We start from the raw sequence: 144,179 nt of genomic DNA, 5'->3' as shown, positions 1-144,179 counted from the left end.
CCGCTCTGCGCCATTGTGTCACTGCGCATGCGCCCGCCTTTCCGGAAATTGCCAAGCGTGTACGGGCTTTCCCAAGCTCGGCTAGCTTCGGAACTGCGCTGGCGCATGTGCCGTTGCATGTCGGCCGGCCTGGCCGCAGCCATATTTTTTTCATGCACCGCTGCCCTCACAGAGGCCTCCAGGAGCCGCCAGGCAGCCAGCCCACTGGGAGTTTTCCTGGTGGGCCAATCCAGCCCTGAGTGTGCCTATGGGTATGTTTGACCCTTCTTCCAGAAGCTCAATTGTGAGGTTAGGCACTGATGTGGATGAGAAGGCCTGGCACACAGTCTCCACTCAAATTCATCCTAAAGGTATTCTATTGGGTTGAGGTCAGGACTCTGTGCAGGCCAGTCAAGTTCCTCCACCCCAAACTTGCTCATCCGTGTCTTTATGGATCTTGTTTTGTGCACTGGTGTGTAGTCATGTTGGAACAGGAAGGGGCCATCCCCAAAATGTTCCCACAAAGTTGAGAGCATGAAATTGTCCAAAATGTCTTTGTATGCTGATGCCTTAAAAACAACCCCACACCATAATCCCCCTTCCACCAAATGATTTGCACCAGTGCACAAATCAAGGTCCATAAAGACATGGATGAGCGAGTTTGGGGTGGTGGAACTTGACTGGCCTGCACCTCAACCCAATAGAACACCTTTGGGATGACTTGAAGCGGAGACTGCAAGCCAGGCCTTCTCATCCACATTAGTAGCTGACCTTACAAATGCAAATCTGGAAAAATGGTTAAAAATTCCCATAGACACACTCCTAAACCTTGTGGACAGCCTTCCCAGAAGAATTAACCCCCTTAGCGGTAATCCCGAGCCTGACTCGGGGTGTTTTTTTATGCTGTTATCGGTATCCCCGAGTCACGCTCAGGGTAGCTGTGCAGAGCCTGCAGCGGGCGTTCCTTACCTTCTCCTGGCCATCCAGCGATGATCTCCCATTGCTGTGATCGCCGGCGAGACCCCCGCCGCTCCGTCCGTCGGCATCTGACTTCCTGGTTCTGTTCCCTGCAGCAGAAATGGTGCATGGGAGCGGAACTGGGAGGGAAATTCAAATGTAGCACAACACAAACACATAAAAAGGAGGTGACACAATGTAATCTGAGAGGATTACACTGTATCACCTTGGAATCTGACACAGTGCTGATTCAGTGCCCCTTGCTATTGTCATTTACGCCCATAAAAAAAATCTTTTGAAAATGGCATCAAAAAAGCGATTTCCTACAAAGGCGCTTTTGGATGAGTTAAGCGACAGCAGCAGCGACACGGAGTTGCTCGCAGAACAGAGCGATAGTGAGTTGGGAGGTTTGTCATCTGACTCTGACACTGACACTGATCCAGAAAGTGACAACGGCGATGATACCGCACCTGACCTAAGCGATGTGCCCTATAGACAGCGATACGGACCAGGCAGTGCCCCCGAGATTCCGATTCACTGGATCACCTGGGATGAAGGTAGATGTGGAGTGTGACAACCCTTCGGCGTACCTGTAATTATTTCTTACTGAGGAGCTAATTTTAAAACTCGTCACAGAAACCAACCGCTACTATGATCAGCAATCGGCTACGCTGTGTGCCAGGTTTTCCAGAACCAGAAAGTGGGAACCGATGACTAAAAAGGACATCTGGCAGTTTCTGGGACTCATCATCCTTCAGCGGGTGGTGGGGAAACTGCTCCAGAAATGGTATTGGACCACCAATAAGTTACTGGCCACTCCATTTTTTTGGCACTGTGATGTCCGAATACCGTTTTCCGCTCATCATGAAGAATTTACACTTCACCAACAACGAAGAGTTTGATGAGGCCACGCATCCTGCGCCCAAACTAAAAAAATCTGGGAGGTATGCCAAATGATTGTCACCAACTTCCAGCGGACCTACATTCCAGAAAAGGACGTCAGTGTGGACGAAAGTCTGATGGCCTACAAGGGACACCTGAGCTGGATACAGTTTATTGCATCCAAAAGAGCGCGGTTTGGCATCAAATTTTACATGCTCTGCGAGTCATCCACCGGATACATCTGGAATGTGGTCATTTACACCAGTAAAGGCACCAAGTTCAACCCCAGGTACAGCCGCTATGGGATGGCCACATCATCTGTCCTTACACTGCTGGACCCATTGCTGAACCAGGAATATTGTGTGACAACGGACAATTTTTACACATCCCCGGAACTGTATGAGGTTTTGCTCCTAAACAAAACTGATGGGTATGGTACGGTTAGGCCAAACCGACGTGACATGCCATCAATGTTTGGCAAGAAAAAACTAAAAACTGAATAAATGGTTGCCTTTCAAAAGGGTAAAATTATGGCAATGCGATGGTAAGACAAGAAGGACGTGTGTCTCATGAGCACAGTGCACAATACCTCCACTGCCATGGTCCGCACAAAACATGGGAAAGATGTGCTGAAGCCGCAAGTCGTGATCGACTATAATCACACAATGGGAGGTGTCGACAGAGCCGATCAAGCAAAGACATTTTACCCGGCGATGCGGAAAAAGGCAAAATAAATATTACAAAAAGATTTTCAGGCATCTCCTGGAACAATGCCTTTAGAATGCCTATATCCTTTATAAAGCAAACACTGAAATACCTCTTGTTCATTCGGACTTTATCTGGAAGGTGGCTGAGCAGATTTTTGTCAACCACCCGACGCCATCAGTAGCTGCTAACAGACCCGGACGACGCGCTGTTGACGTTGTCAACCCAGAACGCCTGACAGGTCTTCATTTTATGGACTATATACCGCCAACCGCAAGAAAGGCAGCGCCTACCAGGATGTGCGTCGTTTGCTGTTCCAAGAGAGATGGCAATGGAAAAAAAGTCAGAAAAGAAACAAGGTACTATTGTCCTGATTGCGACGGCGGACTTTGTCTAGTTACATGCTTCAAAATGTTTCAAACTCAGGATGTTTATTGAATTTCTTTGTTTGACAAATTCATTATTTTTCATTACATTATTGAATAAAATTATATTATTTATTAGATTATAATTCATGAGTTTGTGTTTCAAATTTATCACATCTGGGATGTCCACTAGAGTCTTGTTTGGTCAGGTTTAAGTAAGTAATTACTAAGAATTGCAGGCCTATAATACATATCACCAAATTTCCATGCAAAAAATTGTACCGCTTTTGGTACAAAATTCCAGACAGAATAATACCGCCAGGGAGGTTAAAGCTGTTATAGCTGCATGTAATGGCAGGTGTCCCAATACTTTTGGTAATGGAGTTTATATAAAAAACAGTTTTGTGCTGTGTAGTTATTTATCATTTAGGCCTGGGTGTTTGCCCAGCACTTCTAATATTCATTTATTATAGCCTTCGAAATGAATGAACAATGAATGCTCAAGAACTTGACCTAATGCTAACGTTGTTTGAATGCATTGAGACACATCAGGAGATTTTTTTTGTGGCAAAAAAGTAGATGCACCTGGCACTTTCACAACGGCCTTAGAAATCAGGGCTGTTTCACCACACACACATAATTGGGGTAAGAACCTGTGAAAGGCACCCTCTTGTGGATCACTTTTTATTAGCCTTTTTTCAGCAGGACACATACCACTACTTTTACTAATTTTACTTCATCTAAAAGAGTATGGGAAGTGCGGGGTGACACACAGCCTAGGGACCGCACACATATACACGGCACGTAAAACATTAGATGTCACAATACTTGTTCAGTGCCAAGTACTGACAATCTGACAACACATCAGGCAGCGCCAATACCCCTAACACACACTTATTCTTATCACTAGTGCCCTATTAGGACACTTAAAAGGGGGGCAGCAGACACTTTTTTCAATTTAGCGCGGATACTATTACTTTATCATATCTTTCATCTGCTCTGGTGATAACTGTCTAAGAGGGGATTTCCACTCCCTTTGTAGATATTTCTCACTTACTGTTGCACCAGCAGGATAGGAATGATTCGTTGACCCACACATTTTATAACCACTTGAGTTCCAGCCATCATGGCTCTGGGATAGTGGCTGTTTGTCTCAACACCATTTAAAAATGTTACCTGGTCTCAATAGCTCTTGGATACCCTTGTATGCACTGACACTAGAACCACCAGCTGTTAAAGACAGCTGGGATCCAAAGTTAGGCCCAGGAGCTAAAATGATCAGTTCCTGAGCTTCTGTAGAAGCGTATGTAAACACTTTCATGTTGTATTTACTACTATGTAACATAAAAGTCCCACTAATGGGATATCATTTTAATCAGCATTTATTCTTAATAAAACCAAGGAAATAAAAATATATGTATCCAAATTTACCACCAAATGAAAGTTCTATCTGTCCCCAAATAAAAAATGTCTAATGCCTTAAAGTAAATTACTAAATCTTAGGCCTGATTCACACTTATGCAGGCTGCATTTTGCATATTCCAGGTGCATTTTGCTTTTTTAAATACAACATTTTGAACCATTGAAGTCTATGGAACCAAAAACCAGAAAAAAATCCCTGGTCCTTTCCATAAAATGCACAAATGTGAACTACATCCATAGGAAACCATGTTAAATAGACTGTAGTGTGTTTATGCAAAACTGAAAACACTCTAAAAAATGCATAGGTGTAAACCATGCCTTAATGATCAATAGGTAGATTCATGTGCGAAGGCTTAGGCCCTGTACACACGAGAGGATATCCGCTGGAAACGGTCCGCCGGATCGTTTCCAGCGGATAAATCCTCTGGCGGATTTGGATCTGATGGCTGTACACACCATCAGATCAAAATCCGCGCTGAATACATCCGCGGTGACATGTCGCGCCGTCGCCGCGGCGACGTGCGCGACGCTGGAAGGTAAATACTTCCACGCATGCGTCGAATCATTACGACGCATGCGAAGGAGGGGAGCGGATGGACTGATCCGGTGAGTCTGTAAAGACGACCGGATCAGTCCGCTGGACTGGATTCCAGCGGATAGATTTCTTAGCATGCTAAGGAATTTTTATCCGCTGGGAATCCGTCGGCTGGATTTTTATCCGCTGGGAAATGTCCGCTCGGACGTACACACGACCGGATCTATCTGCTGGAACTGATCCGCGGATCAATCCCAGCGGATAGATCCGGTCGTCTGTACGAGGCCTTAAACTTGCGGTGGCGTAGCTTAGCCTGTTTAGGCTACGCCGCCATAAGTTAGCTAGGCAAGTACATGATTCTCAATGTACTTGCCTGCTAATATACGGCGGCGTAGCCTAAAGCGGGCGGGCGTAAGGGCGCCGCATTCAAATGACTTGGAGGGGGGCGTGTTTGATGGCAATGAAGCTTGACCTCACGTTTTTGAAGTTTTTTTTCACTGCGCATGCGCCGGGCGACTACATTTCCCAGTGTGCATTGCGGTTAAGTACGCCGCACGGGCCTATTGATTTTGACGTGTACGTAAACAACGTAAATCCCGATTCGCGGACGACTTACGCAAACGACGTAAAAAATTCGAATCTCGCGGCGGGAACGGCGGCCATACTTTAACATTGTTATTCCACCTAATAGATGGAATAACTTTAGGCCTGTAATGCGTTACGGAAACGGCGTAAAACTACTGCGGTGGCCGGGCGTACATTCGTGAATCAGCGTATCAACTCATTTACATATTCTACGCCGACCGCAATGGAAGCGACACCTAGCGGCCATCCGAAATATTGCAATCTAAGATAGGACGGCGCAAGCCGTCCTATCTTAGATATGTTTAAGCGTATCTCTGTTTGAGCATACGCTTAAACGTAGGTCGGCGTAGATTGTGAGTTAGGTCGACTTATCTACTGATAAGTCGGCCTAACTCTTACTAAATCTACCTAATAATGTGTGGCACTTAGGCATTGCAGAAAAGAAAAAAAAAAAACACTTCAAGACTCTAGGGGATTTAAAGTCAGTTTTTAAGCATTTATCTACCAGAGTACAGCATTTACTACTAGATTTTTTGTATTTTCTTTTCTCCATTTGTGCCGACACCATTAATAACGTTTTTCTGTTGCAGGAAATAACAGCTGTTTGGGTGAGTTTAACATTTGTCACACACAAATACTATGATAAATTATAGTGTTGTAGAAGAGGTGGATCAACATGGTCACTTTCAGTTATTCATGTCCAGTTCTAATATAAACATGATAATTGATGTGGTGTGGCACACAGCCTAAAGAATAGCAAGGTTGCTACTTAGTATATAACTACAAAACTATGGGTGAATAAATTAATGAAGTCTTGCGAGCCACCTTTACAAAACAGCTTGTGAACTAATACTGTGTGTACCATAGATACAATGAGCTAGATTCACGTAGGACTTACGCCGACGTATCTCGAAATACGCCGCGTAAGTCAAAATGTGCACCGTCGTATCTGTGCGCCGTGCCCACAGAACTAGATACGCCATACAATAGGCTTCTTCTGACCGACGTAAATTTCCTACGTCAGCGTATCGTAGGCGCATATTTACGCTGGACGCATCTTGCGCTCCCATTGATTTCCTATTCAAATGTGCAAATGAGGGAGATACGGCGATTTACAAATGTACGTGCGCCCATCGCAGGCTACGCGCGGTGCACGCAAGTTGTACGTCCAGCCTAAAGTTATCCCTCATGAAGCAGGGGTAACTCGGCAACAGACATGCACAGGTCAGCTGGAGAGCAGCTGCAGCAGCACCGTTACGAACGAGCTGAGCAACCCCACTTTCAGAACAACACATCTTTATGCCAACATGCTGGGGCAGCCATGGTCATAGCACTACGACTGTGTCCTCCGGCACGTAGGAGGGCACGGGAGAGGATATACCGAACGCGCATGAACGTCTTTGGCATGGGTGATTCGGAGGTGTTTCGAATCTTCAGATTCAGCCCTGATGCCATCCTGGAATTAGCCACAACCCTGCATGATGACATCACCAGCAAGACACAACGCTCACATGCAGTGGAACCACTGGTCAAGGTAGTGGCAACATTGCATTTTCTCGCCAGTGGATCTTTTCAGCGTACAAGTGGAGTAGTGGCTGGGATGTCAAAATCCAGTATGAGCAGATGTGTGCACCAGGTTGTCCCCGCAATCCTCAGACGCATGTCCCACCACTTCATCAAACCCACCCATGAGCATCTGCGGCAGAAGGCAATGCAGGATTTCTACACAATTGCAGGATTCCCACGCACCGTGGGGGCCATTGATTGCACACATGTGGCACTACGGCCCCCCCGTGCCAAAGAGCACATATACCGCAATCGTAAGCAGTGGCATTCCATCAACATACAGGTGATAGCCGATGCCCAATGCCTCATATGGCACGTCCATGCCAAACACCCAGGGGCCAGCCACGACAGCTACATATACCGTCAATGCAACATCTCCACAGAATTCGAACAGAACGTGTACGGGAACAGCTGGCTGGTTGGTGAGTGACATGGGTGTCAGGCATGACTGTCCGACCCCATGATGCAGACATCACGAGGGACACATGCACGACAAACATCCTCCTGTCTTTTCCCTTCCAGGTGACTCTGCATATGCACTTGGGCCCCATCTCATGACTTCATACCGGGATCCCCAAACCAGAGGAGAGAGAAATTACAATGCTGCACACATACGTACCCGTGCAGTGGTGGAACGCACATTTGGCCTCCTAAAGTCCCGTTTCCGATGCCTGGATAAGTCTTGGGGGTCCCTGTTGTATTCCCCAAACTTTGTGTGCCAGATCATCGGTGCATGTTGCGTGCTGCACAACTACGCCATGAGAAAGGGCCTGGAGATTGACATACGTGATGACCTGACCCCCCAACCACACAGTCCCCCCCTAACCGAAGCTACCCTGTCTGCTGAGGGAACAGCAGTCAGGAGTTGCCTTGTGGAACGCATCTTTGCACGTTAAACACACACATTCATCATGGCACACGGAGAATGCACGCATGCACACCACTGTGGTCCCTAGCTCACACACACCACATGCACCTCACATTGGTTTAGCCCAAGTCCACCATGCAGGACTTGGGAGCAGCAACGCCACGCCAAGGCACCAAGAATGTTGCTGACCATTCATACCACATTCACACGGTCGTGGGGATAACTTCTCCCTGACGACCCAGGGTGACACCCCTTGCTGGCAGGAATGTCACCCCCACATTCACACACCAGTCACACTGTAGCCTGCACTCCTCACCGTGTGCAGGAACTACAAAAAACAAAAAAAGGGTTCATGCCATTGGCAGCAATGGCATGCCCTTATATGAGGACGGCACATCTTTCTGTGCTCGTCACAAGTAGTGTTGCTCACGAATATTCGCATTGCGAATATTCGACTCGAATATAGCATATTCGAGAAATCGCGCTATATTTCGAATTTCGCGGTGAATATTCGCAATTCCGAATATTCGCATTTTTTCAATTTGATTTTTAAAACAGATCACATCCTATCGACGTCTAAAAGCATTGCTGGTATGATTAGAGACCCTGGGCCGAGTAGCTAAGCTGAGGCGATCCTTTTATGTTGCCAAATTGAAAAAAAAAAAATTGCGATTTTTCGCTATTGCGAATGCGAAAATGATTGCGAATTTTCGATAACTGTGGTAGGAGAATTCTGATTGTCTCTGATGCAAAAGGGGGGGGCTTTGTGTATGTGTATGTTATGAATATTTGTATGTTTGATATTATTATTTTTTGTAAGAAGGAAAAAATTGCGCATACCTTAAAAAAGGGGAGAATACAGCAGCAACTCAAAAATGTTATACAACATAAATTAATACAAGACAGAAAATGGAGTCGCTCTACAAGAATAAAAAATATGTCTAGTGACAAGACATGTGGGCAAATTATAAAATAAGCAAGCGCAAATAACTTGTGAAATACACAGTGAAACAAATATATAAAGAAATATAGTCCCAATAATAGAAAAATAATCTTTCATAAAAATGTCTTTGATATGTGAAGTGAAAAAAAGTCCAAAGCATGCAGCATGAACGTGTTCAATCTTCAAGGTGTTTGATTGACAAATGGCTGTGACAGATGGATAGAGTAAAGAATCACCACCAATGCAAAACACTTTTTATTTTGTATTGTAAAATATCACGAATATTCTGAGCCAATCAGAGTGCTCCTTCCGCATTTGCCGAATATTCGCAATTATTTTGTATTGTAAAATATCAAGAATATTCTGAGCCAATCAGAGTGCTCCTTCCGCATTTGCCAAATATTCGCAATTATTTTGTATTGTAAAATATCAAGAATATTCTGAGCCAATCAGAGTGCTCCTTCCGCATTTGCCGAATATTCGCAATTATTTTGTATTGTAAAATATCAAGAATATTCTGAACCAATCAGAGTGCTCCTTCCGCATTTGCCGAATATTCGCAATTATTTTGTATTGTAAAATATCACGAATATTCTGAGCCAATCAGAGTGCTCCTACAGCATTTGTCGAAATTGCGCAATAAATATCGCATTCGCATGTTGCGATATTTCGATAAAATATCACGAATATTCTGAGCCAATCAGAGCGCTCCTCCAGCATTTCTCGAAATTGCGCAATAAATATCGCATTCGCATGTTGCGATATTTCGATAAAATATCACGAATATTCTGAGCCAATCAGAGTGCTCCTACCGCAGTTATCAAAAAATCGCAATTATTTTCGCATTCGCAATAGCGAAAAATCGCAATCATTTAATTTCGATAAAATATCACGAATATTCGAATTTAGCGAATATATCTCGAATATTCGAATATATATTCGAGATATATCGCGAAATCGAATATGGCATATTCTGCTCAACACTAGTCACAAGTCAAAAAAAATAAAAATCATATTCTGAGCAAAAAAAAAAACGAAAAAGCTTGTACTCTGAGCATAAGCAACAAAAATAGAGCACTCATCTGCTCTGTCGTGGGCCAAGCCTGGTACCACAGTTGCCACGGCTCTGGCTCCTCAGTTGTCTGGAGGAAGCCTCGGCTGGGGGGGTGGGGTATCAGGAGGAGCATCATCCCCTGCTCTGTCACTCCTGGCAGGTGGTGGCTGCCTGCCCTCCATTGCAATGGCAAGGCGGGTGAGCACCGTGTTGGTTTGAGCCAGCATCCTCAGCTGGTGGGTGGTGTTGTGGTGCTGGTGCCGCCTGGTCCTCCTCCCCTCCGCCTCCACTGCAGCAGTGTTGCCCTCTACAGCCACTGCCAACCTCCTCACCTCCGCCGTGAGGACTGCTGTTGCAGCCTGCTGCTCCCCCATGCAGGTCACCATGGCAACGCAGTTTCCGCTCACATCCTGCAGGCTGTCAGAGATGGAGCTGCTCTGACCAGCCTGCTGGGTGAGGGACTGCTGCACAGCCAATGCGCAGGCAGTCTGGGACTGGGCCGAGGAGGCCAGGCTATCTGCGCAAGATGCATGATAAATGTCCATGCAATAGAGTGCAAAAAAGTCCATATATATTCAAATATTGTCCCAAAAGTGGATGTTAAATGGATGAAAAACTTCATGACAATGAACGTCCAAACCACCAGCGAATCACCTCACTCGTGCTCCCCCCAATGGGTGTAGGCTCATATCTAGGAATGTGTCCCCCCAGCTAAGCAGGGTAAAACAGCGCCTGTGAGCCACCCCAGGACTCAAGGGATATCCAACACAGCTGGCTCCTAGACTTCTCCCATTATCTCCTCCTCAGTATGTCAGCAAAAGATTATATGCAGAAAACCACAACATAATAACCAACATTATGTGGGAAAACCACAACACCAAGGTAACCTGCATAATGGGGTCAATGGAATAGGGGACGCCCAATATCAAAATCAGTATAGAGAACAACCACCAGTGGACAGTATTATAAAAGAGGCCCTCCACAAGGGGAGCAGTATTATCAAGGTCCCCAACATGGTGGTTACTATAATCAAGGATACGATTACAGAGAACCACACCCCCCCGGTGGACCACAACCTCCTAGACGATCATCACAGGGAGAGTTTAACAATTATCATTCACCTAAACCATAGAGACCTAGATTTTTTTAAACCACCTGCTGATACTGTACATATTAAATCCCTGTACAAAATAGATACACACCATTGAATGAAGATCCCCAGCAAGCCATCGCACCAGAGGCTCTCCTCACAGGCTTACAGCAGCTCAAAATGGCTGACAGAACAGAAGCGAGTGCAGCACTGCTCCCATCCCAGCCAGCCCTCACTGTCACAGCCCCTGCCCCTCTGGAGGTACAATATAACAGAATAGCCCAGGCAGTGGCCGCCCTGCTCTCCCCCACAATAACAGCAGCTGTGGACAGAGCAGTGACCACTGGCATCGATCAGCTTAGAAGGGAGATCAGTTAGCAGGCAGGCTCAACTGCATATCTGAGCTAGAAGAAGAGGCCCAGTATTCACAGGCAGCAGCCCACCAAATCTCCCATGCCCAGCATTACATAATAGAAAAACTGGACGATTTGGAAAATCGATCCTGCCGAAATAATTAAAGAGCCCTGAATCACACAATTCTGAATCCCTGTCAGAGCATGACCCTGCAGCCCTTGGGATCTCTGTGCCCTGCATCGTAGAGAGGGCACATCATGTAGGTGTCCCTTCAAGTGACAGACGCTCCCCTCACCCTATAATAGTGCTATTATCTAAACTAGTCAGACAGAGTGGCCATACTAAAATCTTTCCGCAATGCCAACACCTTGCAGCTGGACAGGCACAAGTTGCCAAGGGTCCCAGGAAGCAATGCAGCCCTCTCAAAGATCCACCCAAGAGGGTCTGTTACTCAGACACCTCTGGCTCTGGTAAACACCTATAACTCCCTAGAAAGCCAGGATCTCAGAGCTAGCTCACCTCTTGACCCAGCGGCTCTAATGCTTTGAGCCTTCTGCCACTCAACAGCAACATTAACTCACCCATTTAAGTTAAAGCGGAGCTCCACCCTAAAGTGGAACTTCCGCTCATCGAATCCCTCCCCCCTCCGGTATCACATTTGACACCTTTCAGGGTGGAGGGGTGCAGATACCTGTCTAAGAAAGGTATTTTCACCCACTTCCGGGAGTCCTCTCTGCAGGGATTCTGCGGGTAGTGCATCACTTCCCGCCCGTTGTGTTCTGGGAAACACTCGGCTTGCAGAACACAGCGGGAACCAGTGAGGACGGCGCTGCGTGACTCGCGCATGCGCCATAGGGAATCAGGCAGTGAAGCCGGAATGCTTCACTTCCTGATTCCCTTACCGAAGATGGTGGTTGCTGCAGGCGTCGCTGGACTCCAGGACAGGTAAGTGTCCATGTATTAAAAGTCAGCAGCTGCAGTATTTGTAGCTGCTGGCTTTTAAAAATGTTTTAACTGCGGAGCTCCGCTTTAATTCCATGGTCTGTTATATGTTTGTTAACAATGTTTGCTAATGTTTTATTGCCTTGAACCCCTTGCTCCTCCCATGAACTTCCTATATAAGCCTTATCTCAGCACTTCCTCTTTGCCAGGATATTTGCCTTCACTAGCCAATATCTTGCTCCTGTCTCTCTTGCTGCTAACCGTATCTTTGCTACCATTGGCTACCGAAATTTGGCTCATTCCCCGACTACGCTTCTGCTGAATCCCAACCTGCAACTATTTGTTACCGACTTTTGTCTCGTTCCCCGACTACGCTTCTGCTTGATCCCTAACTGTTATATCTGCTTCCGGAGCCCGGCTTGCTCACCTCCTGGTGGGGCTATCCCGAGGACCGCGACCTGGCACTAACACACAGCAAAGCCCATCTCCACCATCAGGAGCTCTGGTGAACACTGGGTATCGCTTAGACTCCGCACCTCAGATGAGCCTGTGTCATCTGCCAGAAGTGACTGTCTGTATTCCTGTCTATAGCTATTGGCCTCTGAGCCTGACCCCTGATCGTGACACTTAGCCTCATACATCAGATACTAATATTCATGAAATAGCGATATCAGATCATGCCCCCATCACAGTCTCAATATGAAACTACGGCTTACCACCCCCAGCCAAATCTTGGCACTTCCCCCAATATTTAGCCCACAACCCAGAACTCCAGGAAGTCCTACAAGAGGCCCGGTCTGAGTATGAATCAACAAGCGTGGCTCACAGCACTTGCCCCAACCTATACTGGGATGCTGGCAAAGCTGTCTTGCGAGGCAGAATTATTGCATTTGCGACCTCCTACAAAAGAAAAGTTCTAAAGCACTATCGAGAAGCCAGCGACCACTTCAGACATACCCAATCACTTCTCTCGCAGAACAACTCCCCTGAGCATCGCAAATCATGACAAGAAGCCAAGGTTGAGTTTGATTTATGGGCTGAGGCCCAGGAACGAATATATCAAGCACATTTAGACTTACAATACCACAAATTTGGCAATAATCCAGGGAAGTTGTTGGTGAGACTGTGCAGGGGCACCCACACCCCCACCCATTTATCAACGCTAAAAGACTCCCAGGGAAACATCTCCTGCTCTGCTGCCGACATTAATCTAATCCTAGAACAATTCTACACCAGATTATACAACCCAGACCAAATTGACATCCCTTTTTAGCCCAAATCCCTCTACCTCAAATTGACCCTACACTCCTCTCCAACCTTAAAGGAGCACTAAAGGAAAAAAATGTTTTTGCTGAAATGACTGGTTACAGGGTATAGAGACATAAAAGTTAACTGATTCCTTTTAAAAATGATTACAAATAGATTAAATTCAATCATATAATGTGCCTGTAGTTTCACTTTCGTTTTTAAACTGGTTTCATGTTTATGTGAAGTAAAGAGTCCCACAGAACAAACACAAACAAATCCAGGGCAGTGTTTTGTTTTTAAAATGAATCTGATTGGTTCTGAGGAGTTTTAGACACACAGCTTGGACCACAGTGAAAAGCTGCCATGAGATTTTTCATAAGGAGCCAGACAAGCAGGAAGTGTGGAGATCACAGCAGAATTACAGCAACTTCAAAGCAAAAACGAACAATGAGGACATGAAACCAGTACTGCAGTAAGGTAAAGGAAGATATTTAGCTAAAAAAAATAATTCCTTTAGTGATCCTTTAATTCTCTGATAACGGAGCAGGAGATTCTTAAGACAATCTCCACGTTAGCAAACGGAAAGGCCCCAGGCCCGGGAGGCTACACCCCCGAATTCTACAAATCAATGGCTCACACTGTGGCCCCCTCACTAACAACGGTCTATCAGGAGATTTTAAATGGAGGGGACTACTTATCAAGCCCACATAAAATTAATAGCCAAGAAGGGCAAGGATCTCCACCAGACCAATATCTCTATTAGACCTGCGACATCCAACATACAAACATACGAAAAGTGCTTCCCCAAATATGCAAAGGCAAACCCCGACAGCGACATTACAATAATCTCACTGGACGCGGAAAAGGCCTTTGACAGCGTCAGTTTTAGCTGGTTGTCAATTGTCCTAAAAAGTTTTGTTTTTCCGGGCCCATTCATACACCTAATATCTACAATGTACACAAACCCTTCAGCGAACATTGTAGCAGCTGTTCTTATTTCCAAACCGATAAAACTACACAAAGGCACAAGACAAGGCTGCCCCCTCTCCCCACTTCTCTTCAATCTGGCCTTAGAACCTCTCTCCTGCCACATTCTTTTCTCACCCCTCTCTGCAAGGTGTACACATTGGTCAACAAAATCTACGACTAGCACTTTTCGCGGACGACATTCCCCTTTTCACGTCAAATCCAGGTTCAGATATGATAACTATCCAAGAACTTTTTACATGTTTTAAGATTTACTCGGGCCTGCGTATAAATTTTTCCAAAAGTGAAATTCTCCCCTTGCTACACACCAGCCCCCCTTCATGGACCAGTTCCTCTATCTTCTCTGTCGTAAATCCCACATCATTTACCTAGGTATTAACATTGGTAAAAAAAAACTCCTCTAAATACAATCTTAATTTCACTTCAGTAATCTTAAAAATCGCAGGTGAAATGGAGACATGGGTGGATCTCCCCATCTCGCTTCTTGGGAGGTATCACCTATTTAAAATGGTCAGACTCCTATACCCCTACAAACCATCCCTATATTGCTGCCTCAGAACAACGTACAAAAGTCTATTAAAATTTATATGGCAAAAACGATGTCCCTGCATTGCTCTGCACAAACTATTCCTCCAAAGAGGCGAGGGGGAAGCAAACCTCCCCAACTTAAGGGTTTGCAATCTTTCTTTTCTGTTACGAGTTTGTATGGACTGGATTTCGCAAAGCTCTAAATATACCAATAACGAGTTAGAAACACATATGGCAAGCCCATACAGTCTACCTACCCTATTACACTGCAAGCTACAATCTATCCCTTCTCACCTACAACAGAAACTGCTAATACGGTATATGTTGGTTGCCTGGCATGAGACCAGACGAAAGTCACCATGGGTATCTCGCCATCTCCCAATCCATGGGAACTCCTTCCAGAGCACCAAACTCCACTCAGGCTACACGGTGTGGGCTTCCTAAAGTCTGTGACATTTTGCTCAGCTCTTTGATCTGACTACAGGCTCTGCACTACCCACTTCTCAAATGCTATCTCATTTTAAGCTACCGCAACATAATTTCTTGTATGTTCACCAAGCAGTTCAGCATTACAAGCTTATGTCCAAATAGACTCCAAAGATTTCACCCCACAATCTTGCACACCCTACTGGAAAAACAGCAATATAAAATTTAAGACATTTACAAGCCTTTGAACTCTAGCCTCACAAAGCCTCTCCCCTCCATCTCTCAGTGATATCCTGGAATAAAGACCTAAACTCCCCAGAAGCTGTAAACCATATTTTGGCTGGGTACAACTCCACATGCACACTGATTACCAACGAGTTCTGGCATGAACAACAGTTCAAAATAATGCATCTTGCCTACATTCCATACCTCCCTTCTCCGCAACAACCACTTAAATGCCTATGCCCACTGTGTGGACAAGACATGCTGTCGCTACTCCACAGGCTCTGGCAATGCTCTCACATTGCCTTCTCCTGGGACCAAATTGAACAATTTGCCGCAACGGTCTAATCTTTGTTGTTTAGTCTGTCTCCAGGCATTTCTACATCACTCTCTCAATGCTTTCCTATTAACAGAGCAGAACCTGCCTTTTGGAGATGACTCTCCTTACCAGACCTGATACTCCTCTTTCACCCCCCCGTCCAACTGTCTCCCCCTCCCCTTTCTTTTGCTGCCCACTCCAGGGCCACAGCTAGGTGGAGCATGAGGAGAAGGAGGGGATTACTCATAGTCTGATCTAAGTTTCAGTTACACCCAATGTAACATTACCCAATGTAACATTACCTATAATTTAAGTTTAAATTATGCCTTTGCAGTGGCATATTAGCGTAGTAAAATGTCACTTTAAGATGTTCAAAGTTGTATAAAAAAAACATTGTATTTAAGAGCTAAATTTGTCTACAGCCATAACAGATGAATAAGGTCATATGTGGATTGCTCACTGCTGGGGAGGATGTTCTTTATTTCCTGGCCCAATGGCAGCTGTCATTGAGACAGAAAGGGAGGAAGTATATATCCAACATAGACAAAGATACATTATACACATTATTTTACTAAAATTGGAAACTTTTAGAAGTTTTGTTCTGACCACCTACAAAGCAATACAATCACTATAATGAAGACCCAGGCATCAGTAAAAATCATGACAGAGCATCTAAGCTATTCACACCTGTGACAGAACCCACTGTCACTGTGTGTTTTGGAAGGGACTGTGGGTGGGCCTCTACCCACAGATTATGGCCCAGAAGAGACTGGAGACCTGGGGACAAGATGGCATTGAGATAATGTAATGTAATGCTACATCCCTTCTCCCCCACCCCCCCTTCTTGTTGCTGTGTCTAATTGTGTTGTTTCATGGCACATAGACAATGGTCTGGACTGGAGACATCTCTCCGCAGGGGATGTGTATTGAGAGGCTGCCTGCTTACCATAATCCCTTTATGTTTATCTGTAGTCTCAATGTACAAGTGTTCCTTGTCCCCTACCCCCTCCCCTCTATGACAAAGATAAGGGGAGTGTCCCTAACTGTGTGTAAAAGTGTATGTCTTGTATTTAATAAACAGTTTATGCTCTGCATGTTTAACCGTCAACACCTGTGTGGATTGTCTCATGATTGAGGGGTTAAGGGCTGGTTATGGCAAATCTGCAGACTGCAGGTGCGTTTGGAGGACAGGAGACACAGGTCTGGCGGATGTGCCCACCTGGGGTATTCAAGATCCGTCACAGTGGTGGCAGCAGTGGGATGTCTCCTGCAGTCCAGGACATCCAAACCACCACCAGGATTCAAGATCTGGGCAGCCGCCGAGGAGCGATACGGGGACCGGCCAGCATGAGAGCGGAGTTCGGGAGGAGGCTGCAAGGCATGCGGAAGAAACATCAGGGACAAGCGATGGAGCACACCATGCTCGGCTGGAAGGATGTGATACGCCGGCAACTCTGGCATGAGGCGCTAAGCCATGAGCGGCACCATCAGGGGAAGATCCTTACCTCCTCCACATAGATGTACTGGACGCAGTACTGTGCGCGAGAGGTGTCCTTGAAGGAACGACTGCCAGATGAGTGGAAGGCGGAGCTCGGAAGATTGGTTTGGGAGGAGATGAAGCTGGACACCAGCTACAGAGCCCTCCGGTGGTTCGCGGCTCAACTTTGGCCAGGTACAGCAGATGGCAGCCCGACAGAAGGCGTTGGCTATGGCGGCGTGGGGCTGCTCCATCAAAAAATGTACAGAGACCCAGACTTTGGGAGCGACAAGGAGTGGCGGCTGGAAGACATCCTAGACTTCCGAGATGAAGTGCTGGACCTCCCTAAAGAGGCATGTGACCTGAAGGAATTGGAGTTCCTGGTTGAGCAGGAATGGGAGCTCGAGATTGCCTACAAGCAGCTGTTTGACGGTGATCAACAGCCCAGCATGGCTCCCCTTGCTGGGACTGTTTGGGGGAAATAGCAGACAGTCACAAAGATGAGGAGCAAATGGGGCCAGGGGTGCCCCTACGTTTTCCCGTCCTAACCGCAATGGAAGAAGCGGCAATGATACAGAGGGCACTGCGAGTGCTAGAATGTCGGAAAAATCACCGGAGGTCTCCCAGGCAGCGAGACAAGCTAATAGCATGATGGTCTCAGAAAGGGGAGTTGAAACAGGCACTGGAAGGCTGGGAAATGGTGATCAGCAGCAAGTCCAGCGTATCGCATCCGGTGCCCCAGCAGAAGTGCTGGCTACAGGGCAGAGTGCCACTGGCCTCTGCCCAGCATCAGAAAAAGAGTTGAATCCGGAGAGTCTGAGAGATGATCTGCGTAAGCTGTTTCCCCAACAGCAGATATCCCCACCGGGAGTAGAGGAAGCAATTCTCCCTCCCCAGCAATTGGACACTACCCCAATGTTCATCCCCCCAGCAGAAGTGCTGGCTATGGGGCAATGTTCCGCTGGCCTCTGCCCACCCTCAGAGTTAGATCCAGGGAGTCCGAGGGATGAACTCAGTGAGCTGTTTCCCCAGCACTTGGACACTACCCCAGTGTTTATCCCCCCAGCAGAAGAGCTGGCTATGGGGCAGAGTTTAGCTGGCCCCTGCCCAGCCCTCAGTATGTTTTTGGAGGGTTTGGGAGACAGCCCCTGTCAGAAGTCACCCCAGTGGTTGGTCACAGAACCGGCAGGGGAGAAAACCCTTCCCCCTCTCCAGTGGCTGTACCCAACTTTTGTATATGTCCCCCCGGCAGAAGTGCTGGCTACAGGACAGACAGCTGTTGGTCTCTGCCCAGCATCAGAAAAAGAGATGGAGAGTCCGGGAGATAGTCCCTGCAAGATACCTTCTCAGCGGCTGCTAACTACACCAGGAGAAAAGCAAGTACCTTTTCCTCCCCAAATGCATAGCCCTACCAGCCTACGTTCCCTACCAACTGAAGCGCTGGCATCTGGGCAGAGGATTATTTAGCTCCCCCCAATATCTGCAACCCAGCCCCGGATCAGGGGAGTTCGGACAGCTGTTCCCACTCTGCAGCGGCTGTTTTTATTCACGGGAGATCGTATGTGCGGTTTTGCTCCCAAGCTCCAGAGTCGTACTTTTACTTTTCCCATTTGCCTGGGGTGGAAGTTTGTGACTAACGCAGGTCCAAACCAGTTGAGGGTCAGGAACCTGGTTAGTCTGTTTTTAAAAGGGGAGAAATGTGACAGAACCCACTGTCACTGTGTGTTTTGGAAGGGACTGTGGGCGTGCCTCTCACCCACAGATTATGGCCCAGAAGAGACTGGAGACCTGGGGACAAGCTGGCATTGAGATAATATAATTTAATGCTACATCCCTTCTCCCCCATCCCCCCCTCTTGTTGCTGTGTCTAATTGTGTTGGTTCATGGCACATAGACAATGGTCTGGACTAGAGACATCTCTCCACAGGGGATGTGTATTGAGAGGCTACCTGCTTACCATAATCCCTTTATGTTTAACTGTAGTCTCAATGTACACGTGTTCCTTGTCCCCTTCCCCCTCCCCTCTAAGACAAAGCTAAGGGGAGTGTACCTAACTGTGTGTAAAAGTGTATGTCTTGTATTTAATAAACAGTTTATGCTCTGCATGTTTAACCCTCAACACCTGTGTGGATTGTCTCGTGATTGAGGGGTTAAGGGCTGCTTATGGCGAATCTGCAGGCTGCAGGTGCGTTTGGAGGACAGGAGACACAGGTCTGGCGGATGTGCCCACCTGGGGTATTCGAGGTTCGTCACAACACCTATCCACAATTTATGTAAAAAAATGGTTATACTACAAGCAATACATCCAAAAATGAAAACAACTGACATTAGGACATCTAGGAAATTGATTTGGAAATCAAAGGAAAGACATTTGGTACACAGAGTAAGTAAGGTATGAAACCCTATCCAAGCAGATATACAGTATGCTGAGAAGATAGAGTACTAAAAGGTCTACATAACATTGGCCTTCAAATTGAGGCATAACAGGAGAATTTTCCAATGTTGTGAGTAGAGGGATAACTTCATACATTATTGTCCCTGTGGGACTGGGACCATGCCTTCAATATAAGGAGGCAGACTCCCAGTAAGTATAATGAGCCAGAGAAGTAAGCTGACACACACTTTGTCTATACACAGTTTAAGAAATGTTTTCCTATTAGAAGGCCCCATAGTACAAACTGATTGAAATCAATGCAAGAATATATGGTGTGGAAAGGCCCATTTTTTTGGTGGATGTCTTGAAACAGGTGATTTTTTTATTTAATGTATAAAATGTAATACATTGTTTTAGCCATCTTAACAGATTACCTTGACCATCTTATAATTGCATTCAGAAGTATGGTGCCAAGTGAACTGAGAATCCGTTTATATCTTGCTCTGTGGCTGCACAAAGAAAAGTATTAAAAACAGATATAATTTGGTACTTCCATTAATGATGTGATACTTTTTTCAGCCACCCTCACAGAGCACCTTGATTATTTTGAAATCACAAGCAAATGTATGGTGCCAAATGAAAAAGAGTCAAAGGTAATGAACTCCAATTAAATATTTGAGGCATATGTTTGTGCAAGGGAAATAGGTAGGAAGCGTGTGAGGGAAATCAGGGCTGGACTGCACCAATAGATATTCATAGAGCATAGATATTTATTTTGTGTTGTCTGTAAAATTTGTGGTTGTGCTCTTGGTCTCAGGGAAAAGCATAACAAAGGAAATATAAGACTGCTAACCTGCTTCTGAAAATGCTAGTTGCCTGTCTTTCATGTTGATCCATTAACTTTTATACTTTCTGAGATGCCTGCCTGCCTGAAACAAGTATATAGCAGGGTGCGTCAGTGTTAATCAAAACTCCTAATCTGTATACTCGTTCCAAAACAGTGTCCTAAAGTCCAGGTTCACACTGGGCTGCGGGAGTGAAGCCGTGCGAGTTCAGCTGAACTTGCACGATTTATAGAGACATCTGTGCAGGTTTCTGCACAGATGTCAATGTAAATCGCGGGCCGAAATCGTAAAAACAGAAATTACTTTTTGAAATCGGTGCATTGTCGCAGATGCGGCGTCGCATCGATTAGGACGGTGCCATTGCCGGCAATTTGCGGCAAATACCGCCGTTTTGACATGTGATTTGACAAAAACGCCCCAGTGTGAACCAGGCCAGAAAGCACTAAATCCAACTGGTCAGCATTACATTCAGACAATTATAGAAGAAACTTCAGGAAAAAAGTTTTTTAGGTTTAGATAGATTGGGGAAAATGTCAGTTTGTTTTATGCTGTCTGTGTCCAATTTTAGATTTTTCCCTTCACTTGTCTAAAAGATGCATCAGAAATTGACAAGAAATCATAAAATGAGTGTCATTCCCCTCGTAGACTTCCCCTCATTTCTTGTGGTAACTTTTGTTTTGGATTTCCCATGACGTTCTTTATCTAAAACAATGGTTACCACCAGCACAAGCAAAACAATGAAGCTGAATTTACCTAGCAGGGACTCAAAAAAAACTATATAATTTGACAATAAAAATATATATAAGCTTTTTATATACAGTTTTAACAATACCCACGAAAAGTAGTTATCCTACCGATTGTTAACATTTACATTTAAACCTTACAGTTAAACCTGGTACATACTATGAGTTTTTTGTGCTCTTCAAAAGCCAAGAAACATAATTTTTCTATGGCGATTAACAGCGCCCTAAACCGCCCCCGCGAACTCTTCAAGATGGTCACCCAGACCATGAATCCAGGATGTCTTGAAGTCCCCAACTCAGACACCCAAGAGTTCTGCAATGAACTATCGGATTTCTTCATCAACAAAATTGAAAGAATCCGGGAAAGCATCATGCAAAACAATACCCCCCTCAACCCCACCGTCAATCAACCACAAAACATTCACAGAAACGCTCTACAATCAACAAAGTTCACTCTGGAACCGATCTCCATCGATACCACCAAAAATATCATTGGTGCTTTGCGGAACAGCACATCGCCCAATGATATCATCCCCACCAAACTGCTGAAGGAATGTGCCGACATCCTGGCACCACCCATCACACAGCTTATAAACCAGTCATTTAAGGAAGGCACAGTGCCATCCCTGTTGAAAGAGGGCACAATCCAGCCCATCTTGAAAAAACCTAACCTGGATCCCAAGGACCCAACTCACCGCCATCCCATAACAGGCCTAAATGTTCTTTCCAAGATAATGGAGAAAGTAGTGGTACAACAGCTGCAACAGCATCTAGATACCCACAATCTACTGGATCCATTACAATCAGGCTTCCGTCCCGGACACGGGACAGAAACGGCCTTACTCAAAATATGGGACGATGCCCTCGAGGCCGCAGACGAAGGAGAATCTTGTCTCCTGGTTCTGCTGGACCTAAGCGCAGCCTTTGACACGGTAGACCACAAACTGTTACTGATGCGACTAGCCAAGGTAGCAGAAGTCGCAGAAGGTGATTTACCATGGTTTTCTTCCTTTCTTGAAAACCGATCACAAACAGTTAAATTGGGTTGTTTCACGTCGGAAAAGCGCACGGTGTCATGTGGAGTCCCCCAAGGATCCCCCCTGTCACCGGTGCTTTTCAACATCTATCTTCGCCCTCTCTTTGATATTATCAGTAGCCAAGAACTACTCTATCACTCTTATGCAGACGATACGCAACTGTATTTTCGCATCTGCAACAAAAAGGATCATCGTCTCAGTTTAGAGAAATGTCTCTCTTTGATAGAAAACTGGATGACTAAGAGTTATCTTAAACTCAACAGTTCAAAAACAGAACTCCTTATGTTTCACGCCAGCCGAAAGAGTCAACTGGCAACAACCTGGACACCCCCGCCCATTCTGGGCCAAATCATCACCCCTAGCTCCAAAGTCAAAAGTCTCGGGGTCATCTTCGACACCTTCATGACAATGGACGCACAAATAGGGTCAGTAGTCAGCGGAGCGCACCATCTGTTGCGCCTACTACGCAGACTTATTCCATTTATCCCCAAAGAAGACGTAGCAGTCGTGGTGGGAACAATCGTGAATTCCAGACTGGACTATGCTAACGCCCTGTACCTCGGACTCCCAAAGTACCAAATCTCCCGTCTGCAAGTCGTTCAGAATACGGCCGCCAGACTGGTGACTGGGAAAAAAAAATGGGAATCAATCTCACCTTCGTTGAGAACCCTTCACTGGCTGCCAGTAAAAGACAGAATTGCATTTAAAGCACTCTGCCTGACACATAAGTGCATCCATGGGAAGGCTCCGCAATATCTTTGCGACAAGATAGAACCTCACAATTCGAATCGCGTTCTGCGATCCACCGACCAAAATCTGGTCAGGGTACCAAAAACCAAATACAAGTCCAAAGGAGAAAGAAGGTTTGCTTTTCAGGGTCCTAGACTATGGAACGCTTTACCAACCAGCATTCGGTTGGAGGAAAACCACCTGACTTTCAGAAGACAGATCAAAACTCTGCTCTTTTGATGTCATGAGACACGAACAACTAGCGCCCAGAAGCGATTCAGTTTGCATGCGCCGCGCTTTATAAGTTTTTCATTCATTCATTCATTCAACCCATTATCCAAAGTCCCGTACACACAGGCCAAATGTTGGGCGTTTGTTTTTTTAACCGGCCAATATATTCCAAGAGTCCTGACATTCGGCCGTGTGTACGGGGCTTTAGATAATGTTAGTAAATAACTTAATTATATGTAATTTCACAGTAGAACAAAAATGTCCCATAACTGTAGCCAGGTGATAATTTATTCTTGATGAAGTTTGGCAGCAGAAGAAAATGCATGCAAGAATGAACACAGCACTATTATATCAAAATTGAAACTTTGAAAACACACTCAGATCTGAAGTCCATGACTGAAAATGAAACCCATTATTTATAAGCAAAACATAATGTTCTTCTAGTGACAGTGGAATCAGGGTAAGTAAATAACCATCCATGCTAAACTATAGACAGAGAACAGGAACAAGGTTAATACCTAAACTCTGAACAGATTACAAATACCTGTATTATGCTGAGTACAGATGGGTCGAAAAAACATCCAAAAACGGTTAGTTTGGCAGGACCTTTCGGCCTGTGTGTACACCTCCCTGTCCGATAGAAGCCGGAAAAATTGAAAAATACATTGGATGTCATGGACAATAACTCCAATTAGTGTCTATGTTCCCTTCTCTTGTTATCATTAAATAGTCCTTATGTAGTCAATGAAAAATGGTAATATGACTATCAGGCTGCCCATACATACTATGATAGCTGTACATCATTGGGTAATATTGCTGTATGTAAAACATTAAACAAAACTAACAATCTAGTCTCTAACCACTGGAAGGCACGAAGGGACATCTATAGCCGGCCATAGATGGTTTGAATCTGAACCCTGCTGAACCAGCCGAGATTTGAAACATGTATAGACAGGCTGAATATACCTAAAATTATTAATCAACATTGAAAAATAAGGTAAGATGGACTTTTGAGGTGTCAACACAATACAACAATATAAGTAAAAATATTTGTTTTATTGTAACAAAATTCATAAAATCACAATTTTAAAAAGGATATTCCAACACACATTGTACAAAGTGAACCTCCCTTAACCACTTAAGGAATGGACCAATATGCTGCTAAATGACCCAAGGGGTTTTTACAATACGGCACTGCGTCGCTTTAACAGACAATTGCGCGGTCGTGCAACGTGGCTCCCAAACAAAATTGGCGTCCTTTTTTCCCCACAAATAGAGCTTTCTTTTGGTGGTATTTGATCACCTCTGCGGTTTTTATTTTTTGACACATTTTTGGGACCATTGTCATTTTCACAGCAAAAAACGCATTTAAATTGCATTGTTTATTGTGAAAATGACAGTTGCAGTTTGGGAGTTAACCACAGGGGGCGCTGTAGGAGTTAGGGTTCACCTAGTGTGTGTTTACAACTGTAGGGGGGTGTGGCTGTAGGACTGACATCATCGATCAAGTCTCCCTATAAAAGGGATCACTCGATCGATGCAGCCGACACAGTGAAGCACGGGGAGGCCGTGTTTACATACGGCTCTCCCCGTTCTTCAGCTCCAGGGAGCGATCGCGACGGGGCGGCTATAAACGAATATCCGCGCCGTCGTCCCGGATCTCTCCCTGCGGGAATCCGACCGCCGCATGTAGCGCGGGGGTCCCGATCGGACCCCCGACCCACGTCTAGGCAGGGACTACAGGTACACCAATGTGCCTGTACGTGCCATTCTGCCGACGTACATATACACGCGGTGGTCTGGAAGTGGTTAAAGGAGAAGTACAACCAAAGATCATGTGGCTGTACTCCTCCTGTGGATCACAGGAGTGCAGTTTGTTTCTACACTCTTGTGACCCATTTTCAGCAGACTACGGGCAAAAGCCTGCTGTCGACTGACATCACTGTGGTGACAAGCTGGGTCAGGATTGCAACAATGTGGTCAGGATCCACCCACAACCCTGGACCGGCACCTGGCTCAGTCGCTCAGTGGGCTGCTGAGAGCCCAAGCCAGCTGCTCCTGCAGCCCTCCACAGCCCAGTGCTCCAGAGTAGTGACTGATAAACACCAGCTCTCTGCTTACCGAGCACTGAGAATGAAGCAATCAGTGGTGTTTGATTGCTTGGTTTTCAGTCTTAGTGCCAATGAGGGACAGATGCAGCATCAGACCGAGGCTGAATCCACCTAGGTAAGTATGATTCTTGAAAAAAACAAAAACGTATAATTCTCTTTTAAATGCCTCCCATGACACCAACTCATACAAAATATACATTTAGAGTTCTTAATTCACTGTCACTAGGTAGGTATTCATCATGGGCAGGCAATTCCTCAACAAATCAAGGTACAAGGAAAATACATCTATTATACTTGTATGAAACACAGAGTCACATAGCACTCACCAAGTCACAAAAGTCTGTAGCAAAAAAAAAAAAAAAAAACAGCAGTACAAGATTAATCACTGCTGAAAAAAAATATAATAATGTGGGAATCAAGCGATCAAGGGAAAATCACTCTGTCTATGGTAGGCTCAAGGGATGAGAAGTTTCTAGATAGCTACAGATAAGCTGTTTGGATTCAATCTGGTGTACTCAAATATACCAGTTAATTGTAACCAGTAATCTGGGTCATTGTTTAAATAAGAAATAACTCAGACATACTATATGATATATGCTGGGCCCAAAAAAAAAAATTGTATCATCATGAAATAACAAAACGATCTCTGTTACCCATAGCACTCTTTTAATTTGTCAGCATAACCTAGAAATTTGCAGACAACATGGTTCTCCTTTCAGACACCTTTAGTCTAGACAGCATTTATGACCTACTCCTCATGTTACATGTGCTGGTTAATTGACAGGGTGCATTCTCAAAAGTATAGTTATTTATTCACCTTCTCCCTACATTTATTTATTTATTTTTATAAATGGGCAAAGTTTGCATCATGGGAAGGCAATAGAAGGCAACCCCTCCCCAAAGGCATTATATACCCCCCTACATATCCTTTATATAGTACTTCCTATTATTTCCTTAGTAAGGACTCAAGTTTTTGGCACATTAACGTAAAACAAAAAAGAATGATTATAACCTTAGAGAGCACTAAAAAGTACACTCTAGTTTCTAATGATCAGTAACAATACAATTAACCAGCCATGCCAGAGAGTACAAGCTGTTTTTCTCTTCTGACAGAAGATTTTGTTAATGACTCATTGTTAATTTCTGAACTAGATGTTCAGTAATGACTGTTCTGTCGTCACTCTCTTGTTAATTATTGAAATTGAGAAACATTGACTTCTGAGCACCAGAATATAGAACCCTATCTGTGGTGGCCCAGCCAGTGTCTCATGTGATGGCAAAAAAAATCTGTTCTAGAGTATTGTAATGATGAGACCCACTGAGCCAATTTCCTATGGCTGGTGCTCATGTTAAATGTAATGGCCCTGCGTCTATGCTTTTATAATAGACTGATGGGAAATTAACGCAGTTCTAATTCTGTGTTGCAGTGGGGTTCAGTTTAAATTTCCTGGCACTGCCTGTGATGATATTTCAGTCTTTTAATTGTGTGTAATTATTTAACAAAGACACGTTCCACAGCCAATTAATGTTGTACTCCTTTTTAATTAAAAGCATTTAAAAGAGGCCTAAAGTTATTGCTCAACTAAAAGGTTTCTATTTAAAAGTTGGTTTTATTATTTCTAGCATATGGACATGACGTTGGACTTTTCTTATCAGCAGAGAAGTGCAGTTTCAAAACAGGAGAACGATTACTAATTAATACAGATGTGCAATACAGATCAGTATAGAAAAGATGTGTTCTAAAATACTTGTCTTACCATTACAAATTGGTTAATTGGTAATGTTTGAAAACATGGTGTTGAAGGTTCTGTCCTTGAATATTCAGTAAAGTATAGAATAAATACAACTACTGGATAACATACTATTGATTTACCCAATTAATTGAAATATTCATTAGCCATAACAAAATATGTCTATAACCACATAAACATGCCAACTAAAACTGAACAACACTGTATACCAACTTACAAAGCAAGCATGGTTTGGCAATATCTCAATTCATTCACACAAATCATATATATCATGCCACTGTATATTGTTTCTTAAAAAAATCCTCTAAGCACTTTATCCCTGCAGGGCTGTTGTGTGGTCACATAATCTTTCACTGTGACATATTCAGGGAAAGATCCTTGGGGGAGGCTTCTATTACTCTTCTGATGTATATTCTCTACAGTGTGAGTCTGTGTCTGGCTAACCTTGATTGGTGCTGTGCCAGTCACATGACTAAAAAAAATTGTTACAGAACAGCAGTACAATTTAAATTATAAATATATAAAAAAAAGTGTTTTATAGCTCCCTATAAATCTTTATTGAAAATCAAATGTGTATTTTTGTGCATTAATATGGTGTAAGCAGAGTCAAAGATGATTAACAGTGGGGGGCGTGGCCTGATGAGGCATGTGAGCAGCCATGTTCTACAGAGCTCCCGCTGATTAAGCGATCCTTCCCTCGCCGCTATTGTCGCCTGTTTTTGCTGTACTCCGGTGCCTGCTGCTCCTCTGCCACCTCCGGACCACAGAACAGGCGTGAAACAGAGTATGATGACCAGTGGAACTCGAGGAGATGCCGCGGCTGTGGCCTCCCAGGACTCTCAAGATGGAGCCTGGTCGTCTCAGCCACAGAAGACACCACAAGGCCAGAACAAGAAAACGGAGCAGGGGGTAAGTCTGCAAAACCCCCAAAGCCTAAAGACCAGCCCAAGGACATGCTGTATTATGCACAAAAGCTAGCAGGCCCCACTGACTCCTTGCAAACCAAGGTTCAGCAGCACACAGCACCCACTGAGCAATCAGACAGCAATGCTGCAGAAAGGCCTGATGATCCTGAATCTATGGAGTCGGTCCCTGATCCCATGCCTGCTCTGTTTGATACACAGTCAGAGGACAGCCCCCAGCCCACGCTCAGTGAGATATTACATGCCGTCCATAGGTGCACTGCCTCTGTGAATGATTTGAAGGAGAGGTTTGGAGTACTGGAGGAGAAGGTGTCTCTCCTCCGCCAGGACATCCAGAATCAGGGATCGGACCACTGCGGTTGTCTTTGTCTTTGACAAAACTGACGACATCGAGAATTGCATCAGATGCAACAATGTCCGCATTGTTGGGCTCCCTGAGAAGGTGGAGGGTAGGGACCCCACAGCTTTCAATGAGGGGTGGTTGCAGGAGGTGTTCGGTAAGGACGCGTTTTCCCCTCTATACACGATTAAACGGCACACAGGGTGCCGCCGCGATCCCTGTCGCCAAGCAACCCTCCGAGAGCGATGCTGGTAAGGCTCCTGAACTACAGAAACCGTGAGGTGGTGCTGCGACTTGCAAGAGAAAAAGGTGCTGTACAACACAATGGCACGAAAATATCCTTCTACCCTGACTTCTCAGTGGAGATGCAGCGCAGACGCTCCAAGTTTACAGATGTCAAAAAACATCTACAAAAGCTACAGTTACCCTACGCTATGCTATTTCCTGCAAAGCTTCACATTACGGCCAGAGATCAGAACCACTTTTTTGAATCCGCACAGGATGCAGCAGGATGGCTGGATCATAATAAACAGGCTCTTTGCCGCCGGGATCGAGATGGGGAGATGGCTGATGCTAATTTGACTGTCTGACTTGACTTTTTGTTCCTTGTTTTTTCTTATTTTACGTTTAAGTGCTTAGGCGAAGAGAGATCTACACCGCCTGTATTTATTTGCGCAGGATGATTTGTTTAATTTATTCACTGTTTTTCCAATGTACAGATTTCTTCACAACTACCACATGTATACTGCACTCCTTGAGGACTACTTCAGACTGCCCACTGGCTGGGGGTGGGTGTTTTAAGGGAGAGATCTCCGGGCTGGAATGGCCCCCCTTTACCTGCGAATGGCTGACAGTACGCATAATGTGTCTTCTATGCGTATAGTGTCATGGAATGTCCGGGGAGTGAATGATCCCTCAAAAAGAATTATGATCTCTGCTGGTTTAAGGAAGTTTCATCCTGCCATAATTGGCCTACAAGAGACTCACAGGTTGGGTTCTTACAATATGCTTGGGTGGGAAAGGCTTATCACTCCACTTACTCTGCCTTTTCTGCATTGGCCTACCAGGAGCTGGATTCCCTAATTGATATTTTGGGTATATTTGTGTTCCTGTACCGTAAGTTGTATACAATAACAATGATTTTAGCCTTTGTGTATATTCCCCCCCCCCCATTCTCTCGACAACTACTAGATGCCCCGATTACCTTAGAGGAGCTGCAGGTGGCGGCCTGCTCTTTTCCCACCTGCAAGGCGCCTGGGGAAGATGACTTACCCATGGAGGTGTTCACTCAGTATGGTGAACATCTAATGCCAGAACTACTAAAAAGTTTTCAATGCCTCGTTGGAGGAAGGTACCCTCACTGGGTCTATGACTACAGCAAACGTGATTCTGTTCCTGAAGCCAGGAAAGGATCCCGTTGACCCAGGTTCCTACTTCGGGTTAATGGGATAATTTCCTCCAATATCCACCAGGACCAGGCTGGCTTTATGCCGCATAAGTCCACAGCTACCAACTTACGGAGACTTTACTTAAATATGAAAATTCAAGCAGACAATGGGGGACACAGGGCTCTCTTTATCCCTTGATGCCAACAAGGCATTTTACAGTGTCAGTTGGAGGTACCTATGGGCAGTACTAGCTAAGTTTGGCTTTGGGGAATGGTTTGTGGCATGGACTCGGCTACTCTATGCGTCCCCTCAGGCTACCATTAGGGTGGCGGACAAAATGTCACCTGCCTTTGCTCTGGGCAGGGGGACGCGGCAGGGATGCCCCCTTTGCTCTTTGCGATTGCTATAGAGCCGTTGGCTGCACTGGTGAGGTCAAGTACCCAGATATGTGGATTTAGATATGGAACTATACATGAAAAAATTATGCTATATGCAGAGGACATGTTACTCTTTCTGGAGGATCCCAGCAATTCACTGCCTGGGGTTATGTCTATAATAGAGCAGTTTGGTCATTTCTCAGGCCTAACTATAAATTGATCTAAATCAGCCCTGATGATGCTGGATGGAGATCGGGTGGTGCTCCTCCCGGCCGCGTGTCCCATCCCGATAGTCTCTAGCTTTAAATATCTAGGGGTGAAAATCTCGCCCAAAATTTCGGAATTCTGCTCCCTGAACGTGTACCCCCTATTGTCCCATTTTCGGGATAAGATTAACACCTGGAATAATCTTAGAATGTCACTGGCGGGCAAGGCTAACTTAACTAAAATTATCCTAATGCCCCAGCTATTGTACTTTTTACATAACTCGCCAGTGGTCATACACCTAAAAATGTTCAGGGTTGTGAAAACCCTCTTTCAGAAGTTGCTGTGGAATGTTAAGGCTCCCAGGATCAGGCTGGAGCAGCTACAACTGTCTAAAGATAGCAGAGGGTTGGCGGTCCCCAACCCTTGGCTGTACTATATTGGTGCCCAATATTTGGTAGGCTCTATGGCTAGGGAGTGAGTCGGTGGGCTCGGCGGCACAGCTGATGCTGTTTGCTTCAGGAGCTGAGACCATCCCTCTGGGCCTGGAGGCGCAAATATTTCTGAGATCCAATAAACAGACCCCAACGTTGGCGTTAACCCAAAAAATATGGAACAAGGGCAGACAGCTCCAGGGGTGCGGGGGTTCACGGGCTTTAGCACAATCTGGGGTAATCACTTATATGTAGAGTTGGCTAAGTTGCAACAGGAGCCCCGATGGAGAGCCCATGGTGTGACTATGCTGTCTCACATATTTCACAATGTTAGATTGCTATCCTTCCCTGAACTACAAGCCACCTTCAACCTCCCAGTCAATATGTGGTTCCCGTACCTGCAGCTCAGGCACGCCATTGCGGCGCAGGGGGATGCGGGTGAGTGGACTTTGTTCGCCCACTCCTGTATTCCATGTGCTGCAATCTACCACCTAGACTAAAGGGATTATATCCCAATGTTATCAAATGCTACTGTCCGGACACCTGCGGGCCTATCCGTGTAAGGCAGTGTCTTTGTGGGAGAGGGACCTCGGCCAGATCACGGGCGACCAATGGGAGGAAGCTCTTCAATCCATAGTTACTTGCTCTTTGAACGTAGCACAAAAAGTTTCCAAATTGTATATACCACTAAGAGTACATTACACTCCAGTGAAACTCCATAGGATGGGTAGAGTGGCAGATCCGGTATGCTGCAGATGTCAGCGGCATGACGGGGATCTTATACATCTTCTGTGGCGTTGCCTGAAACTACACAGATACTGGAGTGAGGTGGTGGGGACACTCAATTTTGTGTTTCAAACTAAAGTTCCCATTGACCCTATGTGTGGTATATTGGGGGTTCTAGAGGAGGTGATACCGAAGGAACTGATCAGGGTGGCAATATCTAGAGCGCTGTTTCAGGCCAGGAAGCTGCTTTTAATGGGATGGAAGTCCGCCTCACCACCCACTCATTCCTCATGGATAACTCATATGGGGAATACTCTTATTATGGAAAAAATATATTTACCAGCACAGGGGGTGCCTGGGCAGGTTTGAACGGATATGGTTTAGATGGCTGGACACACCTAGCCTAAGCCCGAAAGAGCTTGTGATGTCCAGAATGTTGCAATGTCTATAAGAGGTAATGTAATGTGTACCGTATCTCTACCTGGAACGATGTGCTCGATGTCAGTGGGGGGTTAGAGTAATGTTTGACGTGGGTATGTGATACTTGCGAGGCAAATGTCTACATAACAATGTTGTGCAGTTGAACAGTTCCTTTTCTGTACTTGTACATTGGAAGTTGTTGTTTATTTACGTGCTCAATAAACACCTTCTTGATTTAAAAAAAAAGAAAGATGATTGGCAGTAGTTTTAATTTGGTTCACACAACATATGCATCCAAGGCTCTTTATATTACTTTACAGGTATTAAATATTTAATGCTATATGATATATTTAATGCTGATTTATATTAAAACCAACTGTGTTTAGCAATATAAGGACATGGGAGAGGAGAGAGGGGTGGGATTGTCATTTACCACTGTGTATATGCCCACCTCAATACTTAAGCGAGAAAATAAAACCGTACGTCACCAAGCGCATGCTCCGGTCAACCAACCAAAACCTTCTCCAAATTCCTAAATCCCGCTACAAATCGAAAGGAGAACGAGGATTTTCGGTCCAAGGACCACGGCTCTGGAATGCTCTACCCACGACCATCCGCTTGGAAGAAAACCATAGGGCATTTAGGAAAAAGCTAAAGACCCACCTCTTCTGAAAGACCTGTACAACGCTGGATGCCAAGCGCCTTGAGGCGATTAAGTTCGCATTGCTGCGCTATACAAGTTACTCACTCACTCACTCACATGTGTGACTCTATACTTGTGTGGGCTGCACATATAATAAAAAAGAAGAAATTAAGAGATTAGAAGGGAACTGAAATAAGAGCAAGCTCAGTAGAAGACATCTGCTAGTATACACAATCTCAGCCTGCAATGGGGACACAGAGAAGATGGGAAGGACAGCTGAAGGCAGGATTATTTTACTCTACAAAAAATTAATGCTTTAGTGGCTCTGGGAGTATGAACACTAATGAAATTTTTACCATAGTATGGGTTTAGCCACTTCACCGCCAGAGGATTTAGCTGCCCAATGACGAGGCATTTTTTGCGATTCGGCACTGCATCGCTTTAACTGACAATCGTGCGATGTTGCGCCCAAAAAAATTTTGACCACAAATAGAGCTTTCTTTTGGTGGTATTTGCGCTATAAACAAAAAAAGAGCGTCAATTTTAAAAAAAAAGCAATATTTTTTACTTTTTGCTATAATAAATATCCCCAAAAAAATAATAAAAAAAAAATGTTTTCCTCAGTTTAGGCCGATGTGTTTTCCTCTACATATTTTTGGTAAAAAAAAAAAGCAATATAGCGTCAACAAAATAGGGGATAGTTTTATGCCATTTTTTTTTTATTATTAGTAATGGCGGCGATCAGCAATTTTTATCATGACTGACATTAGGGTGGACACATTGGACACTTTTGACGCTATTTTGCGACCATTGTCATTTGTGGGGACTGGGCATTGCTTTGAATTTCGCGCCAGCGGCGCGCGCCCCTGCTGCGAGCTCTGTGACTGTGCCCGCAGGACCCAAGGACTCGATGTCCGCTGGTGTCCCACGATCGTGTCACAGAGCTGCAGAACAGGGGGATGCCTGTGTAAACAAGGCGTTTCCCTGTTCTGCCTAGTGACATGGCAGGAATCTACTGCTCCCTTTTATTGGGAGCAGTGATCAATGCTGTGTCACTGATAGCCCAGCCCCCACACAGTTAGAATCACTCCCTAGGACACACACTTAACCCCTTCCTTTCCCCCTAGTGGTTAACCCCTTCCCTACCAATGTCATTTACACAGTAATTTGCACAGCCGTGCCATTCTGCATGGTCGGCAAGCGGTTAATGACACTTTAAAACAAATTAGATTAAGAGTGAAAAGTACCTGCAAATTTCACCTGGTCTTCGGTTCCAGCATTGTCCATGCAGAGTAACTCCAATGCATTATATTAAGGAAATAAAAGCACATGTTTCTTTCTGTTTGTGCTGGCTACAGCTCTGCACCAGGCTGAAGCCAAAATTATTGGCGTTCTTGTGGGGCTGAAGCCCCCAAGCCTTCTCTGTGCTGTGTTTTTCATATTTGCAGCAATGTGACAGAACAATTGTTCTGAATGACCTGATCACGTGTACTGTACATTATATAGAATGCATTGAAGAAGTACAGAACACAATAAGTGAAGTTCAGATCATAGCACCATACTTTTGTACTGTACTACGCACTGTACCGACACTGATCTTACACGTGTACACAAGAATAGTACCTGCTCCTTTTGCTAGTGTACAGCCTCCCCTGGGTGATGGATCATCTTTGTTCTCTGTTAGTTTTCATATGCTTCACCAGTTTCACACTCAGAAGTATAGCCACAAACTGCTCCCTCTCCTAAGAGGGTTAAAAAAATTTTTTATTCTCTAGTGATAATTCCTCTCTATGGTCATCAGCTCTCATGATGACCCTTGGCAATCCTTCATAATTTGGGTGGTAAACAAGAGTTCTAGTTGCTAATAGCAACAGTCAGTGTTGTTGAGCCAACACCCACCCAATCAAAAAAGCTGAGAAGTGTGATGTAGGAGTGCAAGTGTATTTTATTCTACCTTAGTGGGCACTCCCTAATGGCACTTTTACAACTGTTTTAATGTTTCCTGATGCAAGGTTTTACAATCTGACATAATCAGAGCTGCAGAACAGGGGGATGCCTGTGTAAACAAGGCGTTTCCCTGTTCTGCCTAGTGACATGGCAGGAATCTACTGCTCCCTTTTATTGGGAGCAGTGATCAATGCTGTGTCACTGATAGCCCAGCCCCCACACAGTTAGAATCACTCCCTAGGACACACACTTAACCCCTTCCTTTCCCCCTAGTGGTTAACCCCTTCCCTACCAATGTCATTTACACAGTAATTTGCACAGCCGTGCCATTCTGCACGGTCGGCAAGTGGTTAATGACACTTTAAAACAAATTAGATTAAGAGTGAAAAGTACCTGCAAATTTCACCTGGTCTTCGGTTCCAGCATTGTCCATGCAGAGTAACTCCAATGCATTATATTAAGGAAATAAAAGCACATGTTTCTTTCTGTTTGTGCTGGCTACAGCTCTGCACCAGGCTGAAGCCAAAATTATTGGCGTTCTTGTGGGGCTGAAGCCCCCAAGCCTTCTCTGTGCTGTGTTTTTCATATTTGCAGCAATGTGACAGAACAATTGTTCTGAATGACCTGATCACGTGTACTGTACATTATATAGAATGCATTGAAGAAGTACAGAACACAATAAGTGAAGTTCAGATCATAGCACCATACTTTTGTACTGTACTACGCACTGTACCGACACTGATCTTACACGTGTACACAAGAATAGTACCTGCTCCTTTTGCTAGTGTACAGCCTCCCCTGGGTGATGGATCATCTTTGTTCTCTGTTAGTTTTCATATGCTTCACCAGTTTCACACTCAGAAGTATAGCCACAAACTGCTCCCTCTCCTAAGAGGGTTAAAAAAATTTTTTATTCTCTAGTGATAATTCCTCTCTATGGTCATCAGCTCTCATGATGACCCTTGGCAATCCTTCATAATTTGGGTGGTAAACAAGAGTTCTAGTTGCTAATAGCAACAGTCAGTGTTGTTGAGCCAACACCCACCCAATCAAAAAAGCTGAGAAGTGTGATGTAGGAGTGCAAGTGTATTTTATTCTACCTTAGTGGGCACTCCCTAATGGCACTTTTACAACTGTTTTAATGTTTCCTGATGCAAGGTTTTACAATCTGACATAATCTAAAACAGTGTCCAACTGCCTGTTGTAAAGTGAAGCTGCTCTTCTGCATCAGCCTCTCTCCCTCTGGTACTCTCTATGCGCGGGGAGAGGAGGATTTGGCGGTGGGAGGAAAGCTCTGGGGGAGGGGGGGATTTAGCCAGGAAATTGGGGGGAAGTCCTTTTCGGTTGTAAGTTGGCCTGTGATATACAGTATGCATTCCTGAACCTTCCACTCTGTGTTTAGAGCACTCCTGAACCATGTACTTTGTTCATAGCACACTGCTGAACCCTGAGATAGAGTAGTCAATAGACATGTGGAACTTGTTTAGTTCCGAATACGTTTTTTAACGAATTTCAACAAATTTGTTAATTCTGAAATATCCAAATTAACGAAAACCATTTAACATTTTTTTCCAAATATTCGTATATTTGAATATGCAAAAATTTGCGAATTCGAAAAGTTCGTAAATTTGAAATTTCAGAAATTTGGAAATTCAAAAATCTGAAATAATACCTAACTAATAATAACTTAACTGTTACTATTTATTAAATTATAGGCATTGGAATTTCCTTTCAAATGTGTCTGTGGTAGAAGTTACAAATTATCCGAAATAACAAATGCCGTATCTAAAGGAATGGAACGTAACAGATTAATAATAATAAATAACGATAATAATAATTAAAACTTTTCATTATTATTATCATTTTTTATTCACTTGTTCCATTCCATTTGTTTAGATGCGACAACATTATTTTGAATAATTCATGACCAGGGTATAACCGATACCTACTTTTTACCCCCCAACCCCTTCCATAACCAATACACCCCCCGATCACCCCACCTTTAGATATTAGTAACTGAGACCACACCAATGTGTTGGGGAAAATATATCGGCCGTAGCAGCCTTACTTTTATTATTTACAATTCTTACATTAACATAACATAACCGCTGAACTCTGTTGCCTCTTCCACTTCGTGTTGATCTCTGCAGGCCCTCTACCATATCTCTAACAACTAAGCATTGCCCTGCGGTCTCTGACTCAAACTAATTGGCCTCAAGCCGATGCATGCTCAGAGACAACTGGTGACCGCAGGGCCCCGAACCAATGTTTTTGAGATAGACTCCTTTCTCTGGAACTCCCACTATCCGGACCCCTCTCACCGACAGGTCCTAACTTCCGTCCCGAAGTTACCAATCCTCACCCGCAGAGACCAAACACCCGCTGCCACGACAACTCTCCATCAACTCCTGTGCAGTAAAACAAAGCAGACACGCACTACACAGAAGACAAACGCACACATACACAAAACATAAAGCAGAAACAAAAAAAAAAACCCATAAACATAGGGGAGGGTGGGCGGGGACTTCTCCTCTCCGTGTGGTCACGAGGGTGGGCTCCTCCCCCCTTTTATGACCTCCCATATCTCCCCCCACCTCTCTCGGCCAATCCTGCTGTTAGTAACAACTCAGCTCTGCCAGACCCGGGAAAGATTCCTCCTCTCCTGCTGCCTGTACCATGCAGCATGATCCCGACCAAGTAAACACAGTTACAGTTAACCCTGTCATGCCCGCCCTTCACTCATTACACTTCGCTCCATAGCTACGGGCTTTTCTTGACTTCAGATAAATTTGTATTCCTTATTTTCACCAATATCCAAATTTGAAAGGAATTTCCAATACCTATAATTTAATAGTTAGTTATTATTGGTTAGTTAGTTATTCTTTCTTATTTTTGGATTTTTGAATTTTCAAGTTTACGAATTTTCAAATTTATGAATTTACGAATTGCAGTCAAAACGAATGGCCTGAAAAACTAAAAACTAATTAAACGAAGACGAAAGCAAACACATTTTTCAGCAGTGCACATGTCTAGTAGGGAATGATTAAAACCTTCAAGGTAAATTGGAAAAGATAAAGTGCAGATTGAGATCTGTTACCACTTATCCACAACTGTTGGTTAGTTTAGGTCAATATTGATAGAAGTCATCCAAAGGCATCCTGCATTTATAAAAAAAAGTTGCTAAAGGTGTATTTCCACTTTAGCAGCCTGTGTAAGATTCATGTTATGCTGTGTTAAAATAACAACATTGGGTGCTGCCATCTTGTCTGTAATTTCTTGATTCTCTATAATTTTTCATTAAAATGCTAGTTATTTGGCTTTGCCTCCATGGATACAGTAAGGGGAGTGAGCATTCTCACCCCAGGACAGAATGTGTGTTATTGGCAGAAGTACCAGGTGAAAATAAAAGAAAAAAAATGAAACAATGGAAACTAATGAATCCATCTGACTCAACAACTGGTAAGCTGCAAAATGTTACATTTCTGCTTTTGGGGTTAGCTAAGTTATTGGATCAGCCTGTCAGAGATGAGCAAATGTTCTGCGGTTTATTTTGCAGGGTGACCACAATGTCCAAAAACAATCTGAAAATCAGAATTTTGATAATCATTTCTGACCATTTTCAAAGCGATAATGCAAGGGATTGTTAAAGAGTATGGGGAACTTGTCACTGTCATGGGTGACATGTATCATGGAAAAAATGTTAAAGCTAGAGTTTAGCTGTTTCTTTGTGCATAGCTTTAGGCTCCATCCACATATTTGCTATCTGGATGCATTTTGACTGAATCCGATTTGCATGACATGGGAACCAAACCAGTTTTCTTTGGAGTCGGTTCACATCTGCGGTGTAGCGGCAGTGCAAATCCACTGCGAATTTAAAAAGAGTCCTGAGTATTTTCTGAGCAATGCGATGTGGTTCACATGCAAATTCCAGGCTCTTCGCTTTCTATGGGAACACAATTAACTCTCACATGTCATCAGTTTTTAACACAAATTGATAGAAAAAACAGCGTAGGGGTCCCTCTGAATCCATACCAAGCCCCTTGGGTGAGGTACAGATTTTAAGAAGAACCTCATGCCAAAATAAAAAGAAGTCATGCAGTATGGATTTTTTTTAGGGGAAATTTTTGCCAAATAAAAAAAATGGAGCGGGAGTCCCCCAAAATTCATAGCACACCACCATCTGAGCGTGCAGCCTGGCAGACCAGGAAAGAGACTGAGCGCCCCACCTCCTGAACCATACCAGGCCACATGCCCTCAACATGGGAGGGTGCTTTGGGGCAGGAGGGCTCTGCACCCCCCAAAACACCTTGTACCCATGTTGATGGGGACAAGGGCCTCTTCCCCACAATCCTGGCCAGTGGTCGTGGAGGTCTGCAGGCATGGGGGCTTATCGGGATCTGGAAGCCCCCTTTCAAAAAGGGCCTCCAGGTTGCACCCCCCCCATGTGAATGAGTATGGGGTACAGTTTTTGACAATTTGTTTATAAAAAACAAAAAAAACAAAACAAAAATAATGTACCCTGAATAAATCCAGCATCAATCACGATAAGCACCGCCGCCAATCCCCCCCCCCCCCCCCAAAAAAAAATAGAGGTCTGCACCCATCACTGGCTCCCTCCATCTGCCATTTCCGCTGCCTGCCATTACCGCCAGCTACATAACAAATAACTAACCCTATTACATAACTAGGTGACCACTGCATCCTTGTGACGTCAATGACCCAGCATGCACCAGTCGATGACTTCACAAGGGCTACGCCCCCTTAGCTAATTAAGAACTTTTTTATTTTCAGGTTGGCGGCAGCGCTCATCATGTTAGGCGTCAGATTTACTTTGAGGGACAGTTTTTTTCTAATAAAAGATTTGTCAAAACTGTCTCTGTGGTTTTATATTTTTTTTTACACTTTTTTTTGGTGAATAAGTAGGGGTACCCCTACTTATTCATATAGGGGGGCTGGTTTCAGGGGCCCCTTGTCAAAGGGGGCTTCCAGATTCTGATAAGCCCCCTGCCATCAGACTCCCACAACCACCGGCCAACATGGGGACAAGCTGCCCCAAAGCACCCCCCATGTTGAGTACATGTGGCCTGGTGTGGTTTAGTGGTGCACTTGCTCGTTCCTCCCCTTTCCTGGCCTGCCATGCTGCATGCTCAGATAACGGTCTGGTATAGTTTGGGTGGACCCCAACACTATTTATTTTCTTTCTTTCCACTTTGGCACTTGCTCCCACACCATTTATAAAATAAAATGGGCATGGGAGTTTCCCTCAAAATCCATACCAGACCTAAGGGTCTGGTATGGATTTGGTGCGGGGGGCTTTTTTTTTTTACTTTTTCTTTTTCATTTAGCTGTCAGTAGGGAACCTCGTTGACAGCTGATGACTCATCTATTGTCATGGACACCGCGACCAACTTCCTGGCCCGCCATGTAACAACCAGCTTATTACTGTGCCCTGATTGGGCAAAGCTTTACCCAATCAGGGTTTAATGTGCATGTGCAGTGCATTGTGGGGCGCTAAGGCAGGGGGAATATTCTGCCGAGCACCCTGCAAATTCGGGCATTCACCGAACAGGCGAACAGGCAATGTGCGGGCCAAACTATTGCTCGACTTGAACTGTTTGCCCAACTCTACAAACCACACGTGTGACATATTGCCACAAATGTCAGAGCGAGAACAATAATTCTAGCACAAGAGCTTCTAGTTAACTCTAAACTGATGAGCTGTAAAGGCTTTTAAAACGTCACCCATGGTGATTTTCGCAATTTTAAGAAATGGAATGTTTGGTACTAATTTACTTAATGCAACCCCCTCTTTTATATTTTAACCAAAATGGGTATTATCTGGCCTCGTACACACAACCGAGTTTCTCGGCAAAAACCAGCAAGAAACTTGCTGGGAGATATTTTTTTGCCGAGGAAACCGGTCGTGTGTACATTTTCGTCGAGGAAACTGTCGAGAAACTCGACGAGCCAAAAAGAAAGCATGTTCTCTATTTCCTTGACGGGAAAGGAGAAAACTGGCTTGTCGAGTTTCTCGACGGCTTCACAAACGATGTGTTTCGCCCGTTGAGTTTCTCGGTCGTGTGTACGAGGCCTATGGTGTGTTTTTTGCACTAAAATTCATTTTATTATATTTTTTCCTGAAAATTTGCATTTAATAAATATCTGTGCAAATATCGTATGACAAAAAATTTGCAACTATCACCTCTTTACTCTACAGGGCCTCTGCTTCCAGAAAATATATCATTTCTGGGAGTTTAAAGGGGTTGTAAAGATTTGTTATTTATTTTATAAATGGGTTCCTTTAATCTTGTGCATTGTTGGTTCACTTACCTTTTCCTTTGATTTCCTTTCTAAATGTTTTTTTGTTTTGTTTTCTTTGTCTGGATTTCTCACTTCCTGTTCCTCCTGAGTAAGGTTTTCAGTAAGATGTTCTAAATGACTTTCCACGGCTCGGATGATGGTGGAAAGCTTACTGAGGAGAAACAGGAAGTGAGAAATTCAAACAAAGAAAAAAAAACATTTAGAAGGGAAATGGAAGGAAAAGGTAAGTAAACCAACAATGCACGAGCTTAGAGGAACCCATTTAGAAAATAAAAGAAGAACCTTTACAACCCCTTTAAGTAATTTTACTGCCAAAAATGACAATTTGTACATGTATGCAATAATGCAACAAATAAAAGAAATTGCTCTGGAGCCCAACTGGATATTACTAAATGACATTTTGTATAAGTAAAAGATGTGCATGCTCCTTAACCACTTGAGACCCGCGCTATTGACAAAAGACGTCAACGGCGCGGCTCTCAAGTGCCAAGTGGACGTCTTTGGACCTCTTTTAAAGTGCATTACCCGCACGCGCATATGGGGGGCGAGCAGCGGGTAAACACTGTCCCGGTGCATCGATAAAGAGCCGATGCGTGTACCTGGCGGCCACGATGTCCGCCGGGTACACGCGATCGTCGGTAACACAGCAGGGACGTGGAGCTCTGTGTGTAAACACAGAGCTCCACGTGCTGTCAGAGGAGAGGAGACCGATCTGTGTCCCTTGTACATAGGGACACAGCATTGGTCACCTCCCCCAGTCACCCCCCTCCCCCCACACAGTTAGAACACACCCAGGATACACATTTAACCCCTTCCTCACCCCCTAGTGTTAACCCCTTCCCTGCCAGTCACATTTATACAGTAATTAGTGCATTTTTATAGCACTGATCGCTGTATAAATGTGAATGGTCCCAAATTTGTGTCAAAAGTGTCTGATACGTCCGCCGCAATATCGCAGTCCCAATAAAAATCGAAGATCGCCGACATTACTAGTAAAAAAAAAATAATAATAAAAAATCATAATTCTGTTCCCCATTTTGTAGGCGCTATAACTTTTGCGCAAACCAGTCGCTTATTGCGATTTTTTTTTTTTTTTTTTTACAAAAATACGTCGAAAAATACGTATCGGCCTTAACTGAGAAAAAAAATTGGGATATTTATTATAGCATTTATTATGTCGCTCTTTTTTTGTTTATAGCGCAAAAAATAAAAAACGCAGAGGTGATCAAATACCACCAAAAGAAAGCTCTATTTGTGGGGAAAAAAGGACGCCAATTTTGTTTGGGAGCTACGTCGCACGACCACGCAAATGTCAGTTTAAGCGACGCAGTGCCGGAAGCTGAAATTTCGCCTGGGCACGAAGGGGGTTTATGTGCCCAGTAAGCAAGTGGTTAAAGACCCAATTATTTTTCATTTTCATTTCTACAAATCTATGTCCATCCCATGTTTTCCAAGACACTGTAAGATGAGATCAGCAGAGGTGTGTCATACAACTGATGCGGAGGATAAGGCATAGAGCTGCACTGAACTGCTGCACAGCTGTGAGTACATGATCAGAAAAAAAATACTGTACTTCTTTATAAAGCACAAATGCTTCTCCGTCTGCTCATCCTCTCAGTACAGTTCAGCCTGTAAACTGACACCTCAGTGCTGGATCCTACGCACCAAGGTAAGGGATAAGCAAATCTCCTGATCATCAATCTTTGTACATTACTTGCACAATTTTACTTATTTTTGACACAGAGAAAGAGAGCATGTCAAGATTTAACTGACATTTCTTACAGGTTGTCTCCTGATATTCTTAAGCTATAAAACAAGTAAGCAATGACTTCCTTTCCTAAGTTTTCTTTGGAGACTGTAAAACTACATTTGAGTTAAATGATTTTGCAAGCCTATCTTTCTCTTTTCTCTCCAATGAATTGTATGTCGTTTCAGGAGACTTACTATGTCATAATAGTTTATTTCTACCATGTGTATGTTGTATTTTACATTTTCTCTGTTGCACTCGTGCTCCTACATTACAAATTAGTAATCTGAAGATAGACAGAGACTGGGGAATTATTTAACATAATATGTGTAAATTGGAAAGAAACTCACAATAGCAATTTATCATTTACATTTTCACCTTGGGACGATTGCTACCGTATCTGTCATTTTAATATTTTTGTTTTACTAATCTAAAGATCTGTATTTAGTTTAGGAGTATACAGATTTATTTTTCATTAACTATCTCACTATGATAAGATGGTAGTTGGTTCCAAACATTTTCTACTCCACTTTGTAACATCATCCCTGCTTTGGAATTGTCACATTTTATGAAAATGTATTTTGATATCATTTGATAACATTCTGCGATACAGTAAACGGGGTAAATTAAGGGACATTAGGGTTGATTTACTAAAAATAGAGACTGTTGATCCAGCAACGTGCATGTTAACTTTGGTAGTTGGTTCCAAACATTTTCTACTCCACTTTGTAACGTTATCCCTGCTTTGGAATTAGCAAATTTTTAAAAATGTATTTTGATTTCATTTGATAACATTCTGTAAAACAGGAAATTGGGAAAATTAAGGGTCATTAGGGTTGATTTACTAAAATTTTAGACTGTTGATCTAGCAAAGTGAATGTTAACTTTGGAAACTGATTTAAATCAAAAAGGAAACTGAATTTTAGTAAGCAGGGAGGACCTGTGTTCTTATTGAATACCCAATCACATGTTAGAGACATTTAAAAATACATATTTTTGCTGGTATGTATTGGGTATTCAAAGTGAGCAAAACATTAGAGATTTACTATATATACATAGAATATGTTACAATCCAATTGCTTGTTTCCCATTAGAACCTATAGATGTTGACTGACCTTTGAACTATAAATGTGTCCCATTGTAAATGGCAGCCCATCTGTTCATCCCCAACCTATCCTAGTGATACGATAATTTTAGAGAGCATCTAAACCCAAGAAAATGATAGTATTGCAGGTTCTCTGTTTTCTTTCTTCACACTTTTTTCCTTGATTTGAATCTGATTATCCTGCCATTAACACACTTCCTGTTCTAGAGTGATAATCATACTGAGCAGTGTTGTCACTCTTGCACAGGGAGTGTGCTAGGACTACATAACGCCTGTTTTTCTTTTCTATAACAACAAGGGGAGGTATTTTTTAGTCCCCAGAGATAGCAGGGCACAATGCTAACTGATAACAGTCTAGAGGCAGAGAGTACAAGAAGTTATCTGCTCACAAGATATTTGACTGGATGAACAGCTACTGTTTTGCACATTTCAAACTGCTATAATAAAACTATTTTAATGGTTTTATTAACAGACCAAAGGGAGAAAATAAGAGATATTTATAAATATATAAATCTTTACATACACTTTAAGGTATGGCCTACTGAAACTAGTAAGTTTAAAGCTGATTAAGATTAAAATAACCAACCAGGTTATTTTTAGTCCCTTCCTAAAGTGGTTGAAAATGCTGAAGGTTTTTAATCTTCATGCAATCTATGCATGAAGGTAAAGGACTTTCTGTATTCAGCCCCCTCCACAGAGATGTGCACAAGAGCCTTGTCTGTCCTGGGACTCCCTCTACTCTTTGACTGAAACAGCAGTGGGAGCAATTGGTTCCCCCTACTGTCAATCACAGCCAGTGAGCCAATGAGGAGAGAGAGGGGCTGGGCCGTGGCTCGATGTGTCTTATGGATGCATAATGCAGGGCTTGGGAGTGAGCAAGTGGCTGGCTATTGGGGGCACTGGTCATGGGGAGGAGCCAAGAAAAGGATCAGGTAAGTATGACATGTTCTTTTTTTTTTTTAAACAGAACCTTTAATGTCCCTTTAATTCACACCAGTTTATGATATTTGTTTATTGACATATTTTAAATGTATGTAAAGCATGCTTCAGTTTTTGCAATGATTTATAGCAAATGTGTGCATGATTTTCAATAGCGTAATCTATTTTAATAAATATTCATATATTAGTCCTATTCTTTACTTGATTTTACTTTAGTTTTTTTCTGTAGCACATGTATTGTTCGCTCACAGTTTTCACACTGACTTATCTGTAGGTTAAATCAGTAATCTGATGTCCTTTACCCCTTCAGATTAAACTGTTATTGGTGCAATTTGTTCTGTGGTGACAGTAATGTAATTTAGAATATTGTGTATAGAAGTTGTTTCCAGCTTCCTGTTAAGATCCTCTAATCACAGCTCGATAGATAGACACAGTATCTCACAAAAGTGAGTACAGCCCTCAGCTTTTTGTAAATATTTTATTATATCGTTTCATGTGACAACACTGAAGAAATTACACTTTGCTACAATGTAAAGTAGTGAGTGTACATCTTGTATAACAGTGTAAATTTGCTGTCCCCTCAAAATAACTCAACACACAGCCATTAATGTCTAAACTGCTGGCAACAAAAGTGAGTACACCCCTAAGTGAAAATGTCCAAATTGGGCCCAATTAGCAATTTTCCCTCCTGTCATGTGACTCGTTAGTGTTACAAGGTCTCAGGTGTGAATGCTAAACAGGTGTGTTAAATTTGGTGTCATCACTCTCAATCTCTCATACTGGTCACTGGAAGTTCAACATGGAACCTCATGGCAAAGAACTCTCTGAGGCCCTGAAAAAAATAATTGTTGCTCTACATGAAGATGGCCTAGGCCAGTGTTTCTCAACTCCAGTCCTCAAGGCGCACCAACAGGTCATGTTTTCAGGAATTCCCTCAGTTGAAACAGCTGTGGTAGTTACTAAGGCAGTGAAACTGATGAGATCACCTGTGCAAAGTAATGGAAAGCCTGAAAACATGACCTGTTGGGGTGCCTTGAGGACTGGAGTTGAGAAACACTGGCCTAGGCTATAAGAAGATTGCCAAGAACCTGAAACCGAGTTGCAGCACGGTGGCCAACATCATCCAGTGGTTTAACAGGACAGGTTCCACTCAGAACAGGCCTCGCTATGGTCAACCAAAGAGGTTGAGTGCACATGCTCAGCGTAATATCAAGAAGTTGTCTTTGAGAAATAGATGTATGAATACTGCCAGCTTTGTTGCAGAGGTTGAAGGGGTGGGGGGTCAGCCTGACATTGCTCAGACCATACGCCGCACACTGCATCAAATTTTTCTGCATGGCTGTCATCCTAGAAGGAAGCCTCTTCTAAAGATGATGCACAAGAAATCAAACAGTTTGCTGAAGACAAGCAGACTAAGGACATGGATTACTGGAACCATGTCCTATTGTCTGATAAGACCAGGATAAACTTATTTGGTTCAGAAGGTGTTAAGCATGTGGGGCGGCAACCAGGTGAAGAGTACAAGTGTGTCTTGCCTACAGTCAAGCACGGTGGTGGGAGTGTCATGGTCAGGGATGGCATGAGTGCTGCCGGAACTGGGGAGCTACCAACATGTACTGTGACATACTGAAGCAGAGCATAACCCCCTATCTTCTGAGTATTCCAACATAACAATCCCAAACACACTATCCAGATGGCCACTGCCTTGCTAAAGAAGCTGTGGGTAAAGGTGATGGACTGGCCAAGCATGTCTCCAGACCTAAACCCTATTAAGCATCTGTGGGGCATCCTCAAACAGAAGGTGGAGGAGCGCAAGGTCTCTAACATCCACCAGCTCTGTGATGTCGTCATGGAGGAGTGGAAGAGGACTCCAGTGGCAACCTGTGGAGCTCTGGTTTACTCCATGCCCAAGAGGTTTAAGGCAGTGCTGGAAAATAATGGTGGCCACACAAAATATTGACACTTTGGGCCCAATTTGGACATTTTCACTTAGGGGTGTACTCACTTTTGTTGCCAGCGGTTTAGAAATTAATGGCTGTAAGTTCAGTTATTTTGAGGGTACAGAAATTTTACACTGTTATACAAGCTGTACACTCACTAATTAACATTTTAGCAAAGTGTAATTTTTTCAGTGTTGTCACATGATAAGGTATAAAAAAATATTTACAAAAATTGTAAGGGGTGTACTTACTTTTGTGAGATTAGATAGATAGATAGATAGATAGATACCAACCTCGACCCCCAAAAGATAAATTAAAAAACAAAAAAATAATGTCCTTTAACCACTTAAGCCCAGACCATTTGACTGGCCAAAGACCAGAGCACTTTTTGCGATTTGGCAGTGCGTCGCTTTAACTGACAATTGCGTGGTCGTGCAACGTGGTTCCCAAACAAAATTTATGTCCTTTTTTCCACAAATAGAGCTTTCTTTGGTGGTATTTGATCACCTCTGCGGTTTTTATTTTTTGTGCTATAAATAAAAATAGTGCGACAATTTTGAAAAAAATTCTATATTTTTTACTTTTTGCTGTAATAAATATCCCCAAAAATATATATAACAACATTTTTTTTCTCAGTTTAGGCCGATACGTATTCTTCTACATATTTTTGGTAAAAAAAATGCAAAAGTTATAGCGTCTACAAAATAGGGGATTGTTTTATCGCATTTTTATTAATATTTTTTTTTACTAGTAATGGCGGCGATCAGCGATTTTTATCGTGACTGTGACATTATGACAGACACATCGAAAACTTTTGATGCCATTTTGGGACCATTGTCATTTATACAGCGATCAGTGCTATAAAAATGCACTGATTACTGTAAAAATGACACTGGCAGTGAAAGGGATAACCAGTAGGGGGCACTGAAGGGGTTAAGTGTGCCCTAGGGAGTGCTTCTAATTGTAGGGGGAATGGGCTGTGTGTGGCACGACACTGATCACACACAAAGGGCCAGATCCTCAAACGAATTACGCCGACGTATCTATGGATACGCCCCGTAATTTCAAAGTTCCCGCATCGTATCTCTGTTTTGTATCCACAAAACAAGATACGACGGAATCTGGGCTCGATCCGACAGGCGTACGCTGGCCGCTAGGTGGCGTTTCTGTCGAATTCCGCGTTGTGTATGCAAATTAGCTAGATTAGGCGATCCACGAACGTACGCTTGGCTGGCGCATTTTTTTACTTCGTTTGCGTTCGGCTTTTTCCGGCGTATAGTTACCCCTGCTATATGAGGCGTTAATGTTAAGTATGGCCATCGTTCCCGCGTTGAATTTTGAAAATGTTACGTCGTTTGCGTAAGTCGTTCGCGAATAGGGATTTGCATAGAATGACGTCACCGTCGTAAGAATTGGCTTGTTCCGGTTTAATTTCGAGCATGCGCACTGGGATACCCCCACGGACGTCAATTACTTCGGGTCATGACGTATTAACATAAAACACGCCCCCATCACATAGACTTGAATTGCGCGCCCTTACGCCGGGAGAATTACGCTACGCCGCCGTAACTTTAGAGGCAAATGCTTTGTGAATACAGCATTTGCCTCTCAAAGTTGCGGCGGCGTAGCGTTACTAGGATACGCTACGCCTGCATAAAAGTACGATTCTGGCCCAAAGACTTTAGAGTCGCCTTTCAATCCGTGTCCAACTGCTTAGAAACACCATATGATTGTTAACATCTAGTACAACCAAAAGTGATAGGGAAAGTGCTAAGCTTTCAACAGTTTTGTGAATGTTGAGAATTAGATTTCTCAACAATGCGTATAAATGAGAGCTTGTATAAAAGTGCTTTTACTGCTCATTTAGAATATACAAATACTTTACTGTCCATGATATGGGCACAGGTTCACTTTAAGGTTAGTGTGAGGATTTAGTGGATCAACTGAGTTTAATGGATATGTTTGGCATTAAGGTTCATATTTAGGGTTCATTTTAAGCCCTCATGCACACTGGACGTTTTTGGACGTTTTTACAGAAGCTGTTTTTGGCAGTAGACGTTTTTTTCTACAGTCAATAAACTTTCCATCATGTTATCCTATGTGTCCATTCACACATAGGCCGTTATCAGCAGTTTTGGGCAGTGGCGTTTTTGAGCAGTAAAAAAGAAACAAAAACTAGTGGGTTCTGAGAGATGTTTTTCAGCTGTAAAAACGCACTAACGCTGATAAACGCTGATAAACGTCAATAAACTCTGATCAACGCTCAAAAACGTTGAAAAAAATTATTCAACCAAAAAACGCTAAAAAACGCTAAGAAGGGCTAAAAAACTATTGAAAAAAACATTGAATAAAGCTGAAAAAAGTTGAAAAACTCACTGCAAAGCTACTGGCGTTTTTATAATGTTATTTTAACGTCCAGTATTTATGAAGCCTAAAGGTTGAGTTAACAATGAAGTTTAATAGGAGGGCTAAGGTTTAAGCGGAGTTCCATCCTAAAAATTAACTTTCTATTAACAGCTTGCCTTTTTTTTTACTCACTTCTATCTGGCTGTTACAAGGCAGATTTCGTAAACTGGCCTAGTTTCTAGTCTAGAAAAAAGATGGAAAGAAGCCTAATAAAAGTGAAAATGAATGCAGCCACCACATCTGATTGGTAAGCTGCAATAAATACAATTTTGGGTTTTGGGTTTAATATCGCTTTAAGCTATGGCTTAAGGCATAGTGTTGTGATGTGGGTTAAAGAAACACTATCACTTTGCCCAGTCAGGGTAAAGTGAATATATCTACAGATTTAAATTAAAGAGGAAGACACTTGGAGGAGATAAGAGAATGATGCTGCGCACCCCGATAATAACAAGAAAAATGGAAGGTTTGCCCCATTGGGGTTTTCAAGGCAGCAGAAATTAACAAAATGGCAGTAAGAATGGTAGAAAACATATAATTTATTGATAGAAACCGCAAGGGTTGGACAGTTTACCAGTTGAAATATAAACTCTTGTACATGATTAAAATCTCAGTACAAAAAAGTGCAAACACTATGTATCATAGAACATTGCTGGGTATTACAATGTAGATGAATACAAAATTCTTGACGCGTTTCGACCCATCCAGGTCTTCTTCAGAAGATGTTTTAACTGAGAAAAATGCATTTATTACAGAGTTCAAAAAAAAATTGCGTCAAGAATTTTGTATTCATCTACATTGTAATACCCAGCAATGTTCTACGATACAGTGTTTGCACTTTTTTGTCATGCACATATCTACAGATAGTCCCTCCAAGCTTTTATACTTTAAAAGCCATGCTTTCTTGCTGCTTGTCTGCTGTAGCATACCAATCTGCCTAAATGCTGGTGTTGGCTGGTTTAAACAAGGAGATGATCTAACAGGCTCACTAACATGACAGTGTTGGGCCTGATGATTGGCAATGTCAAATGGAGGTTCACATGCCCCATCATATCCTGGAAACCCTTTCTGTAAGCTAGGGCTCTGACAGTGTTGGGAGGTAGCATGGGAGTCTAGCTCAGTGAGCATACCTGCTTGGTTGGTGGGATTTCTGTCAGTTTGCATTAAATCACCAAGCTCCTACTTTCAGTCCTGGTTACAGTGGTCAGTAGGACACATACAGAATGTCAACCTTTCTATTGGGGACACATGCAACAACAAAGAAAAGAAGTAACTAACCCTTCCCAACTCTATCCAAAAAATTGGATTTAGATACATTTTATATACTATTTCGATAGGTTAGGCTACGTGTTTGATTGCTATGGATACATTAGCCCAATTCCAGGAATTTTGTGTTTGGAACACCTTGAGCACATGCAGCTTTGAATGTGAGTAGATAGAGGCTAGGAATAGAGCAGGGCGCCAAATTAGTATGAGATATAAACAACACTTTTTATTTAAGACTCCCTTACATATCAAACTCCGGTGTATGGCCCCTTTCACACGTCAAGCCCACTCGGATCCACCTGTCCATTTTTCAGGCGGATCTGAGAGGGCCACCCATTGACTCCTATGGGGAGATGGATGTCAGCGGATCCGCTGAAGACAGGCGTATGGCGATACGTTCGCCATCCACCTTGGCGAATCGGATGAGATCTGATGAAAATAAACATGCTGTCCATTTTCATTCGATCTCTCAATAGGAATAGCGGGGCTCTGACAGGCCCCTCCCCGCTCAGTGAGCAGAGATGGACCTGTCATCCGCCAGCTCACCGGAGATTAACAGAGAGATCTCCTGCTGAGCTGGAGGACTCTGCTAAAACAGATCTGCCTTGTGTGAATGAGGCCTATTACTCATGTGGCTGGTGCAAATGTTCAAGGACAGCTTCAGCAGTCTGGGTGGACTGGAGTACAGCTGTAGTACACAGGCAGGGACCCGCTGCAAGACAGAGTATCGGCTTGAAAAATGCTTGAGGGCCTCGGAAATTGCATTGTGGCCCATCCCTCCTGCTTGTTCTGGTATCCTGCCAGTGGCATGACTGAGGGCTTCAGATGCCACTGATGCTCCATCTTGCAGGGGCTCCCTGCCTGTGCCTTCCAGCTGTCATCCAGTCCATCTAGATTGCTGAAGCTGTCCTTGCCAGTTTTCACCAGTCACATGAGCAGTGCACTGGATGTTTATGTAAGTAAGACTTGAATAAAAAATGTTTCTTTTATCATACTAATCTGGCGCCCTACTCCATTCCTTTACATGCCCATGAAGGATTCTCAGATTCTAGATGAGGAGCTGCCAGAGATAGTGGGGTTTATTACTAAAGGCATATAGACTGTGCAGTTTGCAAAGTGCAGTTGCAAGCTGTAAGTGCAGTTGCTCCAGAGCTTAGTAAATGAGGTAAAGCTTTTTTTTGCAAAATATACCCAATCACGTGGAAGGAAAGTTAAAAAAAAAATATTTTTGCTTGCACATGATTGGATGATGGAAGTAATTTACTAAGCTCTTGAGCAACTGCACTTTCACAGTGCAACTACACTATGCAAAGTGCGCAGCCTATTTGCTTTAGTAAATCAGCACCAGAGTGTGTCCTTTACATGCATTCTCCCAGCTGGTTACTTATTACCATTGTGAAAGTTATTGACTCGTTATTGTTTTTTTCACTTTGGTACTGAGTGCTGATTGTGCTTGTACTTAAAAGTTTGTGTTTGGAGCCCTAAATGTGAGTACTAGGATCATCCAGCTCATCCAGCTGCTGTGTAACTAGGATTTGATGCTGAAGGGCCGCGCCGCCCTTGTGCATTTAGGCTAAATAAGTATTTATTTCCTATGATCATCAGCTCCATTTGAGGGTCATAATGCAGTGTTTTATTCATTCACTATATACTGTATGAACAATAACATTTAACCTGGAGAGAAAATAGTCTAATAACATTCTATATTGCTCCTATTCACATAAATGTGCATGCAATTTCACAGGACACAGCTACAGTATATGAATTTTCTTTGAATATACCCCAACACGAGTCTCTAAAAGCAAAAATTTAATAAATTGCAGCTCTAAGTACTAGTAAGCCACAATATAACACATTTGATTTTGGGGTTAGATACACTTTAAAAGGTTCTTAAACAGAAGAGATATTGAGAAATGATTACTAAATGGTGTTATTTTATTTTGTGCAATACTTATTCACGTATTAAATAAAGTGTCTGCTCTCATACTATTATCACATTTGGAAATTGTATTGGCTGTGCTTTTATTTTAACAGTAACACTGCGGTTATTTTTATTGGAGGCTTTTTTTACTCCAGTAGTAGCACAATAGCTATGGTTAAATGCAACTTCATTCGCTTTGCGGTGTTTTCTTGAGTACAAGTTTTTGTTGGAAATCATCCAAAGTCAACATCGTTTCTATATTAGCAATGAGGGGGTGTCTGATAAATAGCAGTGTGGTATGTCATTTGTAATATGCATGTTTGTAAATGTGCCAGAAATCCGAAACAAGAATATAAATTCATATGTGCCTGTATACATATATTTTAGACGTTTTCAAAGAGCTTAAAATGCAGAGAGCACAAATCCAAATCTACTTTATACAGTAAATTCCACAGCACAGACAACGCCACAATCTTCAGCATCACAATCTGAATGTAGATTTTCCAGAACCTTTATGAAGTGAATGCTTGAGAATATTTTTCACATGGTCTCATAGATACGGCCTTGTTTATTTGATATAAATCATTTCCGCCTGCAATAATAAACAGTATGAATTAGGTGACCCCTAAATTTGCATTCCACAATAACTTTTAAGCAAATAGGTCACAGAAAGAGATGCACTATTTATTGTTTGTTTATTGCTAAAAAAAATGTTTTATAAACTTAAGACAGACAAAAGTTCAAATCAGCATAAGGCTACATTGACATTTGAGCTAAGAGTCTTTGGTCATTTTCCAGACTTCTTTTTTGCATTTTTACAAGCATTTTTTGGGGGCATTTGAGGATGCAGTGTATTTGTTTTATTATATTTTGTCTTTTTAGCCAATGGAAAGCTAGTTGGTAGTGAAACAAATGTGCAATATGTGTGGTTTTGCATGTATTTTCATGCACCCCTTTTGAAATCTAAACACTTGAAGCTTGTACAGTAGCTCACAAAAGCTCACGTGCTTTGTCAAGTTACAAGCTTCAAGCAATACTACACTTAGGGGGTTATTCACAAAAGGCAAATCCACTTTGCACTACAAGTGCAAGCTACAAGTGCAAAATGAACTTGAAATTGCACTGAAAGTGCACTTGAAGTGCAGTCGCTGTAAATCTGAGGAGTAGATCTGAAATGATGGGAAGCTCTGCTGATTTTATTATCCAATCATGTGCAAGCTAAAATGCTGAGTTTTATTTTCCTTACATGTCCCCCTCGGATCTACAGCGACTGCACTTCCAAGTGGGCTTTCAGTGCAATTTCAAGTGCACTTTGCACTTGTAGTTTGCACTTGTAGTTTAAAGTGGATTTGCCTTTCGTAAATAACCCCCTTAGGTATGAAAAGACACAACTGAAAACCATGTTTTTTTTTTTTTTAATGTGGAGCGTTTTGGAGCTTTGAAGTGTGAATTGGACCATAACAAGCCTCCTACTGACTGTGAAATTTCATAGAAGATACAAATGATTTTCTAATGTAAACTTAAACTGGGCCATTGCTGGAGACCCTTTGGGAGTTATTTACGAAAGGTAAATCCACTTTGCACTACAAGTGCAAACTACAAGTGCAAAGTGCAATTTAAATTGCACTGAAAGTGAACTTGGAAGTTTAGTCGCTGTAGATCCGAGGGGGACATGCAAGGAGAATAAAAAAACAGCATTTTATCTTGCACATGATTGGATAATAAAATCAGCAGAGCTTCCCCTCATTTCAGATCTACCCCTCAGATTTACAGCGACTGCACTTCCAAGTGCACTTTCAGTGCAATTTCAAGTGCACTTGTAGTTTGCACTTGTAGTGCAAAGTGGATTTGCCTTTCGTAAATAACCCCTTTGTGTAGATACAATGGATCTCTAAAAAGAGTCATGAACTTCAGAAGCTACAGAACTACAGAAGCTGTAATTTCAGAGTTTAAATGTATTCACGTATTTATATAGTGACCATATATTATACAGGGAAATATATAGTGGCTGATTTACTAATGGATTTCAGAACGTTCACACAATAAATTGTGTGAATATTTTCTTAAATTACCCAGTTATGTGCAGATGAAAAAATAAACAAGGCTTTTATTTATACATGATTGTCAAGTGAAGCATGAACATTCCCAAATCTCGAAAAAATAAAGAAATTAGCCTATATACTATATATAATTATATACTGTATATCTTTCACATAGAATTAACCCCCTACTACCAGGGATAAGAAAAATTGTTTTCAATTATTTGAAATTTTTGGTAAATAAATCATGAGATTTTAGTAAAATTTGGCCATTTTGGTTTACCTTTTTGGAGTCAATGGGAAGGGGAAAAAAATTAAAATGGATTCATGACTAAGTGAACAGTTTATATATACTTATACTAAATAAGAATAGATACAATCAACATGTACATTCCGCACAATCTATAGTTTAAATAAATTGTTTGGGCCAAGCCAGCCTAAATAAACCATATCCCTTGCTAACATGTGCTGCTGCCGGATGTGCTTCATAATTTGTATGTAGCTGCAGATACATGCAGTAAACAGCACTGTGTTCCGGGTGCGAGACGAGACCTTTGTGTCTCACACCTGGAACAGAATAGCATCTGTTTGAGTGGCGTTCAGCCATTCACAGAAATATTTGTTTTCTATCAATGAAAACAAAGAGTCAGAGATTGTGATGTCATCAGCCTGCATCTTTGACTAATTCAATTAGAAGAAGCTTTATATTTATTGATAGAATGCAAATCTTTCTATGAATGGCTGATCAATGCTTTTCTGTTCCAGGTGTAGGACAGGAAGGTCTCCTCTTCCACCTGAAACACAGTGCAGTATGCTATATGTAGTATGTAGGCTCAGCTACATACACTTTATACAGCACTTCCAGCAGCTGCACATGTTAGTGAGGGCAATAGTTTTTTTGGGCCAGCTTGGCCTGAAAGAACTATTTAAACTGATACTAAAGCTGGACATCAGCTTTAAGAAACATTTTGGTATCGAGGGAGTTAAATAAGGAGCTTGGCAATGGTGCACTAGATACACCTCATACAGGTCATACTCACAGGGAGTAGGAGATGAAGGGGTTAATGTACAGGTCACTTACAGTGGGAGGGTGACGATGAAGAGGTTAATGGGAAAAATGTGCAGGATAAGGGAAGTAGAGGGTTAATATACAGGTCACATAGAAAGACAGGGTGGAGATCAGTAGTGTAAAAGAAGAGGCAGACTGAAAGGGTTAAGCGTAAGGCCTTGTACACGCGACCGGACAGTCCGCTGAAAACGGTCCGACGGACCGTTTTCAGCGAACATGTCCGGTCGGAGATTTCTGTCTGATGGTTGTACACACCATCAGACAGAAATTAGAGACAATCCGCGCGGACAGACAGCGCGGTGACGTGTCCGCGCCGTCGCCGCGACGATGACGCGGCAACGTGCGCGACGCAGGAAGGTCAATGCTTCCACGCATGCGTCGAAGTCATTCGATGCATGCGAGGGATGGCGGCCGCTCGGACATGTATGGTAGGTCTGTGCAGACGACCGAACATGTCCGAGCGGACAGGATTCCAGCGGGCTGTTTCTAAACAAGTTTGGAAATATTTGCCCGCTGGAAAAAGGCCCGGCGGGCAAATGTACGCTGGAATCCTGTCCGCTCGGGCCTACACACGACCGAACATGTCTGCTGAAACTGGTCCGCGGACATGTTCGGTCGTGTGTACGGGGCCTAAAATGTGCAGCTACTTCATTCTTTAGTCCCTTTTTCTCCATTGTAAGAGGAACTGGAAGGCCTGTTAGATATAAACACATCATTTACATGTGACCAGGGGCAGACTGACCATTCGGATACACAACCTTTGCCCGAGGGCCCCATGCCACTAGGGGGCTCCATAATTGTTGCCGGCCTCAGTAAAACCAGGAACAGTATGTAAAATTCTGTGTTTTTTTTTTTTTAAATCACAAGATTATAGCTGCCCTGCCTCTCCACTAACTTTTCAGTGTGTGTGTGTTATGTGTATTCTGTGTGTATATATACTGTGTGTGTATATTGTGTGTCTGTGTGTGTATACTGTGTATATATAATGTGTGTGTGTGTGTGTATGTATGATGTGTGGCCCCATAATCTATTGCCTGGGGGCCCCATAAGCTCCTATTGCGCGGGGGCCCCATAAACTCCTATTGCCTGGGGGCCCCATGAGTTGTCAGTCCGCCCCTGCATATGACTGATCTCTCTATGACCATTCACTGAAACCTGAATGTGCAGAGCCTGCAGTTGGAGCAATCTATGGACAGTTTGGTTCACCAGCATAAACAGGCAGTGCAGCCATCCAATGGACCTTCAATAACCAGTGGCATCTATAAATAGCAGTGGGTAAATAAGTGTGCACCATCTTACATTACACCGGTACTAAAGTGGTAGGAAGTATGTAAGTTAAAGGAATCATGTATACATGTGATCCCACAATTTCAGTAGCTGCATCTTAACGCTGCCTGTCCTGACCAATCTGGAATGTTTTTTTTGTTCAAATAGTTTATTGATAACAAGAATCAAAAACACAGAAATACATGTCCCTTTTGAAACAAATGACATACAAAATAGTGACAACCAGTCAAGTAGAAAAACAGCTTAAAGGATAAGCATAACATGGAACAATGGCCAGGAATGCATGGCTGAAACAGTGTTGTTACAAAAAGTAATGTAAAAGGAGTTTCTGATATTGAATTGCACATAAACTGTAATGGCATCCCAGTCTTGGTCCGTAGGATTCAATATTGAGTTGGCCCACCCTTTGCAGCTATACCAGCTTCAACTCTTCAACCAGAAGGCCTGGCTCACAGTCTCCACTCTAATTCACGCCAAAGGTGTTCTATCGGGTTGAGGTCAGAACTCTGTTCAGGCTAGTCAAGTTCCTCCACCCCAAACTCACTCATCAATGTCTTTAAGGACCTTGCTTTGAGCACTGGTCCAAATCATTTTGTTTTTCAGGGGTTGGGCTTAGCCCCTTAGTTCCAGTGAAGAGAAATCTTCAGCATACCAAGACATTGACATGCATCAGCATACCAAGACATTCTGGACAATTTCATGCTCTCAACTGTTCCAGCATGACTGCGCACCAGTGCACAAAGCAAGGTTCATAAAGACATGGATGAGCAAGATTGGGGTGGAAGAACTTGACTGGCCTGCACAGAGTCCTAACCTCAAGCCAACAGAACACCTTTGGAGTGAAATACAGCAGAGACTGCAAGCCAGGCCTTCTCATCACAATTAATACCTAACCTCACAAATGCGCTTCTGGAAGAATGGTCAAACATTCCCATAGACTAAAGCCCTGTACACACTATCAGTTTTCCTGCAGGTTTTTGTGTTCAGGTTTACCAAAACCATATAATATGAGGTCAAACCTGAAGAATTTCAATTTGTATGCAATCAGGTAGGCCCTTGCACTACATGGTTTTGGTAAACCTGAAGACAAAAACTGTAGGAAAACTGATAGTGTGTATGGGGCTACACTCCTAAACCTTGTGGACAGCCTTTCCAAAAGAGTTTAAGCAGTTACAGCTGCAAAATGTGGGCCAACTCAATATTGAACTCTAAGGGCTAAGACTGGGGTGCCATTAAAGTTCATGTGCATGTTAAGGCAGGCGCCCTGATACTTTTGGTAATATAGTGTATTCTTTATACAACTATATGGGGGTAGTGAGGTCTGCCAATAAAATGAGGAAGATTTTTCCCATAAAGGTAGTTAAGCAGGTTAAGACCATAAGGTCAGGCTGCCATGGCGTAGGGTCCTGCTAGGATAATTGGGTTAAGCAAACCATATGTGTGGACTGTGGTTTCAGATGAGCTGAAAGGTACATGAAATTGGCAGTGGAAAATGTAGGTGGGGGATACGAGTAGAAGAAAGGGGGGGGGGCCAAGGTTGGGAAGAAGAAGGCAGAAGAAAGGGGGGGAAGGGGAAAGGCCTCTTGAGGGAGGGCAAGTTAAGGGAAATAAGGGGTAAAGGGTGCCCCCCGAGGGATAGACTGGATTCTCCAGGAGGTGTTTTCACCTGTATACCGTCCGTATGTATCATTGTTCAAAAGAAAGTAACAGTGTGGTATTGAAGTTAGGAGGTAAGTCATTTGTCACCCATGGGTCCTAGAGTTTTTCAAATGTTGCCATTTTGTCTAGGAGTATGGCTTCAGTTTTGGTATGGATCATAGCTTGTGTGACCGTATCACAAACTACAAGAATACAAAGGGAGGGAGTTTTCCAGGCTTTCGCTATCATCTGTTTAGCAGCAATGGTGACCTGGAGCAGCAGCTTGAATTTTTGATGATTTCTTATTCAAAAGTGCCACAGAGGGGTCCGGTGTAATGGGAGAATCAATAAGTTTGTCAAGAATGTCAAAAATATCCAACCAAAAGATCTGTACAACTGAGCATTACCACCAAATATGAAAGTGGGTGCCTATATTATTGCAACCGTGAAAGTAATGAGGGTATAGTGTAACAAAAATGTGGAGATCTTTGCGGAGACCAGATACCATCTAGTAAAAACTTTATAGTTTGTTTCTAGTGCTACAATGTTAGGCTGGATTCACACCTAGGAATTTTTAGTGCTTTTTACATTTTGTAGATTTGCGCTAGAGAATGTGTTCCATAGGAAACAATGGTAAACGGATTGTAGTACAAATCTGCAAAATGCAAAAAGCACTAAAAATGCATAGGTGTGAATCAAGCCTTACATAGTTACATAGGTACATAGTTAGTCAAGTTGAAAAAAGGCCCAAGCCCATCTAGTAGGAAGTCTTGGTGGCTTCCCATATGTGGGAATCTATATGATCTAAAGTAATTCCGAGGTCTCTCTCCCATTTAGCGGCATATGGGGGAGGGGGGGAAGTTAGTGCCAATGGGAAGAATGTTTTTCGTATAGGATCAGGTACATGATCATTCCACAATTGTAAAGTACTAAATTTAAACATATAAGTTAAAGTATACAGTATGCATGATTCATGCTACATTCTTGCTGCATTCAAGAATTGCATACATACTTAGAATTACAACTTAAATCATCAGATATTCCTGTGTATCTCTTCTTGGTTCTGTGCTGCTTTATGTCTAATTTTATGTTGCCTGAACACAACTTTTATAATATGATCATTGCTACATTGGGAATGGCCTCTACAACTCCACGGGGACATGCTTTCCGTGCTAAACTTATGCAAGTAATAGGAGAACTAGAAATATCAATAATAGGTAAAGGACTTTAGTACTATTTTTATTTTTCAATGATGGAACTTAATTTTAAACCCGGACTCCAGGCAAAAAGTTAATCGGATTTAATCAGAGTAATCAATTATATGGGAATCGAATAACCTGCTAAAAAAATTGTATTTCTGTCCATCAAGTCATGAGATTTACACAGCCTGCCATACAGCACAACCAGGTGGATAGCACTACTTAGGCTACGTACACACGGTCGGTCTATCCGATGAGAACCATCCATCAGTTAAAAAAAACGATCAAGTCCAACGCGGTGACGTAAAACAAAAACGACATGCTGAGAAAAATGAAGTTCAATGCTTCCAAGCATGCGTCGACTTGATTCTGAGGTTTTGAACCGATACTTTTGCGTACTAATCGTTGGTTTTGACCGATCGGTTAGGCGTCCATCGGTTCAATTTTAAGTTCAACATTTTTCGACCGAAGGATAACGGACCGATGGGGCCCACACACGGTGGGTTTGGACCGATGAAACTGAACTTCAGTCCGTTTTCATCGGTTTTGTACGATCGTGTGTACAGGGTCTAACAGTTCAAGCATAAAGTAGTATCCTCTCCCCCCTGACCTGCTGACTGAACAGTAAAAGAGCAGCTTGAGATTGATAAGGTCTTCTTACTTCTCTCTTTCTATCAGCATGCTGGATTGGCTGCCAGCTTTACCCTTTCCTCTCACAGACTTTGTTGTGCTGTTCAGGGGATAGCAAGAGACTGATACCAAGTCAAGTGCAGGTACTTACACTGCTTGCATGTAAAAATAAATACATTTAATAATATATTACTGATACTTGGCTGCATTCATTTGTGTCTTTTATGTATGCCCGGAGTTCAGGTCTAATTATCTTGAGACAACGCTCTAATAGCACATAGTACTCACAGACAGTTTACCAGTACAGCTTAAGCTCAAGATAATCAGGGGATAATCAGCACAGAGAAAAGCAATAAAAAAAATTGCTATCAGTGTCACATGCCATGTTTCTGTAATTGTATTTTAAAGTAAAATGCACAAAAGCACCCATGCCAATTAAAAACCATCATAGAAACATGAACCATTATGGAAACCATAATATTTTAATGCATTTAGCATTATACAATTGTCAACGCACATCACATTCATAATGACCAGTAATAGATTTTAACAGGATAATATACTTATGTGAAAGATGAGCAAATGTTTGTATTTCATCTAAATGTGAAAGTGTATAAAATGATTTTTGGGGCAGATCTGTTGAGTAAAGATCTTTGACAAACGAATTTCAAATAAAGTGAAATATAATGTACATTTAAGAATATATAACAATTAGTGAGCTCCGTCGACAGTCTTTTGCTGAAATCAATACAGATTGTTGGTCTTCTCACAACGGCAATTTGGCAAGGATGATTAATGGAGGGAGAACCTAATAATCTGGATATGAAACGTGATAAAAAATATATAACATAGCAAGTGATTAAAATGTTAAAATCACAGGAAACATTACTTTAGCCAAAAAAAGCCAATAAAGAAAGTCATTTTCCAAAAGAGGCTGTGATGTGAACATTTAGAGCATCAAAACCTATAAATGTGTTTTATATGGAAAACTAATAAAGAGATTTAAAAAAAAAAAAAAAAAAAACCTATAAAATGATTTATTAAAACTAATCTGCCAGAATCCCAAATAAAATATGTATTTGTACTTTTTTCAAAGGATAACTACATATGCTGTACATACACACACACACACACACACACAGACCCACCTGCATTCCTACCATGGAAACTCTGGTCTTACTGCTGGTTAGTGAGGTTGATCCTAGTAAAATCACAGGCTGAGCGTTACTGAATCCCCTGCCCAGCCACTGCACCTGTCACACAGGCAGGTACAGAAACCGAGGCTGATCAGTTTAGACTAAATGTGTGTGTGTGTGTGTGTGTGTTAACCCGCAGACCTACTCACACATCATTACTGTTGCTTAAGGCAACCATTTTTGCCAGGAAAGGGGATTGGGGGGGGAGTGAGTGTGGAGGGGGACTTAGGGAGGCAAAACCAGCCACCTCAGGTGGCATCCACTCCTGGCAAACTCCTGCAAACACACACTGTGCTAAACTACTTTCCCCTCCCTTCTTATAGGTATACTTTTACTAAACAGTACCTAGAGCCTAGGACAGTTATGGACACTGCAGTGTAGATACGCATCATGGGAAATGTAGTTCCAAAACATCTGGGATGCCAAGGTTCGCCATCACTGGCCTAGGACATTGCTTTCAATTGGGTTCTGTGAAGCCACCTTCACCTGCTGTCTACTGCCTGACTATCCTCTGGACTACAGGTAGCCTTCCTTGTCTCATTCGCTCAGTCTCAGTGCTGTCTGACCAGGAACCATAGCATTGTGTTCTTAGTCATGGAGGCAACCAAGTAATGGTAGGCCTAGTTGCGGTAAGGGAACAGAGTTGTTAAAGGCAGAAGAAACACCAGTCAGCTATAGTTCCTGACCTAGGCATCAGGAAGTAGATTACAGACATAGACAGCAAGGCAAATTGTTGTAAAATGGAGAAGGAGAAAACTATCACTCAGGAATTTATTGTCCCCATGAAAAATAATTCCCCTCACTTCCTTTCCAAGTGACAGGTGTCAAACAGAATAGCAAGTTAAGGTATTTCTTGTAACATCTAAAATCTTTAAAAATATGTATATATATTCTCAGCTGGGACACGGATAGGATTTAAATCCATTTTCCCTTTTCTTTCAAAAATGAAAGATGGGACAAATTTTGGCATTACCAAAAAGCAGTATTGTACAGTAAGGTGGTTACACACAGGCAGGTGTCTCATCCATAACAACAGGCAGTGACACGTTTCTGCAAGATGCTATCTTTCTGATTTGATGGTAGAAGATAGTATCTTCTTCCTGATTTGGTTCACAGATGGATGAGTTACATACATCATAAAATTTTTATTTAGTGTTTTTCTTCGTAAAAAAAAGGAACACAACTTTACTACATGGAAAATCTATTTGTGTGATAAGAAAAGCACCTATTTGTGCACCTCTAAATGGTGCTCATTTCAGCTTTTACTAGGCTAAGTGCTTGTGAACAGGGGCATCAGGGTCAAGTACAGGAAAATGGCTCGGATGTGAAGTCAGTATAAAATGTTAATAGCATACATTTAACTAGGGAGATGTAAAGGAAAAGCAGCAACAGATGCAATTGTACGCTACTCATTCAGGTACAATTCAGAATTCAGACATCTGTCAAAAATAACTAATAGAACATTGTGAGAAGCAAAATATAAATGCAAATAAACAAAAGCCCTTAGTATGGTCAGCTTAGTTAATGGGTAGGCATGCCAGCTGTGGGGAAACTACAAACAGACACATTGCAAGACTCTGACAACCACGGGCCTGACACTTTTAGACAGGGGCATAGTGGAATTGGAGTACTGAGGTTGTCTACCTCCGTTATTAACAGCCAATCAGATTTCAGCTTTGGTCACTTCAGGAAGAATGAGGGGTGACTGCTGAATGGCTCCTATGGGCTACTGTACATTGACCATTGATTGTTCCGTGCCTTTATAACCCCTTCAACTATCTGTATGTGTCTGGAGCATCTATAGTCTGAATAGATTAAATAAGTTCAGAACTGCAGTAGCAGCCCTGAGATAGTTTTAGTCTTGCTCATAAAGCTCTGGCTTTTGTGTAAAAGTGACCTGGGTGGCTCTAGAGTCACTCAGTCACTTTTACATCTGTTCTCAATCTCCTCTGCTGACTGTGAACCCAGAAGTCCTCTACTGTTAGCACTTCCTGGTTCAGAGCTGTCAAAAACCCAGCCGAACATTTGGCTAAACACCTGACCAAGCACAGTCTGTGCTTGATTGGCTAGAGCAGATGGCAAGGCAGACATTAGAGGTCTAACTGATTCTTGAAGTCCTTATACAGAGTATCTGTCACTTGCTTAATTATATTACATAGAGGGCTTGTTAGCTCCCTTGTGATAGCAATAAAGGTAAATGCAAAAAAAAAAAAAGTAACAAAAAGTGTCAAATATAATACAATAAAAAAACAAAAAACAAACACGCATATGAACACAAACATATGTGTAGAGGTGCACACGTGTATGTTAATAATTGTGGCACACATGTTATATAGTATACGTTGTACATGCTAGAGTAAGAGCATTAATTCTAGGTCCCACGTTTATGGCTAACTCTAAATGAATAAATTGTAAATACATTTAAAGTATCACCTATTCATAGGCGTGCGCACAGGGTATGACAGATGTCCCCAGGCACACCCTATAACCCTGAGAAGCACAGATTCCCCCTACTGCCCTGGCTCCCATCTTTCCCCCCGCAGCGCTGCCAGCTTCCCTCCTCTCCTATCGGCTGTTGCTGCTGGAATGTTTTAGGAGTGGGGAAGGGGCCAGTAAATATGTAATTCACCAGCCCATCCCCTTTCTGAATGAACATAATGAGTGATTGGTAGTGTGTGTTTGGACTTTGGGGTGCATACCCTAATGCAATAGGCTGCGCACACCTATGCACCTATTCATAATTTAGAAGAGTGTAATTTTTTGCCATTTAGCAGGCACACGTAGTTTTGAGGTTGTAATTATTCAACCTCTATTTACTTAGCAGTACCACAACTTTTATTTTGTACAAAAAACTAAAGACTCAATTGTGGTTGTTTGCACTAAAATTCATTTTATGCCGTGTGCACACGATTGTTTTTTCCGATGAAAACAGTCCGATGGTCTTTTTTCATCGGACAAACTGATCGTGTGTGGGCCCTATCGGTCTTTTTTCCATTTTTTTTTTTTGTTTTAAATTTTCCCGATGGATAAAACTCTGATCGTCTGTGTGGAACTCCATCGGAGAAAAATCCACGCATGCTCAGAATCAAGTCGACGCATGCTTGGAAGCATTGAACTTCATTTTTTTTTTCGGCTCGTCGTAGTGTTTTACATCACCGCGTTTTGGCACTGTCGGAATTTAATCTGATATTGTGTATGCAAGACTGATGAAAGTCAGCTTCATCGGAATTCCGACGAAAAAATCAATTGCATTTTATTCCATCAGAAATCGGATCGTGTGTACAGGGCATAAATGTGTATATTTGCTGAAAATATAGATTTGATTAAAAGGAGATTAAGAAGTTGGCACTACTATTGTTTTATTCTATAGGGCCTCTGCATTTAGAAAAAAGATAATTTTCTGAGAGGCTTAACCACTTTAGCCTTGGAAGGTTTTACCCTTTTCCTGACCAGGCCATTTTTTTGCGATAAGGCACTGCGTTGTTTTAACTGACAATTGCGCGGTCATGCGACACTGTACCCAAATACAATTGATGTAATTTTTTCCCACAAATACTGTAGAGCTTTCTTTTGGTGGTATTTGATCACCTCTGTTATTTTTTGTTTTTGCGCTATAAACAAAAAAAGACTGACAATTTTGAAAACAAAACTGTATTTTTTTACTTTATGCTATAAAACACATCCAATAAAAAAAATTCAAGAATGAATTTAGGCCAATATATGTGGCAGAATCTCTGAACTTTTCCAGCCTAATGAGAGCCTTCAAGTCCAAAGATAGCTGACATCCTTCAATATGTGGTGGGCTCAGTCCCTAGCTTGACACACAAGGCTGCTCTTGAAGCATTACCTCCGCTGGTTGGGTCCCTGGCTTGATCACCTCCTGAAGTTTCCCGATTCTCCACTGTGCCCGTTCGGTAAGAATACTGCTCTGGTACTTGCTTCAGTTACTCACTATGGTTCCTGATCAAGGCGATTGGTCCCTTTGTGGCGACAGCTTTCCTTCTACCCCCGACCACAACAGGTTCTCCGGCCGGCAAAACCCTCACTTTTGGTTGGACTGCAAGTCGCAGACCCAACCCTGCGCTGCCCTCTTACTCTGGATAAGCCCTCACACAGCCTGGCTGCCTGATGCCCCCAGGATGGGCCCAATCTCTGGCCTAGCAGCCCAGGGCAGATGACACCCATCCACCCAGATGGCGTTCTGGGGGGCACACAAGAACCTGGATCACCTGACCTCACCCGAAAGTATAGGCTTTCCTGCAGGCTAAGGGATTCAACAAAATCCCTGTCCATTGGCTGAGATACCCCATATACCCTTAACCTGACATTGAGTTGTCCTTCTCAATCTAATACCTTCAAGTCCCCGGCCACCTGGTGGTAGAAGAGGAAAGTACAACAGGCCAAACTTAGGGAGGGAGAAGTCAATGGATCCCTAATAAGTAGCTACTTCTGACAAGGAATTTGGCGAGGAGCTTCCTGCCTAAACCTCAGGGTGCTACATGTATTCTGCTACATATTTCTGGTAAAATACCCAATAAGCATATATTGATTGGTTTGGGTTAAAGTTATAGCGTCTACAAACTATGGGATATTTTTATAAACTTTTTATTCTTCTGGGACTGCGACATTGCGGCAGACAAATTTGACACCGTGACACTGTTTGGAGACATACAATGATCAGTGCTAAAAAAAAAGCACTGTTACTGTAGAAATGACACTGGCAGGGAAGGGGTTAACATCAGGGGTGATCAAAGGGTTAAGTGTGCTCCCAGGCAGTGATTTCTAACTGTGGGGGGAATGCTGTAACAAGAGTAAAAGAGAGATCTGTGTCTTGTTTACATAGGCAGATCGCCGTTCTGCCCTTCCTCTGAATGATCGCAGGCGGCCAGCAGCCATCTAGGATGCGGACCCGCTGATTGGCTCACGCTGTGTCTAATCACAACGGGAGTGGTGTCACTGACAGCGTGAGCGTGCACCACAGACCTTGTGCACAAAATCATGTACAGGTACGTGATTTCATGCAGCCTGGCTGCCCCGGCCTCATTATACTGTATATGTGGCAGGCGGTCCAGAAGCGGTTAAAGTATAACTAAATGCAAAACTTATTTTTTTAAGTTTTGGATAGAGTGGAAATGGATTACAACACTTGGCAGTTTATTTTGCTGTCTGTGCCCTTGTTAAAGAGATTCACCCTCTCTATGTGTCCTGTTTACCGTAAAAGAAAAGCCCAAATTGTGGGTTGTCCTCAGAAAAGTAATAGAAGGGAGCTCTTCCAATAGGGTCACTAGTTCTGGTGACCTGGGGGTCCCAAAGGAATTCCCTTAATTTGCAGGTATTTCCTCTCACTTCCTGTTTGGCCATGGGACAGCAAGTGAAGGGAAATATCAGCAATAGGATACAGATGGCAAAAAAAATAAAAAAAATATGACAGGGGTTATAACCCTCCCTTGCTCTATCCAAAATGAAAAAAAGAAAAGTTTTGCCTATAATTCTACTTTAAGTTGTATAGCCAAAAATGCTGATTTATAATGTGTGACAAAATTATTGCTGGAGGGGGGAATTTGTTAAAAAAAAAAATCAAACTTCACCAAACAATGCATTGTCTGAAATAGATTTGTAGATCATAAAGGGTTATTATTTCTAACTGGTTCAAGAAAATCCATGGATTCATAAAATCTAACTGAAATAAACTGGTTATTGTATTTTATTTTTGTAGTTGTTATATTGACAGGCTTGTTTCCTAAGAATATTTCAGGATAACGGAACAAAAATGACCGGCATGCATTACATACCTTTACTATTTCTTAAGTGTGGGAGAACCGGTCAGGGTAATGTAAGGGAAACATTTCTACATCTGGAACAAATGTGGATTTGTTATTCTTGTTTGGGAATCTGTGATCCCAGGACAGTGCTTTACATTGAAATCCCCTATACATCCCATTCTGAGAAAGCTTTAGCTGAAAACAGTGTTTATAGCTCCTTGAGGATTTGGAAAAGGATATCACCCCTGAGAAGATCTCATGCCATTTTTGTGCAATGTTCTCCCCTCGAAAAATGTATTACATGTGTTTTCTATTTTCAAAAAATGTTTGTAGTTTTTTTTGTTTTTTTTTACTGTTGTACTCAAGTAAATAAAAAAAAATGATTGCAATCCGGTCTCATCCAGCCATAGTAAACTTGTATCCCGTTTCACAACTTTTAGAGGCAGACTATGCACACAATATTTCAATTCTCTAATTTAAAATACAGTATATAAAACAAGGTCTACACAAAATTCTAATTTTAGATGTAAGATTGTGAACAAAATACAAGGCTGTGTCTAGTAATAGATATCTTGTCAGTATAGTTTATAGACACAAATATAAATATATGAAACAATACATAGATTCATGCATTGCATGAATCTATGTATTGTGGCCGTCACCACTGCCGCTGCCGCCCACTATTCAGATGGCTGGCCCCCTGGTGAGCGCCGGCCATCTGAATAACAGCAGTTGGATGGCTTTGGAAGTGTCTATCAGAGCCAGCGGCTTACTATTACAGCCAGGCGGGCTCTAATCGGCTTCCAAATAATTAACCAGGGGATGCACGGGGTATACGTTGCCTGGTTAACACTGACACGTGTCTCAGCCAATCAGGTTCACCGGGTCTGGTTACCAGTAACCTGATTGGCTGGAGCGCCATTGAGGGCAGGAGAAGACATTGAGGGACAGTGGAGGGAGGATGGCTGACCCGAGAAAGGTGAGTGCCGGGCGGGGGGGAGGAGGCAATCTGGTGGTATTTGAGGGGGCAATCTGGCAGCATTTTACAGGGCAAACTGTCGGCAATTGATTGGCACGGTGGCGACAATTGATGGGCACAGTGGCTGTGTTTGGCATGGCACAGTGGTGACAATTGATGGCATGGCACAGTGGTGACAATTGATGGGCGCAGTGGTGACAATTGATGGCATAGTGGCTGCGTTTGATGGCATGGCACAGTGGCTGCATTTGATGGCATGGCACAGTGGCGACAATTGATGGGCACAGTGGCTGCATTTGATGGGCACAGTGGCTGCATTTGATGGGAACAGTAGCTGTGTTTGATGGGCACAGTGAGGCTGCAATTGTTTTTTTTTTGTTTGTTTTTTTGCGCCCTCCCAAAAATTTTGAGCACTGGTCATTATGTGTAAAATTAACACATCACATTTGTAACTGTATAATTTACTTGATATTATATGTAATAGTAAAGTATATGGGATACTAAAGCCAGATTATATACCTAGTGGAATCTCATATTGAAAAAATAAATACATACATTTTCCTTCGGAGCACCATCCAGTAAATTATAGAAACACAATCCAGAACAAAAAAAGACTATGACCCTTTTCACACTGAAGGCATTTTTCAGGCATTTTAGCACTAAAAATAGTGCCTGTAAAGCTCCTTAAAACAGCCTCCCATGCCACCCCAGTGTGAAAGCCTGAGTGCTTTCACACTGGGGCGGTGCGCTTGCGGGACGGGAAAATAAGTCCTGCAAGCAGCATTTTTTGAGCGGTTTGGGAGCGCAGTACGCAGAGCTCCCAAATCACCCCTGCCCATTGGAATGAATGGGCAGCGCTTCCAAAGCACCTGAAAAGTGCTTCGGAAGCACCACAACGTGGATGCTTTTAACTCTTTCTAAAACTACAGTAAAGCGCCGATTTACCACCAACGCGACCACGGCTCAGTGTTAAAGCAGCCTAAGACTTCAAAACGTAAATTGTGCTACTAATTACCTCAATAATCCAGTTTACTAGGAAAGACTATTCTTCAGTGACCGCTCAACAGGCTCCACAAGCCAACGATGAAGATTGGAAACAGATGCAGTCGTGACTCTGATGCATCACAGCATAAAATCCATTTATTTAGTATGGGCAGGGGTAAATAAAAAAATCCAGAAAGCATGCACATTACATATTTAAGCCCTCCGCGGGCCTTCATCATAGCTATGATGAAAGCTTCCTGAGGGCTAAAAACTGTAAATTGCTTGCTTTCTGGATTTTTTTTACCACTGCCTATACTAAATAAATAGATTATATACTTTAATGCATCAGAGTCACCAACTGCATCTGTTTCAAAAAATAATTTAAATCTGAACTTCTGAATACAGTGAAGTGGTCCTAAAAACCTCATTTTTCCTGACGAGATTCTTGCTAAGAATCTCTTGCCGCCCGAGTATACAGACACTCCTTTCAAAAGAACCATGGTTCTTTTAAAAGGCAAGAACGCGGTGACGTCATCGCGTATGACGAGCATGCGCCCGTCACATTCAATGATGCCATCACCGCCATCTTGCTGCACCCATATGCCTAGGAAGCTACTGTGCATGCGGCAAAGTCATTTTGTGCATGCGCAGGTTTTCCACAGCGATACACACTCTTGGGTTTTTCAGCTGGTTCCCTATTTTTCTCGTCGAGGTTTTAGGCAGTTTTCTTGACGAGGAACCTGAAAGCCTCGTACACACACTCTGTATACTCGGCAAGAAAGCTCTGCCAGCAGTTTTCTTGCTGGTTCTTGCCGAGTAAACCGAGTGTATGTACGAAGACTTCAGTCATCATACCATGTCTATGTGGGAATAGCATTTTCACCCTAGGACAGGAGTTGTGTTTCAAACTACAGAACATTCTCATCTCCGATTGTCTATAACATGTTGGGGAGGTGTTTTGTAGCCCACTGAGAGCTGAAAACAATGCTAACTTATATGAGCACTGCACAGACAAAGAACACAGATTTTTTTTTTTTATTCAAATAAATATAATGAAACACTTTCAACTGTATATTTAACAGACTAAAATTAGGAGAAGCTCATTGTGAGGGTTTGATTGTGTATGTCTAAAAGGGTACAGCATATATACCATATATGGTATAATACTGATTAATGAGCTAAAAGGAAGCGCAAAACTGAAGTAAGCTCAACTCAGTGGAATGTGTTCTTGGTAAAACATTTCCTACAGAGTGTCATAATTGGGGAGTAGGGATTTTTTCCAGACAAGTTTTCTTGGCCTCAAACAGTAATTTCTGCTCAGTTGTAGATGTCTGCATAGTAAGCTTGGGAAAAAATTGTCACAATATAAAATTTTAAATCAACAAAATTGCAGAAAATGCATTAAGGTAAAAAACCTTCAGGCTTTAGAAACACTTCAACCCCTTGCCTTCATGGGGTATCTGTGCCTTTAATGGCTTGACATTTGACACATGTAGAAAAAGACAATTCTCCTTAGTATGTAATAGCTGATAAAGTGTGGACCATAATCCTGTGAAATCAGTCTTGTTGTCAGTCAACACGATGACATGGAAGGAGGTGGTACAGAAAAAGTTTATTATGGTGTCAGATCCTGGTCTGCAAATTGGCTCATCTCCTACAGAGGCAAAAAATCTCAAAGGGCTAGATTTAGATAGGTTAGCGGATCTTTAGATCCGCGTAACCTATCTGATTTACGTTACGCCGCCAAAATTTTTTGAGGCAAGTGCTTTATTCAGAAAGCACTTGCCTCTAAAGTTGCGGCAGCGTATCGTAAATTCCCCGGCTGAATTCAAATTCCGCGGCTAGGGGGCGTGTACAATTTAAATCAGGAGTGTCCCCACGCCGATCGAACAGCGCATGCGCCGTCCACAAATTTTCCCAGCGTGCATTGCTCCAAATGACGTCGCAAGGACGTCATTGGTTTCGACGTTAACGTAAATTACGTCCGGCTGTATTCGCGAACGACTTACGCAAACTACGTAAAAAATTCAAAACTCGGCGCGGGAACGACGGACATACTTAACATAGGATACGCCGCACTTACCCCTCCTATAGCAGGGGTAACTTTCTGCCAGAAAAAGCCGAACGCAAACGACGTAAAAAAAAAACGCTGGGCGGTCGTTCGTTTCTGAATCAGCATAAATGCTCATTTGCATATTCGACGCGTAAAAGATACGGAAGCGCCACCTAGCAGCCGGCCTGGAATTGCAGCCTAAGATCCGACAGTGTAAGTCACTTACACCTGTCGGATCTTAGGCATATCTATGCGTAACCTGATTCTATGAATCAGGCGCATAGATACGACGGCGTATCTTCTTTCTGAATCCGGCCCAAAGTGTCTAGCTATAAATTCAGCTGTTCTTTTAGACCCCTTTTACACTAAAGAGTTTTTACAGTGTTTAAGCGTTAAAAATAGCGCTATTAAAGCGCTCATAAAGCGCTCATAAACCGCTCTCTATGCATCTCAATGGACCCTTTCACACTGAGTCTTGCAAGCAGTATCTTTGGAGTAGCTTTTGGGCGCTGGGAAAAAAAAAACGCTCCAAAAATGCCCCTCTTCATTGAAATTAATTGAAAGCGCTGTAAAAACGCCTTACCCTTTCACACTGAGGCACTGCAAAAACGCCCTGAAACGTTAGGGTCTTAGCGGTGCTTTACCAGCTCATTGGGATTGCAGATGAGGCTTCGCTCGAAAAACGCTTGAAAAACGCCCCAGTGTGAAAGGGGCCTTAATCCAAAACAATATCCTGTGTTCCAGTGGACCAGATCCCTCTTTTCCTACAGCGCTATAAAAACAACAAACTAGTGTTTTTTGGTGAGCAGAGCTTTTTTGAAACTTACATGGCTAGACCAGGTCCTGAGATCTGAGAACACACATAATTATGCATTCCTAGTTCTACGCTGCAAGCTCTCACTGCAATGGGCATTTTCATGTGAACTTAAAATAGTGTATAGCAGTCAAGAAGGGGTTTACTAGGTTAAAAATATAGAAAAAACGTACTAAGAACTAATACATACCCATACCCATAATACATACCCATCTAATAAAAAGAAGCTACTCCAATCTTCTCATGCCTCATACACACGACCATGACAGCTTTTGGGAAAACTGTTCATGTGTATGCTCCATGGCAGTTTTCCCAACAGGAAAACCGCCGGGAATCCTGGTGGGAAAAATAAGAACATGTTTTCTTTTTTCCTTCCGCAATTCCCGACGGTCTTTTTCCCCACAGTTTTCCTATGGGAAACACTGCAGTGGAGCATACACATGGCTGGGATTTTCCGGCCAAAGCTCTCATGGCAGTTTTCCTGCCAGGAAAACTATCCGTGTGTAGGGGGAAAAAGCTGCCAAGCAGGTTCTCGGCTTTCCCCTCGGGTTTCCTGGCGGTAAAAATGTTGCCGGGAAACCCGTACGTGTGTATGAGGAATTAGGCTACAGGACTGGACCGTGGGTACTTCATTGAGCATATAATGCCCCTGCTTTTGGTGCAGCATTCCACCAATTTCCCACAGAAGGGTTCTATGTGGGAAAGCAATACAAGTAATTGGCAGCTGAAGTCTTATCATCACATGCAAAGCTTGAGTTGCCATAAAGTTCCATCCACACACATTTGTAATGAGCTGATTAATTAAGTACATACATTTTCACCTGTTCTATGATAAATAAAACTTTCAGAGCACTAGGTCCATTCATCATACTATATGCCTGATGAATTGGCCTATTGTCGATATAGTTTTTTGACTAAAATGGTAAAATTGTATTCTGTTTCCTTCTTACCTTTGCATAAAAGAAAATGTCCCAAATTAAGAAATGGATCTGCAGCTGATCCAATAGGTTTGTATTGCTCAGAAACTCTATTAAGCATTGTAACCTATATGTAGGGATAGTCCCAATGTTCGAGTCAAACGTAAGTTCGACTTGAACATTGGGTGTTCGTTTATTCGCAGAACAAACAAACATATGGGGTGTTCATGGCAAATTTGAGCGCTGTGGAGCACTCCATAATGCACTGCGAGATCGCAGTGCATTGATGGCTGTTGATTGACCAAAGCATGCACCTGACCTGCATGCTTTGACCAATCGCAGCACAATCTGCTGGGAGAGCCATGGTTATCCAAAGGCAGTGTGCCTTTGGCCAATCATGGCTCAGGGGGTTAAGTCCACGTCCCTCACTATATAAGGCTTCTTCTACAGCGGTCGTGTATAGTGTGTATTAAAGCGGTTGTAAACCCGCATATACATTTTTTTTTTTTTTTTTTACACCTGCAAGGCAAAAGCCATAAGGAGCTAGTATGCACCGCATATTAGCTCATTATGAAATACTTACCTCGGAACGAGGTAGAGAACTTACCTGGTCCACGCCGAGCCGAGCGTGTTTCCCGGGTATCGCCGCTCCAGCGCTGTGATTGGCCGGAGCGGCGATAACGCATGCGCGCGGGAGATTTCATTCCGGCATGGGTCGGCGGGGCCGGCCCTTCAGCCGAGGATCCCCCCCTGCGCATGCGCCGCTGCAATCAGCGGCGCATTGCGTGGGGAATATCTCCTAAACCGTACAGGTTTAGGAGATATTCTTTATACCTACAGGTAAGCCTTATTATAGGCTTACCTGTAGGCAAAAGTCAAAAAAGTGGCTGAATGTTCATCACTGAAATCCCTTATACTATAGGATCACCTGTTTTACACAAAATATTTACTTACTTTTATGGTTCTAACCTGCATTAGAATACTTTAACAATTTGTAAATAAGTTTGTAGAAGATACAATGCAATGGGGATGAATGTACTTTTATGGTTCTAACCTGCATTAGAATACTTTAACAATTTGTAAATAAGTTTGTAGAAGATACAATGCAATGGGGATGAATGTACTTTTATGGCTCTAACCTGCATTAGAATACTTTAACAAGTTGTAAATAAGTTTGTAGAAGATACAATGCAATGGGGATGAATGTCTTTCTGTCTTTTCTACCTAGAAAAAAAAATATGAAATATTAGTTTTGACTTCAAAATTAAATATTGACTTTTCACATCATTAGTAATTGTGCTTTTCAAGAGCATTTCAGAGCAGCTCTTTTTCCAATAGGTTTTGATGCTACTGAGATAACAGCTTGGAAAATGCCAATTTATATTTTGATAGGAAAGGTTATGTTGCCTTTTCTTGGCCTATCTTGTGCACTTTCCCTGTTCTGTGACACAGCCCTCCCGCTCTACCCATTGTAATAACATATCATAGAAATACACAAAACATGCTTACTAGTGTCATTTTTCTGTTGTTGAGACTTGTCACCTCAGCCTGAGAGCTATTTGGTGGGTGACAAGTCTTCTCGCTGCCCACCCAGTAGTTCTTTCATGGCAGCACTGACCTGGTGGGAGCAGAAAATTCCAGCTGCTAACACTACTCATAGATGATTTGTTTTTTCTTCCTTCCACCACCAGTGGAAGGAAAGAAATAGATGCTCAATTCCCTACTTCAGCACAGCCAGTGTTGATGGAGAAATGTCTTTCAGGCCCCGTACACATGACCAAGTTTCTCGGCAGAATTCAGCCAGAAACTCGATCGGAGCTGGATTCTGCCGAGAAACTCGGTCGTGTGTACACTTTTCAGCGAGGAAGAAGACGAGGAACTCGTCGGGCCAAATAGAGAACATGTTCTATTTCCTCGTTGTTCAATGAGGAAAGTTGGCCTGCCAAGATCCTCGTCGGCTTCAACACTGAACTCGACGAGGAACTCGATGTGTTTGGCACGTCGAGTTCCTCGGACGTGTGTACGGTCCTCACAGTGCTATTATGTTCTTCCTGCCAGGGGGAAGGAGAGGGTGCGGAGATCCTTCCCTTGTGGCAGAACACAATGATTACTGCCAGTAGTAATTCCTCAGGCTGGTTGTACCCAAGTTGATTGATGGATTGACTTGGGTGCAATCAGCCTACCCATAGATGGATGTAATCTTGGCCTGTCCCTGCTGAATCAGCAGAATTTTGAGGCTTTAGTGGAGTAGACTTTATGTCTGAAATGCTGAGCCTATCTTTGAGGCCTCATGCACACTGGATGTTATTTGTCAATTTTACAGCAGCTGTTTTTGCCTGTACATGTTCTTTTCTACGGTCATTAACCACTTAAGGACTGCCTCCTGCACATATACTTCGGCAGAATGGCACGGCTGGGCACAGGCACGTACCTGTACGCGCGGGACCCGCAGACCTGATCACCGCCGGTGTCCCGCAATCGGTCACAGGAGCTGAAGAAAGGGGAGAGGTGTGTGTAAACACATCTTCCCCGTTTTTCTCTGTGGCAGTGACACTGATCGTCTGTTCCCTGATATAGGGAACGACGATCAGTGAAGTCATACTTACAGCCACACCCCCCTACAGTAAGAATCACTCCCCTAGGGCAGTGGTCTCCAAACTGCAGCCCCTGGGCCTAGATGCAGCCCTTTGCTTGCTTTAATCCGGCCCTTGGGGCACTACTTCATCCACTGATCCAACAATAGGGCATAGTTTCTCCTACTGACACGATCAATGGGGCCCAATGACACCAACGATGGGGCCCAATGACACCAACGATGGGGCCCAATGACACCAACGATGGGGCCCAATGACACCAACGATGGGTCACAATTCTTCCCAATAACACCAACGATGGGTCACAATTCTTCCCTATAACACCAACGATGGGTCACAATTCTTCCCAATGACACCAACGATGGGTCACAATTCTTCCCTATGACACCAACGATGGGTCACAATTCTTCCCAATGACACCAACGATGGGTCACAATTCTTCCCTATGACACCAACGATGGGTCACAATTCTTCCCAATGACACCAACGATGGGTCACAATTCTTCCCAATGACACCAACGATGGGTCACAATTCTTCCCAATGACACCAATGATGGGTCACAAATCTTCCCAATGACACCAATGATGGGTCACAATTCTTCCCAATGACACCAACGATGGGACACAATTCTTCCCAATGATACCAACGATGGGACACAATTCTTCCCAATGACACCAACGATGGGACACAATTCCTCACAATGACACCAAGGATGGGGCACAGATTTTCTCAATGACACCAACAATAGAACCCAATGACAGGGCACAATTACTCACACTGAAGCAATAGGGAATTCATTTTCCCACTAATGTCAGGACCTTTTAGACTCCTACTGACCACTGTCCGGCCCTCGTAAACTCTGAAGGACAGTAAACTGGCCTTTTGCTTAGAAAGTTTGGAGACCCCTGCCTTGGGGCACACTTAACCCCTTAGCGCTAGTGGTTAACCCCTTCACTGCCATTGTCATTTTCACAGTAATTAGTGCATTTTTATAGCACTTTTTGCTGTGAAAATGATAATGGTCCCAAAAATGTGTCAAAAGTGTCCGATGTGTCCACCATAATGTCGCAGTCACGAAAAAAATCACTGATCGCCGCCATTACTAGTAAAAAAAAAATATTAATAAAAATGCCATAAAAATATCCCCTATTTTTTAAACACTATAACTTTTGCGCAAACCAATCACGTAAAAATAAGTAGAAGAATACGTATCGGCCTAAACTGAGGAAAAAAGTGTTTTTTTTATATATTTTTTGGGGATATTTAATATAGCAAAAAGTAAAAAATATTGCATTGCTTTCAAAATTGTCGCTCTATTTTTGTTTATAGCGCAAAAAATAAAAACCGCAGAGGTGATAAAATGGCATCAAAAGAAAGCTCTATTTGTGGGGGGAAAAAACGAACGCCAATTTTGTTTGGGAGCCACGTCCCACGACCGCGCAATTGTTAGTTAAAGCGACGCAGTGCGGAATCGCAAAGGGGCAAGGTCCTTAACCTGCATAATGGTCCCGGTCTTAAGTGGTTAAACTCTCCATCATGTTATCCTATGTATCCATGCACACATAGGCTGTTAGCTGTTTTGGGCAGTGGCTTTTTTGTTCATTATACCTCTATCTGTGTTTCTTTTACATATCTTATGTAGATGTCTGCATATGTTATTTTATAATTGAATAAAAACAAAAAATTCAAAAAAGTTAGGGAAAATATCAACAGTGGAGCCACAGACAACAATACAACCCAATCTAGTGGGTTCTGAGAGACGCTTTCAGCTGTAAAAACGCTCTAACGCTGAAAAAACATTGATAAGCGTCCATAAATGCTCAAAAACTCACCAGCATTTTTGGACGTTTTTGAGCCATTAAAAAATATAAGAATAAAATAAAAACGATATCGCAGAAAATTGCAAAAAACGCAAAAAAAAAACTAAAAACCGTTATTGCAAAAACGTTGAAAAATTTGCTGCAAAGCTACTTGCGTTTTTATACCGTTATTCTAACATCCAGTGTGCATGAGGCCTTATCCACCAATGAGCATTCTTCAGCTTTTGCAAAGAAGCTTTTAACACTGGGGGAGTGGCAGTGAAGGCTCCTGTATCCCAGAATACACAGGGAAGTAATAAAGAACTAGGACAGAGCAGCTCCAGCCATTTCCTGTTTGTACAGAACAGCTGTGTGGTGACATGTTTGCTGTGTGCAGGCAAAAGCATCAAGCCAGCCAGCAATACTGACAGTGCCAGGTAGGAACATGTCATCAAAGTTGAGCTGGACCAAGCCAAGTGTCAGGCCCCGTACACACGACAGAGTTTCTCGGCAGAATTCACCGAGAAACTCGGTCAAAACCCGGATTCTGCCGAGAAACTCTGTCGTCTGTACAGTTTTGGCTCGATGGAGCCGCCGAGGAGCTCGACGAGAAAATAGAGAACATGTTCTCTATTTTCTCGTTGTTCTATGGGAGAAGGCGGCCCGCCGAGCTCCTCGGCGGCTTCATCCCAAAACTCGACGAGGAACTCGACGTGCTTTGCACGTCGAGTTCCTCGGCCGTGTGTACGGGGCCTCAGAGAGCTCAATTTATACAAATCCATCTTGCAGAGAATTCACAACAATGTCTGCGATCACACCACAACCTAACCACGTCTCAAAGTAGATTGTTTGCTCTTTATTTTACCTCCCTTTTTAGCACTTCCCACAAGAAAAGCAACTCTTCCTGGGGGAATTCTTGAAGCATTTTCAATGCTTTATAAACACAACATAAACACATTATAGGAGCATCAATGAGCATTTCTTCCTTTCTCCTAATCCACAGACGTGTGAACGACCTCTTAGGCTGCATTCACACCTGAGCGTTTTGTCGCCTGAAGCGCGACGCTCAAATACGCTAGAGGGGAAAAAATACATTATTCCCTATGGAGATGGTTCACATCTGCACGCCAATACGCCTGAAGCTCAAACTAGTTCCGGACCCTTTTTTGTCGCGCGTATCGGGCGGTTTGGGCGTATTTGAGCGTTTCCATTTCCCATAGAAAGTAATGGAAACGCTCGATTCAAGCGACTAGCGCGACAACGAGCGTTTGCTACGGGCGTTTCGTCGCTTTAATCAATAGAACTTTTCACCCAGGCAGAAGATTAAAAAAATCTACCAACATAGCAACAAGTGATGAAAAGATTATAATTTTTCCTATTGGCTAAAATAAAAAAACGTTGAAGTACAAAAACGTCGGCCGGCGCTGTATGCAAACGCGCAAATAAGCATTATTACGCACGACAAAACGCCGGAAAAAAAACGCCCGAAAAAACTACCGAACGACCGACGCTCAGGTGTGAATGGTCAATGGTCAACAGCTTTGTGTCTTCAGACAATACAGCAGTACAATTGGACATTCTTCTGTTGCGAAAAGTTATTTCATTGATTACATTGCCTGTAACACATTCTTTAAATGGGGGGGGGGGGGCATGATCAGTTACAGGATTCTCCTCCCCCACCCTGCATTCACAGATCATGTTACAAGTAACCTGTAAAAAAACTTTTCTTAATGGAGGAGAGGGCATGAAGGGGCATGTCCTCATTAGACCATCTGTACTGCTGTTCTGCCTGAGACGCAAATCTGTTAACCATTGCTGAGCCAGAAGTTCAGAGCCAGGAAGAGGATGGGGCATCTCTGCAGTGAAGATTTCTCAAGGAACCAGCAGCCTGCACAACGTGGGACTTCATTACAGGTAAGAGATGTGAGTTAAAGGGGTTGTAAAGCTTTGTGTTTTTTCACCTTAATGCATCCTATGCATTAAGGTGAAAAAACACCTTGCACTCACTGGCCCCCCCGAGCCCCCATTTTACTTACCTGAGCCCCGAATCTCAGTGGGCCCGATCCTGCGTCGTTCTCTCTATGGCTGATCGGCTCCAAATTGGATAGATTGATAGCAGCACAGCCATTGGCTCCCGCTGCTGTCAATCAAATCCAGTGACGCGGTCGCCTGGGGCGAAGTCATACACTCGGCGGCTATGCACGTCTAGTGTATAACGTGGGAGCGCACCCGCAAGGTAACCCCCTCGGGAGAGGGTTTCCCAGAGGGGGTTAGCTCTTGCAGGGAGGAGCCGAGACAGCCGCCGTGGGCCCCTTGAAGCGGATGTTTTGAGGCCACTCTGTGCAAACTGCACAGTGGAGGTAAGTATGATATGTTTGTTATTTTAAAAAAAATGTAAACCCTGAACCTTTAGTGTCCCTTTAAGCTGTAGGTTAAATATTTTTTTTAGACAAACTTCAATTATTGGAGTTACTTTAACCGGTTTAGCCCCGGCCCATTTTGTAGCTAAAGGACCAGGCCACTTTTTGTGATTTGGCACTGCGTCGCTTTAACTAATAATTGCGCGGTCATGTGATGTGGCTCCCAAACAAAATTGGCGTCCTTTTTTTCCCACGAATAGAGCTTTCTTTTGGTGGTATTTGATCACCTCTGCGGTTTTTATTTTTTGCGCTATAAACAAAAATATAGTGACAATTTTGAAAAACATTCCATATTTTTTTACTTTTTGCTATAATAAATATCCCTTAAAAAATATATAAAAAAACGTTTTTTCCCTCAATTTAGGCCGATACGCAATAAACGTTTATTGATTGGTTTGCGCAAAGTTATAGCGTCTACAAAATAGGGGGTCGTTTTATGGCATCTTTAGTAATATATTTTTTTTTACTAGTAATGGCGGCAATCAGAGATTTTTATCGTGACTGCGACATTATGGCGGACACATCGGACACTTTTGACACGTTTTTGGGACCATAGTCATTTATACAGTGATCAGTGCTATAAAAATGCACTGATTACTGTGACAATGACACTGGCAGTGAAGGGGTTAACCACTAGGTGGCGCTGTAGGGGTTAAGTGTGCCCTAGTGAGTGATTCTTACTGTAGGGGGCGTGGCCTGGCGTGACATGTCACTGATCGTCGTTCCCGATGACAGGTAACAGACGATCACTGACACTGCCACTAGGAAGAACAGGGAAAGGTTTGTTTACACTTACCTCTCCCCGTTCTTCAGCTCTGTGACCCGTTCGCGGGACACCGGCGGCGATCGGATCCCGCGGGCACGGTAACGGAGCTCAGAACCAGGCCACGAGCACACTGTCGGCGGCGCGTGAGACCCACGGCTGGGATCTTAAAGGGGACGTACCTGTACCCCCTTTTGCCCAACCGTGCCATTCTGCTGACGTACATTGGCGTGTGGCGGTCCTTAAATGGTTAATTCAGTGTTTCTAAACTACAATTCTTAAGTCCTGAGTGTTTTTAGGATTCTACTTCCACAGAGTGCAGAAGTGATTGGACAGCTTTACAGACACCCTGGTCACTTCTACAGCAGAGAGCTAAGCCTACAGATGTAGGACATATTTTTGGCAGTAATCAGTGTTATGCTTTGATTAGCTTAGAGTAATTTTGATAAGTGGAAACTTTTAGTAGATTTTTGAGTAATATTGTAGAATCTAGTTCTTGGAAATGATTCACTAAATTGTAATTTTTCTTCTATTTCTTCATCATAACCTACTTCTGTGTGAATAGATAACATCAATTCTCCATGTTGGTGTCACTAAATCAAGTTTTGTAATCCTGTTTCACAATAAGAAAACATGTTATTAATGCATCCAAGAGAAATTTGGATGACAGGTAATAGTAATAACTGCTTAAACAGCTTAACAAATAAATAATGCTCTGGACATAAATCCTTGGTTTTGCTGGCCAGAAACTTCAAACAACGCTGAAAAACTATTTCCATGTGTTAGCAAAATAATGCCTTTCCAGAGATTTTCCTTCTTGTAATAGCATATCCTTGGATTAGAGTGTTAACCCCACTAGTAAAATAAATCGTCCCTCTTTCAGAGTGTACCATTTAATAAAGCCATGAGAAACCCAAGAACATTCTTGTACAGAATGTGTTATGAGATGTCAAAGGAATGTGCTCATTTTGTTTTTAATAAACCAGCAGGAAAAATGCTGCTTTGTTGACATCCATCAATATTTCTGTGATGCAGGGTATTGCACATAAACAGCTGCTTATAATTTACACACATACAATGATAATCACATGTAGTAGAAAGAAAAAAACAGACAAAAAACAGAAAAGAAAAATAATAAAACATTAGCATGTTTCAAACCATCAGACAGCGTTATGTTAATAAAAATGGCAAAAAGATCAATAATACAGGTTCAATTTGACAGGACACAACTAAAGGAATCGAATATTAAATTGAGTATTGAATTGAGTCTTGAGTTTTGTTTGAATAAGAAATAGTTCATATATTAGTTCCTAGATGCTCTTGCAAGCCACTAAATTAGTTGTAATTAAGAGAGTAAAGTAAATAGAAAATGTAGCGCTAAAAAGTTGAATAAGCAATATTAAAAAAAAACAAATGTTGATATACACATGAAGGTGGGTCACAAAGTGTGAAAACATAACATATATAAATATAACTCATATATGGAAGATTATGGGAAATGTCCAAATTAATGAACCAATCCATGTAGTGAACACATAGGGCCAGATTCACAGAAGAGATACGACGGCGTATCTCCTGATACGCCGTCGTATCTCTGAGTGTATCTATGCGACTGATTCATAGAATCAGTTACGCATAGATAGCCCTAAGATCCGACAGGTGTACGGCTTCGTACGCCTTCGGATCTTAGGCTGCAATACTTCGGCCGCCGCTAGGTGGAGTTTGCATCGTTTTCCTGCGTCGGCTATGCAAATGAGCTTTTAAGGCGATCCACGACGGTTTTTGCGTTCGTTACGTCGTTGCTAGTAATTTTTTCCCGTCGTAAAGTTAAGCCTGCTTTAACATGGCTTAACTTTAGATGAGCCATTTTAAAGTATGGCCGTCGTTCCCGGGTCGAATTTCAATTTTTTTTTTTTTTGCGTAAGATGTCCGGGAATACGAAAGTACGTTACGCACGTCGCCGTTCAAAAAGATGACGTCACTTCGCGCAAAGCACGGCGGAAATTTCAAAATGGAGCATGCGCAGTACGTCCGGCGCGGGAGCGCGCCTAATTTAAATGGTACACGCCCCATTTGAATTAGGCGGGCTTGCGCCGGACGTCTTTACGATACACCGCCGTAAGTTTACACGCAAGTGCTTGGTGAATCAGGCACTTGCGCTGAAAACTTGCGGCGGTGTAACGTAAACACGATACGTTACAACGCCTGAGTTTTCTGTGAATCTGGCCCATAAAGTCCAGTATAAAATAGTTGTTGCTCAGAAGTGAAGCACAGTGACACGTGGAAACATCGAGGTGTTGTATCTTCAATCAGAATAATGGGGTATGTACTCTTACCAAAGATGGTTTACTCGAATGTCGATGACAACGAGTCAATTGAGCGGAGAGAGCCAAGATGGGCAGTCTTCCACATTGATCATGGGAACGTTTACAGGAGTAGCTTCCAGGGATCTTGTAGGTGACCATAAGGTTGAGAAACCAAGTTGAAACAGCCTGATGGAAGGGCCAAAAAAAAAACTCTCATCGAGGAAGATGTAAAGAGAAAAAACAAGGGCTCCACATGGTATAGATGAAAAAGGATAGGTTTTATTGAATAAAAAAATGATTGGCATCCATAGTGATAAAAGTTTGTGATCACAAAAGTAAAAGGAGCAATATGGGGAGCAATAAGCCAAGGTGGCCATTTTTAGATAGTCTGACATTCATTTCTGGCAAGCTGTTGGAGATAGAGTGGCCTCTAGTGGTCAGAAAACAGTATGTGTGAAACATGTCTGCTTTACAAATGAAAATGGTTCTAAAGCCTTAAAGTGAAGTACAGCCAAAGCTTGTTTGGTTGTACTTCTCCTATGGTACACAGGAGTGAGTTTGTTCTGCTCTCTTGTGACCCAATGACCCAATTTTAGCTGAGAGTGGGCTGAAGTCTGCTCCCTGCTAATGTCACAGAGTCGGTCCAGGCTCAGCGTCATCACAACCATGGAGTCGGGATCCACCCAGATCCCTGGACCGGCACCTATCTCAGCCTCCCAGCGAGCTGCTGAGAGCCTGAGCCAGCTGCTCCTGCCTCCTCCACAGCCAACTACTCCAGTGAGCGAAGAGGGGCAGAGCAGACAGCGGTGACTGACAGTGTGGCGGTGTTCAAATGCTCGGTTCTCATCGTTAGAGACGGCAGGGGGCAGATGCAGCATCTCACTAATGCTGCATCCACCTAGGTAAGATGAATCTGAAAAAAGAAAAAAAAAACATACTTCTCTTTTAAGGTTTTCTTACCTGAATGCATTCTCTGCATTTAGGTAGCCCCAAGCCCCCTTTATACTTACCCAAGCCTGATCTTAATCCAACGAAGTAATAAGATAAACTGTCTGCGCAAAAGACTAGTGCATAACAAATGTAAATGGATATGGACAGAGGATAGATCTAAAAAAACAGCCACAGTTCTTTAGTCCATATTCTAATATGTGGTAATAACCAGTCCTTTAAAGGAGGAGAGGGATAGGAGGATGGTAGGCGGCAGCTGTCCTCAGAGAAAGTCGGTTCTGTAAGGGGAAGACAGGGGAACAAATCCAACGAAGTGTACGAGAGCAGTGGCTCTCTTTACTCTCTCTCTCCTCACAGGGCAGATTGATATCAGCGGGAGACAATGGCTCCTGCTGCTGTCAATTAAATCCTATGCTGTCTGTGTCTATGAATGCAAGCAAGCAGCTTGCTAAGGGGGTACTCGGAAGGCAGTAAGAGCCAGGAGCGTTGGCGGTGGACTGCAGAAGAGGAGGATTGGGGCTGCTCTGTGCAAAAACATTGTTATACTTACCTGCTCTGTGCAAAAACATTGCACAGAGCAGGTAAGTATAACATGTTTTTATTGAAAAAATAAATAATCTTTAGAATCATTTTAAAAGAGTTTTGCAGCACATGTACTTAATAGGCTGCATAGCAAAAGTCTTTGAAGTGGCTACACTACATTCAACAAAACATTTCTGTTGTAATTGTTTTGCATTTTTATGTTCCAACATTATTAATTGGTTTTCCCACATGAAATCACCAGCACGTGTTACCCCTCCCCCTCCCTCCCCTATTCCCTTCCTGCTAGAATTACTTGAAAGTCAAAAACTTCATGATATATTTTGGACAAATATTGACTAGTTTATTGTTCATTAAACCTTTATTTGTGTTTCTTTTACATATCTTATGTAGATGTTTGCATGTGTTATCCTTCTACACCTTATTCCATATGGCATGCTATACATCCCCTCTCATGCTTCACCTTATTCCATATGGCATGCTATACATCCCCTCTCATGCTACACCTTATTCCATATGCCATGCTATACATCCCCTATCCTGTGGCACCTTATTCCATATGCCATGTTATACATCCCCTATCCTGTGGCACCTTATTCCATATGCCATGTTATACATCCCCTATCCTGTGGCACCTTATTCCATATGCCATGCTTTACATCCCCTCTTCTGTGCAACCTTATTCCATATGCCATGTTATACATCCCCTATCCTGTGGCACACCATTCCATATGCCATGCTATACATCCCCTATCCTGTGGCACCTTATTCCATATGCCATGCTATACATCCAATCTCCTGTGGCACCTTATTCCATATGGCATGCTATACATCCAATCTCCTGTGGCACCTTATTCCATATGGCATGCTATACATCCCCTATCCTTCTACACCTCATTCCATATGCCATGCTATACATCCTCCCTCCTGTGACACCTTATTTCATATGCCATGCTATACATCCCCTCTCCTGCTACACCTTATTCCATATGCCATGCTATACATCCTCTCTCCTGCTACACCGTATTCCATATGCCATGTTGCACATTTCCTTTTGTGTGCTACCTGATTTTATTTTCCCAATCTGTACATCTCCTATTCCACAATGGCTTATTCTATACACTGTTATATACAGTATATTATATTCCACACTGTCTCATTAAAGGGGGTGTAAAGGTAATTTTGTTTTTTTCCCTATATAACCTTAGTGCAGTCCTCCTTCACTTACCTCATCCTTCCATTTTGCTTTTAAATGTCCTTATTTCTTCTTAGAAATCCTCACTTCCTGTTCTTCTGTCTGTATAACTCCACACCGTAATGCAAGGCTTTCTCCCTGGTGTAGAGAAAGCCTCTTGAGGGGGGAGGGGGCGAGCAGGAGTGTCAGGACGCCCACTAACACACAGCTCCTTTCTCTATCTGCAAAGTGGAGTGTCCTGACTCTCCTGCTTGCCCCCTCCCCCCTCAAGAGGCTTTCTCCACACCAGGGAGAAAGCCTTGCATTACTGCGTGGAGTTACAGACAGAAGAACAGGAAGTGACTGCACTAAGGTAAAGGAAGCTATTTAGGGGGATTTTTTTTTTTTTTTACCTTTGCAACCCCTTTAAGTACACTTTGCTGTAAGACCTTTTTTGTACTGTCAGGCCCTGTACACACGATCAGTCCAAACTGATGAAAATGGACTGAAGGACCGTTCTCATCGGTTAACCGATGAAGCTGACTGATGGTCTGAAGTGCCTACACATTATCAGTTAAAAAAACGATCGAGTCCAACGCGGTGATGTAAAACACAAAGACGTGCTGAAAAACCAAAGTTCAATGCTACCAAGCATGCGTCGACTTGATTCTGAGCATGCGTGGGTTTTGAACCAATGCTTTTACGTACTAATCATCGGTTTTGACCTATCGGTTATCAGTCCATCAGTTCAATTTTAAATCAAGTTCTAAATTTTTGGACTGAAGGATAACTGACTGATGGGGCCCACACACCATCGGTTTGGACTGATGAAACTGAACTTCAGTCTGTTTTCATCAGTTTGGACTGATCGTGTGTACAGGGCCTCACACTCTGTATGCTATACATTCACTATATTAAGCTGCCAAATTCTGTACTCTGTGCTGTACATTTTATGTCTGATGCTGACCCATTCTGTACACAGGGCTGCACATGTTATATTCCACACTGCCCCATTGTATACTCTATGCTAAACGTTTTATGCTTCATTTTGAACCATTCAGTCCACTGTGCTGTACAATTTCTATTCTGCATCATCCCATTCTGTATGGAGTGCAGTACATTTCCTATTCCACACTAGTTCATTCTGCACACTGTGCTCTCCATATTATATTTCTCATCACTTCTTTCTTTACCCTGGGCTGTAAATCTCCAACTCCACACCACCTCCTGCATGGTTCATTGTAAATTTCTCATTGCCACATTCTTTACAGTGTGCTGTACAACCCCTGTTCCACTCTGCATGATTCTTTATGCTGTGCTATACATTTGACATTCCATTCTAAACACTGGCTGTACCTGACTCCCATGGCAGGGCATCATAAATGCCCCCTCTTGTATTGGTGTCAATAGAAAGTTTTATTTCTTAGTGGCAGCGACACCAATGCAACAAGGCTTTTGTTTTTAGGAATCTGTCACTAATTTCTCATTATGACGCTAAGGCCACCTTATAAACAAAGAAGAAAATAACCTTTCTGGCAGGCCTAAACTTTCCTGGATTGCAGACCCTGGCCGAAACTTTTTCCATTTATTATTTCTAGGTATGTCCATTACATGATCCCGCTACATGTACAGTGCTTTCCCCTGCTACAGAATACATTTCATGACATAGGGACCAGCGAGAGGAAATACTACACCCAGAGAGAAATCAAGTATTGGACACACCCAGAGATGTATGATACCAGCTGGAGATCTGCAATACACTAACGTTTTAGGCAACTGCATGCCAGAAAGGTATTTATATATTTTTTTCATTTACAGGCTGGTCATAGTGACTTTATGTTAAAGTGGTTGCAAACCCTCACATATAACCAGTAACTAGCCTCAGGAAATGCTTAGAGATTAAACAAATCCTCCTACATTTCCAAGTTGTACCCGTTTATCTGCAGTCTTCTCTGTTCAAAGTGCATAATTTATAAGGCTTGTCTGAGCTGTCAGGGCTATCATAAAAAAAGGCTTAGCGAGCTGAAGTTACACTCTGCAGATATCAGTGAGGAGAGCTCTAAGAGCTGATTGGAGGGAAGAACCCCCCCCCCCCCTTTTCACATAGCATACAGGAACAGAGCTGCAGCTGTCAATCTCCTGGAGGTCCCTCCCCTGTCACTTTTTTTCTCTTGGTCAGAAGTGATGCTGATAGCATAGGAATAAAGTAGCAGACAGAAATTATACTTAGTGCTCTGGATTAAAGGGGTTGTATAGGTAAACGTTTTTTTACCTTACTGCATCCTATGCATTAAGGTAAAAAAACATCTGATAGCACCGCCCCCGAGCCCCCGTTTTACTTACCTCTCCACTCGAAAGTCCCATGCGCGTAATCGTCATCCTATTCGGTTCCCAGCCTGGCCGTTGATTGGCTAGGCCGGGCGGATTGATAGCAGTGCAGCCATTGGCTGGCGCTGCTGTCAATAAAAGTGGATGACACGGGGGCCGAGTGATATGGCCGCCGCTGTATCACGGGAGCGCGCTCGCAAAAGCTTTCCACCATGCTTTCCACCATGCGAGAATGTTTGCCTTTAGTGTCCCTTTTAGATAAGTACACACTATAGTGGGATATGTCTGAGGTTTACTTGAAAGGATAAGTGTACTTTTAGTCAATGATACTTATATTTTTTTTTAGACTCATGGGTAAAAAATACCAACCCTCCCTCTCCACAAATCTATACTTACCTCAATGGCACCACCATGCCCTTTTCAGTCCTTCTTAACCTGCAATGGTAATTAGGATATTGTACAATTGTGTGGTTCTTGGGGGGGGCCCATTCAAGTTTTTGCTATGGGGACTCGTGATTTTTAGGTACTCCTCTGGTTCAAAAGATGTGTCAATATTAACACACACAGAGTACAGAATAAACCAATGTCGATATTTGCCAGCACACCATCAAACGACGTGAATAGTGTCCAAACGGACGATTTGTTGCATGATCATAACACAAGGAGAGTGCAACGTTTCGGAGTAACGCAGAACCCCTTCGTCAGGTATAAACCAATGACCCGACCTTCGTTTATAGATGGTCAATAGCATTTTAATTGCTATTTGAAGTAAGTTTTAGGAAGATGATTGAATTTCTGCTGCATAAACGGATGTTGATTTCACTTCTATAGTTTTAACATTATAAGCCCTAAAAAATGTGATTTAATCTTCATCTAAATACTAATAATTGATAGTAAAATATTTTTAACAGACAAACACACATTTTATATTCCCAATGCACTCACACAGGCATTTAGCCACGGTGCAAATCCCAGCAGGAATCTACCGATTGGGTTTGACAGCTGCGAGTGGATAACTGCGGCCATCAAGGCCATATACTGCAATGACATGCTGTCAGCGGCAATCACAGCTGAACGCACACAAAGTGTGCTGCACTGGGATTCGCACCGTGGCTGAATGCCCGTGCGGATGAAGCCTAAAAAATTAGTTAAGGCAATCAAGGTTAATCACGGGACAAGTACTTCTATGTCAGATATTCTAAATTATTCAGGTTTGGGTTTAACCTGCTCTGTCGTATGAAGAAAAAAAATATACTTGTTAGTTACTCTCTTTTTTTTTATCTATTTTTTACTAGGAATGGCGGCGATCTGCGATTTTTTTTTTCCGGGACTGCGACATTATAGCGGACACATCGGACATTTTTTGACACATTTTTGGGACCATTCACATTTATACAGTGAACAGTGCTATAAATATGAACTGATTGCTGTATAAATGTGACTGGCAGGGAAGGGGTTAACCACTAGTGGGCGGGGAAGGGGTTAAAAGTGTAGACTAATCAGTGTTCTAACTGTGGGGGAGGGGGGTGACTGGGGGAGGTGACCGATCTGTGTCCCTATGTACAAGAGACACAAATCGCTCTCCTCTCTCCCTGACAGGATGTGGAGCTCTGTGTTTACACACAGTGCTCCACATCCCTGCTCAGTTACCGGGCAATCGCGGGTGCCCGGCGGCCATCGCGGCCCCTAGCAGCTTCTAATGACAGGACGTCATATGACGTCCTGTCAGAACAACAGGGGATTCCGCCCGCCGTCATTTGACGGCGTGCGGTATTAAGGTGGTTAAAGTGGAAAAATGCACAATCAAATGAATTTTCATTGCAGCAGAAAAAAAGATGCTGCACTCATTACTGTAAGGTCTCATTCACACAAGTATATGAATCCATGCCCTGTGTATAGATGTTCTCTGCATCCCCTTATAGGCAGTCCCATAGCTGTCAATTGGGATGCAGAAATGTCATGGTAACAGCCGCTGTTCCCAATGTGTCATTCATGCAAATGAGGGTGCAAGTACAAAGCACTTTGTTGAAATAAAAGAAAAGTCAAAAAAATAAAATAATGCAGCCACCTCACCTGATGATTAGTAAGCTGCAATATATTTCATTTTTGTTTGTGTTTTTGCATTTAATACTGCTTTAGGTTCATGCAGTCACTCCTGATTCCGTATTTTCCAGCATATAAGAAGACCTTTTACACTTAAAAAAAATGCACAAAAATCAGGGGTCGTCTTATAAGCCGGGTATAAAATGCCACACACTAGATGCCAGGCTGCCGGATGCCCGCTGGATGTGCAGTAATACTGTACGTAGCTTCGGCTACATACAGTATACACTGCTGAGCCAATCGCGGCAAGCAATGTATTCTATTCATGAATACAGAGTCATCCAATCCAAGCAGGCTACATACAGTAGCCTGCTCAGATTGGCTTGGAGAGTCAGAGAGGCGCGGGGTGATGATGTTACAGCCTCTGCCAATCCGAGCAAGCTTTGTATTCAATAATAGAATACATTGATCGCCGGGATTGGCTCAGCGGTGTATACTGTATGTAGCTTTGGCTACATACAGTACTATTACCACACATCCAGCGTAACTGGATAGGACATAGTGGAAGTGGGCAACTATGTAGGAGGTGTCATGGCAAACAATGTCAATTGAGGAATTGGCTAGGACAATGGCAGTGAGTCCCCCTGACTGCAAATAAGAATCCGAGGGCTCATAGTATCGAGACCTCTCATTAAAAAATTGCCTGTGCATTGTGCCCAGTCAACTAAAGACTTTAACGCCTGTTGGAATAGCGATGATTATTGTGGCGGATGTAAAGTATGCCCACGTGTCTACATTTAGGTCAGTGGTGAGTATGTGTGGGAATCCATGTTTTTTTTTTTAAATGGTGTTGCCTTGGAAGGGGGTCCATCTTATACTGTGAGTATAGCCCAAAAGCTATGTTTTCACTTGAAAAATAGGGGGTCGTCTTATACGCCCAGTCGCCTTATACGCCGGCAAAATACGGTATGTTTAAGCCCGCAGAACTTTCACCATTTTTCTTGCTTGTCTCTGGACTCATTCTATATTTTTGTAGGTGAAGTCTTCAGAACTAGAAATAGTTTTCTAAATGAGGTTTAATGAGCGTTTCATATAGGAGAATCAGAACTTGCTGCTGGTGACTCTTTTAGTAATGCTTCCTAGTTGTTTGCTCATTTTGCAATCAGCTGAAATAACGACCCCCAAATCTATTTTCTGTGTAGTTCTGGGTAACATTATACCCTCAATGTTGTATCTTTTCAGAGAATTATTTTTCCCTAAGTGCATTATTCCACTGGAGGAGGGGTCTCTCATTTAAGCATACCCTCTTGCCTGTGTGCTTGAGCTAAGGGCAGGTGGATTCTGGGAAGAAAATGATACATTAATCATCTACCCTTATTCAAGATGTCCATGGCTGGTAATGCAGCAATGTAATTTCACAAAAAAATTAAGCATTGTAACATGGGTAATTTAATGAATTTACTTTGAATACAAAAAATGTATTAAATAGTGTTTTTTAGTTTGTTGTGCTCAGAAACAGTTAAAGTGATTCTAAAGCTTCCATTTTAGCCCTGTTCCTCCTATTCTGGAGTCTCCTGTGGGTGCTCCTGGCTCCCCCCCTCGTCGAGTGCCCCCATAGAAAGCCAATCAGGAAACTTTTGTGGGCCTCCCTGTCTGCATCTATTTACATAGTGGGGCTCATTCCTTCCCTCTGCTCCCTCCTCATAGGATTTGATTGACAGTAGTAGGCGCCAATGGCTCCCTCTGCTATCAATCTGCCCAGTGAGGAGGGACAGAGCCGGGAGAGCCACTTCTCTTGTGCACACTGCTGGTTCAAGATCAGGCTTAGGTAAGTATAAGGGGGGGGGCTGAGGAGGATCCTCTTCAACAGAAGAATTGTTAGAATGTAAAAAATAAAAAACTTAAGGCTTTAGAACCTCCACTTTAAGTTGTGGATGTGTGGATTACTTTTGAGAAATCATGATATTGTTTAGTGTCACTCTAAGGCCGCGTACACACGGTCGGTTAACCGATGAAGCGGACTGATGGTCTGATGTGCCTACACACCATCAGTTAAAAAAACGATTGAGTCCAACGCGGTGACGTAAAACACAATGACGTGCTGAGAAAAATTAAGTTAATGCTTCCAAGCATGCATCGACTTGATTCTGAGCATGTGCAGGTTTTTAACCGATGCTTTTGCATACTAACCATCGGTTTTGACCTATCGGTCCATCGGTTCAATTTTAAAGCAAGTTCTAACATTTTTGACCGAAGGATAACTGACCGATGGGGCCCACACACGATCGGTTTGGACCGATGAAAAGGTCCTTCAGTCCATTTTCATCAGTTTGGACCGACCGTGTGTACGTGGCCTAACACCAAACTATACTGAAGCTTTTTCTTGTACCTTCCCTAAATCTGGAACATTACCTATGTTTAACCGGTTGCCGACCGCCGCATATACATGTACGTCCACAGAATGGCACGTACAGGCATATGGGCGTACATTTACGTCCCCGCCTTTCCGCGGGTCGGGGGTCCGATCGGGACCCCCCTGCTACATGCGGCAGTCGGATACCCGCGGGGAGTGATCCGGGAGGACGGCGCGGCTATTCGTTTATAGCCGCTCCGTTGCGATCGCTCCCCGGAGCTGAAGAACGGGGAGAGCCGTATGTAAACACGACTTCCCCGTGCTTCACTGTGGCGGCTGCATCGATCGAGTGATCCCTTTTATAGGGAGACTCGATCGATGACGTCAGTCCTACAGCCACCCCCCCCCTACAGTTGTAAACACACACTAGGTGAACCCTAACTCCTACAGCGCCCCCTGTGGTTAACTCCCAAACTGCAACTGTCATTTTCACAATAAACAATGCAATTTAAATGCATTTTTTGCTGTGAAAATGACAATGGTCCCAAAAATGTGTCAAAATTGTTCGAAGTGTCCGCCATAATGTCGCAGTCATGAAAAAAAATCACTGATCGCCGCCATTAGTAGTAAAAAAAAAAAAATTAATAAAAATGCAATAAAACTATCCCTTATTTTGTAAACGCTATAAATTTTGTGCAAACCAATCGATAAACGCTTATTGCGATTTTTTTTTTACCAAAAATAGGTAGAAGAATACGTATCGGCCTAAACTGAGGAAAAAAAATTATATATATGTTTTTGGAGGATATTTATTATAGCAAAAAGTAAAAAATATTGCATTTTTTTCAAAATTGCCGCTCTATTTTTGTTTATAGCGCAAAAAAAAAAAACGCAGAGGTGATCAAATACCACCAAAAGAAAGCTCTATTTGTGGGGAAAAAAGGACGCCAGTTTTGTTTGGGAGCCACGTCGCACGACCGCGCAATTGTCTGTTAAAGCGACGCAGTGCCGAATCGCAAAACCTGGCCTGGGCATTTAGCAACAAAATGGTCCGGGACTTAAGTGGTTAATCCTTATGCTACTAACATTATTAAATACATAGAAAGGCATATATTATAGTTACTTGTTACTTAGCCTGAGCTTAGGGCAGATGGATTCCGCAAAGTAAATGCTGCATGAATCGTATGCCCTTATTTAAGATGGCCATGTCCAGAAATGCTAGGGGTTGTTTTCTAAAGTGATTTCTCAACAAAATAAAGCATGGAGACTTTAGTTTGAATATAAAAAATTAAATAAATAGCATTTCAATTTGTGTTGTTCCGCTTCAATGTACTTATCCCAGAGCACATTTGAAATTTCTCCCTTGAGTATCATTGCTGTATAAGCAGCGGTTTAACCTCCCACCCAAATCGTTCTTCTTTTATATAGTGCCAATGTGAAGGAAAACATTTTACCAGGAAACATTAAGAAATAATTGCAGTACATCCACCAGAGGACATATTGTAAGCTTGCACTGCATGAGTTATGACATTTAATTTTGTACATGCATTTTCTAGCTAAGGGAATCCTACTTTTCTTCATCTTGATCAACTTTCTCATGTTCTCCTTTATCTTATCAAAACACTATTTTCAGAAACACTTAACATCAACCACCAGAGCTGTACCTCAGCTCTTTCCCTTATGCAAACTGTATTTCCAGCTTGAAATCTGTGTTTCCTGAGCTCATGTTATGGAGTTTACTGATCAATGAATTATGCTAAACCTTTCACCCTTTCATGCCGCTAATGTTAAACTCTCAAAGTACTGTTAGCTTTACTGGAATATTTATTTAATTCCCTCATTTTGGTCTGATCTACTGTATATAACGTATTTATCGGCGTATAACACGCTCCGGCGTATAACACGCACCCTAATTTAGGAGGAAAGTTTCAGGAATTTTTTTTTTTTAAATAAACAACTTTGAAGTAAAATAAGGGTAGCTCAAAACTTATTTTTATTAATATTTATACCACTTTTTGCATTAATGGCAGATTTAATATTCTCCTATCCATTATTGGAAACTAATAATTCCCTATTACATTATATAGGTGGAATTTATATTTCCTAGAAGGGCTGTATTTAGGGCTGGGATGTCAAACAGTGTGGTCTCTTGCCTCCCTCGTCAGGCAGTGTGTATCTTTGCTCAACCCCCCCCCCCCCCGATCGGACCCCCGACCCGCGGAAAGGCGGGGACGTACATGTACGCCCATATGCCTGTATGTGCCATTCTGTGGATGTACATGTATATGCGGCAGTTGGCAACCGGTTAAACATAGGTAATGTTCCAGCTTTAGGGAAGGTACAAGAAAAAGCTTCAGTATAGTTTGGTGTTAGGCCACGTACACACGGTCGGTCCAAACTGATGAAAATGGACTGAAGGACCTTTTCATCGGTCCAAACCGATCGTGTGTGGGCCCCATCGGTCAGTTATCCTTCGGTCAAAAATGTTAGAACTTTAAAATTGAACCGATAGGTCAAAACCGATGGTTAGTATGCAAAAGCATCGGTTAAAAACCTGCGCATGCTCAGAATCAAGTCGACGCATGCTTGGAAGCATTGAACTTCATTTTTCTCAGACTTTTTCCCACCCTGTCATTTGTACCTGCTCACGTCTGATCCCTGTCAGCTCAACTCCCGCGAGCCCTGCAGAGCGTTTCCATAGTTACGCTCTGATGGCTGCGAGAGTTGGATGGCCGTGAGAGAGACTGACTTCCTGTGTGCGTACTGCAGTGGGGGATGGCTGCCAGAGGTCACAATGCTGGATCTGAGTGGCCCAGGACTCCCGCGGCGATTTTTTTTATTTGGGACTGCGACATTATGGCAGACGGATCGGACACTTTTGACACATTTTTGGGACCATTGGCATTTATACAGTGAACAGGGCTATAAAAATGCACTGATTACTGTAAAAATGTCACTGGCAGGGAAGGGGTTAACACTAGGGGCGATCAAGGGGTTAATTCCCTAGTGTGTTTCTAACTGTGGGGGAGGGGACTGACCTAGAGGAAATTATAGATCGTGGTTACTAACTATTAGGAACCCGCAATCTGTCTTTCCTCACAGAACAGGGGTTTGTGTGTTTACACACACACATTCCTGTTCTGCCTCTCGTGCCCACGATCGCTCACGGTCATCATGACCGCCAGTCACGAGCATCAGCCCCCCGCGTTGCATCGGGCGCTCCTGCTTTCCCGCTTAACCACTTAACCACCAGCCGCCGTCATATAACGGCGGCAAGGTGGTTGCTTAACTGGGGGTCGCCGTTATTTAACGGCGCCCACCAGAAGCAGTAATGCGTGCCGCCTCGGGCGCGCACACTGAAAATTCTGTGCGCGCCGGGTCTATGAGACCTGGCGCTACACAGATCTCGGTAATTGACCGACAACCGCGGTCTTTTACCATGTGATCGCGCCGTCCAATGACGGCGCGATCACAGGTAAACAAACCGGCGTCATTTGATGACGCCGGTTCCTCCCTCCTCTCGCTGTACCGATCGGTACAGTGTGAGAGGAGAGCGCGGATGGCAGCAGCAGTGTGGGATGGATCTGTGACTATTGCAGTCACAGATCCATCCATCCCTGCTCAGCCATCCCTGCATTAACCCCTGCAATACTCTGCCTTCCCTGTGCAATACTCTGCAATGCTCTGCCTTCCCTGCGCAATTACTCTGCAATACCCCCTGCGCAATAATCTGCAATACCCCCCGCGCAATACTCTGCAAAACCCCCGCGCAATACTCTGCAAAACCCCCGCGCAATACTCTGCAAAACCCCCGCGCAATACTCTGCAAAAACCACGCGCAATACTCTGCAAAAACCATGCGCAATACTCTGCAAAAACCCCGCGCGATACTCTGCAAAAACCCCGCGCGATACTCTGCAAAAACCCCGCACGATACTCTGCAATACCCCCGCGCAATACTCTGCAATACCCCCGCGCAATACTCTGCAATACCCCCGCGCAATACTCTGCAATACCCCCGCGCAATACTCTGCAATACCCCTGCGCAATACTCTGCAATGCCCCCGCGCAATACTCTGCAGTACCCCCTGCCAGTACTCTGCAGTACCCCTTGCGCAATACTCTGCAGTACCCCCACACAATACTCTGAAATACCCCCCGCGCAATACTCTGCAGTACCCCCCGCGCAATACTCTGCAATACCCCCCACGCAATACTCTGCAATACCCCCCGCGCAATACTCTGCAATACCCCCCGTGCAATACTCTGCAATACCCCCCACACAATACTCTGCAATACCCTCCACACAATACTCTGCAATACCCCCCACACAATACTCTGCAATACCCCCCACACAATACTCTGCAATACCCCCGCACCATACTCTGCAATACCCCCGCACCAATACTTTGCAATACCCCCCGCACAATACTCTGCAATACCTCCCGCACAATACTCTGCAATACCCCCGCACAATACTCTGCAATACCCCCGCACCATACTCTGCAATACCCTCCGCACCATACTCTGCAATACCCTCCACACAATACTCTGCAATACCCCCCACACAATACTCTGCAATACCCCCCACACAATACTCTGCAATACCCCCCACACAATACTCTGCAATACCCCCGCACCAATACTTTGCAATGCCCCGGCCAATACTTTGCAATACCCCCGCACCAATACTTTGCAATACCCCCGCACCAATACTTTGCAATACCCCCGCACCAATACTCTGCAATACCCCGGCCAATACTCTGCAATACCCCAACACCAATACTCTGCAATACCCCAACACCAATACTTTGCAATACCCAGAAAATACTCTGGGGAAAAAAATGTGTTTTAACCACTTCCCGCCCACGTCATATGAGGTCCTTGACTTTGTGCAGGGATATCTAAATGATGCCTGCAGCTACAGGCATCATTCAGATATTATTTTTTTCAGCCAGCGATTCTCTACACCATAAGAATGATCATGGCGGCTGTTTAGCCTCTTGATCGTTCTTACGGGAGGCAAAAGTGGACGTCCCCACTCCCTTCGCCCTCCGGTGCTTCTTCTGACTCACCGCTGCGATCGAAGCCAGGGTCGTTTTTTTTTTTTTGTTTTTTTCAGGCTTCCCAGCCTAGAGGTGAGATGTGGGGTCTTATTGACCCCACATCTCACTGTAAAGAGGACCTGTCATGCTATATTCCTATTACAAGGGATGTTTACATTCCTTGTAATTGGAATAAAAGTGATCAAAACATTTATTTTTGGGGAAAAACGTGTCAAACTAAAATAAATAAAGTAAAATGAACAATAAAAATAAAAAATAAATATTTAAAGCGCCCCTGTTCCCGCGTGCGTATACAGAAGCGAATGTGCACGTAAGTCCCGCCCACATATGAAAACGGTGTTCAAACCACACATGTGGGGTATCGCTGCGAACGTTAGAGCGAGAGCAATCATTTTGGCCCCAGACCTCCTCTGTAACTAAAAACATGTAACCAGTAAAAACATTTAAAACGTCGCCTATGGGGATTTTTAAGTAGCGAAGTTTGGCGCCATTCCACAAGCGTGTGCAATATTGAAGGGTGACATGTTGGGTATCTATTTACTCGGCGTAACTTCATCTTTCATATTATGCAAAAACATTGGGCTAACTTTAATGTTTTTTTTTTAAAAAGCACAAAACTGTTTTATTTCCCAAAAAAATGCGTTCGAAAAATTGCTGTGCAAATACCATGCGTGATAAAAAGTTGCAACGACCGCCATTGTATTCTCTAGGGTCTTTGCTAAAAAAGAATATATAATGTTTTGGGGTTCTATGTAATTTTCTAGCAAATAAATGATGATTTTTACATGTAGGAGAGAAATGTCAGAACTGGTCTGGGTGCTCCAGAACGCCTGATGGTGCTCCCTGCATGTCGGGCCTCTGTATGTGGCCACGCTGTGTAAAAGTCTCACACATGTGGTATCGCCATACTCGGGAGGAATAGCAGAATGTGTTTTGGGGTGTATTTTGTGGTATGAATATGCTGTGTGCGAGAAATAACCTGCTAATATGAAACTTTTGTGGAAAAAAAATAAAAATAAAAAAAACCTTGATTTTGCAAAGAATTGTGGGAAAAAATTACAACTTCAAAAAACTCACCATGCCTCTTTCTAAATACCTTGGAATGTCTTCTTTCCAAAAAGGGGTCATTTAGGGGGTATTTGTACTTTTCTGGCATGTTAGGGTCTCAAGAAATGAGAAAGGCCGTCAGTACTTCAGATGTGATCAAATTGATAAATTTTCAGTAATTGGTACCATAGCTTGTAGACCCTATAACTTTCACCCAGACTAAATAATAACCCAATTTTTTTTTTTTAACCAAAGATATGTAGCAGTATACATTTTAGGCCAAATTTATGAAGAAAAATTCATTTTTTGCAAAATTTTATAATAGAAATGAAAAAAAATTATTTTTTTTTACAAAATTTTCGTTCTTTTTTCATTATTAGCGGAAAAAATAAAAACCGCAGAGGTGATCAAATACCACCAAAAGAAAGCTCTATTTGTGGGAAAAAAAGGACAAAAATTTCATTTGGTTACAGTGTTGTATGACTGAGTTATTGTCATTCACAATGTGAGAGCACCGAAAGCTGAAAATTGGTCTGGTTATTAAGGGTGTTTAAGTGCCCAGTTGTCAAGTGGTTAAAGGGAACCACGTAGAGCTACGGCGGTTTGCGAGATCGTGCTGACCTACCGCCGTCGGCAAGTGGTTAAACATGCGGAATTGTGTTTTTACATTTAATTATCTGAGATTTTTACATGAGTTTATGAACAAATCTAGTCCCACCATTTCTTTCCTGTATTTTGACTAGTGATAAAAGAATACCATTCATCTTTACATGTCTAACTAAATTAAGCGTTATTTCACATGGACTATTAAGGAATGGTATTCATGCAAAATGCATTTACAGTGAGGCAAAAAAAGGATTTAGTCAGCCACCAATTGTGCAAGTTCTCCCACTTAAAAAGATGAGAGAGGCCTGTAATTGTCATCATAGGTATACCTCAACTATGAGAGACAAAATATGGAAACAAATCCAGACAATCACATTGTCTGATTTGGAAAGAAGTTATTTGCAAATTATGGTGGAAAATAAGTCCTCTACAAACAAGCAAGATTTCTGGTTCTCACAGACCTGTATCTTCTTCTTTAAGAGGCTCCTCTGTCCTCCACCTGTATTAATGGCACCTGTTTGAACTTGTTATCAGTATAAAAAACACCTGTCCACAACCTCAAACAGTCACACTCCAAACTCCACTATGGTGAAGACCAAAGAGCTGTCGAAGGACACCAGAAACCAAAATTGTAGACATGCACCAGGCTGGAAAGATTGAATCTGCAATAGGCAAGCAGCTTGGTGTGAAGAAATCAACTGTGGGAGCAATAATTAGAAAATGGAAGGCATACAAGACCACCGATAATCTCCCTCGATCTGGGGCTCCACGCAAGATCTCACCCCATGGGGTCAAAATTATCACAAGAACGGTGAGCAAAAATCCCAGAACCACACGGGGGACCTAGTGAATGACCTGCAGAGAGCTGGGACCAATGTAACAAAGGCTACCATCAGTAGCACACTACGCCGCCAGGGACTCAGATCCTGCAGTGCCAGACGTGTCCCCCTGCTTAAGCCAGTACATGTCCGGGCCGGTCTGAGGTTTTCTAGAGAACATTTAGATAATCCAGAAGAGGATTCAGAGAATGTCATATGGTCAGATGAAACCAACGTAGAACTGTTTGGTAGAAAAACAACTCGTCGTGTTTGGAGGAGAGAGAATGCTGAGTTGCAACCAAAGAACACCGTACCTACTGTGAAGCATGGGGGTGGCAACATCATGCTTTGTTTCTCTGCAAAGGGAACAGGATGACTGATCCGTGTACATGAAAGAATAAATGGGGCCATGTATCGTGAGATTTTGAGTGCAAACCTCCTCCCATCAGTAAGGGCATTGAAGATGAAACGTGTCTGGGTCTTTCAGCATGACAATGATCCCAAACACACGGCCTGGGCAATGAAGGAGTTTCTTCGTAAGAAGCATTTCAAGGTCCTGAAGTGGCCTAGCCAGGCTCCAGATCTCAACCCCATAGAAAACCTTTGGAGGGAGTTGAAAGTCTGTGTTGCCCAGCGACAGCCCCAAAACATCAATGCTCTAGAGGAGATATGCATGGAGGAATGGGCCAACATACCAGCAACAGTGTGTGACAACCTTGTGAAGACTTACAGAAAACGTTTTACCTCTGTCATTGCCAACAAAAGATATATAACAAAGTATTGAGATTAACTTTTTATATTGACCAAATACTTATTTTCCACCATAATTTTTCAATTTTCCAAATTTATATAAAAATAATAATAATCACATGTACATAAGTATTCACACACTTTGCCATGACATGATCTTCAGTGCATACTGCTTCCACTGATCATCCTTGAAATGTTTCTACAACTTGATTGGAGTCCATCTGTGTTAAATTCAGTTTATTGGACATGATTTGAAAAGGCACACACAAGTCTATATAAGGTCTCACAGTTAACAGTTCATGTCAGAGCACAAACCGAGCCATGAAGTCCAAGGAATTGTCTATAGACCTTTGAGACAGGATTGTATTGTGGCACAGATCTGGGGAAGGGTACAGAAAAATTTCCACAGCATTGAAGATCCCAATGAGCACAGTGGCCTCCATCATCTGAAAATGGAAGACATTTGGAACCAACAGGACTCTTCCTAAAGCGTGTCGCACAGCCAAACTGAGCGATCGAGGGAGAAGGGCCTTAGTCAGGGAGGTGACGGAGAACCCAATGGTCACTCTGACAGAGCTCAAGCATTTCTCTGTGAAGAGAGGAGAACCTTCCAGAATAACAACCATCTCTACAGCACTCCATCAATCAGGCCTGTATGGTAGAGTGGCAAAACGGAAGCCACTCCTCCGTAAAAGGCACATTACATCCCACCTGGAGTTTGCCAACAGGCACCTGAAGGACTCTCAGACCATGGACCAAGGACTCCCGCCAGGAGAAGACAGTTATTAGTGGCTATAGCTAGCAATAATTGCAATAGAATCCGACAGGCTGGCTGTACCCAAGTTGATCAATTGATTAACTTGGTACATTCAGCCTGCCCATTAAAGATTTGAATCTTAGGCCCCGTACACACGACCAAGTTTCTCGGCAGAATTCAGCCAGAAACTCAATGGGAGACGTATTCTGCCGAGAAAAACGGTCGTGTGTACACTTTTCGCCGAGGAAACCGACGAGGATCTCGTCGGGCCAAAAAGAGAACAAGTTCTCTATTTCCTCGTTAGTCAATGGGAAAAGTTGACTTGGCGAGATCCTCGGCGGCTTCACAAGGAACTCGACGAGCAAAACGATGTGTTTTGCCCGTCGAGTTTCTCGGACGTGTGTACGGGGCCTTAGACGTTTTCTGCTGAACCTGCCAAGATTTGAACCGTGTATGGCTGGCCTAAATAGCACTGTCACTAAATCCATATTCAGGGTCTGACTTATGTTGAATTGATGTGCAGAGACTGAGTTATACTCCCCATATAGCCTAGTGCAGGGACTTGTAAAACAATCAGTAGGTTTAGTACAGCAAGGTTTTATCTCCCTCTGATTGTGCAGTCTCCAAAACCCAGTGGTGGACTCCACTTACCACAATGTCTGAAAAAATCTAACTAAAGTTAATGTACATTCATCACACTGCAATGATGTTTATTTAGATGGCAAGGATTGAGAGCATGAAATGTTTACAACTTTGATGACATTTTTATATAAACTCAATCACTAAAATCCTATATAAGCTTTACTATGTAATTAAAAAATTATTTTAATTTTTATTTTTTATTTTTATTAAATTAGCAGATTTTTGTTATACTGTAGGTGTAGCACTACCCCAGTAGCAGCCACTGATTTTAACAGGTTCTGCTCCAAACAGTGCAGAGGCTACCAATCACACAGGCAACAATTAATTCACTCTGGCTCCAATAAACAGTCTAGGACAGACATCACTAAATGACGGTCCTAATCCTGCTCTATCGACCGCCGCAATCGTGCTACTTAGCTTCCGCTTTTGTCCCTAGCTTCCGCCACTGTCATTAGCAGAGCAGAGCCGGCGGGAGATGAGACGATTCTATGCTGAGGGTGGGAGCAGCACTGCATGGAAAGTGGCTACTTGAATTAACTTTTCATGTTAACCAGGAGGTGATTGGCTACTAGGATGCAGGGGGCAGTCCTAGCAACCAATCACCAGCTTGTTAATATGAAATATATACTGTTATACCACTCTAATGTTCAAAAACTAGTGCAATACAAATTATAAAACAAAATTAACAACTTGTGCAAAAGTAATGGATAAAAACAGTGCAGCACTAATCATGAATGCATAGATGTGCAAAAATGGTGATGGGAGGTGAATCATATAAACAATATATAACACAAATACATATCTGTATAGAAAAAAATAATATCACAGCCATTGGTGAACTAAAAAAGTCCAAAAATAGAGTGAATAAGTCCATGAAGGTGTATATAATTGCGTGATCCAAATTGTGATGATCACCTAGAGAAGAATCACCACTGGAAAGAAAGCTGTCACCAAATGAAATATAAGGAGGCTTACAGGAACATATGGACCCAACTCAGCTTCTACCAAATGGGTCAATAAGGCAATGGTGTCTCAACACCTGGCTATAGATGCTCCGCTCCAAATGGACTGTGTGTTGCTAGTGAGATTGCCAACCATCACCAAAACTGATGTAGCAATATGTTAGTATACAGGACCTTTCAAAGTCAAAGGTGGAATCCTCTCATTAACACTATGTATAGTGTATAGACTGATGACATACCTCCCAACTTTTTGAGACAAAGTTAATATGAAAAGTTAACCCAGCAGCTCTAGTCCTCCATCCAGTGCTGCTGTACCTCCGCCATCAGTCCAGGATTGTCCTACCTCCTGATCTCCACTCCATGTAATGTAGGAGAGTGAAGGGAGTAAAGGACATGGATGTGGGGGATGGGGGGTGTTGTAAAGGGGAGTGCTGTGTGTATTGGGGATCACAGGGAAGCAGCGCTGTGTATGTGGGGAAGGGGGTCATGAAAATGGGGTTATGCTGTGTGTATGTGGAGGGTCGTGTACAGAGGGGCAGTGTTGTGTGTGAGGGGGGGGTCATGTACAGAGGGGCAGTGCAGTATCTGCACCCCCCTGAAAGGTGCCAAATGTGACACCGGAGGGGGGAGGGATCCAAAAAGCAGAGGTTCACTTTTTGTGTGAACCTCCGCTTTAAACACACTGAAATACATGGTGCGGTTTCCCGCACATGGAAATTGCATAGTACAAACGCTCTGCTATAGTTGGGACCTTGATGAACATCAGCAGACTCCAGCAGAACTGCTTCGAAGCAGACTCCAGCAGGACAGTAACATGGCTGCTCCAGCTCCCAGATCATTTATGCTCCTCCCCAGCCACCTACCAGACATTCACTACAGTAGATGCAAAGTGGCTGCCAGAAAGGATGAAAAAAAAAGGTGAAAAAGTATTTTATTAAAAGAAAAATAGAAACTCTTTATGATAAATCGTAATTTAGCAAACTAACTTCAGTTTGCGTTTACATGCAATGTAATGTTTGAAATAGTGAGGAGGTAAGGTCCAGCGTGATTTAGCTACCCTGTTTAGTATATTGTGCGTTTTACCATTTAGCACATTAATTCAATTTAAAACTGTCATCTGCTATTTAAAAGTACTGACTGAAAAACTGCAGACTTTTAGCTTTAAGGTAAAGCTAGTCCAGCTAGTAAAATAATCGTTTAACTGTACTTCCTTGTTTTTATTGTATTATTCCCTTTCTAACTGAGTTATTGGGTGAGTTATACTTACCCATTGCGTTGAATCCAATTGATAAGTGCACAGAAACACGAATGGCCAATCACTGTCCCTCTTTGTTTTAAACATAACAATTTATTGTTATTGGGGGGGACTAAATCACTACTTTTTATTCTATGTATATGTACCAATAATTGTGGATAAGGTTCAGGTTTGCCCTTTCCATGAGGCCAAGCCTGAATCCTGCAGGTTTGAGATTTAAGGCTTTGGTGAATTTAGGTGCAAATCCACCATGGATAAAAAAAAAATTAAAATCAAAATGCATTGCATGTCCTATGAACTATGGCCGTGAGGCATAGAAAGGCCAGTGAGGGGGATTTTGGATAAGCAAGCCCCCTTATTATAAATGGGAATTCACAGAGAAGTCATTGTGACAATATATTGAAGCTGCTGTAGAGAAAGGATGGGTAAATGAAAAAAAACTTAATGAGGAGAGATTAGTCAGATAGAAAACATTACTTATATTCTGATTGTTCTTTTGTGCCTTTTTTATTATTCGTATTTTTTAAATCGTTAGCCACTTCAATACTGGACACTTTCAACTCTGCCCTTGCCAATTTTCAGATTTCAACGCTGGAACACTGGGCCAGATCCACAGCCAGCCGCCGTAACTTAAATATTCCCATTTAAGTTACACCGCCGCAAAATTTCTACCTAAGTGCCCGATCCACAAAGCACTTACCTAGAAATTTTCGGCTGTGTAACTTAAATTCGGCCGGCGCAAGGCGTTCCTATTCAAATTGGGCGAGTCCCATTTAAATTAAGCGCGCTCCCGCGCCGGTCTAACTGCGCATACTTACGACGTAATTTTCCTGACGTGCTTTGCGCGGTTTTACGTTGCGCCGGGTTTTGAGAATCGCGACGGGCGTAAAAAAAATTTGAAAAAAAAAATTTGAAAAAAAAAGACGGCGACGCGGGATAGAAGGGTCTACTTTTACAAGGCCTAAACAGTTACTTTTACCTTGCCGAGGTACTGCATCCTAAGATCCGACAGTGTAAGTCCCTTAGACATGTCGGATCTTCTGCCTATCTATTGGAAACTGATTCTGTGGATCAGTTCCAAAGATAGAAACAGGGATACGACGGCGTATCTACTGATACGCCGTCGTATCCCTTTTGTGGATCTGGCCCACTGTACCTAAATGAATTTATCATGTTTTTGAGACAGATAGAGCTTTCTTTTTGTAGTTATATTTTTTTTATTATTGAAAGGTGAAAAGTTTGAAAAAAAATTGTTTCTTTGCTTCTTTTTACAAATAAATAGGCTTTCTTCAAAAATTTAGGAAAAATTGATCAATCCTGATGTACTGACAGCCTATATAATTCCTTAAGGCCCTAAAATGCAAAGACAGTACAAAAAGCACCCCCATGATCCCTTTTTGGAAAGTAGTAGTAGTAGTAGAATATTTAGTAAGAAGCATAGTGAGCCTTTGAATCTTTAATTTTTGGGAAAATGAAGAAATTAAATAAACGTTTCTTTGTTTTTCACAATTCTTTTTATATTTTCTTTTAATATACTGTTATCAGAGCAGCACGACATTATCATATGGCTGGTGTGTTGGTGATCAAGGATATTGACTGAAAACAGTATGTTTAAAAAATAATAATATTTTTATTTCAACTTATTTAAAAAAAAATTTACAATTTTTGTTTTCTTTTTTTTTACGATTTTATTTTGGCATACTGTGACCAGAGCAGTACAGTGTTACCATAGTGATACTGTACTACTCTGGGAAGGTGATCAGGATTTTTTGTACACTATGATTGCTTACAACAGTGAGGAACACTGTTACATGTAATCCTTTTTTTGAATGGCATTTATTCATTGCAAGTGTGTACTATTGGGATAGCTGTGATTGGCCACAGCTATCACATGGTACAGATGCAATAATTATAACTGACATGTGATCGCTGTGATTGGGCCAGCCCGGTACAATGATTTGTCATCTGGTGACAGATTAAGCCGTAGTGTGTCTGCTAGAGCATGCAGGAAGCACACGACTTGGAGGATGACGTTCACCCAGGATGGGAAAGCTCCCACTCAGCCATTATTTTACTATAGGCCTGATGGTAAACAGTTTATGTAGAGCTTGTGTAGAGTAAGGGAGGATTATAACCCCTTTCAGTTTTTTGTTTTGTTTTTTTTATCTGTGTCCCTTTGGAGGAATTGTTTCAAAGCCAAACAGGAGGTAGATGAAATACCTCCAAAGTGAGGGAATCCCTGGTTTCCACCATGATCACCAGAACTAGTGTCAAGATTTGGAAGATTTCCCCTCTCTTAGGCCCCATACACACAATAGAATTTATCCGCGAATACGGTCCAGCGGACCGTTTCCGCGGATAAATCCTCTCGTGGATTTCGGCGGATTTTCATGCGATGGTGTGTACACACCATCGCATTGAAATCTGCGCCGAAATCCTCTGGCGATGACGTGTCGCGCCGTCGCCGCGATTATGACGCGGCGACGTGCGCGACGCTGTCATATAAGGAATTCCACGCATGCGTCAAATCATTACGGGGGATCCCTTCGGACGGATGGATTCGGTGAGTCTGTACAGACCAGCGGATCCATCCGTTGGGATGGATTCCAGCAGATGGATTTGTTGTGCATGTCAGCGAATATCCGATCTGCTGGAATCCATCCCAGGGGAGATATATCCGCGGATAAAGATCCGCTGGCGTGTACACACCATAGGATCTATCCGCTGAAACCCATTTGCTGGGATTTATCTGCGGATGGATTCTATGGTGTGTATGGGGCCTTACTGTTCTGGTGACAACCCAAATTTTTTAATTTTCTTACACTCAACAGGACAAGTAACCAGGACAAATAGAGATAGCGAATCTCCCTTGGGAGGACTCCACTGTCGCCCCATTTTTGCATGCAAGAATTCTTTACATCAGCCAAATGTAAGTTTGTCAGCTGTGAATAAACACGCAATTTTTTATCATACGGAGTTACGCTATGTGGCCACCTCTCTTTTCTCCCTCTTATGCACCATTATTTCACTGAACCAATTGGTTTTTGGGAGTCCTACACCAGTACAGTTTCCAGTCTGTCCCTGGGGACCTATTCCATCCAAGGATACATCATCCAATTGGGTCTACAATTCCCGGCCAAGGATCGTTTTCTGACATCTGTCATACAAAGCCTTGATTGACCTCTTTTGGCATATGCCACCAGTGGTCAATAAGTTCCGGTAAGCCTGCACTTTTATCGGTGGTGGGATTATATCGTTTTAGAAGTCACGCATCTTTTCATCTTATTCACTCACTTGAATGACATGTGGAAAATATGAACTTCAACATTATCAATTATTTTGAACATTAAGTTTTGTCGGACTTTGTTTTTCACTTGATATCATATCAAGTACACTAGATCATTTATTTATTGGCACTTCTCTTTTCTTAAAGGGTTGTACATACCGTTTATTTACGTTCTACATTTATTTATTTCTGTGTAATTTTTATTACATATACTATGGTATTTTGGTATTTAACATATCACTATAAGCGCTACACTTATATATCTTTTCGAATCTCCCTTTAGGCAGAATTAAATCCCAAATGGCAGCAGAATGTGTCAAAGGAGCATGAGGAACATGCAAACTCGCGTGCAAATCGCTCAACAAAAATCGCAAGCAAAAACACTTGTTCCCGCTATGCAATGCAGCCTTGCAGACAAATAAGCTGTCATCAAAGTTTCTGTTTGATCTGCAGTTGGCATTTTGCCAACATGTGGTAAACTAGTCTTTGGAGGGCTTGACAGTTCGGTTGAAAGTGTTAAAAGCTGCTGTGAAAGTTATCATTTATGGTATGCCTTAAATGTAACAGCAATGAGTTTTGTTCTGCTTTAAGGGAGCCTCAGACAGCAATAAGAATCTGAAACAAAATTAATAAGGTGGATGGAGGACCTCAGCTTTGAGGATTAATACATAGATTACAGTTTTTCATTGTAGCAGGGGTAGGCAGTGTAAGAGAAATGAGTGAGGTGTACCATAGATAGTGGGAAAGTGCCAGCCCTGCCCCTGCCTGTGTGGAGCATTTTAGGTAAGGGGCTTTGTATAAATAAATAGTGGGGGAAGAGGGCGCTAGTATGAAAATTATACCTGAATTGGGGCGCCCTCAGACCGAGGGTCCCAATGGTATAAGTGGGAAATTAGAAAAAATAAAAAATATTATTCAAACACTCTAGTGACTATACAATTCGTACATAAGTTGAATCTCAACTAAATTGTGTACAATACCAGATCATACAACAACTAAATTAAATGCAATAAAGTCGCTGGTGCAACCAGTGAAAAGTGCATAAACACTTAGGCAATAGTGCGTCTAATAAGTGGTAGCTCAAAAACGTAAGTAACAGAAATAAACAGAAAAAAACAGTCCACGTGTGATTGTTGCTACAGGTGAATCCAATCCAAAAGATCATGGAATCATGCAAAGGGTCTTGAGTGCTGCTGCAGCCACCACCATTAAAACATTTGCACCCAAAGTGATCTAGCCAAAAGAAAGGCTTACCAGAGGTAATGGACCCCTTTTGTGAGAATTGGGTCTATTGGGCTGAGCAGGTGTTAGTGCCTGCACACTGTTCACCAACGTTCAGGGGGGGCGCCCCCCTGATGACATGGTAATTCCACGAAACAATTGTCAGAGGCAGTCTGACATCCTAGCATACCAGCTGATCCCGCACGGCTACAGCACAACAACCAACGCGCCTCCCCACACAGCAACCCACGAGAACGAGTCGGGGTCCTGTTAGACGCATGCAGTCCTAGTGCCGGGCAGGCACCCTCCAAGTAAGGGGCCAATCAGCGTTTTTTAATTATGTGTTTTTTAATAAAAGTTAATGCACTATAGCTCCTTTTCTGTTGATATTTTTTTGGATGGATCCCTGGTCACCACTGGCATAAGATCCGCAGTCTGAACGTTGGTGAACAGTGTGCAGGCACTAACACCTGCTCAGCCCAATAGACCCAATTCTCACGAAAGGGGTCCATTACCTCTGGTAAGCCTTTCTTTTGGCTACATCACTTCGGGTGCAAATGTTTTAATGGTGGTGGCTGCAGCAGCACTCAAGACCCTTTGCATGATTCCATGATCTTTTGGATTGGATTCACCTGTAGCAACAATCACACATGGACTGTTTTTTTCTGTTTATTTCTGTTACTTACGTTTTTGAGCTACCACTTATTAGACGCACTATTGCCTAAGTGTTTATGCACTTTTCACTGGTTGCACCAGCGACTTTATTGAATTTAGTTTAGTTGTTGTATGATCTGGTATTGTACACAATTTAGTTGAGATTCAACTTATGTACGAATTGTATAGTCACTAGAGTGTTTGAATAATATTTTTTATTTTTTCTAATTTCCCACTTATACCATTAGGACCCTCGGTCTGAGGGCGCCCCAATTCAGGTATAATTTTCATACTAGCGCCCTCTTCCCCCACTTTTGATTCTATTGCACAATATATTCTTTTTGTTATGTTTTGTCACAGAGGAGCAGCTTGTCACCAAGTATTTAATTATTTTTCACTAGTGATTAATTTATGTATACTTATCTAAGCGGAAACACACCCCATTTATATCGCTTTGTATAAATACTCTAGTGGGAGTCAGTTGGTTATTGGAGGAAGTGCTGAACCAAATCAGCAAAGATGTAGCTGTTGAAGATCTACCTCCTGGGAGATTCCCATGGATGGAAGTAAAGAAGGGCTCAGGACTTATGGGACTACACACATCCCTTGGGTATGGGATAAAGGACTCTGACAAACCCCTCAAAGTTTGGGCTGCTCCATGACTCGGCTCTATGCTTTGCTATTATCTGTTTGAAACTGAAGAAATATGTCATCACCAGTCAACAGTGTTTGAGTGGTGTTAGAGGGCTTTCATTGTACTTCTCTCAACCCCATAACCCATAATGGGAATGTCTTCCAGAAATAAAAAAAACTGGTCCTGGAAGGGCTGCTGCTTGGATATGCTGCCTTAAGGCCTGAGGTAAGTATGTAACGGGCTGGGTGATGCTGGCAAGGCCAGGCCAGGGGCCTCCTAGGGGATGCCTCTATCATTACACCTGGGAAAGAATCCAAAGATTATAGCACCTTTTTGAGCCAACCTATGCTGGATATGAATGTGTTAAAGAATGCAGGTGCTTTTCCACCTCGTAGCTGTGCACATAGAGGAAATGCACCCAAAGCTTAGCTATACAGCAGAATCACGCAATGTTTCCACAGCTGAACCTTAGATACCAAAATTCTGTGCTTGCTGCAGGGTAAATCCTGTATGTGCCTTTAAACTTGTGGCCTATTCTAGTACTCCGGCACTGCAAAGGTGACATACATAGTGTTTCCACAGCTAGACCTGCATTGTGCCTCAGATTTTCTCACGTTATGGCCACTAGATGGAGTGAGGCATCATAGGAATTACAGACTTACTCTATATAGCAATTTGGTATTTACCCAAGCTAAATGTAAAAGAAATAAAAACAAATTGCACATACCAGAATACAATATTGCTGATGATGTCTTTAACATTAATTAATGATTAACCCTTTCTCTGCCACTGACATGTGTCATATGTTGGTGGCAGCAGCAAGAGGTATTTACACATAGTCCTGACTGCTATAGAAAAGCAGGGAGAAATAGCAGCCAGATCTGTAAAAAAAAATAAGCACTACACAATATACACACTACACTTGTTGGGCACACAGTTTATCCCTTGATTACCCCTTGATGTTAACCCCTTCCCATTCAGTGTAACTGGTACAGTTTACAATACTATATCTGATCATTGTCTTATTGTCACCAGCAACGTCAGTGTTAGTCAGTTAATGTCCCTCCCAGCCAGTGACTGTTAGCTCCAGACTGCCCGCCACACTATTACAGTCCCACTATAAGTCGCTGATCACTGCCATTAACAGTATAGCATCTATAGCTGCGTAAATTCCAGTAAATATACCATAGTTTGTAGATGCTATAACTTTCACACACACACACATTTTTTTTTTACTAAACACATGTAGCAGAATACATTTTGCCTTAGATTTATAAAGAAGCTCGATTTTTTTAGATTTTTATATTGGGTATGTTTTATAACAGAAAGTAGAAGATATTGGGCTAGATTCAGGTAGGGGGACGTAAGTTTGTGCGGGCGTAGTGCATGTTATTTACGCTACGCCGCCACAATTTAGAGAGGCAAGTGCAGTATTCACAAAGCACTTGCTCCGTAAGCTGCGGCGGCGTAGCGTAAATCTGCCGGCGTAAGTGCGCCAAATTCAAATTGTCAAGAGGTGGGCGTGTTTTATGGAAATAAAACATGACCCCACGTAAATGACGTTTCTCACGAACGGCGCATGCGCCGGCCGTGAACGTATCCCAGTGCACATGCTCCTAATCACGTTGCAAATAGTCAATATTTTCGAGTGAACGTAATTTACGCAAAGCTCTATTCGCGAACGACTTACGCAAACGACGCAAAATTTTCAAAATTCGACGCGGGAACGATGTCCATACTTAACATTGGCTATGCCTCATATAGCTGGAATAACGTTACGCCGGAAAAAGCCTTACGCAAATGACGTAAAAAAATCCGCCGGGCGCACAAACGTTTCTGAATCGGCGTATCTAGCTCATTTGCATATTCTACGCCGAAATCAACGGAAGCGCCACCTAGCGGCCATGCAACTAAGATACGACGGCGTAAGAGACTTACGCCAGTCGGATCTTAGCCTAATTTCGGCGTATCTTGCTTTCTGAATACAGAAAGAAGATACGCCGGCACAGCTTTGAATTTACGAGGCGTATCAATAGATACGACAGCGTAAATTCTTGCTGAATCTAGCCCATTGTTTTTTTCCCCTAAATTTTATGATCTTAAGTAATAAAATAAAAAACCCAATAGTGGTCCAATACCACCAAAAGAAAGCTCAGTTTGTATGAAAAAAAAAAAAATAATGTTTATTTGCATTACAGTGTCGCATGAGCAATACATTGACAGTTAAAGTAGTACAGTCCTGAAAAGCAAAAAAACGGTCTGGTCATGAATGGGGTAAAACCTTCTCGTAGTCAAGTGGTTAAAATGAACCAAAATATAAAACACCTCAACATACGGATTATAAATATATAAATCATAGTGCATGCTTCCTGTAAGAGATGTATGTGTCCTCTGGACTCAGACATTAGATAATACCATGTGCCTCTAAGGCCTCGTACACACGATAGGTTAACCAGAGGACAACGGTCTGACGGACCGTTTTCATCGGTCCAAACCGATCGTGTGTAGGCCCCATAGGTTATTTAACCTTAGGTTAAAAAAATGGCAACTTGCTTTAAAATTTAACGGATGGATTGCTAACCGATAGGTCAAAACCGATTGTTAGTACGCACAACCATCGGTTAAAAATCCACGCATGCTCAGAATCAAGTCGACGCATGCTTGGAAGCATTGAACTTCGTTTTTTTCAGCACGTCGTGTTTTACGTCACCGCATTCTGACACAATCGTTTTTTTAACTGATGGTGTGGACGCACGACGGACCATCAGTCAGCTTCATAGGTTAACCTAGGACAACGGTCCTTCAGACAGTTGTCCTCTGGATAACCTATTGTGTGTACGAGGCCTTAGTATTTATAGATTCAACATGCTGTTTCTACGATGTTGCCATAATATATACACAATGAAAGTCTCACAAGTTTAATCAGGGCCATAGACTGTCTCACTGGGTCAATGTGCCTTTATTCTGCTTCCCTTTATTGTACCTGTACATCAGCCATTTTTCTTATACATGTGCATTATATGGAAGTCTACATATTACCTTTGTCTAGAACTGTTTGAACCTTATGTGGTAAAGAATCTGTACCCCAAAACTCCTATAACCATAATAGTTTTAACATTGTATCCTACCCAAGACCATGCTTACTACCACGAACAATAGGTGTGTGAACGCACAAAGCCAAAGTACCGTCTTCTTGCATAGTCATCAAACTTAATATTTTTTTTTCTCGCTATTGGAAAATATTATATTGGGGGCCCCCAAGAAATTCCTTTAAGTTGCAGGGATTGTATAATATTATCTTATTTAAAACTCGCAATATTCTACTGCAAAAAATGACCAGCTAGACAATACAAAGTTATTTACGCAAAGGGTGCCAAAGTTTATGGGCCAGATTCACAGAAAAAGTACGCCGGAGTATCTGCTGATACTCCGGCGTACTTTCAAATTTGCCGCGTCATATCTTTATTTGTAATTCACAAACAAAGATATGACGGCTTTTAGCTAAGATCCGACAGGCGTACGGCTTCGTACGCCTTCGGATCTTAGGATGCAATACTTTGGCAACCGCTGGGTGGAGTTTGTGTTGTTTTCCACGTCGGGTATGTAAATTAGCTGTTTACGGCGATCCACGAAGGTACGCGCGTTCGTCGCATTCTCTTACGTCGTCACTAGTTGGTTTTTCCCGTCGCAATCTTAAGCCTGCTATTTCATGGCTTAGATTTAGACCAGCCATGTTAAAGTATGGCCGTCGTTCCCGCGTCGAATTAAAATTTTTTTTTTTGCGTAAGACGTCCGGGAATACGAAAGGACGTAACGCACGTCGCTGTTCAAAAAACACATCGGGGCGCCGTAATTTTGCGCACAGCTCGGCGGGAAATTTCCTAACGGAGCATGCGCAGAACGTTCGGCGCGGAAATGCGCCTAATTTAAATGGTACACGCCCCATTTGAATTAGGCGGGCTTGCGCCAGACGGCTTTACGCTACGCCGCCGCAAGTTTACACGCAAGTGCTTTGTGAATCAAGCACTTACAACGAAAACTTGCGGCGGAGTAACGTAAAGGGGATACGTTACGCCGCCGTAATTATTCGTGAATCTGGCCCTATATGCCTACAGGCTCCAGCCACACAAAGAAAATGTATAGTTTGCTGTTTCAGTTTAACAAATAAAGAAATACAGCGGAACTTAAATGCTTGTAAATCTGTAGACTCCCTTGTTCTAAGACAACAGATATGTGACCTCAACAAGTCTTTGGATTGCTGCACTTTGCTACATTACTGAAGGTCAAACAGGAAATGATTCACGGAGAAATATGGCAGATGAATAATTGAGGCTTGTGTTGCCAGTTTATCCAGATTTTTTTTTTTTACAGAAAATGCATTAATTTGTTCACCTCTAAAACAACTGTACGAATACTGATGCATTAGAGCTATACATTACATCATAAAAACCTTCATAATGAGTCATAGGATCCAGGGGGAGAAGGTTATTTCTTAAATGGCCAGAAGAAGGACTGTGTAAGGACTGTGTAAATCTTGGCTCGGTCTCTTAACCAAAGGCACCTATAAAGACGAAGTTATCGAATGCATTCATGGAACAATTTGTTCAGTTACAAAATACATTAGATTCATGGCCTTAGTTTTGTTAAGTTCAGCTGGACAGTTTGTATTCCCAAATAGTTTTGCGCAAACACAACCTATTGCCAAATATTTCTGAAACTGCTTCTAGTAAAAAGTTCACTCAGCTAAATTTGAATGACATTTTCACATTTGGTTTTTGTGTTCTTTTTAAGGTTTTGTATGTTTGTATTTATTAATTATCATATTTTCTCCTATACACTTTATACCAGAGGTGTCATTTTTGGGTGCCCAAATTATTAGACATCGTATTGATCTTATGCCGCGTACACACGGTCGTTTTTTGTGATGAAAAAAAACGTAATTTTTTACCATGAAAAAAAACAACGTTTTTCAAACTTCATTTTAAAAAACGACGTAGCATACAGTACACACCATCGTTTTTTTCAAAGAGCTCTAGCAAAGCGCGGTTGCGTTCAGCACATACGGCAGCACTCTTTTCCATTCAAGCTCGCGTCATAACTTGCTTCTGAGCATGCGCAGGTTTAAAAACGTCGCTTTAAACGTCGTTTTAGCTGCACATGGTCATTTTTTATGACACAAAAAACAACGTTTTGAAAAACGACATAAAAATTGAATCATGCTCAAATTTTTTTTTGTCGTTTTTCAGAAGACATAAAACGTTGTTTTCCCCACACACGGTAATTTTAAATGACGTTTTTAAAAATGTTGTTTTTTTCATCACAAAAAACGACCGTGTGTATGGGGCATCAGACTCTGGGGGTTATTTACGAAAGGCAAATCCACTTTGCACTACAAGTGCAAAGTGCACTTGAAATTGCACTTGGAAGTGCAGTAGCTTTAAATCTGAAGGGTAGATCTCAAATGAGGGGAAGCTCTGCTAATGTTATCATCCAATCATGTGCAAGCTCAAATGCTGTTTTTTATTCTCCTTGCATGTCCCCCTCGGATCCACAGCGACTGCACTTCCAAGTGCACTTTGTACTTGTAGTTTTCACTTGCAGTTTCGTAAATAACCCCCACAGTATAACCTATAATGAAAGCACCATGTATTAAAGTTTACTTGCAAAACTAAAGAATTTATACAAATGATGAAAAATGCCATACAATATCAGTTAATAAATGTGTTAACTGAAACAGAGGTAATTGATCAACAACCATGATACTGTATATTTCCTTAATTAAAGTATAACAAAAGGCAAAACTTGTTTTTAGTGCGGGGGGATTAGTACACTTGTCCGTTTTTATTGCTGTCCGTTCCCCCATTAAAAAGAAACACTTCTCTATTTGTCCTGTTTACCATTACAGAAAAGTAATAGAGGGGAAATCTTGTAATGGGGACATCAGTTCTGGTGACCTTGGGGGCCCCCAAGAAATACCTTTTTAATTTGCAGGGATTTCCTCTCACTTCCTGTTTGACTATGGAACAGGGTGTGAAGAGAAACCTCCACAATGGGACACAGGTAGTGAAAAAAAATTCTGACAATTACTTCCACTACTACTACTATCCAAAAAAAAAAAAATTCCCCCCTATAATTCTACTTTAAGAGTTGGTGTTTATGGCTTTTAATTTTGCACAGCTAAGTAAGTGGACTTCACACACTTTCCCAAATTTTAGCCAGTGTATCTTCACAATAAGATACATTTTATTAATTTCAGTCAAAATGATAATTTCTGTTGAATTTGCCAAATCTTAAAAATCCTGAAATGTGAGTTTAACTAGAACAAAAGGTTATTGGAAATCTGTTTTTTCTCACAGAGAAGCATAAATGTAAGCAGCAGAATGAGCTTTCCAGCGATTACTCGAAAACATTTCACAATAAAAATCTTACTTAATGAGATATTTCTGTTCTTTCCTCTGCCTCCATTAATCATGAGTTATTGTAGAGCCAGTTATGTGTATGCGTCAAGAAAATGAATTCTGTAAGCTATAGCTGGATGATATGATAACATTTGTGATGTTTCACCATCTTCATGTTATCTTTAAATATTTCAAACATATATTTGCTGTATTTCTGTATATACCACCAGCAAATTCCACAGCTACTTTGTAGAGTACAGCTACACATTCAGACCTGTCACTGCTCTGTCTATCATTACTTATTTTCTAGTGTATTATAATTGCAATGTAAAACCATTAGCCATAGTTGTGTTGCCAGGTACTTGGCCTTCAAGAATCAAGACTGCAACTAAATAGACAAGCTGGACTTTAATGCACTACCGCCTTCCTCCCATCAAAAGGGGAAGCGGGAGAGTCACCAATGCCTTATAGACTGTGATGCTGGCCGCAATGGAATGTGGAAGTTGAAGAACATGCAGGGAGAGTTATTATGCACTTGCATTACTCAATGGACTACAGTTTCCAGGGGACGCCGGAACAGGAAAGATGAAAGAGTATTATCTTCTCTAGCTGCTTTTTGAATAGCACAGTCTTTCTGGAATGTGGGAGGTAAGATCCAGGCAGGGAGAGTTAATTTAGACTTCCATTACTCATTTGACTACAGCTCCCAGGAGAGGCCGGGACAAAGTGTCAGAAAAGAGTGGTATTTTCCTGGGCTTCTTTTAATAGTGCAGTGTTTCTGCTGTGGGAGTTCATTGTAAGCACATCACCCATCTGGACCTGTCGTTCGCTAGAGCTGAGGCTTCAGTATCTTTATCCATACCACAGTTCATGTTTACATGCACTGCTTATTATTGATCTTGCTGATTTATGAGTTGACTCCAGTCTAGTGGTACAGAACAAGGTTCAAGTTACTCTGGCATAGAGATTTCGTTGTCTAGTAGACTATGGGCCAGAACCACAAACTTCCATCCATCTGGTGGATCGGATCAACACTGACATATGGTCCCTGTTCATCCGATCCCCCCATAGGGGAGAGCGGTGAAAAGACAGGGCGGTCCCTGCACAGTGTGCGGGGACTGCCCTGTCATCCGCCGGCTCAGCGGGGATCCACGGAGCGATCCCCGCTGAGCGAGCAGTGGTTCACGGGGCAGATCATTACTGATCCGCCTCGTGTGAAAGGGGCCTAATTTTTAGTTTTGTGCCTGGCATTTAAAGAAATGCTGTAACCTTGTTTATCACAGCAAAAAACAACAAAAAACAATACCTGGTGGTTCCAGTTACTGGTAGCAAGAGTCCTCGACCCTAAACCCGTCCGTAGGCCTGAGCACTGTTACATGACCAAGGAGGTAATGCCACGGCTCCTTTTGGTTGCCAACATCAGTGATTGAATTGGGGTTTAGGCAGTCACCTTGTAGAGACCTGCATAAACAAGATAACCTTAACTTTTTCTTTCCTGTATCTTTTAAAATGTAGCTGTATTCTAACCAGCACTCTCAAACATCAAGAGATCATCCCTGTGTATGTTTTATCTTCAATGTCTAACAAACAAAAGGATTTTAAAAGGACTGTTAGAATTGTGTTTATCTATAATTTTATATTGCCTACAATCTTTGTTTTATTTGTAAATGAAAATCAACACCCGCGCTTTGCTTTAAGCTAAGTTACTGTTTATTTCAGGTTTATTCCGAAATGAAATGCATTTGTAAAATCATTAATCAAGTAGGATGTAACCAAGTAACAGTAATTTCTCATTTGTTTTCAAGCCTTTAATTGGAATGAAAGGTGAACATTCAGTCTTAATCGAATTTCCTGGATTTTGTCATCTTGTATGTGTGTCACTGATCCTTACGGCAAAGCTGTTTCATAGATGGTTTTAACATTATATGATGTTCTAATTATAGCCTTAGGAGTTTTAAAAGAGGTAATTGAATTTATGTATACAGTAAAACCTTGGTTTGAGAGTAACTTGGTTTGACAGCGTTTTGCAAGACAAGCAACATTTATTAATACATTTTGACTTGATATACAAGCGATGTCTTGATATAAGAGTAGCGTCATATTACAACTAGGTATAAAATAGAGGAGAGGTGCCTCTAAGTGTAGCAATATGGTTACATTTAATGAAGGTACAACATTTAGAAACTCACATGGTTGATGATTAAAACAGGCACATCTAAGTATGCAGGCATCCAGGTAAAGCTGTCCATATACACCATTCTCCTCACTGCCATTGATGTCGTCCCTTTCACAAGCAGTTCAAGCCTCGCGTTCAGATTGCTCTACCGGGTAGTCTTCCTGGTAACGATTGCAGACTGATAACGGTGAGAGTCGGCGGTGAGGATGACGGTCTATGTGGATCGCTTTACCCCGGATTCCTGCATACGTAGATGTGCCTCATCAACCATGCGAGTTGATAAATGTTGTACCTTCATTAAATGTAAACATATTGCTACACTTAGAGGCGTCTCTCTTCTGTTTTATGCTCTGTAGCTTCTGCTGGATTTTGCTTCTGTAGCGCCTGGTTACTTTTTAGAAATGGCGCTAGTGTCAATTTAGAGGGGGTCAGAGAGTTAAGTGACTCTGACCAGGTAAATCTGTTTAAATTTGTAGCCTCTGTCCCAGCTTTGGCTGTGCTGTGGGTTCATGCTGTCATTTCTGGGGTGCGGGTCACACCCCAGGCCGACAGGTGGCAGCAGCGGAGTCAAGGGTTTGGATGCTTCTTCCCGGCAGCCTATCAGGAGGAGGTGTCCTTGCTGTGCATGCTGGGGAGGGGTATTTATGGGGCAGATGCCATTTTCTTGGGTCTTCTTCCCGTGTGGCGCCCACCTTCAGGGTAGCCATTCCATGGCACCCCTGCAAATGGCCTTCCGGGCCGGTGTGTGCGTGCTATGCAGTGACCACGTTGGCCCAGAGCATCTGATCTGCCGCTGGGAACGACTGGGTCCCCAATCTGTTGAGGTCCTGAGCTGTCCATCCAGTTGGAGGAAGCTGTCCGGTGGGGAGTCTGCCTGAGGAGGTACTGAAAGGCTGGACGTTGGTCGCCTATCAGTGGGTAACCTAAGCAAAACTACCTGAAGGAGATCCGGGTGTTGAATCTAATATAGAGGATTCTGGACCACTTTGTTTCTTCAACCATTGGGAGGGTCTGTGGCAGAGATAAAGCCCCAAGTTTCGAGTGACATTCTGGCTGCCAGGCTTGTGAGAGAGGCCTGTCCAGGTGCGCTAAACCCATTCCGGCTGGAGTGGCAAAGTAAAGTGTCGTTGGAAGCAGGACTGTTTCCAATCTACCTAAACCTGAATCTGTTGTTCACCATTCTGCTATCTATTCTCTCTTTACCCTTCTACTGTTTAACTGTTTTTACCCGACTGGGTAATAAAAGCACAGAAAAGACACCTATTGTGTGGACATTCCATTTACTACAACTCTCATCAAGTACCCTAGATGGCGAGGAAGCAGAGGTAACGTGCCACCCAAAACAAACCAACAGCTCCTTCGGGGGTAGTGCTACACTTCTAATCCCCTTGTGGAGGCTTACATTTGTAGATGGACATTTTATGGTTACACAACCTATAACATTGCTATAATCTTTTTATATGGACTATAAACTGAAGGACTTATGAATAAATGGTTGTGGAACGAATCATTTGAGTTTCCATTACTTCTTATGGGAAAATTTGCTTTGATATACAAGTGCTTTGGATTACAAGCATGCTTCCCGAACGAATTATGCTTGCAATCCAAGGTTTTACTGTATTCTACATGGCTGGTCAAGGCTAATCACAGTACCTCATTTTGTAATATCTGCCATATATCAGTTGCCAGCTGAATTTTGTTTCACTTTGATGAGAATGGTGTACTAGTCAGAGACAAATGACACATACTTACATATGACAAATTATTCCTGTATAATGAAATAAAAGAGAAGAGATGGTGTGGTTTCTAAATGCAATATAGATATTATTATGTAAGACAGCATAATACACAAAGTAATTAAAAAATTAACTCCATGTTTTAGTGAACTTTACAAATTGTTTGCACAGCCGCTGTCAGTGCTGTATAAACTGTATGTAGCTTCCGTATACAGTTTATATATTGCTGACAGCCACTGCATGTGTTAATGAAAGACATAGCTCATTTGAACTAGCTTGGTCCTAATGGGCTATTTAAATATTTAACTTTTTAAAGATTTTGTAATTTAACTTTCCATAATAACCAAGATTTACAGCGATAGTTTCATTAGGGCACTTTCAAACTGATCTGCTGCAAAAATGCGGCAAAAACTCATATGCGTTTTTGCTGCAATTTAGCAGCGATTTTTCCACATCTGTGGTGCACTTTTTAAAGGACATGTGACTCAAAAAATGCACCAAAACTGACTTTACCGCATTGTCTATTGCTTTTAATGGGGAGGTGCGTTTTTGATGTGTTTTGTTTGTTCCAAAGATGCTACAAGCAGTATTTTTTCCCCTGCAACAGAAGCGCACTGCCCCAGTGTGAGCACATTCATTGTTTTGAAAGGGAAATTATTTTCTTGAGCTTTTCTAGTGCTTTTTTAATGCAAAAGCGATTGAAAAACTCCTTGGTGTGAAAGGGCCCTTATGCCCTGTACACGCGATCGGTTCGTCTGATGAAAACGGACCGATGGACCGTTTTCATCGGACAAACCGATCGTGTGTGGGCCCCATCCATTTTTTTCCCATCAGTGAAAAAAAATAGAACCTGTTTTAAAATTTTCGTATGGTTAAAAAACCGATAGAAAAAAACAATCGTCTGTGGGGAAATCCATCGGTCAAAAATCCATGCATGCTCGGAATCAAGTCGACGCATGCTCGGAAGCATTGAACCTAATTTTTCTCTGCACGTCACAGCGTTGGACACGATCGGATTTTTAACCGATGGTGTGTAGGCAAGACTGATGAAAGTCAGCTTCATCGGATATCTGATGAAAATATCCATCGGTTCGTTTTCATCAGACAAACCGATCGTGTGTACAGGGCATAAGAGATTAAAAGCAGATATTACGTTAAAACCCAACTCCAGGCAAATAAAAAATGATCCCTTGCAGTGGGGCTGTGCCTCCATTACAAGCAGAGGCGTATCTAGTGAAAATGGCACCTATGGCAAGCACTGAAACTGCGCCCCTGTCAAAACATTTGAAACCCATGTTTCAGATAACCTTAACAAAAAAAAGCTATCAAAACTACAGGTCAAATTTTCAAAATATAATTGTAGGGCTAGATTCAGATAGGTTAGCGGATCTTTAGATCCGCTAACCTATCTCCTTTACGATACGCCGCCGCAAGTTTTTGAGGCAAGTGCTTTATTCAGAAAGCACTTGCCTGTAAACTTGCGGCGGCGTATCGTAAATCCCCCGGCGGAAATTCAAATTCCACGGGTAGGGGGCATGTAAAATTTAAATCAGGCGCGTCCCACGACGAACGAACTGCTCATGCACCGTCCGTAAATTTTCCCAGCGTGCATTGCTCTAAATGACGGTGCTAGGACGTCATTGGTTTCGACGGGAACGTAAATTACGTCCATCCGTATTCGCGAACGACTTACGCAAACAACGTAAAATTTCAAAACTCGGCGCGGGAATGACGGCCATACTTAACATTAGCTACGCCTCATATAGCAGGGGTAACTATACGCCAGAAAAAGCCGAACGCAAACGACGTAAAAAAAAAGCGCCGGGCGGTCGTTCGTTTCTGAATCGGCGTAACTCCTCATTTGCATATTCCTCGCATAATAATACGGAAGCGCCACCTAGCGGCCGGCCTGAAATTGCAGCCTAAGATCCGACGGTGTAAGTCACTTACACCTGTTGGATCTTAGGCATATCTATGTGTAACCTGATTCTATGAATCAGGCGCATAGATACGACGACCGGACTCAGAGATACAACGGCGTATCAGGAGATACGTCGTCGTATCTTCTTTCTGAATCCGGGCCGTAGTATATTAGTGATGGTGACACCCCCTATTGTAAGTTTAGTTATTTTATTTCTTGAGGAGGTGTTACAATCACTTATATATTGCAACTTGTTATCACAAATCTTTTAAGGGGGTGTCCATATCACTAATATGCTGCAATTTTATATTTTGATATTGTTATTTGTTTGAAAGATATAAAGTTGAATATTTGGTTTACAGGACACCACATAAACAGTATATGGTATTCAGAGGGAGGGCTCCACCATCAATGTACAGTTTAGGAGATATTTAGATTACATGGAGCCAGTGACATCACTGGCACATGCGCTCTGAAGGAACGGCCACGGGTGCTACCGTGCGCATGAACGGGAGTGACTTCATCATGGCTCCGGCCAGTCACAGAGCACGTGAACCCAGAAGCAAGATGAGAAAAAATTAGAGCACCTGCTGCGCTGACTTCTGGGTGTGGGAGGGCTTTGTTTTAAGGTAAGTTTACCATAATGTGCTAGTATGCAATACATACTAGCACATTATACCTTTACCAGCAATATACAACTGCTTTAAATTAAGCAGTTATAGTTAAAAATGAAACACCAAGGTGAAGAAGGAATTGTATATATTTTTTTTGTAATATTTACAAAGTGTTTATACTGGTTATGGCAAGGGAGGGGGAGAGAAAGAGTAAATGTATTTTCCTGTGACATCCTCCAGATTACCTAAATGCCTTCTTCTGCTTCTCTTGCTCATTTCTCCTCCTTCTCTGCCCCCTCCCCAGTCCCCTTGGCAGCTGGCTCTTTCTCCAGGCTCCAGCATGGCTCCAGTATAATTTTCTTCTCAATCGAAGGGGGCAGGTTACAGCAGCGCCCATTGGCTCAGTAAGCAGCAGGAGGTGGAGCTGTTAACTCTTTCTTGTCCTGTGACTTGCCAGCAGCCTTCCTATAGTATGAGGCTGCTGGTTCCTAATCTGCTTCTAAAGTCAATGGCCCAGATTCAAGAAGCTATTGCGCCCGCGCAACCATAGGTTGCGCGGCGCAATAGCTGTTTTGCTCCCGCGTAGCGAATGCCCCTGATTCAGGAACATCGCTACGCGGACTGCAGCCTAGGATATGACAGACATAAGCCTCCTTATGCCTTCATATCTCAGGCTGCATTCTTGCGTTGGCCGCTAGGGGGCGCGGCCATTGTGATTGGCGTATAGTATGCAAATTGCATACTACCACCGATTCACAAAAGTTGCGCGGGCCCTGCGCACGCAAGGTACGGAGTTTCCGTACGGCGACTTTAGCGCAAGGCTGCTCCTGCTAATAGTAGGAGCAGCCAATGCTAAAGTATAGCCGCCCTTCCCGCTCGTGAAATAAAAATTTCACGTCGTTTACGTAAGTGATTCGTGAATGGCGCTGGACGCCATTCACGTTCACTTAGAAGCAAATGACGTCCTTGCGACGTCATTTGCCGCAATGCACGTCGGGAAAGTTTCCCGACGGAGCATGCGCTGTTCGCTCCGCGCGGGAGCGCGCCTGATTTAAATGATTCCCGCCCCCGGCGGGATCATTTACATTAGGCGCCCTTACGCCGGGCTAATTAGCATAGCGCCCGTGCAATTTACGGAGCTACTGCTCCGTGAATCGCGGGCAAATCGAAATATTTGCGTGGGCGCAGAGCAAAAATCGCTGCCCTTTGCCCACGCAAATATTCCGCGGATCTACCTGAATCTGGGCCACTGACATGAGAGAAAGGAGGAAGCTGCAGGGCGCTTTTATACACACAGAGCCACTTGGAGAGAAGAGCTGCAGTTTCAGGACTGTTAAGCTGGAGAGCACAGCGCACCTCTCGGCTCCTTTCCCCTCTCTGGCACAGAAGCCTATTTTGCAAATATCCTAGGGGGACACTGGGACACACCACTGCCTTAAAGTGGTTGTAAACCCTTTTAGACCACTTCTATCTATAGGTAAGCCTAGAATAAGGCTTACCTATAGGTAGTGGAAATATCTCCTAAACGTGCGCCGTTTAGGAGATATTTCACTTGTAGTCCGCCGAAAATCCAAACGGCGCATGTGCGGGGAAGAAAAGAAACAAAGTGCAGGGGACAGAAGATGGACCCTGCCTACACAGGGGACATCGCTGGATTCTTTTGCAGGTAAGTGGCACATAATGGGCTAGTATGTGATGCATTACTTGCCCATTATGCTTTTAATTTGCAGGCTTTGCAGCGGGCTAAAAAGGAAGGAAAACCCACCGGGGTTTACTTCCTCTTTAATGCCTCTCTTCCTTTGTGCACTGCAGTCAGTGTCTGTGCCTCCACGTGCTTTTTGTGCACTCGAGAAGATGCAGGGAGGAGGTGGGCGCGAGGAGGAGGAAGTTAACTCCTCCTCGCTGTGAATGCTGATCTCTGCCCTTTCCCTCCTCGTGACATCACTGGTTTCTAGATGCGAGGCAGTTTGGTCAGTGAGCCAGGGGACAGTGGTGAACGAACTAAAGCAGTTTCCGCCAGCCAGGATCTCACCCCAGGCTGATAGTGAGCAATACCAGGGCCATTTTAAGAAGAGATCTCTGTAAGTACCTTGCTGCCCAGCCATTTAGGAGCGCCCCCTTCATATGGTGCCCATGGCACTTGCCATATCTGCCATACCCTGGATACGCTACTGATTACAAGGGTAACATGGCACGTTTATGTCTAGGGGAATAATAAAAGGAAGTATACTTACCCGATCCTCTGCTTCTTTCTGCAGCTAGACTGGTCCCTGCAGCTTCTGCCCCCCTGCGCTCTAGCAAACCAGGGTCCTGATATCATCAAGAATAGAGCAGGGTCCATAGTCATTCTTTGTACGTGAGGACGCAGAGGAACAGTCCACCGCTGGATCGGGTAAGTAAAACTTTTTCCACTCTACCCTGGACTAAACAAGTTATTAACCCTTGTAGTGTAGGCAAATACCCACTGCAAGGGATAATATTTTTTTGCCCAGAGTTGGTCTTTAAATGATAAGTTTACCTTTCATAATATGTTATACCCATATTCAGGGTGTAACATGTAACATGTTATGAATGCACTGGCCCAGCCCAATTGTTGGCTTGTAGTTTTCAATGAACTACCTCTGCGCTGTGAGCGCTGTGGTAGTTCATTGAATCTTCCTGTCAGAATGTATACGAGGTAAGAGCAAGCCCATACATTGACAGATCTGCAGGAAACCTGCATGGCACCGATCTGCTGACCGCTGGTGTAATGCTTTAAGGAGGAAATAAACCCTTCACTTTAAAAAAAAACTGCAAGAGAGAGAGACATAATGAGCTAGTATGCACAGCATACTAGCTCATTATTTGTCACTTACCTGCGATCAAAGCCCTGAAGTCCTCCTACCTCCCCTCGTCGCTTCTCCCTTTTATGATTGGCCAGTGCGGCGATGACGTCACTCCTGCGCATGCGCGCGGGACCGGAAATACGGCATTAACCCCATTAATGCCATTAAGAAAAACTGCACTTTCAGTGCGCCTGCGCCGTTGTCTAAGGCGCCCATGTGCCGTAGGCATCGGCGCCTGTAATTAGTGTAAATATCTCCTAAACCGTGTAGGTTTAGGAGATATGTCTTTCACCTACAGGTAAGCCTTAATCCAGGCTTACCTGTAGGTGGAAGATGTGTGGTTAGGTTTACAACCACTTTAAAGGCTCCTGCAACAAAAAATAATAAATGCACATTTTTTTTACCTGCAAAAAATGTGCATATAATATTTTTTTCAAAAAGTAAACTTATCCTTTAAATAGAAGCCAATATATTCCCACCATGGGATTGTGGATAGATTTTATAGTCAATTAGTGTACTGTAGGTGACCGCGATATTGTGTCAATCTTGCTCCCTTTCTCGGTGACCAGGCCGCATGCCGTACCAGGCCGCATGCCCTCAACATGGGGGGTTTGGTCCTCTGGGGCAGGGGGGCACCTTGCAGCCCCCCCACACCAAATCACCCTGTCCCCATGTTGATAAGGACAGGGCCTCTTCCCGACAACCCTGGCTGTTGGTTGTCGGGGTCTGCGGGCGGGGGGCTTATCGGAATCTGGGAGCCCCCTTTAATAAGGGGGCCCCCAGATACCGGCCTCCCACCCTAGGTGAATGAATATGGGGTACATCGTACCCCTACCCATTCACCTGGAGGCAAAGTGTCAATAAAAATAAACACACAACACAGGGTTTTAAAATAATTTATTAGTCAGCTTCGGGGGTCTTCTCCGGTCTCCGGGGGTCTTCTCCATTCCCCGGGGGGTCTTCTCCGCTCTACGGGGGGTCTTCTACCATTTTCTCCGCTCTCCACTGTCGTCTCGGCGCTGCCCCGTTCTTCTCCCGCTCGCTCTTCGGTGCCTTCTTCGGGCTGGCCGCCGCTATCTTCTTTTTAGCTCAATTACTAGCGGCGGCGCAGCACGCTCTTCTTTGCCGTCTTCCGCCTTCTTCTCTTCTTCTTATGTTGATGCGACGCTTATTTCCACTGTAATGCCGGGTGAGCGGCTCGCACCGATTTATATAGACCTCTTATGATGTCACAGTCCCATCATGCTCCGTGGGTCCATGGTTCCAGTAATCCATGTCCCTAGTCTGCTTGTCTTCAGCAAACAGTTTATGGGCTTTCTTGTGCGTCATCTTTAGAAGAGGCTTCCTTCTGGGATGACAGCCATGCAGACAAATTTAATGCAGTGTGCGGAATATGGTCTGAGCACTGACAGGCTGACCCCCCCACCCCTTCAACCTCTGCAGCAATGCTGGCAGCACTCATACATCTATTTCCCAAAGACAACCTCTGGATATGAGGCTGAGCATCTGCACTCAATTTGTTTGGTCAACCATGGCAAGGTCTGTACTGAATGCAACCTATCCTTTTAAACGGCTGTATGGCCTTAGCCACCGTGCTGCAGCTCAGTTTCATGGTCTTGGAAATCTTCTTATAGCCTAGGCCATCTTTATGTAGAGCAACAAAAACATTTTTTAGATCCTCAGAGAGTTCTTTGCCATGAGGTGCCAAGTTGGACTTCCAGTGACCAGTATGCAAGAGTAATAGCAATAAAACCAAATTTAACACACCTGCTCCCTATTCACACCTGAGACCTTGTAATACTAATGAGTCACATGACACCGAGGAGAGAATATGGCTAATTGGGCCCAATTTGGACATTTTCACTTAGGGGTGTGCTCGCTTTTGTTGCCAGAAGTTTAGACATTAATGGCTGTGTGTTGAGTTATTTTTAGGGGACAGCAAATTTACACAGTTTTACAAGCTGTACACTCACTACTTTGCATTGTATCAAAGTGTAATTTCTTCAGTGTTGTCACATGAAAAGATAAAATATTTACAAAAATGTGAGGGAGTGTACTCACTTTTGTGAGATACTGTAGCATGAATTTGGGCTGAACAATGGCTGTTCACTCATTCAATGAATACCTGAATTATCGGGGCGTTCAACAGTTTATTGAAGGATTTGCCCAATCAGGGCACTGAACACTGTCAGAGCCATTATTGGAGAAAGTATTGATGACTGTGTCCAATCATGGCTCATTGCTAATAGACCCACTTCCCTCTATAAAGGAATCCTTCCCACAGCAGCTATTTGCAGTGTGATATTGGAGTGAAGATAGATAGATAGGACAGGGCTCTGTTCATTGCTAATAGAAAGTTAGTGTGCTATTGTGATTCTATTGTGAGTGTAGAGTGTGAGGTTAGTGTGAATATAGTAATAGTGCAGTGTGAGTGTAGCTCGATCATTAATTTTTACTTTAGTGTCAGTTTGGTGTTTAACCACTTGCCGACCAGCCACGAGTTGCCGTAGCTGTACATCGGCTCAGGAACTCGCTTTTGTGGGCACGCTCCCATTGGCCACATGGAGCCAATCAGCAGGTCCGGTGGACTCGATGTCCGCCGGCCACCTATGATCATTCCCCGCAGTGACAGAACGGGGATCTGCCTGTGTAAACAAGGCTAGATCTCTGTTTTGACAGGGGAGCTCACACAGATCCTGTCTTTCTGCTAAGAAGGAAGATAGATCTGTGTGTTTCCCCAGTCACACAGTCCCCCATACAGTTAGAAAACACTTGCAGGGAACACATTTAACACCTTGATCACCCCTGATGTTAACCCATTCCCTGCCAGTGTCATTAGTACAATAATAGTGCATATTTTTAGCATATCAGTTAGGTGTCCTGTCTGTCCGCCACAATGTCGCAGTCCCGCTAAAAATCACTGATCGCCGCCATCACTAGTAAAAAAAACGATATAATAAAAATGCCATAACTCTATCCCCTATTTTGTAGACACTATAACTTTTGTGCAAACTAATCAATATACTTTTATTGTGATTTGTTTACCAAACATATGTAGCAGAATACATATTGGCCTAAATTGATGAAGACATTTTTTTTTTACATTTTTTTTGGAAATGTTTTATTGCAGAAAGTAAATAAAAAAAATTGTTGCACTTTTTTGGTTTATAATGCAAAAATAAAAACCACATAGGTGATCAAATACCATCAAAAGAAATCTCTATTTGTGGGAAAAAAGTACATAAATTTTGTTTGGGTACAGTGTCGCACGACCGCACAATTGTCAGTTAAAGAAACACAGTGCTTTGTCGCAAAAAAATGGCCTGGTCAGGAAGTGGGTAAATCCTTCCGGAGCTGAAGTGGTTAAGAGCAAGTTTACTGCAGTATATTGAGGTGCGTTAGTGCATGTTTAATGCAGCATATTGACGTGCGTTAGTGCACCTTTACTGCAGTACACTGACATGCGTTAGTGCACGTTTATTGACGTGCATTAGAGCACATTTACTGCAGTTCATTGAACTGCATTAGTGCACGTGTACTGCAGTATATTGAGGTGCATTAGTGCATGTTTACTGCAGTCAATTGAGGTGCATTACTGCACGTTTACTGCAGTATATTGATGTACGTTAGTGCACGTTTACTGCAGTATATTGACATGCGTTATAAGCCCTCCCATCGTGTCTGGAAGGCCAACAAGGAGAGGTAGACGTTCCCATGGCACTGTGAAGGAGCCAGCAGCATCTGTGTCCACAGGCAACTGTGGACGTGATCTGTCGTCAGGCAGGGCACCATTTCCTCATCTTAGTGATGTTGCCCATGCAATTCAGCCACAGCATGCAGAGGAGATGGTGGACTAGCTTACTAAACCATCCTCATCCTCCTCATCCTCTGTCAACCAAGCAGAGACTATTGTGCAGACCACTACAGCTGCAGAGCAGCATCATGCATGGAGGAGTCAGCTGAGTTATTTGAACACAGTGTCAGCTCCTTGATGATGCACAGGTATTACTTGATTCTAATTCTCACTGGTAAGCAACAAATTGGCAGACATGTTTCGCCAGCCACGTGGTATTTTCAAGTTGGCTCCAGTGATGATGATGTCACTGACACAACTTGGGTGCCGAATAGAGCAGAGGAGGAAAGTGAGGGTAAGGCACAACAACAATGAGGCAGCCTTTATGTATCGTATTCTATCACATTGTGGAGCTGTTATCTCCCGGTCTAGTTCCCACAGCTTAGCTGTCTGAGCCTTTTTTAGCACATGTGCAGCCGATCGCACGGCTGCAATTTGCAAACTTTGACAAAGCATATAACCTCCTACCACTCAGCCCATTATCAAGAGCACCTGAAAGGCACACACAGGGATACAATTCTGCTGCGCCTCACTCCTCACCTTTCAGGTCTACCCCTGCTATATCTCATGACCTCTCAGCAGCTTCTACTGACAGGGGATGATAGTATAGCCAAGGGTGTCACAGGTCCTTGCAGCACACCACTAGCTGTAGACTATAGCAGGCAAATTTCAGCGAAATAAAATTACAGTCAAAGCTGCTGGCTTTATAACTCCTGCCTTTTCGTCTGGTGGATTCTGTCCCATTCCATGATCTTGCAGAATGTGCTGTACCACAATGGCAGATTCCCAGTCGCTATTTCTTTGCATGTAAGGCCATTCTAGCTCTGTACCATCACGTAAAAGGCAATGTTGTGAAAAGGCAGTCAGTCCCGAGGTCTACATTACTGCTGACACGTGGTCCAGCAAGCATGGTCAGGGATGCTATATATAGTTCACAGCACACTACTTGCAACTCGGAAGAAATCAGAACAGGTTTCAGTGCTGCAGATTGTTTTGCCTCCACATATCCATACAGCTGGTGGTGATGATGTGATATTTGTCAGCTCCACCTCCTCCTCCTCCTCCATGCCCTGCTATACTGAATTGTCCAATGAACCACCGCTACCCCCTAAGCGTTCAAGGGGCTATATAATGAGTCAGGCTAAAAGATGCCATGCAGTGCTTCAGTGGTCTGTCTAGAGGACAGGAGTCACAATCTTGCAGCTCTGCAGGGGGAGGCCCAGAAGTGGTTCACGCCACCCGGAGCCAGGAATGGTGGTGTGCAATAATGGCACTAACCTCCTGTGCACCCTTAGACAGGGAAAGTTGACACATGTGCCCTATCTGACACATGTCCTCAATTTGGTGATGCAGCATTTCCTAAGCAGGTACCCAGGGTTGGAAGATCTGCTAATTTAGACAAGAAAAGTCTGAAGCCATTGCAGGCAGTCATGCACAGCCAGTGCTCGGCTGACTGAAATTCAATTGGAATTCCCCCTGCCCGTAAACCGCCTGATTTGTGACATGCCTACCAGGTGGAACTCAACTATGGCAATGCTGCAGCCACTGCACATGCAGCAGAGGGCCGTCAATGAGTCCCTTTGTGAGTATGGCACAACGACAGGCTCAGACTGGCTCAGATTGTTTTCCCCACACCAATGGCTGCTAATAAAGATGCATGTACTGTACTGTCACCATTTGAGGAGGCCACAAGGATTGTGAGCCATGACAATGCATGCATCAGTGACACAATTCCTGTTGTGTTCCTGCTGGAGCAGACTCTACGTGGCATTGTGGACAGGGCATTCATTGCTGAGCAGTGGGAGAAAGAGGACTTTCTTTCCTCTCAAGGCCCGCTTTATGCAGGCACCTTTCTTGCAATGCCACAGAACACACAAGAGGTGGCAGTTCCAGATACTGTAATCCTCAATGACCCCGAAGACTCTGCTTCTCATGCCTCCACAAAATTGTGGTGCATGGGATCCCTCATTTTTTAAAGCCTGTGAAAGGACTCAAGAATTTTTGGCATCAAGAAGAAGGACCATTATTGGTTGGCAACCTTCCTTGATCACTGTTACAAGGGGAAAGTCTAAGAACTCATCCTGTCTTCACAGAGGGAGCAGACGATAAAATATTTTGAGGACACCTTAAAGAGAAGTCTATGTAATGCCTTTACAGACTCTGCTAGGTTACAGTCTCATGGAAAGACTAGTTTTGAGACGTAATTTTGGTCAAGAGAGGAGCAGTGGAGAGAGGGGCCACCTACCACCTAAGTGATGCATTTCTAAACTTTTTGTCCACAGACTTAGGTGACCGGCTGACATTTATAAAAATGAATCATTCCTGTATTAGCAGAAGCTATCAAGCCCCTGATGCTGATGTTGCCAATTAAGTGTTTTTGGGATGTGGAATCTGTGCAAGACTGTCAAGGCGGCCTAGCTTTGTGGGTGTTGATATTATTGTGAAGAACTTTTTGGTGCAGATTTCGGGAGCACAATTATTACCCAAGCCCAATTGTTCCACACCTGTTTGACCACCCTACAGAGGTACTCTTAATGAAAGCAAGTATTGGTCTTGCTGTCAAAAATTTTAATGACATGCACATGTCAAACAGGTGTGGAAAAATTGCTCCTTGGGTAATAATTGTGCTCCCGAAATCTGCACCAAAAAGTTCTTCACAATAATATCAACACCCACAAAGCTAGGCAGCCTAGACAGTCTTGCACAGATTCCACATCCCAAAAACACTTAATTGGCCACATCGGCATCAGGGGCTTGATAGCTTCTGCTAATCCAGGAATGATTCATTTTGATAAATGTCAGCCGGTCAACTAACACCCAACACCTAAAGCCCAATTTTTCCACACCTGTTTGAATGGAGCATATCATTTCATTTTTTTACATCAAAAGTACCTCTATAGGGTAAAGCTGTTAAGGGACCACCAGCGCCCAAAGCCCAATTTTTTTACACCTGTTACTTCTATCCAAAGCCTGCGAAACAGACACCCAGAATTTATCAAAATACATCTCTAATCTTGTTCCGAGTGCACAAAGTTGTGTCCTCATTATACAGACTAATTCCCCGAGCCGTTGTTTATAAAATAAAGAAAGCTTGCAGGGAATTTTTTTGGCCTTTATAAATGTAATTTTTGCTGCAGTGGGTTCTATACCTGGTACCATGTGCCACTTTACAGACAGATTAAGGGGATCCTTCAGGCACTATATTTAAAGGAATTTTTCATCTTTATTATTTCACTGTAAGCATCAATAAATCACTACTCATTTAAAAATTATGCTTTTAACGTTTGGCCCATCTCTAGTTCCTAGCTTTTCCTAAGGACTACAAACCCATGCCCCTGTATGTTGTGGAGAGATAGATAGGTATGTAGTCCCTTCCTAGGCTGACAAAACTGCTTCTTCATTAGTGTTGAGCAGAATATGCCATATTCGATTTCGCGATATATCTCGAATATATATTCGAATATTCGAGATATATTCGCTAAATTCGAATATTCGTGATATTTTATCGAAATTAAATGATTGCGATTTTTCGCTATTGCGAATGCGAAAATAATTGCGATTTTTTTGATAACTGCGGTAGGAGCACTCTGATTGGCTCAGAATATTCGTGATATTTTATCGAAATATCGCAACATGCGAATGCGATATTTATTGCGCAATTTCGAGAAATGCTGGAGGAGCGCTCTGATTGGCTCAGAATATTCGTGATATTTTATCGAAATATCGCAACATGCGAATGCGATATTTACTGCGCAATTTCGACAAATGCTGTAGGAGCGCTCTGATTGGCTCAGAATATTCGTGATATTTTACAATACAAAATAATTGCGAATATTCGGCAAATGCGGAAGGAGCACTCTGATTGGCTCAGAATATTCTTGATATTTTACAATACAAAATAATTGCGAATATTCGGCAAATGCGGAAGGAGCACTCTGATTGGCTCAGAATATTCTTGATATTTTACAATACAAAATAATTGCGAATATTCGGCAAATGCAGAAGGAGCACTCTGATTGGCTCAGAATATTCTTGATATTTTACAATACAAAATAATTGCGAATATTCGGCAAATGCAGAAGGAGCACTCTGATTGGCTCAGAATATTCTTGATATTTTACAATAGAAAATAAAAAGTGTTTTGCATTGGTGGTGATTCTTTACTCTATCCATCTGTCACAGCCGTTTGTCAATCAAACACCTTGAAGATTGAACACGTTCATGCTGCATGCTTTGGACTTTTTTTCACTTCACATATCAAAGACATTTTTATGAAAGATTATTTTTCTATTATTGGGACTATATTTCTTTATATATTTGTTTCACTGTGTATTTCACAAGTTATTTGCGCTTGCTTATTTTATAATTTGCCCACATGTCTTGTCACTAGACATATTTTTTATTCTTGTAGAGCGACTCCATTTTCTGTCTTGTATTAATTTATGTTGTATAACATTTTTGAGTTGCTGCTGTATTCTCCCCTTTTTTTAAGGTATGCGCAATTTTTTCCTTCTTACAAAAAAAAATAATATCAAACATACAAATATTCATAACAGAAACATACACAAAGCCCCCCCCTTTTGCATCAGAGACAATCAGAGTTCTCCTACCACAGTTATCGAAAATTCGCAATCATTTTCGCATTCGCAATAGCGAAAAATCGCAATTTTTTTTTTTTCAATTTGGCAACATAAAAGGATCGCCTCAGCTTAGCTACTCGGCCCAGGGTCTCTAATCATACCAGCAATGCTTTTAGACGTCGATAGGATGTGATCTGTTTTAAAAATCAAATTGAAAAAATGCGAATATTCGGAATTGCGAATATTCACCGCGAAATTCGAAATATAGCGCGATTTCTCGAATATGCTATATTCGAGTCGAATATTCGCAATGCGAATATTCGTGAGCAACACTATTCTTCATACATACAGTATGGTGAGTGTGAATTGCCCCCCAAGACAGGAAGTGTGTTATTGGAAAATCCCCCAAAAAAATATAAGAAAAAAGATAACAAATATAGACACCACATCAAAAGACTTTAGGTAAGCTTTAAACTTATTTTTTTCTCTTCCTTAACCATTCATCCAATGAGAATGTTGGGTATGTGCATTGCATGCAGTGAATCAGAAAATACATGGAAGCTTGGCAGAACAAAAAAAGATAGATAGCAGTCTCTACAATTATTTAAAAAGGTGCAGCTCATGGTATTTCTAGGACCCCTTTAAGTTTGCAAAAATACCATGCTGTTGTAGAAATTACTATCAGGAAGTGAGGGAGGAACTGTGACATTAACTACTAATTGGGCCTTGTGTAGCAGAGCCCCAGTTCTGAGTAATCATTACTACATTGTTCTACCCTAGATAGTGACAAGACTGTTCAAAATAAAGTTAAGAATTTAATTCCATTATTTTTGTTTGTATTTTTCTACCCAATACAGCGTCTAAGAGATTTATTTTTATTTTTTTAGGCACATGATCTTCAGTTCATTTAAAGTGGCCAGTGCTTTTGAGAAAGAAATGTGTGCTATTGCTTTGTCCCATAACAACCGGGCACAAATTATGCTTCATTGTCCTGAACTGATAAACATCTGATGTAAAACCAATACTGTTTATACTGCCTTAGCTAAACATGATTTTTTTTTAAGAAAAATGTATCTATATATGATGCCAATGCCCTTTAAACACTTATTATAGATGCAGTAAATTGAAAATAAAATCGGATTTTTACTTGTTATTTGGATATTTTAAAGTTACATATAGCGGAGAAATGTTTCTTATATCAATGTTATCTCTGTAAAATGTGCACAGTTGTTTCAATAAGATTTGTTTCCCAGGCCTAGTTATGGAAACTAGAAGTTTGTAGATTCTGCCTTGTGTAATTACTCTACTTGTGTACTGATAAGATAACCTCCAAAATAATCAATGTCTTTATTTCACAGTGGGCCATAGGTCAGCAATAATCTCCTACAAATAATTTATTGTAAAACCATAATGCAGCAATACATTTGAAGAGCTGTAAAAGTGTAAGCAAATAAAAGTTTAGATTTTTCCACTTTGCTTTAATATCAAACAAGATGACATTTAATTCCATTACCATAGAAGAAATGCTACTATCATTATAATTTCACAATATTATTAAGTCATTTAACAGTCTTCTAAGAGATGGATACAAAAGGTTATATGAAAACATCATTAGGAGATAATAATATGGGATGATGTTTAGACTCAATCAAATTGATCACTAAAATTGTATGTGCCAATTACGCCGTGTCTAGTGAACCCAGAGGTTTTATAAGGTATTATCTTTTCAGAAAGGTCCTAGAACCAGTCAGAAACAGTTTATAATAATCAGAAAAGTTGAACTCCTGGCACCATCATTTGAATAGATTTACAGGGGTTGATATCTTGCTACCTCTGCTGTGTGGCAGTTTAGTGTTTATTTTCTTTATACAGCTTAAAAACTGGGCTTTAAAGCTAGATACACGCTATCCAATTTTCTGTAGATTTTTTCTTTCAGATTGTCTAAAGCCATATAATATGAGGTCAAACCTTAAAGCCCCATACACACTATTAGATTTTCTGCAAATTTTTGTCTTCAGATTTATCAAAACAATGTAGTGCAAGGGCCTGCCTGATTGCATACAAATTTAAACTCTAAGGCCCGGTACACACGGGCAAACATGTACGATGAAACTGGTCCGTCGGACCGTTTTCACCGTACATGTCTGCCAGAGGGCTTCTGTACGATGGCTGTACTAACCATCGTACAGAAGTCCGCGCGTAAACAATACGCATGCGAGGGACGGCGGGCGCTCGGACATGTACGGTAGGTCTGTACTGACGACCGTACATGTCCGAGCGGGCAGGATTCCAGCGGACGGTTTTAAAACACGTCCAGGAATATTTGTCTGCTGGGAAAATGCCCGGCGGGCAAATGTTTGCTGGAATTCGGCCCGCTCGCGCCTACACACGACCGAACATGTATGCTGAAACTGGTCCGCGGACCAGTTTCAGCATACATGTTTGGTCGTGTGTACGGGGCCTAAGGCTCCATTCACACCTAGGCGTTTTAACGCCTGAAGCCCGACGCTATTGCAGCCTGCAATACGCTGGAGGGGTGATTTAACATTGTCGGCTATGGAGATGGTTCACATCTCCACGCCGAACGCCGAAACGCTGTACGCCTGAAGCTCAAAACATGTCCCAGACCTTTTTTTTCAGGCGGCTTTTGGCGTTCGGCATAGCCGACAATGTTAATCACCCCTCCGGCGTATGTTAGGCTTAAAAAATGACGCGTTTTGTCGTGGCAAATTGCGGGACAAAACGCCGCAATTGGTCGCGGCAAATCATGGTACAATACGCCGCGTTCAGGTGTGAATGCAAACTAAAGGTTTGACCTCATATTATATGGTTTTGGTAAATCTGAAGACAAAAATCTGCAGAAAATCTAATAGTGTGTATAGGGTCCAAGAGTTTCAATTTGTATACAATCGGACAGGCCCATGCACTACATGGTTTTAGCAAATCTAAAAGAAATCTGGTAACAAAAGTTGTATTGTGTGTATGTTAGTATTAGTCATCCTTGACAGTACAGGAATGTTATCACTGAAGGGGGAAGTACAGTGGCCAATGTATTGGTCAGTAAAACTAACATTTTAATTTTTAAATTGTTTGAACAAAAGCACTAAATTGCTACACAGCAGACGTAAACAGCTACTAACCCTTCTGAAGCTATTTAAATGATTGTGCCTTGAACTTAGCATTAAAGTGATTGTAAAGTCTTGTTTTTTTTTTATTAAAATAACAAATGTTATGCTCACCTGCTCTGTGCAGTTGTTTTTGCACAGAGCAGCCCGGATCCTCCTCTTTTTGGGTCCCTGGCTGAATCTCCCAGCCCCTCCCTACTGTTGAATGCCCTCACATCAAGCAGCTTGCTATGAGGGCACCTGAGCTGAGCTGCAGCTCTGTGTATCCATTCAGACATGGAGCTGTGGCTGGCCCTGCCCGGGTCTGGTTCCAGCTGTCTCCAGCTGTCTTCCACAGCGCTAAGCATCCGATAGGATCACCTGCCTCTTTGGCCAATTCAGAAACAGGTCTCACTGACCTGCCTCCTGATTGACGGGGAGTAACTGTAGTGTGAAAATAGCGAAAATGTATTCGCTATGGTCACACAATTATGTGGGATCGATAGATTGCAGACTTCACTGTTAAATTGAATAAAACGTATTAAACATGTAAAATATTAACAAAATAAATAAATAAAAGGTAAATAAATAAAAGGCAACCCCGTTGCCACATTTATGGATGCACATGTGTATGTAAGCAATTATGGTGCCAAAACGGTTGCTAATGCAAATTTCAGAATGAGAGCAATAATTCTAGGGACCATCATTTTTTTCATTTCACAGATGTGCACAATTGTTGACATGTTTGGTGTCTATTTGCTATGCAACCCCGTCTTTTGCAATTTACTACAAAATTGGGTATTATTTTAGGGTTGCGTGCACTAAAATTTATTTTAGAGTATGTCTTCCTCAAAATGAAGATTTGATAAAAAAAAAAAAAATTGCAACTGCCACCATTTTATTCTACAGAGCCTCTGCTTTCCTACCCCCAGCTAGATGGCCCACTATATCTATGTATTTAATGGTATTCAGACCTCTATTAGAGATTTTCTCATTTCTTCATATTCCACTAACAACAGTTTCACCAGACAGTAAGTGATAAAAAATATGCAACCTAGCACATCAATTCTTTATGTCTACCTCCTTCAAACCCTTCCAGACACTCTGTGAGACATACAACATTCCCTCCTCAGAATGCTTCCGATTTCTACAAATCAAGCATTTCTTTATGCCATATACCCCTTCTGATCCATAAAACTCAGGTTGTACTGCCTTTGAACGGGTGTGTAAATCCGACCCACATATGCACAGTTTAATCTCGGAGCTTTACACCTCCCTAGTGGCCCCTGTTACAACAAAACTCCCAGACTACATTAGCAGATGGGAAAGAGATCTTAACCTTAAACTTGACCACGCAGAGTGGTCCTCTATTTGACATAGTTACATAGTTACATAGTTAGTCAGGTTGAAAAAGACACAAGTCCATCCAGTTCAACCACAAAAATAGGCGACAGGCGACTAAATCTTCCTCCCCCAACATCGCCGCCTTGGAAACTAACTATAAGGTGCTAACCAGGTTAATACTTGGTCCCTTCCAGTATACACAAATTCCTAACTCAATACCCACTACAGTGCTTCCAAGGCTGCAGTATGGATGGAACACACCTTCACATATGGTGGGATTGACCTATAGTACAAGCTTTCTGGTCAGAGATTTTCTCAATCCTATCAAAGATGTTTACTACATCCCTAGTACCTGATGCCACTGTTGCCCTCCTGAACAACAATCCTGAGGCCTTGACCCATCATCGATTTAAGCTACTACTATACGTCACAACAGCTGCCAAATAGACCCTAGCAAAAGCCCGAAAATCCCCCTCTTTATGTGTACTCGCAACCAAACATAGAATCACCCTGGTGATGATCAATGCTAAAATTGAAGCAACTCTATTAGATAAAGTTCCTAAATATGAGAAGCTCTGGAGGCCTTAGTTGACCCATTTCTTACCCCAGGGTTGCAACAAAACCCTGTTATGCCCATAGCCCTAATGTCATGCTCTCTTCACCTAATCCTTGAGGTCTACCAACACACCCCATCCTACCCCTCCCTTTCCCTTCCCTCTACTCTTTCTCCACTACCCCATTGCCCCTCCCCCTCCACTTTCAGTTTCTGCCCCCTTTTTTTTATTACCCACAGACCCCCACCCCTGCTTGGAATATTCACTAAGCATACCCCAGATGTGCTCGCATCTTCTACCTTAGCCTACAGTCTCCCAGATATCATGCGTTTGTTACTACTCTCCTCTATCAGGGAGCTTCAGTGCTGTCCCCAAATTTAACAATTGAACAATTGAGGATAACACTGAGGTTCTCCCCCTCCCCCTTCCTCCCAAATTCCACACCCATGCAGTTAACATGCTCTAAGCCCATATCGTACTCACTCACCTCTATGTAACCTTACTAAGGGCAACCCTCCTTGCTTTCCCTTATTCGTCCTTCTGTGATGTTTTTTGAAAGTTAATTAATAATACATTATACCTGCTTTATCCCAAAGACCCTGAAAGTGTCACACTTACTTCTATGCAGAAATATTTTGTTCCTTTCATTTCATTTGTTCCAATAACTGCTCAATGACTGAACGTATTGTCTTCCCCTCATGATGCAGTTTTCTCCCAGTTGGAGTGCCTAAGGGTGCTAGACAATTCTCCCCACCATACCATCAGCCCCTGGAAAGGCCTTCGTTATCCGCAGTCACCGATTTACTACAAACTTGTCACCTATACCTTTCCATGCACTACTTATTACTGGCTTTTACTGATTGTAAGTTATACTTATTCTTTCTATACACCTTGTAAAACGTCAATAAAATGTTGAACAAGAAAAAATATGCAACCTGGACACAGATAGCATTTGAAAGCTGACATGGTTTGACAAAGCATTTTTTTTATATGCATTTGTGTTGCCATTAAAAATGGACCCTCACTTCCTGTTTGATGAAACCATTATCAGCAGAACAAGAAGTAATAGAAAATCATTTAAATTGAGTCCGTGATAGCAATATAATCTCCTAGGGTTTCTAACCCTTTCCCGCTATATTTAACCCCTCCAAAAAAAAATGTTTTGGCTGGACATACACTTTAAAGGATCAGTAAAGGAATTTTTTTTTTAAGCTAAATAGCTTCCTTTACCTTACTGCAGTCCTGGTTTCATGTCCTCATTGTTCGTTTTTGCTTTGAAGTAGCTGTAATTCTGCTGTGATCTCCACACTTCCTGCTTGTCTGGCTCCTTATAACCACAGTACTGGGAGCTTTTCACGGTGGTCTAAGCTGTCATTACTGTGTGTCTAAAACTCCTCAGAACCAATCAGATTCATTTTAAAAACAAAACACTGCCCTGGATTTGTTTGTTTTTGTTCTGTGGGTCTCTTTACTTCACAGAAACATGAAACCAGTTTAAAAACTAAAGTGAAACTGCAGGCACATTATATGATTGAATTTAATCAATTTTTAATTATTTTTAAAAGGAATCAGTTAACTTTTATGTCTCTATACCCTGTAAACAGTCATTTCAGCAAAAAACTATTTTTCCTTTATTGACCCTTTAAAGCTTCTCACGGAGGTAAGTTGAAAATATCTAAAAGTTAAAGTAATTTAAAAAGGTAAGCACAACAGTTAATCTCTACGTAATGTTTAAAAAAACTAATAATTGTTACCTTTCTCTCTTCAGGTGCAGCTTCAAACATTTCAAATTAAAATACCCTTAATAATTGTCAACATGAATGCATCAATAGAAAATGTTGAGGTTGACTGTTCCAAATCAGGAAGACACAATTACTTGTTCATCACTGTCCCAATAATTTACAGCATTATATTTGTTGTAGGAATTTTTGGAAATAGTCTTGTGGTGATCGTCATTTATTGCTACATGAAGATGAAGACAGTGGCCAGCATATTTTTAATGAATTTAGCCATTGCGGATTTGTGTTTTGTGATCACGTTACCTCTGTGGGCAGCATACACAGCCATGCGCTATGAATGGCCTTTTGGTAGCTTTTTGTGCAAATTGGCGTCAGGAGCAATTACATTAAATTTATACACATCTGTACTTCTACTTACGTGTCTCAGCATTGACCGATACAGAGCCATTGTGCACCCAATGAAATCTCGCATTCGCCGCACCATGATGTTTGCCAAATTAAGCTGTATTGCAATATGGATTCTTGCATCTTTAGCTAGCCTCCCCACTTATGTCTTGCGGAAAGTAATCCTCATTAAAGAAGAAAACTTAACAGTTTGTGCTTTTTACTACACGTCCAATGAAACACAAAAAGTATTGATTGGAATGGCCATCACAAAGAATGTTCTTGGATTTTTCATTCCTTTCTTGATCATTTTGACAAGCTACATCTTCATTGGGAAGACACTGAAGTCAACATTCCAAAGGCAAAGAGGCAAATCCAGGTATGATGACATACTTAAAATGATAGTGGCAATCGTTCTGGTGTTCTTCTTCTGTTGGCTTCCACATCAAGTGTTTACTTTTCTGGATATTTTGATCCAGCTGGGGCACATAAAAAGTTGTGTAGTAGAAGACATTGTAGACTCGGCTATGCCAATTACCATATGCATTGCTTACTTCAACAGTTGTCTGAACCCATTTTTGTATGGGTTTTTTGGCAAGAATTTCCGGAAGCACTTCCTGCAACTTCTTAAATACATACCACCACAGATAAGGTCACATGCAAGCCTGAACACCAAAACAAGTACTCTTTCTTATAGGCCATCAGACAATAACAGAGCCTTAGTCCGAAACACTTTGAAGTTGAATGTACATGAAGAAATACATGCAGGGGGTACTTAAAATGGGAAAAATAAAAGACAGAAAAACAAAGCATTTATATACAATGGCATGGGAATGGATGAGTCGATGAATTGTAGAGAAAAATACCACTTTTTATTGAAGAAAAAAATCTTATATGTCAATAACTGCAATTATGTTAGCCAATTTCACTACTGAGTCACACCAATTCATGCTCTACAGCCACTGACATGTGTATTCCAATAACTTCCTGCTTTTGGGTGTCAGCTGGGATGGTCTATCTGATATAATGGCATGAGTGATCCCAGTGCTATGATAATAAAAAAACTGTGAAAAAAAATGAACTATTTCTGGAGGCATTCTGTACACAGTATGTGGATTAAGCACAACCCTTTTTTTTTGCCATAGATAAAAGGACGTGACATTTAATTTTTTTGGCAGTTTTAAAAAATTATATCTGGCCAAGGATTGAAAAAGGAAGCACATAGAAATAATAATAAAAAATATAATCATCATTATATGGAACTATTATAGATGTCTGCTTTATAGCTGTCTTTTCACTTTTCAACCCCTTGCCAGTTGTTGCTGGAAGATAAAGACAGGGTAGAGTCCAAATGTTTTTGTTTTACCAGAACAGGAACTGAAGGGAGATAAATATTTCTTCTGGTGATCGCTGACAAGGATTGTTTCTCTGAGACAGAAAGCGAGAGCATTCATTGTAAACCTTGTCTTAACTCTTCCCATAGCTAAACACTTTAAAGCCTAAGCATAGACAAAAAAAAAAAATGGCACAAGGGACATTACTTACTTAATGCACTGTGTTATGATCCTGGCTCATCCTCCAATACCCCTCTACCCCCACTGCCATGATCTTCCAGGGTGGTGCATATGTCAGGTCCCTCAGCTATAATAAACCCCACCACACCAGAAGATTACAGTGGCTGGAGTGAGGGGGATCAAAGGAATCAGATTCAACTAATGAAGGAGGCAGCAGCACAAGCACACTATATTACCAAAAGTATTGGGACGCCTGCCTTTACAAGCAAATGAACTTTAATGGCATCCCAGTCTTAGTCCGCAGGGTTCAATATTGAGTTGGCCCACCCTTTGCAGCTATAAAAGCTTCAACTCTTCTGAGAAGGCTGTCCACAGGGTTTAGGAGTGTGTCCATGGGAATGTTTGATCATTCTTTCAGAAGCACATTTGTGATATCAGGCACTGATGTGGAAGAAAAGGCCTGGCTCTATCGGGTTGAGGTCAGGACTCTGTGCAGGCCAGACAAGTTCCTCCACCTCAAACTCTCTCATCCTTGTCATTATGGGCCTTGCTTTATGGTGTGGGGTTGTATTTCAGGGGTTGGGCTTGTCATCAACCATCAACATACCAGGACATTTTGGACAATTTAATGCTCCCAAACTTATGTGAACTTTTTGGGGATGGCCCCTTTCTGTTTCAACATGACTGCGTACCAGTACACACAACAAAGTCCATAGATAAGTGAGTTTGGGGTGAAGGAACTTGACTGGCCTGACCTAAACCCGATAGAACACCTTTGGGATGAATTAGAGTGCAGACTGGAAGAATGGTCAAACATTCCCATGCAATATAGTGTATTAAACTTAACCTTTAATGAAGTTGCACTTTACATAAAAAACTTGTGGTTTTCTTTACATTTTGAAAAGTGCTGAACTGGTTGTTGCTTGCGCAAACTAATATATACAGTATGTAAAATCAGGGAGAGTGAGACACTTATCAGTAAAACATACACTATTTCTGTATTGTGGTAAGAAATGTGTACAGTATAGTAACCCACTGAAACCACTGATAACTCATCTTCCAAAATGTTCATTCCAGCACAATACATCTAGAATGTTTGCTATTTTTGCTGCACCCAATCACTTTTATCTGCTCTTCATCATTGTATAAGCTCAAAGATGCACTAGACTTAGGCCTCGTACACACGATTGGTTAACCAGAGGATAACGGTCTGATGGACCGTTTTCATCGGTCCAAACCGATCGTGTGTAGGCCCCATAGGTTACTTAACCTTAGGTTAAAAAAAAGACAACTTGCTTTAAAATTTAACCGATGGATTGCTAACCGATAGGTCAAAACCGATCGTTAGTACGCACAACCATTGGTTAAAAATCCGCGCGTGCTCAGAATCAAGTCGACGCATGCTTGGAAGCATTGAACTTTGTTTTTTTCAGCACGTCGTTGTGTTTTACGTCACCGCGTTCTGACACGATCGTTTTTTTAACTGATGGTGTAGGCACGACGGACCATCAGTCAGCTTCATAGGTTAACCTATGACAACGGTCCTTCAGACCGTTCTCATCGGATGGACTGATCGTGTGTACG

General features: G+C 42.6%; 1 protein-coding gene across 1 annotated transcript; it reads left to right on the top strand.

Annotated features, from left to right (window-relative positions):
• Nucleotides 1–42,470: 42,470 nt before the first annotated feature.
• AGTR1 (angiotensin II receptor type 1) lies at nt 42,471–142,158 on the top strand. Its single transcript, XM_040349094.1, has 2 exons — nt 42,471–42,667; nt 140,727–142,158. The coding sequence occupies exons 1-2, from the start codon at nt 42,548–42,550 to the stop codon at nt 141,858–141,860; spliced, it is 1,254 nt and encodes a 417-aa protein (XP_040205028.1). The 5' UTR covers nt 42,471–42,547; the 3' UTR covers nt 141,861–142,158.
• The last annotated feature ends 2,021 nt before the right edge of the window (nt 142,159–144,179 follow it).

The sequence above is a fragment of the Rana temporaria genome, chromosome 4, assembly GCF_905171775.1.
Source record: "Rana temporaria chromosome 4, aRanTem1.1, whole genome shotgun sequence".
In the NCBI taxonomy this organism is placed as follows: domain Eukaryota; kingdom Metazoa; phylum Chordata; class Amphibia; order Anura; family Ranidae; genus Rana; species Rana temporaria.
The sequence above is the reverse complement of the archived record's forward strand: the minus strand, read 5'-3'. Positions and strand labels throughout refer to the sequence as shown.

Coding starts and splice junctions, on each gene's coding strand:
- AGTR1 (XM_040349094.1), top strand. CDS start 42,548: ATGATCAGAAAAAAAATACTGTACTTCTTTATAAAGCACAAATGCTTC. Junction 42,668..140,726: donor GCTGGATCCTACGCACCAAG/GTAAGGGATAAG, acceptor TTCTCTCTTCAG/GTGCAGCTTCAAACATTTCA.